At 41.9% G+C, this 144,179-nt stretch overlaps 2 protein-coding genes across 3 annotated transcripts; both read left to right on the top strand.

Annotated features, from left to right (window-relative positions):
* Positions 1 to 2,427: 2,427 nt before the first annotated feature.
* Positions 2,428 to 83,509, top strand: DMRT1 (doublesex and mab-3 related transcription factor 1; the record flags this gene model as incomplete). Its single annotated transcript, XM_081317847.1, has 5 exons — positions 2,428 to 2,748; positions 9,621 to 9,804; positions 36,048 to 36,331; positions 47,416 to 47,578; positions 83,355 to 83,509. 5 exons carry the CDS (start codon positions 2,428 to 2,430, stop codon positions 83,507 to 83,509), a joined length of 1,107 nt encoding a protein of 368 aa, XP_081173973.1.
* Positions 83,510 to 94,621: 11,112 nt separating this feature from the next.
* Positions 94,622 to 110,784, top strand: DMRT3 (doublesex and mab-3 related transcription factor 3; the record flags this gene model as incomplete). Of its 2 annotated transcripts, XR_014024892.1 has the most annotated exons (3): positions 94,622 to 95,111; positions 106,077 to 107,105; positions 110,625 to 110,784. XR_014024892.1 is itself a non-coding variant. In XM_081315877.1 (2 exons), 2 exons carry the CDS (start codon positions 94,622 to 94,624, stop codon positions 107,039 to 107,041), a joined length of 1,455 nt encoding a protein of 484 aa, XP_081172003.1. In that variant the 3' UTR covers positions 107,042 to 107,647. The 2 variants fall into 2 exon arrangements, 1 of the variants encoding a protein (XP_081172003.1); XM_081315877.1 differs by lacking the exon at positions 110,625 to 110,784 and having other exon boundaries at positions 106,077 to 107,647.
* Between the last annotated feature and the right edge of the window lie 33,395 nt (positions 110,785 to 144,179).

Genomic DNA, 144,179 nt, shown 5'->3' on the forward strand with positions numbered 1-144,179 from the left:
ACATATTCTCTGCAGTGTCCATTTCTGCAAGATGTTTTTCTGGGGCACATACCTTCTTATTGACCCATTACCTGGGGCTATCATGTCATGTAAACATAACTATTAATGTAAGATTTTTAGATCAAGGCCTAGAAGACAGTTTGATCTTTAAATCTGCCAGTTTTTCTGGGGACCACATTTCTCTTTCTGGCCCCACTTTGGACAATCAATCTGATTGTTCGCATCATATTCTGTCATATTGGCAATTTGGTATAAAGGTCTGTATTTTTTTAAAAAAAATTGCATATATGAATAGTAGAGTTGCTTCCATAATCACATTTGACTGGCCCAGACATGACCTGGAAGGGGGAAGGGATTCTCTAACTACTGTAGGTGAAATGCCCTAATTTATATACACTGGAAAAATACTGAGAATGCAGCATTTTTCTATTGATGGCACATACATAGGTTCATTTTGTTTCATTGTCACCTTAGGCAAAGTAGGTTTTGCTGTTGAAGTTATAATTTTTTTGGGGGGGATTCTTAAAGGCAAACCTGGAATGTTATCACAGAAGCAATAATGTTTCCTCTGTGGTGGGCATTACTGTTTTATGCTTCAATTGTAGTCTGAGTTAGAAATCTTACCTCTAGTTGCCTCCCCTCCCCTAAAAATCCACAAATTCCCATTTCTGTTCAGGTGTTTCACATGAAATACTTAAAATTGTATTATGCATTTCCCCACTTGTTTAACAACGTCAGAATCGCTTATACATGCTGAAATGTTTGCATTTTGCTTAAATTCCGCTATCATATGCAATATCTTTTAGGGTGGGTGGGAAGAAGTACTTACAAATTTTCCTCTAACAGCGAAAATGCCAATCAACAATTGATAACGGACATCTTTAATAAAGTTTCCGGAACAGAAAAGTGTTCGTCCCTCAGATCGTTTGAAGGAAACGACCACATATCTAGGAATTATTATTCAGATTTACAACCGTTTTAAAACTATTTCTCAGAATCCCGACCTAAGAGAAACCTTGAATTATCCAGGGAGGAGATTTTAGCCGTTAATCAGCCAGACTTAGATGTGAAATTGGACGGAAATCTCCCACTTCTCTTCCCTCTCATGAAGTGGAAGTAAGGTATGGAAGCAGCTGTTCTCCATAAATCGTCTGACCCGAGACATATTTCTGCTGGTCTTCTGCCCCTCCAGCCCCACCCCATCCTTCCCAAGGACGAAATTAAGTCCCCACGAAGACTTGTTTCCAATTATACGCGTTCATCTTCGCCAAAACGCTGCAACCTCAAAGTCCTCCAGGAACGACGAACGCCAAGAAAAAGCTTGCAAAGAAACCGTGGACAAATGGGGTCCCGGAAAGGCCACAAACGAGACTAAAAACGTTTTATGTTTGCGTCTCAGACTTCCCCCCCCCCACCCTATGAAAAATGATCAACGCCATCCATTCTATTTGCCTTCCATGCCATTATAAACAACTTGTGGGTCCCTTCTTGCCGCGAGAAGAGTCGTGTTGCAGAAACGCGGCCTGCAGCGGCCTTGCGCGAGAGCGGCTCGGATTTGCACGCGCCGGCAACCTGCCTCGCTTGCACCCATCCTTGGGAATCAACGGCATTAGAATGGGCGGTGGAAACGTGCCTGATTGAAACGTTTCCTACCAGCAAAGCCAGCGAAGAAGTTTCGGTGGCGCCTTCAAGACCAGCCCGGTTGTTTTAAGAACCGCGCCACTACGTTTCGGCAGGCTGCAAATACTGCAAGTGGGCTATCCCAGAGCTGCTTTTTCCAACTGGACTTGCTTGGTTTGTTTTTTTTCTTTGAAAACGTTTCGCTTCTCATCCAAGAAGCTTCTTCAATTCTTCTTGGATGAGAAGCGAACGTTTTCAAAGGGAAACAAACAAACAAACCAAGTAAGTCCGGTTGGAAAAAGCAGCTTTGGGACAACCGCGACATGGATGACTGAGAATCTCCACAGACAATTTGCAAGTGGGCTAAAACCTGAAGTTGCCACAAGCTTCCGAGCCAAAGGCTGCCTTGCAGCCTCCCTTCTGCCAAGAAGTTCATAGACTGGGCCTAGCCGGGGAGGGGGGGTCAGGCTTGCAGAAGGTCTTGGGGGTGGAGCCTAGAGCTCCCGGGAGCGGGTCCGGGCTCTGGAATATACCTTGAAACAAACAGCAAAAAAGTTCAGCAAGTTCCCCATTTGACCCGCGTCTTTGCAAAGGGACGAGGTGCGCTGCTACTTTGCACGCCTTTGCTGCCACCTGCCAGCCGGCTCCTCCAGAGACCGCAGCCAAGCCCAAGCAACCCTTTTTGCAGGCCAAGGCGAGGTGCCTCCTCCGGGGAACCCTCGCCCGTCCTTTCAGGCTCAGATTAAAATCGAACCCTTCCTTGCAAAGTCGAGCAATTCTTCGCAATTATTGGCTCCGAAAGGCGCGATGCCCAACGAGACCTCCTTCAGTAAACCGTCGGCTTCCTCGGAGCATCACGCCCAGGAGACCAAAATGGGCCCTTTGGGGAAGTCTGCCGGGCTAGCGGCCACCGGAGCCGGCGGCAACGCGGGAGGTTTAAGCCAGGGCCCTGCTGGCACCGCCACCGCCGCGGGGAAAAAATCCCCGCGTCTCCCCAAGTGCGCGCGCTGTAGGAACCACGGCTACTCCTCACCCCTGAAGGGCCACAAGCGGTTCTGCATGTGGAGAGATTGCCAGTGTAAAAAATGCAGCTTGATCGCCGAGAGGCAACGGGTGATGGCCGCCCAGGTGAGCAGCCGGAGGGTTAAGCAAGGAAGAAATGGCGGGGACCCGGCTCCGGGGCAGAAAAAGCACAGGGTGGCCTTATTGCCGCTCGGTGGTGCTGGTTGGAAAATAAGGCTACTTGCCTCGTTGCCTAAAATTGTACCCCGGAGAAATGGGTAGTTTTGACCTGCTGTGTAAAAAACTCTCGGATGCTTTTTTTTTTTTGCAACAACCCTTAACTTCGTTGCCAGAGTTGAGAATAAATTGGGAGAAAAGTATATCCCGCACAGCTTAAAGATACTGTTCTGGTTTCCAGCAAAAGTAGGCATAGCCTTTTTATTGTCCAAATAATATCCACTATGTAATTCAACGTTATTGTCTGTTTTCACGTTTTTCCCCCCTTCCTTAGCATTCGTTTTAGATAGGGTGGGCTTTTCTAATTTTCTGGGATTGACTTGCAAGTAACAATGCTTTTTATGTAGTGTACGGTTTCTAAAAGGAAAAGCAGAAATGGGATGCGATTGAAAGAAATCGTGCAATGGATAATGCAAATAAACATTTGTAAGCGTGAGACTGATTTTTATAGTGAAAATAATGCTTAATAAGGTGATGGAAAGGTGGCAGGTTCTAGTCCTACATCCTTTCATCCTTCAGTGAAAGACTCCTACCATCGGTTTAGTTTTTAATCAATGAAGATTTAATGACGTCAAATTTTATTAACTGCACAAGCATTAACATGTTTATTCTTCGTTTTCAGTTACAACGTTTAAAATTCAGTGAGCAAAAAAATATTTTTGCAAAATAATGTATTCAGTATTTTGAGTTGCAAAATCATTGTATTAAAAATTCTTCCTGTTGGAAAACAGTAAATTAATATATATTTAATTTCTTTTTGTTTATTCAAAATGTTTTGCTTGAATCACGAGGAATTTGAAAAATTATACTGAAGTTTTCAAATATCAACATTTTAAAGGTTACAAATAATTGTAAACTAAAAAAATTGTTTATGCCATTTCTGAATACTTGGAAAGACTGCTGTCATAATCTTTCAACAGTTTTTTTTTCAATGTAGCCTCCCCCAGTTTAGTAATCTCCAGATGTTATGGGAATTGTATTCCAAAACATCTCAAGAATGCCAGTTTGGCAAGTCAAAAGTAGAATGCCATTACATGGCATGACCATCAATGCCCAATTCTTTGGCTTATCTGGGTGTTAATTTTTTTAAAAGAAATTGGCACAGAAACCACATGGATTTACACTTTCAAGACATTACAAAAGGGCAATTGTTAAATACTATTTTTGCACTTATCTAGAGTAATGTCCAATTGAATGTCATGGGATTTATAAGACCACAACTATCTAGGTCAAAATTTCCTGTACTACAGTCTCGGTAATTATTATGCTGGTTTGCGCTGCTTTGCTTTTTATCTTAAAAAAAAGTTGCTCCCATAGTTGATTGCTTTAAGTGGATATGAACAAACTTTGTCTTTTGGAAAGACTTTCTTCTGAAGAGAGTAGTCATCTCCTTTAAACCTAAGCTGTTTCTTTCAAATTCTCCAAAGGAAACAACCACATTTTTTACTATTAATCCAAGATTGGGAAGAGGATCCTATAAATGGGAATTGCTTGTAAAGAGAGGGAGTATAGAATGAAGGTAAAGATGTAATAAAAAAATCTCTATTTCTTAAGAGGTTTTGTTCATTTGTATGGACTTAGTAGGTAAAAAATAATTTTGATCTTAAGAATGTTGGCAAGTAACAAGTAAATAAAATATGTATTGCCATTAGGAAATGATTTTACCTGTGAGCTTGAATGAGCCCGCATTCAATAGCGATAATTTGCAGTTCTACAAAGAATTGTTTTAAAATTTTGATTTTGTTCATAGTTTTTACCTTATAAGAGGTTTTCTATACTTGTAAGAGGGTCACTGTCAGCTTTATAGTGGCAGATAAGAAGTGGCACCCAAAGAAGCAGACCGGTGACCAGAGAGGAGAGGTTATGCAGGGACACAAACCATGAACCCCCAAATACACTGCAGCTGATCACCTGACCTCCGCACCATGAAGAATGGGTGCCAGAAGTTGCAGATTTAATCTGCCTTCATACTATGATGGAACAATGGGTAAAACCCATTCTAATCCTGGGATGGAATGTAATGAGGAGGCTCCCCAGGTGGGACGGGGTGCAGTCCAGAGGAGTAAGAGGCAACTCAAGTCTGGATAATACATGTGAGAGAAAGAGGGTGTAGACAGCTCCTCTCCAGTAGTTTACATAGTATATTGTAGATGCAGTTAGTAGAGTCCTCAGTCTGACAAGAGTTTTGTCTATACAGGTATGAAAACAGTAAAGAACAGTGTGGAAGAATCGTGTCATTCTTGGGTGCTGGCTAACACAGGGGCAGGCAACCTTGGCTCTTTTATGACTCGTGGACTTCAACTCCCAGAATTCCTCAGCCAGCTTGGCTGGCTGAGGAATTCTGGAAGTTGAAGTCCACGAGTCATAAAAGAGCCAAGGTTGCCTACCCCTGGGCTAACAGATAAATGGAAATGATGGCATAAAGCTATTTAAATCATGGACTGAACCTGTCAGATGATCAGGGAAGAAACTTGGGTAGTAGAGGCACACTGATGCCTCTATAAATTACAAATGGGACAGGGCTTTAGAAAGTTCTTCAATAGTTCAGTTTACATAACTGAAAAGAAGTGATTGCTAAATACAGTCTGGTTCTGTTAGCAATCATTTGTAAAAAAAAAATCTGAGTTACGGTTTTGTAATATATGTCTGAATTATAATCTCATATTTTAGCTGTTATTGTTTGATTGGCATGTTCATTTAAGTACAAGTACTCCTCGATCACAATGGAGCCCAAAATTTTCATTTTTAAGCAAGACAGTTAAGTGTGCTGTGCATTTACATTCTTTTTTGTCACAGTTGTTAAGAAAATCTCCTCGGTTGTTAAGTGAATCTGGATTCTCTCATTGACTTTGCTTGTCAGACGTTGTCTGGGACTGTTACAAATGGTGAATATTATCCCAGCGAGACAGTCCAAATGTCGGAAATACCCGAATTTAGATCATGGTATTGCTCCAACCATCGTAGGTGTGAAAACTGGTGATAAGTCATTTTTCCCCCAGTCCGGTCGTAACTTCAAACAGTCACTAAATGAATGGTTATAAGGTGAGGACTACTAGGTAGATACTGCAATCTACCTAAAGAGGACAAGAAGTCCCTGTCCTTCTTTAGCAACCCTTTGAATTTCTGCTGGTCTACTTGGCTTGTTTTTCATGCTAGCTGCATGGAAGAAAGGTAGAATATCGGCACCTTACCGAGTTTCTAGTCATCTCTTGAAAAAGAATGAGGATAAGCCTAAACTTTGTCAATTTAAATACCATATGCTAGAAAGCATTACTAAACGGCTAAGTCAGGTAATAATAGTAGTAAAGCAACGTACCTTTTGTTATTCGGACCATTTATAAGTTTAGATTTAGTCTCATATTTAAATATGAGAGTTTAGTGTAAAAACTAAAGTCTTAGTGTCTAATCTGGCCTTCCCAAAGTGTTGCTCCCTAAATGTTACGGACAACAGTCTTCATCAGTGATTGTAACCACACGCCCTTTGGGGAATTTTAGTCTTACACGCATGAAGATACCTGATGGGGGAAGTTATGGTTCTGCATGTATATCAGTTCGCTTCTAGGCTAAATTGAAACTGATCTGCTTAATACTTGAATGGAAACTCAGCCGAAATTGGAAGACTATAGGCTAAATTTGTGGGGGGGGGACAACTAATAAGAATAACTAATAGTAATGAGTATCTAATATTGCATGTATTGACAGCAGCGAGAGTAGCGTTTGCCCAATACTGGAAAAATGAAACCTACCAACTGAGGAGATTTTAATCAAGAAAATTTTAGAGTGTGCAGATAAACAGAGGATTCAATTTATTTTAAAACATGGGATAAATTTTACCAATGGTTAGGAAAACAAACTAGCGAGAAATGAATGTGATATGTTATTTTGAATATAGATTAGTAAGGAGAACGATACGTATTGGCTAATTGATACCGTATATGAGTATTGTTTAGCATATATATTATAGCTATTTACTGTTATATTAATTACTCTTAACTGAACATATGTACCCGGACAATAGTCTGTTTGCTAAAGCTTGAAAATGTTATTAGGGGCAACCCCAATGTTGTTCCCAATCCCGTTCCTAACCTAATCCTGATCCTAACCCCATCCCAAATCCTGATCCTTCCCCTTGTCATATCCTCTTCCTAACCCTATAAAATTTAATAAAAACTTATATAAAAAAAGAATAACTAATAATAAATCTCTTCTGTATTGCTACAAGACTGTCTGGGCAAAGACCGATCAGAGTTAAGCTTGGCTCAAAGGAATCTTTACCTTTTGAAGAAAGGATTGAATTTTAGCCTGTGCAATCCAGGGCATACAGGTAGTCCTTGATTTATGACTACAGTAAGGACCAGAACTTTTGTCGCTAAGCAGTGTGGTTGTTAAGTGAGTCATGCCCAATTTTACAAACTTTTTCCCATGGTCATTAATCACTGTGGTCTTTAAGTGAATTACACAGTCATTAAGTGTATCTGGCTTCCCCATTAACTTTGCTTGTTGGAATCTCCTTGGGAAGGTTGCAAATGGCAATCACTTGACGCCAGGACCCTTCAACCATTGTAAATACATGCCTGTCAGAACTGCGTGATAACAGTGTGGAAGCAAACAGCTTGTAATCTACTAGCCCAGGGGTAGGCAACCTTGGCTCTTTTATGACTCGTGGACTTCAGCTCCCAGAATTCCTGAGCCAGCCAAGTCCACGAGTCATAAAAGAGCCAAGGTTGCCTACCCCTGTACTAGCCTGTTAGATGTGAAAACTGGAATTATAGTAAGGCGCTCAGTTCTGGGCTGCAAAAATCTGAATGACAACCAGATGGCAGCAAAGAGAAAAATAAATTTTCCCAGCCCAACACTAGCAGACCTAGTTGCCGTGAAATATTTCTGATTCAGAAATGTTTAATTTCAATACCATTACCTATAATTTTATTGGCTGCAATAAAGTTGTAGCTGCTTAGGTGTATGAGAGCGTGAGGATCAAATCTTTCTTGCAGACTCTGATGCTTTGAACTTCAACACCCATCATCCTCAGCCACAATGCTGTTGGGATTATAGAAATTAAAGCACATTTTATCTGGAGTGTCTTGGCTTGAAAAAATTGCTTTCTTAGATTTAAAAAAATTATCTCTTCAGCGGATCCAAACTTAATCTGTTAAAAAGATGCAAAAGTTCTACATTTCCATTGAATTAATATCAGTTGACTTGATTATTAATGTTTTCCTTCCTGGTGCATTAAATATTAAAATGTGTTTTGGTTTAATTATATTTGAATGCCTGTTTTTGCTTCCTTTAGCTCTGGTATTACATCTGCCTCTGTTTCTGCATTCTGCTTCTTTCTTATCAGTTAACCTACTTTTTCATTTTGTACCAGTCTGAAAAAGCCATTCCTTCTAGTTAATTCTCAAAATTTGGTGTGTTTGGAACATGTCAAGTTTGAAACGGGCCATCCCAGTCATTTTGAAAGTCATTTTTTGCTCCGAACAATTTTGTTTCGGCTAAGAACGCTTTCAAAATAATTGAACTAGTCTTTTTGTATTTAAGACAGGCATCTTTTGAGTTCAGAACAGTTCAGATTTGAAACATTTTTCACACTCTTGCTCAATATTATGTAACTGTTAAAGGCTCTGTGCTATGGAAAAATGCCATTTCTTAACGGTAACTCTGAATGAGAGACATACTGTATATATTTTACATATGTGCAATTAAGTGGCCCAGAATACATAGTCGTGTTTCACTTTGCTTATATTGAAACAAGCATAAGATAATTTATAAAATAGTGTACAGGAAAGATCTGCCTGGATTGGCTTCAGTGAGATTTCTGCAAAATGAGTCCTCTGAACTTTAAACGTGATTTTAATTCTTCTCCAGAACAGAATAGGGCTTTGAATAATCTCACATTTACTGCAGAAATTCTGTATCAAGTACTTTCTATTCTTTTTCTTTAATAAGGGTCACATTCTGAAATGCCCAAAAGACATGCATATGCGATAAAGATGAAAAATTATTTTGTTTATGAAAGGTTGTTGTTGTTAGCTGCGAAGTCGTGTCCGACTCATCGCGACCCTATGGACAACATTCCTCCAGGCCTTCCTGTCTTCTACCATCTTCTGGAGTCCATTTAAGCTCACGCCTACTGCTTCTGTGACTCCATCCAGCCACCTCATTCTCTGTCGTCCCCTTCTTCTATTGCCCTCGATCTTTCCCAGCATTAGGCTCTTCTCCAGTGAGTCCTTCCTTCTCATTAGGTGGCCAAAGTATTTGAGTTTTAGCTTCAGGATCTGGCCTTCTAAAGAGCAGTCAGGATTGATCTCCTCTTATGAAAGGTAGATGCTGTTAATCCTACTCACTCTACTAGACTAAATCCTTTGTTAAAAAATATGAATAGAAGAGAATCTCCATCTCTGGTTTTCAGTAAAAGGGGTTCATTTAATTATAATTGTAATTGATCCTTCAAATCCAAGGATCTGAATTTGTCTGTATTCCAGGGGGTTTCCAAACTCGCTAAAGCAAAGGGTTAAAAAATATCAGTTAACTAAGTTTTGATAGCTGCCAAATTAGAAATCTTATTGGTAGATGCTTACCTTTTAGTTCTTTAAAAAAAATATCTTTATCTTTTATCTTCTTCAATTTTTTAGGTTTAAAATTACATCTTAATTTGCATCTGCAAACCTTTCGTGTGTGTTAAGATGAAGAAAACTACCCAATTTTGCTGCTGCTGTTTTTCAGATAGTGCAAATACAGTGTAACTTTCCCTTTTCCAGGTTGCGTTGAGAAGACAGCAAGCCCAAGAGGAAGAGCTGGGGATTAGTCACCCCATCCCTTTGCCTAGTGCCACAGAAATGTATGTGAAGAAAGAAAACAACGCCAACAGTTCCTGCCTGTTGGAAAGCACCAGCCCACCACAGTCAACAACCACAGCAACTGTAGTATCTACCTCATCCACAGGTAATGCTCTGGGTAAAGGGATCTCCTTCGTAGTCTTTGATCTGGAAAGAATTGGATTGTCATGGGTTTCAGATCTAATTTTATTTCAGTAAACCAAGGATGGATGTATAAAGAACGTACAACAATCTTGTTTATGTTACATCTTTACAACATGCATTCTTTTAAAGCAGACACGTCAAACTCGCGACATCACGTCGCGAGACGTATCTGAACTTTTTGCCCATTGCCGGCAAAGGGGTGGGCATGGTTTCCTCATGACACGTCTGGCCAGCGGGCCGGCAGTTTGACACCCCTGTTTTAAAGGTATCATTTTGGCTAAGGTTGAAGAGCCTGCCTTAATCAAATTAAATCATTTGTCCATAAATTCAATGTTATTTCTTCAGACTCTGTTCAGTTTGACAGTAATTCAGAAGAAACACTTTAGACTACGGCTTTTGAACATTTCAGCCAGAAACATCTATTAATTAAAAATATATATTTGCAGGATTCCTGTTCAAAAGGGTCCATATTACATCACTGTTTTGTGAGCTGCACTGGTTGCTAGTTTGCTTCCAGGTGCAATTCAAGGTGTTTGTTATCACCTTTAAAGCCCTGCATGGCATGATTCTAATCGACTTGAGGAGCCCTCTCACCCCAGTAGGAGTGGCCTATTGGCAGAGGGGGCATATTGTGGATCCCATCAGCCAAGGAATTTCAGCCGGCGGGATCCTGGAGCAGAGCCTTCTCTGCTGTGGCTCCAGCTTTATGGAACGTCTTACCTCCTGAAGTGGGGTAAGATTCCCACACTCCTGACGTTTCAAAAGAGCCTTAAGACCTGGCTCTGCCAGATGGCTTGGGGACCCAATGGGAGAGCTTCTTACTGGAGCTGGTTGACTAATTAAAACTTAATCTCACCTTCCCACTCCTGTATGTCTGGCTCCCTCCTTTCTCATCTGGTGTTAATGACTTTATTTGTTAACGATTTTATCCATTGTGTTTCTATGATTGTCAAGTTTAATATTTTTTAACGCTTTTAATATTTTTTCTGTAAGTTGGCCAGAATTATTGAATATGAGAAGGATGGCAAATATATTTCTTTCATACATACATACACACACACATACAGACATACATAATATAACATAAAATGGCAAAGTGCTAGTGATAAAGGATTAGCTGCATTTGCATGAACTTTTTTTTTCATCCCTAGTCTCCTTCTGTCCTTCCTCCATCAAGTTCTCAATATATTTTTTTTAAAAAAGCCCTGTTTTAGATTTCATGAAGTGTGGTGTAGTTCTGGTATTCATTGTGACATTATCTTTCTTGAGGTGGTGGTGAAGTTGCATGAGCCTAAAGAAAGTTGTGGCTGCATAAGAGACACTTTGGCTCTACCTTCCATTTTCGCTGAAACCCAGAGCTTCAAACATGTGAATCGCAATGAAGGATGCTGCAAATCATAGTTCAGTGACCACTGAAAAACCCTCGGATCTCAGCTGGCTTTAAAATAAAGCAATTTTAACTGCAGCCTGTAATTTAGTTTAGTTACTTTGAAAAATTGCACTCCCTCTAGATCTATGGATTATGCAGAACTTCCAATTCCTTCATTCTGATTTATACAGCCAGTAAGTCTTGTTGAGAACGGGCTATACAGAATGCTATACAGTATATGATTTCTTATTTATAAGTTCCTCTTGAGTTTGAGCAGAATTGGATACCAGCAAAAGAAATAAATGCTCAGGCACAGCTTTAATAAGTCACAGAAGTCAAAGGCAGCCTCATAATTTGTGTTTCGTTCTTCTCCCTAGTCGAGACAGTTTTAGCAGCCGCCATTATTGTCCACAGGCCCATGACAACCAGATTTTTCATTTGACAACTGCAGAAAGCAGTGGGTTCACTCCTTGCTTGTGAAGGTTTTCTCTCCCTCCCACTTCCTTAGAGGTATAGCAGTTTTTCTTTTAAACTTCATCACACTCTACATGGTTTACCGAGAGAGGAATAGGGTGTGAAAGAGCTGCACAAATCATACAAGGTACCAGAAAAGTTTTTTTCCGCTGTATCCATTTTATTGGCAGGTCAGAAATATTATGGCACATTGAAAGGCCAGAGTCAATTTTTCAAGCCTCTGGTGACACACCGTGCTTCCTTGAGGGGGGAAAAAGTAAGACCGAACAGAAGTGGGGGGGGGGGGCAAGGAGAGGTCTTACTGTTATTTTCATTCCTCAGTCCTGTCATTTGTGTTTCGGTGTGTTTATTTTTAAAATTGGTTATGCAAGTGGAGATCAAGAATATAAAGGAATCCTGAAAATGGATGTTTTGAGGCTAAATATTCTGCACTTCTTGCCAAAAAGAATCTAATCTTAAAATTGTATCCTAAATACAGTACATCACCATCAATCATGATAAAGGAGGAGAAACTGGATGAGTTACATGAGAAAACCAAATTATGAAGGTGTTTTTGATAGCTAAGATGCAAGGTGTTTGTGTGAGGAAAGAGAAAGAGGGATTTGTATTTTTACTGTGGCTGTGTTTCTTATGTACTTTTCTCATTATGACAGAGAACATAATCCGTCCTTTTCTCCTGGGCTTGGGCCATTCAGAATCATATCTTAATTTAAGTGTGACACTGACTGCTTCTGGGTATGTTTGAAATGTGACTTGGTCACAGGACGTGGGCAGTCATAAAGCACATAACTGTGTGCTCCCTCTGCAAGAGATCATTTTTTATCTCTTGAAGAAAGAAAGAAAAAGGTGGCTTGTTAGAAGAACGCACAGACTGCTCTTGAGGGAAAATAAAACAAATTCTCATATATAATTTAAAAGGGGGAACAGGAAGGATTATATTCTCTGTCTTTTTAAGAGCAAGACAAACAAGAATAAGGACTGTTGACCCATCTTTCCCCTTGCTGCCTTCTCTTTTACCACTTGTACATTGATTGAGCAGATTATGGCCCCATAGTTTGCTAAGGAGGCATCTGGTTGTGAAGGGGTTGGTTCATATGATTCTTTTTTAGCTATAATGGTGGTTATTCCTTATTTTAGTTCAAAAACTAAATCTGTGCCTCCCAATCCAATTCTTTTGGAACCTCTCCACCATCATATTAAGAATTGGTGTATAGTTTCAGCTAAGATCAAAAAGCTTTCCTTAAAAAAGTCTTAATGCAATTTTTAAAAAAAATCTCCAAGACTCCATAGTATAAGTAAAATTCAAGCCTTCCTCATATTTAAGGCCTATTCTGCCTTTTGACTTCTCATCCATATATTGGTGAAATCTGGCCAGAAAAAAGTTATCTCCTCCTTTGTTCTGCTTTATAAAATTTCAACATAGCTATGTTTAATACCTGTTTTCAATCACTCCTGGTTAACCCTTACTTTTGTCCCAAACAAATTCTCATAGGATTTAAAAATGTGCTTCCATAATCTTTTCTTAAGAGATTGAACTATTTAGCAAGACCAGAATTTAATACTTAACTTTTATTAGATTGAGGACTCAGAAAAAAGTAGTTGTATTGCTAATTTTTCTTTTGGATACATTAATCACATTTGGTGGGAACACTCTGCTATTATATGAATACAGCTCTACATTAATAATTCTGCAGGTATGGGCAAAAGCTATTTTTACATGCAAACCCATTTTTTTTATTTGGGCCACTCCAAATATTTGGATGATTTGACTAAAAATTTCATATGAAAGATACTGGTATTAAAAAACAAAATATCATGTTTCTTCCCTTTTCATTTGTTTACATATAGCTTATGGTTTCAGTCATAAAAAATAAAAACTACTGGAATGAAGATGGTCAGTAGATAAATTGGTGGTACAAATTAGCATATATGTGCAAAACTTGTGTACAAATGTTTGATACTTATTTACAAAATAAATGATACTGGAAATATCACTAATGATCATTTATTTAAATGATTGCAATCTATAGTTTATGGTTAAATAAATTATAAGGATTACTTGAAACCATATAGTTCCACAAATGAAAATGTTAAAAAAAACCAGGATTGAAACAACATACTGTCTTGTCTCACTGATATAGACTTGGGGATTGCTAGAATTATTTTAATCTCCAATTAATCCATATATTCTCCTACAATATAACCATACATATCATACTAACAGAATTGAGTATTAAAAGGACATACTGTAATCGTCACGATGCTTCTACAATCCACCTCCATGGCAGGGCTAATTGGAACAGAAGGGAAAAAGCAAACCTCTTCTGAATTTATAAATACCCTATTAAGTATTCAAACTGGTGTATTTCAATCCATTGTACATGGAGGCTGCATGATTTGAAGTGTTCAGCTGGAATGCTGTGTAGGTACCCAGTTTTGCAAGGAGCATATATTCACTATTTGATCATTGCTAGCCATTTACCAATTGATCGTATCTGAGTTCAGATTCAGGTAGATGGCTTTCGTTTTGTTAAAGCTTTAAATAGCTTGAGAGAAGCTAAAGTTAATAACTATTAATTATTTACTACGTTGACTTTCCTCCGACAAATAAAAATCTAGCATACAGTATTTATTTTTCTGTCTCTTGGCCATATTGGTTACAGAAATGCAGCATGGATGCTGAATTTAGCCATGCCATTCCATTCTTGGTTAATAATTAATAATAATAATAATAATAATAATAATAATAATAATAATAATAATAATAATAATAATAATAATAATAATAATAATAATAATAATAATAATAATTTTATTTATATACCGCCCTTCTCCCGAAGGACTCAGGGCGGTGAACAGGGCAAACATAAAGATACAAAAGTTAAAAAGAATTAAACACAATGCCCAGCTAAAACAATAAATAGATATATTAAAAACAACAGTAAAATCCCCCCCCATCAGGCCAGGCCGGCTTGTTCGAATAAGTGGGTCTTCAGATCGCGTCGGAAGGAGCGAAGGTCGGGCGCCATCCGGAGCTCGACCGGCAACCGATTCCATAAATCCGGGGCGCCCACAGAGAAGGACCTCCCCCTGGGGGCCACCAGATGACATTCTCTGACCGGTGGCACCCTGAGGAGGCCCTCTCTGTGGGAACGCACAGGGCGGAGGGAAGTTGATGCCGGCAGCAGGTGATCCCTGAGGTACTCCAGACCCATGGTTAACTATCAGTGCCCTGAATAGCTCATTCCCAAGTCCTTAGAAGTGGTGATCAAGGTGAATGTTAAGCATTTATCAGCCTGTTCTGCCCTGTGTATTGGCAACTGGAGGTCCAGGAAATGAAATCAACAATACACCTAGTGGGGATGAAGAGGGCTGGCCTATTTTTAAAACTATTGAGAAGTTTTCCCAGAGCACAATCTAATGAGCTTTGAATACCATTGTCATGTAGGGTCTTTGCCCTTTTCCAGGATCAATCAAAGATTGTGTGAGCTCTTGCTGTCACCTCTATTTAGTAGTTGAATGGATTTTTTTTCCCCCACCAGTGCTGTACCGCATCTGGAGGAGTAGTGAAGGCAACTGTTTTGTTAAACTTTTGGAGAAGGGTGAGTCAGTTCCCATTTAGTGATAACCATTGTTATCTTGCCTCCCGACTCCTGGATGCTGTTTAGCCAGTCTTCCTGTAGAGCTTCAGATGCTGACCCAGTGATATCCAAACGCCACCATCTCTGGGACTTCAAATGCAAGAGAGGGCATATATTTTGGCCACGTGGCAGTTTCTCTCATAGCAGAAGTTGATTTTACAAATCACAGCACAGATGCACACAACATCAACTAAAAACATAGAGCAGATGTGGAGCTCGAATGGACAGACATTCTTTGCATTCTGCTGGGAAGTTGAACTTTGAATTATTTTTGTGAGATTGGTAGGGCTGAAAATGTTGATGACATCGAAGTGCCAAAATCAAGAAGTTAGTCTAACTTTGCTTTTCTTCTCTCTCGTTGGAACCTTGCTTCAGAGTGCGGCATCTCATTATGAACGGGGACGTGGGTAAACCTGAATAGATCAAGACTTGGATGACAAAAATGATGTATACCTTGTAGAAAGAGAGTGGGTGAATATAACAGTCTATAAATATTTGAGAGGTAATAATATGAAGGAAGGGGAGGTATTATTTACAATGCTTGCAGCAACATAACCAAGAGTGATGGCTTGAAACTAAAAAATAAAAGGGAAATAATTAAATTGGGAGACGCTTCCTTTCTTAACTAAAGGTTCAATTAGGCCGTTGGAACACAAGGCAATGCTTCAAGCATCATTGGCAGGCGGATTTAAGAAAATTGCTTAGGACTATTCTGGAGACAATTTTCAACCTCTGCAGAGGTAGGTTATTTATATTTGATAGTGAAGAGCCTAGCAACATGTTGCATTTGTGACATGGCTAGCAGTAATGTTGTGTATGCATTTAAAATATATATATCTATAATGTTTAGTATGCAGTGGAGTTATTTTCAAAACACCAATGTGGGGGGCTAAATTGGATTCAATTTTCCCTCCCTAATCACAATACTATGGAAATTTTCCCTCATTCCTCTCCCCTCCCCCATCTGCATGCAGCCATTAACATTAGGGAGAAAAGTTGTCACTAAGCAGTAAATGATGTAGTTTTCTCTTACAATTTACTCCCATGAGAGGGGAAGGATTTATTCCATGAAGGGGAAAGGATTTATCGATAACACGTTCCCAAGGACAGTGCCTCAGACATACAGAGACTCATCGGCATCTGTTCTTTAATTTTTTTTAAAGCACAGAAGCGTATTGCTGATCACATCAATAGTATGAGATATGGTGTATGGGCTCAGGTTCCCATTAAATAAAAGCAAAAGCGAAATGGTCCTATCAAGAGTTTGCAATTGCACTTGCAAATATGTCTTCTTTTAAAGTGCACGCTTAAAAATGTACGGCAGTCTTCCCCAATTTGGATGCCCTTCGGATATGTTGGGGGAGCAACGGTTTCTAGAATTCCCAGCTTATTTAAAGTACAAAGGATGACTGGAGATATATAATGACATATTTTTTTTAAAAAAGGCATATTTTCCAAAGAAGTAAATATTTGTGATTAGGTAGCTATTGCAGTCAGACTCACAATTTGCAAGCAGTTGCCCATAGAAGAGGGATGCAACCTGGGTTGAACCAAAAAGCTTTCTCTGGAGACAAGACTAGCTCAGAATGTAAAAAAGCTACAAAGGACTTCTTGCAGCCAGCAGTGATTGAAAGAAGCAAAAATAGACTAGTTAATTATGCAGAGAGGCAGAGCTAGAATAATTCGGCTGCGACAACCGAACAGTTACAGATGGTGGCAGGGGGTTATAGTTTTCTGTATCTTTTTGCTTCCAAACATGTCCAGTGACTTGGGCAACAGCCCAACATGGTGAACCTAGGCGTCATTTCTTTTTCTTTGTTTTTCTAACCAGTTGGACTCTGTCCAGTTGTCTGTCAGTGCAAAAATTGAACAGGGCCAGACCTGATTTGGTATGAGCAAGAGAAAGATTGAGTTCAAAAAATGAGCCAGATTAGGCTGCAGGGTGAAGGGGAAAACAATTCTTTATAGGCAAGGCAGTCTCAGGCAACAGCTTGGAATATTGGTGACTATTTTATTTTAAGTCTCTTCCAGTCATGTAATCCAGAATAGCACATCTATAGCACATCCCGTGCTTCCCATTGCACTCATATGCATAGAAGTACTGGTATGTGTCGCCACCACTGGTAAATTGTACAAACTATCTAGCATGCCGTCCAATGTACTTCACTCACTGGACTTCTGGGCAATAACTTTGTCATTTTTTTACAGCATGGAAAATGGGTTGATTTTGTTGTATTCAGCTTTGAATATGTTCCTTCCCAGTCTATTAGCTTTTCTTCAGTCTAACATGTAGGAATCAATAATTTGGCTCAGACAACATACTGAGTTTAGCATGATTTGTTTCATTTGTTACACTATAGATCTTGTTACATTATTAGAATTAATCCTATATTAAACCAATAGAAGAGAATATCTATAATTCAGGATGGATCTGTGGAATTTTTGGTGCTTTCTGAACTGGTTGTTTCCTTGTTTGCTAGTTAGGTAATGAAACGTATTAAACTAATTTTATGTATTAAAAACCGTTTGTAACCAATATCGACTGGATTTACACAGCACATTAAACCAAATCCAGATAATCCATCTGGTAAGCAGGAAAGTTAATTTAGTATGATCTATATTGAATAACTTGTGTAAAGAAACAGTATAAAATAAGGGAGGTATCTGCTACTAGAAATTCACCACATGCTACTTCAATAGAAACTGTATCCTAGAATCCGCAATTATAAGATAGCAAACAGACTTGATTGCTGATTTTATTTTGACCATTTGTAATGTAATTTCTAAATACACATTTTAACTTTTTATTTGTGACTTTGTGTGTCTACTTATTCAAAGATGCACTTGGATAACTTAATACTGTAGTTCAATCTTTGTTAGTCTGTTTAGAATGACATCCCATTGAATTCAGAGGCATTTACTACAAGGTAATGAGGAAGAGGGATGCAATGTAGTTGCTTTATTTTATTTGCAGCACATCTGAGCCATACAGTTGAATGAGTGCTTCTCTTTGCCAAAATCTTCCTTGTATTTATCATTTTGTAGATTCTAGAATGAAGCTTCTATTGAAGTAGCATGTGAAGAATATCTATCAGCAGATACTCCCTAGTTTTATTTTTAGAGTGAGCTTATAATAATTTTATCCCAGTCTTACTTTTCCAAGGTCTACCCTTTTAGATATTCATAAAGGGCTCTTACTCCCCACTTAACCTAGTCTTTGATATCCTGTTACAGTCTGATGGCATCTATACTAATATTAGATTTTACTGTTTATGGAATTGTAAGTCGGGTTATTTATGCTTGGATATTCAGCTTTTTTCTCTCAAAATTACCTATTCCAATACAATATTTTTCAATGATGTAGTGCTACCTTCCATCATTTACCTCGTATCCAGTCAGCTCTATCCCTTAGCTCTAACTAGTGTGGGCGTCACATTGAGTCATAAACTTACTGATTTAATTTGGGTTTATTGACCTTTCAACCTGGCTGTGTGGCTTGTGAAGTGTGGTTTATTGCTTTGCATGATGTGTGAACCCCACCACTCTTAATTCAGCAAATCATGATTATAATGTGTTTCAATATGTGTGAACTACAGTATAGGCAATTCTTCAGTAGGCAACATTTTTTTAACATGAAAAAATTGATAAAAATATGTGAGGGGTGAATAGGACATTCATTTTCCTTCTGGGGAAAAATGCAGGTGGTTCAGATTGTAATTGTGAATGGACAGTTGTAAAAAAAAAAAAATCTTTTTCATTGTCATCAAAATCTGAGAAGGGCTTCCCTTAGGAAGCTGTTCTGTACCAGCCTACTACCGGCCCTGCAGATAAGGCAGGGACAACCCCTTTTACAAGAAGGCAAGAGGCTGGAACTAAGCCTGCCAAATTTATGAACAAAAAAGCAAATAGAGCAAAACAAGACACGAACCATGAAACAGGAACTATTCAAACGGTTGCCTTCAGCAAACCAGCCCTCCCACGCATTCCCCTTTAAAACAGTTCAGGGCGTGGCTTCTCTCTGCCTCCTTCCGAGGTGCCCCATTGCCTTCCTCTGTTTACTCCTGATTGACTGCCTCCTGCGTCGGGCGTCCTTGAACAGGGCCAGCTGTGGGTCATCTTCATCCACGCTGTCAGGCTCACACAGCTGGGTCTCCGTCGTGACCAGATGGGAGGGGCCTGGCTGAGGGCTCTCATCAGCAAGCTCTCCAACCCCCTCAGCAACCTCTCCAACACCCACCTCCTCCTCCTCTGAATCGTCCGACCCAACTGTCGAACCCACAGGCTGACCCTGAATCACAACAGAAGCCTGTATTGGAATGCTGTATCCAGTTTTGGTTGCCACGATATAAAAAAGATGTTGAAACTCTAAAAAGAGTGCAGAGAAGAGCAACAAAGATGATTAGCGACTGGAGGCTAAAACATACTAAGAACGGTTGCAGGAATTTGGTATGTCTAGTTTAGTGAAAAGAAGGACAAGAGGTATCATGATAGCAATGTTCAAATAGCTAAGGGACTGCCACAAAAAAGGAGGGGGGTGTCAACCCATTCTCCAAAACACCTGAAGACAGGATAAGAAACAATGGACAGGAACTAATCAAGGTGAGAACTAACCGAAAAATAAGGAGAAATTTCTTGACAGAACAATTAATCAGTGGAATGGTTTGCCTTCAGAAGTTGTGGTGCTCCATCATTTTTTAAGAAGAGATTGGACAACCATTTGTCTGAAATGGTCAAGGGTCTCCTGCTTGAGCAGGAGGTTGGACTAGAAGACTTCCAAGACCCCTTCCAATTCTATTTATCTGTTAATCCTCCTCAATCTGGTTCACGTAGATGTGTTGGACTTCAATTCTCCAAATTTCTAATTACTGATATGTGCAAGAGACTAGGCTGCAGAAAGCTTTTCAGTTGCACATGCTTGGAATTCTTTCTTACTCTTGGAACATAACCCATGGGATGGGAATTACTCCTTTCTGAAAATGACAATCCTATTGACCATCGGTTGCAAGAAACTGTAACCTCTGTTTCCAAATTAGCACAGAAGTTCAGATCAGAATGTGCTCAGCATCTTGTGTCAAGTTTGTTGTCTTACGTAGAACAACGTTTTTCAGGGAGATTATAAATGTTGATCTCCTATGGAAAGCTGCCCTTGACTTGTCCCCAAGATAAAGTGAGAGTGGTACCAGCATAATGTCAGAGAACACTTCCTCCTCTTCAATTCATGGGTTTTATGACTTGGATGTAAATTATTCAATTATTCCAACTACAGTACTCCAAACTTCCAACAGTAGATACCATTAATTAGAGATTAGATGTTCATAAATAACTATGACTTGAATTGTAGGAAGAAGAGCCTAGATAAACTCTGTGACAGCCTAATGCAGAGATATAATTCCCTAATGCTGTGTAATTTTTAACACAGAGAAGTCTAACATTGTTAGTAGGGAGAGCCATGCTTCATGTATAGATACTAGTGACTGAAAGGGGTATTGCTGATGTTTTCATGGAGTCACTAGACTCTGGCATCCATAAAGTTTGGTTCACATTTCTTTGTATTTTGCAGGATTTTTAGTGTCAAATTGGAAGCCTTAATCTCAGTTTTAAGGCATTTATTTGTTGTCCTAAGTTGTGAAAAGAGTAAAAATCATTCCAGTTTCATCTAAGAATGAAAACTCAACATGGCCCTTAGTTCCCACATCACCAAAATGGGGTGGGCTAATGCCTCCTTAAGTAACACCAGCTGCCTGCAATTAGTGCAGGTTCGCGTCCCACCAGGCTCAAGGTTGACTCGGCCTTCCATCCTTCCGAGGTAGGTAAAATGAGGACCCAGATTGTTGGGGGCAATTAAGCTGACTTTGTAATAATGCCGCTTGGGGTGTGTGTGTGAAAACCCTAATAAGCAGGCATATACATAGAATGAAGGCTACTGCTAAGCTTGTAAGCCGCCCTGAGTCTTCGGAGAAGGGCGGGATATAAATGGAATTAAAACAAAATTAAAGAAATAGCCTCACACATTCCATATGGAAGTTATATTCCATATAGAGCTATATTGCCCAACTCTAATTTAAGGGTTTGAAACCATGAAAGTGTTCTTAATGTAACACTCAAGGATTCCTCTAGGTGCCCTTTTATCCAGTGAAGCTAAGATTAGTGAAACGTTTAGGGTAGGGGCCACTGTCTTGTTTCTTAGGACAAATCTAATTTTGGATTGGCTTTGATCATTTACTGAGTATCATTTAATAAGTGAAATATGCCTATGAAATGCCAGTTAGTTGTAATCTTCTTTACATTTTTAAAAACGTAACATCTTGGTCCCTTGAAGATGGTTATCAGACTGTGAGCCCACTGTCAACAAGTTGTGCATTAAATGATAATTTTAAATGACTTTCAACAACTGCCTGCTGGAATTTTTAATGCAATGAATAATTTGGAATGCCTGGTTGTATAACAAATGGAAGAACCTATCCACAAGAATATAAATCAGTGCATTTGATCAATATAGTACACTGCTGCGCACAATGTAATAGGGTGGATCAATTTTTAGTATTAATGTCCGCTGTTGGCAACTGTGCCAACTTTTCAATGGGGTGGAAAAATACTATGATTCTTTCACTGTATTTAAAACAGAGCCAAGTGCTTTTTCTGGCCAAAAAAATAATAATCATCATCCTTGAGAATCACATGACACTAGGCATTGACGTCTTTCCTGATAAAGTCGGTGCCTGCCCCCAGAACTGTCTTCCCTTGTGCAGATAGGCCTTATAGGAATGCTTGATAATATTTACAACAATTGTACTGTTCCGATTTGAAGCCTTTTGTACACATTACAGAGTTCAGTGGATAGTCTTTAGCAGTCTCAGAATGCCTCAAAATCCATTTTGTTTGAGGGATCAAGAGAGCTGGAGTTAGAAATGGCAAGTAAGGAGCATACAGCTAAATATAGACATCAACAGGATGAGGCCCAGGCACTGTGTATAGCTATAGTAAGCAATATTTATATACAGTTAGTGACGGCTTACTTTCTTTTTAGAATATTGAACAGATTTTTTCTTAACTCTTCATTAGGAAAATGATTAAACTGCAGAATTGTAGGTACTCCATAGTCCTACAGAGAAATGGAGAATATATGTTAGCCTGAATTGTGCTAACCCTTACCTTTTCCCCATATGGTAGAGGTTTAGGGCTCAGTTAAAAATATATTTCCATATTTTCCATCAGATTTATGGACTATAACAGGGGTGTCAAACCTTGGCAACTTTAAGATTTGTGGACCTCGACTCCCAGAATTCCCTTACATGCTGCCTGGGGAATTATGGGAGGTGAAGTCCATAAGTCTTCAATTTGCCAAAGTTGGACACCCCTGATCTGTAAGAATAGGCAAAGGAGAATAAAACAAGGAAATGTAAGCACCTACAACATAGCCTATAAAAAATAATCCAAGTCAGATGGAAATGGTTCACAAAGAGACAGAGGCTATGGGGAGCTGGTTTATTTGTGGATCCAGTGGGTCCTTTTCTATTTAGCTCTGTGACTGCTAACAGAATTTTCCATTCTGTTTACTTTTCATTTTTATAATTTACGTAGTTTTTAGGATTATAGGCTGTTTCTATTTCACAGCTAGAATACAACTACTGTAATTTTTTCACAAAACTGCCAATTATGCTTGACATAATATAATGCTATGGTACCCAATAATATGCATTGTGGCAAGGTTCAAAGAAATTTTGAAAAAAAATTAATAATATTTTAGATACTACTATCGTAACTTCTTTGAGATTATTTGACATGTATCATTCTAATTATATAAACTCCACTCTGGCAGACAGGGCAAGTCTACATGGAAGGGAGTTATCATTTCATTTATTGTAAGTTAATGAAAACAATGCAATTGTTAGAAGCATAACTATCATTAATTTAATCTTTAATTTAATTAATTTCTAAAAATTACTACAGAATACGATCAGAGATTATAGAGATTATTTGTGAGCATCCCTCTAATGGGCTATATTGTATCAACACCCTTATGAATTAGTATGTATTTTAATTTAAATCAAATTACACATTTAAATACAGTATATAAGCTTTGCATACCTTTTTATGAGTAAATTTGTTCGTTATTTAAATCATCATTTTCTCTCAAAAAGTGGCAAGTGTTTATGCTCCTTCTCAAGAATATGCTTTCTTTTATTAGTTAAATTAGTAAAAGACATGAATGTTGACTTGCTAAACAACTGTGTAAATTTCTCCTAGTATATTTCCTTTTAAATATGAGGACATAAGATTGAGAAATGAGGACTTTCTTGAACAGATATTGTCATATTAAAAGGTTCAATTTCCTCAGTCCTTTTTTACTGTTTATATAAATACCTTTAATTGTTCCTAACATTAAACCAAAGAGAAACATTTTAATGCAAAACCTATGTCAGAAAACCAGGAAAGAAGCAATTTGCCTCCAAGATCTTTTTAGAATTACCCCTATTCTCCTTTTCCTTAGAAGAAATTAACTTTTTTAATTTGCCAATAATTTTTTCTGTAATTTACATTTTGATGTTGCATTCAGGATTTTTAGTTTTTATTTTTCAAATTCTTCTATTCCCATATCTTTCCATTTATTTTATTACAGATTGACTGATTAGTTGATTTCTCATCTTTCAGGATAACTTGTCTTCCAAAACCATCTTACCTGGAATGTCATTCTTCTTATTTTTTTAATTTTTTTTTATTTAAAAAGACTCTATTCCAAGATCCTTCCTGAGGGGATTGGGAAAGATGTGGAATAGATGAGCTGGATACTACTATGGAAACTGGGTGGGCTTCTGTAATGATATTATGTGTGTTACTTGCATCACTCTTACCCTTTTGGTTTCCCGTTGTCGGCTCTTTTGAAATAGGCCAGGTCAGGAAATATACAAAAAAAATAGAATTTTATTTATTAATATGGGCTAAAATAACAAGCCTGAGGCTATTTTTCCTTCTAACTATACCAAAGAAAGTCAAAGTGGGGTCATTAAAGTTTCTTTCTCGTGGTGTATTTATTTATTTATATTTGATATTTCCAAACCATTCATCTCCCTCAAAGAGGGGCATTAGCATTAGACAGCTAAGTATCTGTTTACCTGGCTGTTAAGGCTAGGAATTCTGGGAGTTGAAGTCCACAGGTCATAAAGGGGCCATAGTTTTCCACCCCTGCCCCAGCAGATGCCCATGGTAGGAAGTGTTCAGAATCATAAGACTGTCCCATAAGCTGTGCTTTTTTCGTAAAAAAAAAAAGGTGTCGCAACTCACACAAGTCATACAATCTGCCTTGCCTACCCTACAAGGTTCCATCCAAAAAAGGTGCCAGAACTCCACTCTGGGTGTTCTATGACAAAAAAAGCCCTGCCCGTAAGAGAATGGGAGTTTTGTTAGAAAAAGTTTAGAATCCTGTTCTCTCTTCAGAGAGATGTGTCCATCATACCTCATATTATGCAAATTCTGCAACAGGGCCATGGGATTTCCAGAGAACAAAGAATCAATGAATCCTGAGTAACAATCATAAATAATCCATGCCCAGTTTATTACTTCCAGAGCTAAAGTGACTTCAGTAACAACTCCAGCAATTTGACCTGCTCTACATGAGGGGGATTACAATGCCTATAATCACCACACAGCCAGTGTGAGTCTAATAAAACTGGGAAGGAGGAAGGAAAAAGTTACTTTTTCCCACTGATATAGTCAGACCACCTTCCTCCAAAGAAACCTTTTTATCATTTATTCAAGATGGTGTGTGTATGGATGTGGAAGTGTACCACTGGTTTTATTTTTCGCCATTTCGTTTTCTATCCGGATATTTTATGTAATTTTTCTGAAGTTTCCAGCCAAGAGCAGTATTTGTATTGCTGTAGACTTGTTTAGTGCTGCCTTCCTTGATACAAGGTGGTCTATTCTAGCTGTTTGTAACATTGTGACCTGAGTCATTTGCTGAGATGGGGCAGCTATAGAAATCAATCAATAATTTTTTATCATTTTAAAAAATGATGAGCTTTTTAAAATCCTAACCTTAATACTAAAGGCTGAGGACAGCAGTTTTCCAACAGTAGCACTAGGAGAATACGACTTATCATGCAGCTTTGTTAATCTGGCTTCTAATATTGACTGCTTAGTGGAAGATGCCTGAGAAGATTGCAATGGTTGATCACATGACCTGGGAAGTTGAAACTATCCTCAGTGTATGCCAGTTGCCAAGGGCTGACCATGGTGATGCGTGACGGTTGTAAGTGCGAGGGCCAGTTGTCAGTCACTTTTTTTTAGTGCTCTTGTAACTTCAAACTGACCCTAAATGAATGGTTTTAAGTCAAGGATTCATTCCCAGGATCTCATTTCACCCATCTCTTTCTTATACCAGGGGTCTTCAAACTTGGCCCTTTTATGACTTGTGGACTTCAACTCCCTGGCTGAGGAATTCTGGGAGTTGAAGTCCACAAGTCATAAAAGGGCCAAGTTTGAAGGCCCTTGTCTTATACTCTTATCTCTCTAATGAAAATGCTCTTTAAGGGTCCCCATGGGCACAGCAAGACTGGAAACATTGAACACCTTTTGATCTGGCAAGTGCTGTGCCATTGCTAAATGTTTGACAATGGGTACAAGTACTGTGACATTTCTGTGCACATACTCTGAGGGGACACCTATGCACTGCCCTGCTCAGTATGTGGAGAGTAGTGCTGTAAAGGTCAGGAAACCCTCCTTGATCACATAATGCAGTGAGCTGCATCAAATCCTGGAGGCTGTAAGGTAGCCGAGGAGAAATAATTATACTTGGGAGATGGGTAATTACAGATAATGGCTGTTTTTGGGGGGTGGCAAAAAAAACAAACCCCACAGCCCTAACTGAAATGAATATGGCGTTGCACATTAACTTTATGGGCAAGCTACAAGTTCAGCCCCGAAACAATGAAAGTTGCAAGGAGAATCTTTTTTTTTTAGCGCTATATATATATATATATATATATATATATATATATATATATATATATATATATATATATATATATATATATATAAAAAACCAGGTAAAACTTCTGGCTTCTGTTGTGCTTTTTCTCACTCTATTCCGAAAACAACCTTGATGGCCCAGCAGCAAGGGACAGCAAAAATTGCTCTGTCATGAGAGGTCTGGTGGGAGAAACATATTGTTCCACTGGTTCCTGATTATGGCTTTAGGGAGTGATTTCACACCACTCTCATTCAAGGCTCTTGTTCGACCTCAAACGCAGCCTTAAAGCCAGGTCTGTTAATGAGGAAGGGAGGATGCGTTCAGCCGAGGGGAGGGCTGGGCTGGAAACTGCTGAGTCGGGATCTAAACTTCTTTTGTGATCAGAAAAGAAGTTTTGGATGTGTGAAATAATTACTTCCAGTTGAGAGATATCGCAACATAAAAATAAAATCAAAGGTGGCCACTGGCTTTGCCTGAAAAAATAGTTTTTATTGTCCTTTTAAGAATGTGTAGGCAGACTGTAAAAAGGTTAGCCGTAAACCCCAATATGCAGTAAATAGAGAATACTTCAACTGGTACTTTTTAGCAGCTTTAGATGCCTAATACATTTGGCAGGGGATCTAAGTTGTGGGATTTTGTATCTTAAGTGTATTCGTCACGTTCCCGGACACAGGTAGTCCTCAACGTACGACCAGAATTTGAAACCAGAATTTCTATTGCTAGGCAAGATGGTTGCTAAGTGAGTTGCACCCAATTTGATGACCTATTTGCCATGATTCTTAAGCGAATCATGCAGTTATTAAGCGAATCAGGCTTTCTCTATTAAATTTGCTTCTCGGGAAGGTCACAAAATGGCAGTCATATGACCCTGGGATGCTGCTAGCATCGTAAGTACATGCTGGTTGCCAAGTGCCTGAATTTTGTTCACGTGACCATGGGGGATGCTGTGATGGGGTTGGAAGTGGGAAGACTGTAAATCACTTTTTTCAGTGCTGCTGTAACTTTGAATAGTTGCTTGAAAGAATTATTGTAAGTCGAGGACTACCTGTATATTAAAGAAGAAGACAAATCCTGGCATCAGGGACTTCTTTAGTGCAGCAGCTTCTTTCCTTGAGTGGGTTGAAGAAACCAAGTGTGTTTGACCCTGTAGACGCAGGGAGAAACTCTTAATCTCTGTTGCCCCAGAGGGCAAGATTAAATCGAATGGCTTCAAGTTACTAGTTATACTAGGTTTTGGCAGGGGTTTGAGCAGTGTTGCAATCTAGTGAGAGGGTGTGACCTTCGCTGGAGGTCCTCAAGTAGAGGCTCTACATGAATCATCAGTTGGATATGTTCTAACTCTGTTTTCTGGCATGAGCAACAGTATAAAATGCTTCTTTTTCTGTAGTGAGCAGCAGACAGATTTCAGCACAGTAACTACTCTCATATACCTCAGGCTTATTTTATTTTATTTTATTTCATTAGGTGCTGCCCAGAGTACTTCTGGAGTAAAGCTACCAAAACTGAATTTAGTAATGATGATGGTGATGACTCACCCGCTGACTTTGTTCATTCAGTCAAAAGCTGAACTCTACTTCTGTTTTGTCACTTACCGTGTGGTCCATAAACACTTGACATTTTGAGTTTGTGATGCTTGGGAGAACCAGGAAGATAGTTTTCTCCTCTGTTTACCTACTGCAAATGCTTATACCTTGTTGTCTTAACATGTTATGGTCTCCTTGCAGCAAATAAAACACTGGATGATTGAGAAAATCTTTTTATTGTATCAAGTCCTTCCTCTGCCAGTGCTATTGTAGGCTCAGTCTGCATCCACATCACCTCGTCGGCGCATTCCATTATCTGACATTTGCAAAGCTGCCTCTTGAACCGTGTGCCTTTGTAAAGCATTAATTGGACACAAGGGCTTGATCAGACGTTGCACTTGGATGGATTGTGTTGTCTTTGTGGTTAGCCAACTGCCTTTTCCTCATCACCTGAAGATGTTAGCTAGCTAGTCACCTAACGGATCACATTGATAAAGAACACATTACTTATGTCTTTGAGCATTAGTGCATTCATGCAATTCTCTTTCCATCCCTGTGTAGACAGTGGTTATAGTCTGATTTTCTTGCATCTCTCTAGGGACTGAGGTTAAACAAAGAAAATACTTAAGAGCATGTAAATTGGAAGAAGAGGTCTATCACGGCCCACCAAAATTCAGCCATAGAACATTAGTAAACACACCCATATAGGCATCAGAATGGCTTAACCTAACCTAGTGGTTAAAGCATCAAGCTAGAAACCAGGAGACACTGAGTTCTAGTCCTACCTTAAGCTTGAAAGCCAGCTGGGTGATTTTGGACCAGATTCAGCCCTACCCTTCTCACAGGCTAGTTGTGTGAAAAATAGGAGGAGGAAGGTAAATTGGTTGTGTTTGCCACCTTGAGTTATTTGTAAAAATAACAAAGACTGGATTTAAATAAATCAATAAAAACTTGTTAAGTGCACAGTTTATAATTTGAAGAGCCACAGTTATAAGTGAGCAATGTGTTATTTAAAACTTTTTAAAACACACAGTTTGAAGATTGTGATCACACATTAGCTCATTTGAATTACTCCAGTTGTTAATTGTTTTAAAGGTTGTGGTTAAGAACACTTCCAGGGGAAAAGGGTAAGGGAATTAGTGGATTGTTTCAGTACACATAAAATTCTCTTTGGTATCTTTGAATCTGAAGAAGATATACCAGTCTCATATTTGCTCAAACAGTAACCAGCACTTAGTAGATGGTCAGTTTAAATAAGCTAGACTTGGCCACTATTAACTAATCAAACAACTCAAGAGTACATAATGTCTGAATTACCTCCTTAGTTCTCTTGTGTGGCTTTTTTTTTAAAATGGAACTTTCTAAATTAATGGTGAATTGGCTCTTCTAGCAGGGGACTTCCAGAGAGAAAATCCTCCCCAAAAGGAGATTTGTTGATTCTTCCATAGATCATGTGAAAATATTTGGATATTAAAACATGTTGTTGTTGTTAGTTGCGAAGTCATGTCCGACTCATCGCGACCCTATGGACAACGTTCCTCCAGGCCTTCCTGTCCTCTACCATCTTCTGGAGTCCATTTAAGCTCACGCCTACTGCTTCAGTGACTCCATCCAGCCACCTCATTCTCTGTCGTCCCTTTCTTCTATTGCCCTCAATCTTTCCCAGCATGAGGCTCTTCTCCAGTGAGTCCTTCCTTCTCATTAGGTGGCCAAAGTATTGAGTTTTAGCTTCAGGATCTGGCCTTCTAAAGAGCAGTCAGGGTTGATCTCCTCTAGGACTGACCGGTTTGATCACCTTGCAGTCCAAGGGACTCGCAGGAGTCTTCTCCAGCACCAGAGTTCAAAGGCCTCAATTCTTTGGCGCTCAGCCTTTAAAACATATTAGGACGTAAATTAAGATGCCAGAAAAATCTAGCATAGATTTTTGGTGATCAGCTTTCCAAGCATTAGGGCTGATTTCTTCTAGGAATAGGAGATTACTCAATCATTGTGTTATTAAGGTTGATGGGTTTTCTGGTAAATTGTATTTAGTCTATGCTGTGTTTTGTTCTAAATTCTCCCTGGTTGTTTCCCCACAAAGGGCTCAGAGTAGAAATAAAGTTTTGGACCTTCTACTTTTTATGGGAAAAGATCATATATATCATCCATATGATGCATTGCGGTCATTTTGTACTTGCATTCATCCATCATTTGTCAGATCAAAGAAAGTTCTAATACTGAAGAGGAATTTAGTTTCCAAGGGAAGAATACACTTTTAGATAGTGCATTGATGTCTTTTTTCTCTCTTTTTGCTCATAATATAGTTCTGGTACAGTCATATGTCAAAAAAATAAAGCTATTAAATACTAACATTCAAATATAAGCTATGTAGTAATTCATAGCTTTGTATTTGTGAAGACTTAATCATTGTTAAAATTTGACTATAATCTTATTGTAATGTGGTATAATAAAATAATATAAATACCAAAAAATGAAAGTTAATATTTTAGCCTTGTATTTTAGTGACATTCTTTATCTGTATTAAAAATAAGAACCTTGCAAATGTTATTACAGTGAACAGGTGTCATGCTTCCAACTGTTACCTATGGCAGCAACATCACATCCTAATATAGACAGAACGTAATAGGATGTAAAGAGCCATGGTGGCGCAGTATTGCAAGCTATCTGCTGGTTGCCAGGAGTTCAATTCTGGCCGGCTCAAAATGAGATTCCAGATTGTTGGGGGCAATGTGCTAACCCTGTAAACCGCTTAGAGAGAGCTGTAAAGCACTATGAGGCGGAATATAAGTCTAAGTGTTATTGCAATTAAAACTGAATGTTTCAGATTCATTTTCCAGAAAGGTGGCCTGAAGCACCTCATGGTGAGAACGGTCCATAAGAATAACAAGAATTACAACAATCCGTAATTTTTTTAAGCAGCTGAATCTCAATTCCTCCTCCCTCCCTCCCTCCCTTCCTTCCTTCCTACCTACCTACCTACAAAACAGATTGTATGTTTTGCATAGATATACATGCATACAGGGAAAAAAAACAATACTACATACTAGTTGGAAACCCAATTCCAATCCCATTTGTACCTAATAACAAAAATACTAAGTGGGCAGTGCTAAGATTCATATATCTGGAAGCAGCTTTTCTCTCCAGGTAAATCTGTATTATTGCTTCTGTCCTCATCCTAGAATTCAGCCCAGACCCCAGTACTCACCCTAAACACATATGTTTCCAACTGTCAGGAAAGAAGTCCCTGCAGGGCCAACTAACAGCACTTTGCTGTCTCACTGAGATCAACACAGGTCTCCCCATCATTCTACTACTACTGCTGTACATTAAGATGCCACCTTTTTAAGAAGAAGAAAAAGGAAGGGTTGCCTTTTGGCTTGATTTATTGGGAAAAAGCAATGAAAGTTCCTGACTTCTCTTTTAGTAAATTCTCTGCCTTTTTACTTCTTATTCCATTCCCCAGCCCTCGGGATGAATGGCTTCTCCCACAAACTCTATAGCACTCTCTTTCCCTGGCCTCCCTGTTCTTGCACACATGCATGTACTCTTCACCCTCTGTCTCCAGCTTCCTCGATTTCTCTTTGCACTGCAGCACACCTCCAACTCATGCGTGGCCGGTGCCTCCCCAACCCCCTGTGGCATCCCTATGTTGCTTACTTGGGACTCCCTCCTCTTCTTGTTTAACGAGCTGCATGTCTTGGAGTTTAAAACAATGACCTGGATTGCCGTCACTAAGCAATGTGGTCACATGACATCACAATTTACGACCACATCACTTAATGATGGAAATCCTAGTCCTAATTGCTGCCTTCATAACTTGAGGACTGCACATGTTAGCTCTTAATTATGTGGGAGAGACTGACTCCCATTTGCTGGATGGAAAATAAAGCATAATGTTCATGTTCAGATTCACTTTTGCTGTTTTCCCCTTCCTGGTGCCCTCCAGATGTAGAAATGCTGATTGGAAATTCTTGAAGTTGTGATACAGCACATCTGGAGGATGCTAAATTGAGGAGGCTTGGATTCACTTGTGGCCCTCAGTTCTTAAATGCTGCCAGGGTCATTGCAGAAAAACTTTGCTAGCCAAGTGCAGTAGCTTCCTTTAGGGGACAACTTGTACCCTGGCAAGAACCATTTGTTTTGCAACATAGCTGACTTCATAGCTGTATTGTTTTTCAAAGTTTGTGTATTGTACCTCCTACAAAAATGAATGATTGCTAACAACTCATAAAATCCTGTCTTCCTGATGCCTTTTGTCCAAGTGAAAGATCAATAAGGGTATTCATCAAATGGGGTATTGATCTGGGTGTAAAAGATCTGCATTTCTCATTGAGAGTATGGGACAGGATAGATGCTGTCTTAAGGATTTTATAATATATATATATATGTGTAGATCTTTGGTCATTCGGGTTTTTCCCCACGTAGAATTGGAGGTATCAGGGCAACGTTTCGACGAAATCTCATCCGTCATTCTCAGGCTTCAATTCTACGTGGGGAAAAACCTGAATGACCAAAGATCTACATACAAACACCCACGAAAACCTCAGAAAACAAATATATATACACACGCTTCTCCCAGAAGAACGAATATAATACACACACACACACACACACAGCCTGCGCATAGCCTTGGGTTAGGCTGAAACAGGAAAGAAAATTTAACCAGCAAGGTATTCAAAAGACTTGACAAATACTTCACACACACACACACACACACACACACACACACACACACACACTCAATCAGAAGGTCGGCAGTTTGCCGGGTCGAATCCTAAGTGCCGCGTAACAGTGAGCGCCTGTTACTCGTCTCAGCTTCTGCCAGCCTAGCAGTTCAAAAGCACGTAAAAATGCAAGTAGAAAAATAGGGACCAATACGGTGGGAAGGTAACAGCGTTCCGTGCACCTTTGGTGTCTAGTCATGCCGGCCACATGACCATGGAGACTTCCTCGAACAAATGCTGGCTCTTCGGCTTTGAAACGGAGATGAGCACCGGCCCCTAGAGTTGGAAACGACTTGCTTTGGAATTGTTTGATTTCCACAGTTGCAGCCTTTTTAGTACCTTATGTTAAATATTGTTTCTAGTATTTTGAAATATAGCTAGATTTAGTGAAAAAATATTTTTTTCTCTCATATATATCTTCTTGGAATTATTTACAGTATCATGCTATGTTTCTATAGCTATGTTGATTAACTGTGGCTTTCCTAAACTGAAAAACTAGACCCAGCATTATTTCTTTTCCCAGTGACCTCATACAACAAAACATATTGGCCTGCCCCTGTTCTTTTTTGAATAAAAGATTGTCCAGATCTGATATGCACACATAGAAAATCAGAATCTACTAGTAAATCTCCAGGCGATTTACTAGGCATTTCTTACTGATTTGGGATAATGTCAGGTGTGAACAATCAGCTCCACATAGGAAGAGTTCCAATTAACTACTTTATTTGCTTATCGCTATTTCACAGGAATCTTCCCAGTCTGGCGGTTTGCACCTAGACCAAACTAGATAAGATTCAGTGGGATTCAAGGGGAGTATGGGCTCCCTCTTGTGCCTACATAAGGATTCCAGACTAATTATCTGCTTGACTCCATCCCCCGGCTTAGACAGTCTCTGTCCAACAGATAACTTGGGAAGGGTCTCTAAGTACCAATCCTCTATTCCACATCCCTCCTTCCCAAAAAGAGGCATCTTAAAATATAACCAAGAAAACAAAATAATGAATTTTGATATGAAAGCTGGGACCTCAGTGCTCACGTGGAAGCTGAGAGTGTCCCGTTCCTTAATTCTAAGCCTATTTCTGTGTCTTTGGAAGAGGCCTGTTACAAACCCCCTTCTGCTAAGGAATTCTGGCAGGTGGAGTCAAGGAGAAGCCTTTTCCCCTTTTGTTCTGACTCTGTGAAACACTCTACCTTCGGAGGTGAGAACTGCTCCCATGTGCTTTTGGCCTTCTGGAAGGGATTAAAACTTGGTTTTACTAGTTGGCTTGGGCCCCCAAGGGGGTGCTCACTGCTGAGGTGGATGACAGAGTAAGAAGACCCTGTCCCTGTACCATCCGTCTCTTGGTTCCTGGTTTTTCGCATGTCTTAAAATTGCATAATTTAAATTTTTAGTTGCTTTTCTATTTATCTTTTTTACGATCTGTAAGTCATCCAGAGTTGCCTTATCAGGAAGGTGGGTGACATATAAATTTAATAAACAAATAAACAATTTCTCTTTTTTATATACAACTCTACCAGTTAGGTTAGGTTTTGAAATTTAAGGAAAAACAGTGTCTATGCTGCAGTCTTGAAGTTGCCTCATTGTTGATCTCTATAGCAAATAAATCCCTTTCTCTTTTCCTTTCCTTTCCTTTCCTTTCCTTTCCTTTCCTTTCCTTTCCTTTCCTTTCCTTTCCTTTCCTTTCCTTTCCTTTCCTATATTGCAGTGTACATCGGTGCTTTTCTGATTTATAGCCAGTGAATTAGCCACCAGTTGCTTAGAATGATTTGTTTATTGATTGTAGAAGCCATTTAATTCCAAGTGTGGCATTTTTTTTTGTCAAAATCATTATTGCTTTCACTGTTGACAGTTTATGAGGAATGACATTGCTAATATGATAATACAGCTTGATTCAAAGATAGGCCATGTGGCAAGATGATGTAGCCCTCAACTTGTTTTCTCAGTTGGCTTTCAGATTTTAATAAATCATGTGAGAGCTTAGTTGTGTGCTGCCTCAATGCGCAAACAGTGGCAAGAAGGAATTGTCCATTTAAATGCAGTGGTCAGTCTAATTTCCGTGACTACTCTGGAAGGCCTCTGTGGGTTTTTCTCAGTTACAGTCAGATGATGTCACTCTTGAGGATTGTAGCCTAATTCATTTCAGTGATGAAAGAATGTCTGTGGGTAATATTAGTAGTATTAGCCTTACCCTTTCCATACTATGGTCATCTTTTAACTTTTTTGTGCCCAAACAGTAAATATGGGCTTTATTTGGTGTATAATCCATATATTTTCCTCCTGCTTTGGAAGATACTGCAGATTCTACAGTGACATTGCCCCAGTATTCAAACTGTAGTATGACAGCATCTCAAATATTCCAGTGAGTAACTGAGCCAAATCTAATTGAAGACATATGTATCTGTGCAGACTCAGAATTACTTGTTAATATGCACACAAATACTTCCTTGTGATTGTGATATGGAGTCTCACATGTTAGGGAAAGGAGAGCAAGGGGAGTTCCATTGCTCTACTTTGGAGAATGTCCAAGACAACCCTTTTTGCACAGGTAAGTGCTTCCTTCTTTAGGTCCTAGGCTACAACTTCCTATCATCCACAGCCATGTGTGTAAATGCAATTTGAGGACTGAAGAATATCTACAGATAGTCCTTGCTTATTGACTGCTTTATGACTGTTTGAATTTATGACAGCTACAGAATGGGTGCTTTGTGGTCTATTGTAAATGGTTCACAATCACACAGGCCCATATTGGGTGGGTTAGTTTTACAAAGCCATCATGACATTTCTGTGGTTACGCCACAGTGATTTGCAATGTTGTTTGCTAGTTTCCCACAAAAATTGCCCATTCAAATGAATGGGTTCCCTTAACAACCATGGAATTTGTTTAATGACTGGGATGTTTGCTTAACAACTGCCACAAATTTTTTTTTCTTCTGGTCACCAAGGTCCCTTGCCGTAAGACCTTAATGATTTATGAGTGTAATCCTGGGCTCAGTTATGGCCGTGAGTCAAGAACTACGTGTACATATCCTTCCAATTCTGCCAAAATCAGTGGTGTGGAACCAGCTACCATAGAGGGTGTTGGATCTCAGATGTGAAGATAAATAATCTGCTTATCCATCTAAATTTTACCATACTATTAGACTCCGCTCTGGTTGGAAAAGATGGTAAATCAAAAAAAAAAAAAAGAGAGAAGAGGTAGCTATGGAGCTGAGCTGTGCAGGAGGACTGGAAATCCTAAATGCTTTTTTATGAATGGACAATTATGATTCCCCCCCCCCTTGTGGCACCTGAGATAATGTAGAAAAAGACTTATTTTGATCTCATTCCTCTGCTTTCCATCCTCTTTTCAGTTGCTGCTCCCTCGTACTTTCTTTTGCTTCACATTGCATTCTGTAGTCCAGAATGGACCAAGGGATAAAATGCAGATTTTTCAGGTTGCTTCTGCTGCTTAATAATTGGTTCTTCTATTCTGTCTCTTTTTTGTTGCCTTTCTCTTTTTTACAGAAGGACGGATGCTGATTCAAGACATTCCTTCCCTGGCCAGCAGAGGGCATCTGGAGAGCACATCTGACTTAGTTATGGACCCCACCTACTACAGCAGTTTGTACCAGCCATCCCTGTATCCTTATTACAACAACCTTTACAACTATTCTCAGTATCAAATGGCTGTGGCCACTGAAACCACCTCTGGTGATGTGGGAAGCCCACTGACAGGGTCACCTGTTAAGAGCAGCCTCCGAAGCCTCCCAACAACTTACATGTCAAGCCAGTCGGGAAACCAATGGCAGGTAGAGTATAAATGAGTAAAGGCATGGCCTTGTTTGATCAATTAAGATTGTTCTGAGTTCATTGAGAATCACTGGAATTGCTGTGGTTCTGCAGGTTCAAAGCACATGACATCTTCCCTAACTCGATATTCCCCAGGAGTTTGGGGCTAAAACTGCCATTATTCCCAGTTGTTATTGCTAATTGTCAGTGATGATGGAAATTGTAGTCCAACATATCTAGGGAAGAGCAGATGTGTTTTAAAAAAAAAAGACAAACACAGAATTGTCATTCTCTTAGGTTCTCCGCTCCTCAAAATAGGTAAATGTTAATTAAGATTCTGTCTTTAGATTTATTGGGAATCTATGTTTATCAGCATCTCAGGAGTCATTCTCCATTGTTGTTACTGCTTTTGTATTTTTACATAAATGTAACTAGTAGTGGAGCATTTGACCAGAACTGAGGATATTGGTTCAAATTCACACTTAGCCATGAAGCACATTGGTTAAACTTTGACCGTTGCTCACCCTACCCGACTCCACAGAATTGATATGCAGAAAAACTGAGAGGGGTGAAAATCATAGCGTTTGTGCAGAATAAATGAATTAACAGAGCTGCTGTTTCTCTGGATAAAGACTTGCCACGTTGCTTCATTATCTTACGTTTCAGGGTTTCCATCGGTGGGAACTCTACTTGGATATAAACCCATTGAATAAAAGATAGCAGCCCAAAAAGTATTAAATAAATTGTATGATACACTGATGCAGACCATTTCTCTGTCTAATATGATTGGCAGCGGCTCTTGGGCGTTTCGGTCTGAAATTTTTCCTACTTCCCTCTGGAGATACAACCTGGGCCCTCCTGCTACAGGGCATCTGTCCTACCACTTGCCTGCAGCCTTGGAGTGATTACATTTCATGCATTTAGGGACTTATCCAACTAGGACAGGGGTAGGCAACCTCGGCTCTTTTATGACTCATGGACTTCAACTCCCAGAATTCCTGCATTCTGGGAGTTGAAGTCCATGAGTCATAAAAGAGCCGAGGTTGTCTACCCCTGAACTAGGAAAAGCTGTTTTTCAAAGCAGTCGAAAGATGAATTGTAATGCCTTTTATAAGAACATGATTCTCAGGAAGAGGAGTCAAGTCTCAGGCAGATGAGGCTTAAAGATTGGAGATGCTGTAAGCATTTTCCCTTCTTGACAAGGATATGGTAAAGGAAAAGGCTGTTCAGAGGCTTCAGGCAACGATAGTGCCTATATATGAATTACACATGTCTTTAAAGCTTTATATTTAAAAACATTTTGTTCCCAAATTACCACTTTCCTTTTCAAGGGCTTCTGTTCTTATTTCCTTCCTGTGGCAGTGTTTGGGAAGACAATATGAAGTAACTGCCATGGAAGGCTAAAGGGAAAAATTAATTGGGTGTACCAACAGGTATATTACATTATTAATTGCAAGAGGTGTTGAGCTTGTTGACCTAAACAACTTGTGTGTGAAGGATTTAAGAAAACTCAGGCATCATTTAAGCTCTTTGGAAGAAGATGCTACTCCAATCACCTCTACCCTCCAAGCTCACCTCGGGTGGGAGTCACCTAAAATGATTTAGGTGGCTGTGCTAGACATGAGGGTAGTAGCGCATTGAAGAGGTTGACTGCACAAGAGGCCCTATTATAGTGCCTCTCATCCCTAATGGCTGGTGATGCTGGTCCAAAGCTCTTTTACAAAATCTGTAAAATCCTTATAATGGGCCAGGATCAGAAAGTTCTTGTTTCTTCAGCAGGGTCTTCCATAACCGTGTGAATTCTGAAAATTGCAGATCCAACGTAGGGAAAGGCTAGTTTAAGAGGTGCATATAGAAATGTTAAGTCAAGATTTTAAACCGTGGTTTGTTGAGCAACCATAGAGACAGAGCTGCTGTTATTAGTACAGATAGTCCTCAAATTATAACAGTTCATTTAGTGACCGTTTGAAGTTACAACAGCACTGAAAAAGTGACTTATGATCGTTTTTCACATTTCACGTCTGTTACAGCATCCCCATGGTCACATGATCAAAATTCAGATACTTGACTCATATTTATGATGGTTGTGGTGTTCTGGGGTCATGTGATCACACTTTGCGACCATCTGACAAGCAAAGTCAATGGGGAAGCCAGATTCACTTAATAGAGAGAGTAGAGCTGGAAGGGACCTTGGAGGTCTTGTAGTCCAGCCCCCTGCTCAAGAAGGAGAACCTATACTATCTCAGACTGTTTAGCCTCTTCTTAAAAATCTCCAGTGAATGATCATGTTGCTAACTTAACAACTGCAGTGATTCACTTAACAACTTAACAATAACTTTACAATCTTTAAGAGCATGATGACAAAGTGGTTTGAATGTGAACCACTGTAGGCTAACTCACTGCTCACTCCAGGAGTTTGATTCTGAATGGCTCAAGGTTGACTCAGCCTTCCATCCTTCTGAGGACTCAGATTGTTGGGGGAGGGGAATATGCTGACTCTATAAACTGCTTAGAGAAGGCTGTAAAGCAGGGGTCCCCAACCCCCAGTTTGTGGACCGGCACTGGGCCACAACATGCCAAAAACCGGGCCATGCAAACAAGCAAACCCCCATCCATGGGATGCAAGTAGCACGCAAAATCATGCTCCCTCAGGTCTGTGGAAAAACCTCTCCACAGAACCAGTCCCTGGTGCCCAAAAGGTTGGGGGCCTCTGCCGTATAAAGCACTATGCTTCCCAGAAAGTAAGGCCTACCCCGAAAATAACCCTTACCCTGATTTTTGGGATGGGCCTAATATAAGCCCTATCCGAAAAATAAACTTTAGTTTGGGGGCGAGTCACACATCTAAAAATCAAGCTAGGGCAGGGGTGGGGGTGTGGAGCTACCCCATGCGGCCCACACCCATTTACCTTGCAGCCAGGCCTCTCCTCACTGGCCCACTTCTTTTGCGGCATCCCCAGGCTTGCATTTCGCCATCAAAGGCCTTTCCGGAAGGCCTCTGCAGCTGAGAACAGAGCTACGAATTGAATCCATAGCTTGGTTCTCAGCTGCAGTGGCCTTCCGGAAAAGCCTTTGACCACGAAATGCAGGCTGGAGCTCCATTCTCAGCTGCAGAATGAAGCTGCTCTTTCAGCCGCAGAAGAAGTGGGACAGCTGGGCGGGACTGTCGATGCCGGAAGTGAGTGGGAAACATACAAACCTGAAAATAAGACCTGGTGCCTGAGTTGGGGGCAAAATAAAAATAAGACCGGGTCTTATTTGCAGGGAAACATGGTAAGTCTAAATGCTATTGTTATTGCTATTTCTTGCCACAATTGTTAAATTAGTAACACGGCTGTTAAGTGAATCTGGCTTTCTGACTTTGCTTGTTAGAAGGTTGCAAAAGGTGATCATATGACCCTGGGACATTGCAACTGTCATAAATATAAACCAGTTGCCAAGTGTTTGAATTTTGATCTCGAGGCCATGGGGATGCTGCAGTGGTTCTAAGTGTGAAAAACAGTTACTTTTTTCAGTGCCATAACTTTGAATGGTCATTAAACAAATAGTTGTAAATCAAGGATTATTTCTACTGTAGTCGTTGAAGCAAAGAATGTGTTTTTTTGCAATGATATGGCTGCATTTTCAATAATCGTGGCTTGGGGTGGGTTCCAAGGATTTCAGCAAAAGAACTTAAGGGCCACAGTTTGCCCCACATCTCTTGTCTAAACCTGAAAAGCAGCAGTTCTTCAGGTCCTTGAACAATTTGTACTAAATCCCTCAAATCAAATTAAAATTATTCCAGTAGCTTTGTCTTTTACCTAATGCTTACACACAATATTTCATAAAAATAGTGTGCTGGACCAAGATCCAAGATTAAAGTCAATTAGAGGGTAAAAACATTGCGAGTGAAATAACAGATGGAACCAGTGGTCCAATGAGCAGATGTGCTGGTATACACTAGTTAATTGCTCCTACTTGGTCTTGGTTTTTCTTGTCAGTTGACATTGCTAAACCAGACCAGATGGTCCCATCTATGGTTTGCTTTAACAGTATTTCCAAACCAGGCTTGTTTTCCCCTATAAATGATAGTCATAAGTTAAGAACAAAAAAAATGCCTCTGGCTTATTGAGAAAAACACAAGTCAAGATTCATATTGATTTGTTCAACATAATGGTAAAAAACCCCTTCATGGATTACTGCCTTGTCGTGGCGAAGGGGCTTGCGTAATTCAATGAAGCTATTAGTTATGCTGTGCAGGGCCACCCAAGACGGAAAGGTCATAGCAGAGAGTTCTGACAAAACGTGATCCACTGGAGAAGGAAATGGCAACCCACTCCAGTATCTTTGCCATGAAAACCCTGTGGACAGTACCAAAAGGCAAAACGATATGACGCTGGAAGATGAGCCCCTCAGGTCGGAAGGCGTCCAGTATGCTACTGGGGAAGAGCAGAGGGCTAGTACTAGTAGTGCCAGAAGTGACTGGGCCAAAGCCGAAAGGACGCTCAGCTGTGGATGTATCTGGTGGTGAAAGGAAAGTCCGATGATGTAAAGATTTTTTCTCCATAGGAACCTGGAATGTAAGATCCATGAATCAAGGCAAGCTGGACGTGGTCAAACAAGAGATGACAAGACTGAACATCAACATCTTAGGTATCAGCGAACTAAAATGGACAGGAATGGGTGAATTTAATTCAGATGACCATCAGGTATACTACTGCGGGCAAGAATCCCTCAGAAGAAATGGAGTAGCCTTCATAGTCAATAAAAGAGTAGGAAAAGCAATACTGGGATACAATCCTCAAAATGACAGAATGATCTCAATTCGAATCCAAGGCAAACCATTCAATATCACAGTAGTCCAAGTCTATGCCCCAACCACCAGTGCTGAAGAGGATGAAATTGACCAGTTCTAGTATGAAGCCCTACAGCACCTTATAGAACTAACACCAAAAAATGATGTCCTTATCATCATGGGGGATTGGAATGCTAAAGTAGGAAGCCAAAAGATAACCAGAATAACAAGCAAGTTTGGCCTTGGAGTACAAAATGAAGCAGGGCACAGGCTGATAGAATTTTGTCAAGAGAATATGATGGTCATAGCAAACACTCTTTTTCAACAACCCAAGAGACGGCTCTACACATGGAAATCACCAGCTGGTCAAAACAGAAATCAGATTGACTATATGCTCTGCAGCCAAAGATGGAGAAGCAAAATTACACAGAAGAACTATACAAGAATGAGCTTAACGTCCCTGATAATCACAATGAGGTGGTCACTGACCTCGAGCCAGACATCCTAGAATGTGAAGTGAAGTGGGCCTTAGAAAAGCTGAGCAACAACAAAGCTAGTGGAGGTGACAGTATTCCAGCTGAGCTATTCAAAATCTTAAAAGACAGTGCAGTAAAAGTGCTACACTCAATTTGCCAGCAAATTTGGAAAACTCAACAGTGGCCACAGGATTGGAAAAGATCAGTTTACATTCCAATTCCAAAGAAAGGCAGTGCCAAAGAATGTTCAAACTACCGCACCATTGCACTCATTTCTCATGCTAGTGAAGTTATGCTTAAAATCCTACAAGCTAGACTCCAGCAGTATGTGGACCGAGAACTACCAGAAGTACAGGCAGGATTTCGAAGAGGCAGAGGAACTAGAGATCAAATTGCCAACATACATTGGATCATGGAGAAAGCTAGGGAGTTCCAGAAAAACATCTACTTCTGCTTCATTGACTATGCTAAAGTCTTTGATTGTGTGGATCATAACAAACTGTGGCAAGTTCTTAAAGAGATGGGCGTACCAGACCATCTTATTTGTCTCTTGAGAAACCTATATGTGGGCCAAGAAGCAACAGTGAGAACTGGACACGGAACCACTGAATGGTTCAAAATTGGGAAAGGAGTCCGGCAAGGCTGTATACTGTCGCCCTGCCTATTTAACTTATATGCAGAGCACATCATGAGAAAGGCAGGGTTAGAGGAATCAAAAGTTGGAGTTAAGATTGCAGGAAGAAATATCAACAACCTAAGATATGCAGATGATACCACTCTAATGGCAGAAAGTGAAGAAGAACTAAAGAACCTCTTGTTGCGGGTGAAGAAGGAGAGTGCAAAACATGGGTTGAAACTTAACATTAAGAAAACCAAGATCATGGCATCCAGCCCTCTCAATTCCTGGCAAATAGATGGGGAAGAAATGGAGGTAGTGACAGATTTTATTTTCCTGGGCTCCAAGATCACCGCAGATGGGGACTGTAGCCAAGAAATTAAAAGATGCTTGCTCCTGGGGAGGAAAGCAATGGCAAATCTAGACAGCACATTAAAAAGCAGAGACATCACCCTGTCAACAAAAGTGCGTATAGTCAAGGCTATGGTCTTCCCAGTTGCAATGTATGGCAGTGAAAGCTGGACCATAAAAAAGGCTGAGCGCCAAAGAATTTAGGCCTTTGAACTATGGTGCTGGAGAAGACTCCTGCGAGTCCGTTGGCCTGCAAGGCGATCAAACCGGTCAGTCCTAGAGGAGATCAACCCTGACTGCTCTTTAGAAGGCCAGATCCTGAAGCTAAAACTCAAATACTTTGGCCACCTAATGAGAAGGAAAGACTCACTGGAGAAGAGCCTAATGCTGGGAAAGATTGAGGGCAAGAGAAGAAGGGGATGACAGAGAATGAGGTGGCTGGATGGAGTCACTGAAGCAGTAGACGTGAGCCTAAATGGACTCCAGAAGATGGTAGAGGACAGGAAGGCCTGGAGGAACGTTGTCCATAGGGTCGCGATGAGTCGGACACGACTTCTCAGCTAACAACAACAACAATGGTAAAAAAGCCACAGAAGGAACTTTCTTGATTTCTATAACTCTCCCAAGTGAGAGGAGAAGCTACATAGGAATGATCAAGCAGGGCATCTCAGCTGGATCATTTCTGCTGAATGATCTGTTTGAACTGGTTCGAAACAGACTTGAAAAGTCTTGTGTAGATTGTTTATTCCCATATGAAATAGAATTATAGAATTTTGTCAAGAGATGTTCTACTAATTGAATGCCAACATTGTTTTTAAATTAGTCATGACTAATCTATAAGCCAGCCAATTATAATTTAAACATTGGATTTAATATTAATGTAGTTGAATTATGTCAGCAACTTGAATCCGTTCTGGTTTGCCATTCAGACAGCATATCGTACACTATGCTACGCAGATTTATGCTAAAAGTAACCTAATGTTTCTGACAGCTCAAGTGTGACATGAATATAATCCATATTTCTTAGAGAAACTAATCTAAGTTGTTTATTTTCCGATACTGCTGATAGGACTATATCTCTTGGTGTCACAGTGGTTGAGATTCTGAAGGTAACGTATTGTTTGTGGATCACTGCTTTTGTCTAAAAGGGTAGATTGGAAGAGAATAGCAAAGGTTAATTGAGTTTGTCTGTCAAGGTGGGACAGATACAGATGGTCCTTTTGTATGAAAATTACATTGTCAACTTAGAATCCATGGGAGGCAAGCACAGCATCACTGTATATCTTTTAATGGTGAAAAAGTCACTCGGGGCTTTAGAACTAAAACTGAAAAGTAATTATGGTAGTAAGAAGTACTTACGATAATCCTTATTTTATAATGATTCCATATAATTCTGAATTCCAGAGCAGTTTTGCCAGTTTGGGCAATCTCCTGATATGGTGTCTTGACCCTCACCAACAGCCATATTGTCTGGGGTTCTGGAAATTGAAATCTGCAGAATTCAAGAGCATCTTTTTGGAATAAATTACCCTAGAGCAGGGGTCCCAAACCCCTGGTCCGTGGACCAGTACCAGGCAGTGGTATGCCAGCAACCAGTCCGCACAAACAAGCAAAGCCCAATCCGTGGGATGCAAGCAGCACACAAAATCACACACCTTCTGGTCCACGGAAAAATTCTCCATGTAACTGGTTGCTGGTGCCCAAAAGGTTTGGGACCTCTGCCCTAAAGGAACCTTTCTTACCTTCACACATTTAAGATGTATTGAAACTCTCCGAATTCTAGCAAATTTGCTTGCTAGTATTTACCATTCCAATGTATCTGGATGGTGTCGTGTTAGAGAATGTTTCGGTAGGTGATTACCACAGTCAGTCCATAAGAGGATAATATGGGAAAATATAACCAGCTATTGAACAGTATGTTTAGTTCAGCAAGAGGCAACAAGGTTCTTGTACATGGATAGATTTCCTTTGAGAGGCTTTGTTGAAACAATAGGTTGGCAGAAGTAGCATCCCACTGTAATGTGTCCAGTAATGGATTTCTTAATATCTGGGATGTACAACCCAGCTTTTCTGAACCTCATATCTGCCTTGACTGTGAAACAAGAATAGGTAAGAGGAAATTTACAAAAGTCATGATTTATTTGGTATAGTTGCTTCGAAAGTGTTTATTTCCTAGATAGGAAGATTAAAGTGCCTCTCTCTTAAATCTTACTGCCTTCTCCTCTTATCCCCAGAGCTAATTGTATGTTTTTGAAACATACATGGCACACTGAAGCACACATGTTCATTGTCAAGCTAAAAGAATTCACTGTCAGCATTAAAGGTGATCATCTGGGTCCGTTTCATGAATACCACACTAAGGTCAAACATTTTAATGCTTAGCTAGTTTTTATTGTTAATATAAAATAGAGTAACTAAACTCTATAAAAAGGAAACCTTATGGTTCAGATTTACTGCGTTATATATATTCTAAATACTTTAATAAAACAAAAATGAAAGCTTTTTAGTTTTTTCAAGTGGTTAATTCAACACATAGTTTGCAAAGCCTTGTCTCGCCTCTCTGTCTGTCGGTCGTATTGTGGTTCACAGGCTTGGTGCAGATAATAAGATTATAAACCATATCTTTCTAGGCAAGGAGCATATACTTCTAGTAATAGTTGTAATAATTCATTGGATCCTGGGAAATTAGTTGGCTTTTTTAAAGAATAAGAAATGGGAGAAGCACAAGAAGGCTCAAAAGGAAACAGGTCATTGCCTACATAAGGTAAAACCTTTAAGCACCAGTGGGTAGTGGTGCAATTTATCGCTTCTGAAATTATGTTATCCTTTTGCAGTTATTATTTTTAGAGGGTGCACAAAAAAAACCCACAGAAGGAAATAGAGATATTTTTTTCACAGCAAAGTAAAAGGAGATCATGAACAGCAGCCTTGAAAAAACAGCTTGTACAAAAAAGTTGCCCTAAGAAGCATCTCTCCAATTTTCTTCATGATTGAAAAATACAAGGGATATGATTCAGAGTTCTAGTAAATTGGTAACCTCCTATACAGGTAGTCCTCAACTTATGACTAACTATGAATATATGAATAACAGGAATATAAGTATGAAGTAGTAGGTGGCGAATATAACTAATACTCTGGCTTCCTACTTTTTCCATAACAACCTTGTGAGATAAGAGAGAGAGAGAGACTTTTGCCTGGTCTTAAAAAATTCAGCAGAAAGCATATACACGAAGCCTGAAAATGTACCATATAAACAGTGTCCATTGAAATGTACAATTCTCCCATGTATACCTTTTCTTTGTGTACTCGTACGTGAATGCTATTTTACTTTGCTGCAATTTGTACTCTGTAGTTGTACTCTGTAGATGCACTCTGTAGTTTAGACAGTGGCGTAGCGTGGGTTGTCAGCACCCGGGGCAATTTGCGCCCCCTAACCCGGTGACGTCATGGCACCGCCGAAAAGATGCGCCCCGCAGCGGTGTAGACTTTCCAAGAAGAGTCGCACACATGCGGGATGCTTCCGGGTCCCTCTCGAGGGCGGCTGGGCGGGGCTCCGACCTGCAAGAGCCGCTGCATTCAAGCTCGCACGTGAGCCCCGCTAAATAAAGCCACGCATGCGCACGAAGCTAGGCCAGCCGGCCGGCGGGTCCGTCTTCGCTCGGCCAAGCCTGCCGGGGCGCCTGCGGGGCGCTTGCGGTTGGCCTGAGCCTGGGCGGAGAGTTGGGCACTTCTATTTATTTTATTCAGTTTATGTGGCCGCCCATCTCACCTGCCGGACTCGTTTCGCTTTGCAAGAAAGAGCAGCTCGAGAGCGGAGCCAAGCCGACTCTGTGCAGCCCTTGGGGCTCCCTGAGCAGCTCAGTGCGAGCGCGCCCCCCCCCAGATGTTGCGCCCGGTGCGGCCCGCCCCCCCTGCACCCCCCACGCTACGCCACTGAGTTTAGAAGTGTCTTCCTGGTTTGGACAAGATCTGTAACACATTCATCTGAGATGTGCAAATCCTTTGTTTTCATGCAGCCAGAATGTCTTCTTGGCTAAGAGAAGATTAGGGTTTGAAATGGGATAGCTCATTCTGAAATTAAGGCTTTACTTGGCATTTTTACACTTGTCCTAAATTTGTAAACCGCTTATATTTTCTCACACACGGAAGCTAGTTTGCCTGAGAATAAATTGCCTGTTTGACAGCCCTGCAATAAAGTGTTGATCAGTTTGAGAGACTGAATAATGTACAAAGGTAGGAATCAGGGCAGTATGTATATCCTTACTTAGTTTTTACTGGAGACAACAGATCCTTTTACAGCGGTGTCCTCATGTGAAAGTTGGAAACTGGATTGCTTGGAAGAGAATTGAAAGCACTCCAGCCATAGCTCTTTCCTCATACCACTTGGATCTCCTCATCGTTGCTAATCAAAGAAGGGCTGGAGACATTTGAAGCACAATCCAAAATCTGCAAAACCATGAGCAGTAGCAACCACATTTTTATTTATTTATTTATTAAATTTGTTGGCCACCCATCTTACCTCAAGGTAACTCTGGGCAGCTTACAATCATAAAAAAAATGGAAAAACTATACAAAGATAAATATGAATAGTGTTGTCGGCAGGGTGGCCTTTCTGAGGTGCACTTCACTGCTGTGAAGACCTGGGAACCACTTCAGGCTTCAAAATGGCTTTCCAGAAGTAACACTGAAGTTGTTGACATAGGAAGAAATTAAAACATTTCAGGTTTAATGTTCTCAGGCAGAGAGTTCCAGGGATGAATTCAGTGGGAGGAAAGCATGGCAATAAGCCAAAAATATACTTTGGGGTAAGGAAAATTTCCCCCATCCGATGTAGGTTTTCTCTTTGCCTGCTTGTATGATGTGCTCTTTCTGCTCTTTCTCCTAACAGGTGAAAAGCCCAGAAGGTCGGCACAGCTTGAGTTCCCAGTACAGGATGCATTCTTACTATCCCTCCGGCTCTTACTTGGGACAGAGTGTTGGGGCCCCTGCCTGTGTTCCCCAAATTTTTACTTTTGAGGAGAATCCTTCTTACTCTGAAACAAAAACAAATGGTAAGCATCTTGTTAACTGTCATGGGAAGAGGTTTTGGGCCTTCTGCTAAAAGGCCAGTGGCTGACTGAGTAGAGGCAGGGTAACATTGGAAATAGATAACATTTTATTAAATTTTTCTGAATGCTTACTTTCATTTTATGATAATCATTTTTTCCCCTCCAGCCTTATCCCTTTCTTAAGAGAATAACCATTTCCAAGTTTTGGGTTATGTTTGTGCTTAGGGACATCTTCCTACTTGAAAATATGTGTGGTTTTGCGGCCTGCAGCTGCTAGCATAGCACTAAATCCTTCTTCCACACGTTGCAATAGATAAATCCTTGGTGGGGGGCCAGTATTTTACTCCTTCTTCTCAACACCCTGCCCTCCGTATGTAGCAGACTGGCAAAGGAAATCTGGGAGCTGTTCTCCAATCAATCTGGTGGGCATCTACGGTAGTTGGAAAAGGTTGTTTGTAGGAATTTGAAGGAGGAGAATTGTTTACCTTGTGCATTTTTGAATTGCAAAAAATTCAATGTTTTCCATCACTATTGACTACTTGTCCAAACAATATTCCAGATTCTGATATTGTTCCCTAAGTTAGTCCATCAATCAGCAACAGGCAAGCAGGGAGATGTAATTTACTGAATTCAAGCAGACTTTTTTCAGCTCTGACAAAGTATTTTTCCATAGCAGGGTGACCTGCCAACCTGAGAAACAAAAAGTACGCTTTGGAAAGTTGTGAATACAAAATCATACGGCACATTTTTGGGTTGATCCTTCCAATAATTTCTCTGTATCTTCCATAATACAGTTATTGTTTCAGGCACGCTGTGTACATTTCTATTTTAGAGGCAGACATAAGTCTCCAGTCTTCTCTGTGTTTGCAATAAAAATGTAGAAAGTGTTGAACTCTGTACAGGTAGTCCTTGACTTACAACAGCTCATTTAGTGACCATTTGAACTTACAACGGCACTGAAAAAAGTGACTTATGACCAGTGCTTTTTTTGTTAAAAAAAAAAAGTACCAGAACTCACACACGTCATACAACCTGCTTTGCCTACCCTACAAGATTCCATCCAAAAAAGGTGCCGGAACTCCGTTCTGGGCAGCATCCCTATGATCATGTGATCATGATTCAGATGCTTGCCAGCTGATTCATGCTTATGACCGTTGCAGCATCCCTGGGTCATGTGATCCCCGTTTTACAGCCTTCTGACAAGCAAAGCCAATGGGGAAGCCAGATTCATATAACAACCAGGTTACTAACTTATCAGTTGCAATGATTCACTTAACAACTGGCAAGAAAGGTCATAAAATAGGGCAAAATTCACTTAACAAATGTCTCATTTAACAACAGAAATTTTGGGCTCAATTGTGGTTGTAAGTCGAGGACTACCTGTACATGTTTTGAAATCAAAATATAAAGATTTGAAGGATACCACTTGTTCATTCTCTCTTTATTTGCTACTCCCACATGTGAATGTCAGAATTCTAACAACTTTATAGCTTAAAGATCTCAGTAGATGGCAGCACGTGGCGACCTTGTCTGGCACAAAATTGAAATGGGTTGTAATCGTTCAGTATTTGGATGGGATACCTCCACATGTTTACAGTTGTAGACTAAAGTGATATTTAAAAAAAACTCAGGGGAAAAAACCCATTGACAAGCCATTTTCATATTGCTGCCAAAATGTTAAGTTACTACTTTGAAGAAGACCATGTATTTATAGCTTCTATAGATTCCAGTCCAGTTTCCATTGATAGCCAGTTTATTGCTGCCTCTGCATAGCACAGATTGCAGTATTGTGTTGAACACAAAACGTAACCTCCTAGAATTCAATTTCAATCGGGTTTCTGTTCCTTAAGCTTATAGAGATGGGTGTCAAGTTATGGGATTAATATCAGGTGAAATCTCAGAAACCAGGAGACTGGATTGAAAGCACCACTCTACAACACTACCCATTTCTACCTCTCCCAAACTTTCAGATCCGCAATAGCCCCATTTGTCCTCCTGGCAGCTGTTTTGAACCCTCACCAGAATCCAACAATGCTCACCTCAGCTGACCAACAATCAGTATCGGCCCTCTGCTAGCATTCTAGCAGGAGGTGAGGGAGGATCCCTTGCAGGGTCGTGCCGAGGAGTTTAACCAGCATCTGTCGGACAAAATCGCTCGGATTCGGACCGGTCTGGACTCTGACTGGGCAGAGTCTGGCGATCAGGACACGGGCGGTCTTGTCGATACCACCTGGGATGAGTTTGATTCTGTGACTCCGGAGGAAGTGGACAGGATCATGGGGAGGCTGAGCACCACCACATGTTTACTGGACCCGTGCCCTTCCTGGCTGGTCTATGCAGCCCGGGAGAGGACACGCAGCTGGTTCCAGGCAGTTATATCGGCTTCTTTGGGTGAGGGTAGCTTCCCCGCCGTCTTGAAAGAGGCGGTGGTGAGGCCTCTCCTCAAGAAGCCTGCCTTGGACCCAGCTGTATTGAACAACTTTCGTCCTGTCTCCAACCTTCGCTTTCTTGCGAAGGTTGTTGAGAGTGTGGTGGCACATCAGCTCCCTCTGGTCCTGGATGAAGCGGATTATCTAGACCCGTACCAATCGGGTTTCAGGCCCGGGCACAGCACGGAGACGGCATTGGTCGCGCTGGTGAATGATCTCTGGAGGGCTCGGGACAGGGGATATTCCTCTGTTCTAGTCCTATTAGACCTCTCGGCGGCTTTCGATACCATCGACCATGGTATCTTGCTGCGGCGTCTCAGGGGACTGGGAGTGGGAGGCACAGTTTTACAGTGGTTCTCCTCCTATCTCCAGGGACGTTCGCAGTCGGTGTTGGCAGGAGGGCAGAGGTCGACCGCGAGGTCTCTCGTTTGTGGAGTTCCTCAGGGGTCGGTCCTCTCGCCTCTCCTGTTCAACATCTACATGAAACCGCTGGGTGAGATCATTCGTGGTTTTGGAGTTGGGTATCATCAGTACGCGGATGATACCCAACTTTTCTTTTCGACCCCAAACCACCCCAGTGATGCCCTCAACGTGATGTCCCGTTGCCTGGAGGCGGTTCGGGTCTGGATGGGGAGGAACAGACTTCAACTCAACCCCGACAAGACTGAGTGGCTTTGCATATCTTCATCCCGGGTCTATTCGGACATTCCACCTCTTGCTATGGGGGGTGAACTATTACCCCCCGTAGATAGGGCTCGCAACTTGGGAGTCCTCCTAGATTCACGGCTCACCTTGGAAGACCATATAGGAGCTGTGACTAGGGGGGCTTTCGCCCAGGTTCGCCTGGTGCGCCAGTTGCGGCCCTATCTTAGCCGGGATGATTTATGCACGGTCACTCATGCGCTCGTGGCCTCTCGTCTGGACTACTGCAACGCTCTCTACATGGGGCTGCCCTTGAGGACCACCCGGAAGCTCCAACTGGTACAGAATGCAGCCGCGAGAGTTGTGTTGGGAGTCTCCCGATACTCCCACGTTACACCTTTGCTCCGTGAGCTGCATTGGTTGCCAGTTGCCTTCCGGGTGAGATTCAAGGTACTGGTAATGGTGTTCAAAGCCCTTCATGGCATGGGGCCGGAGTACCTTAGGGAACATCTGCTGCCGGCATCAAGCTCCCTGCGCCCTGTGCGTTCCCACAGAGAGGGCCTCCTCAGGGTGCCACCGATCAGAGAATGTCGATTGGTGGCGCCCAGGGGGAGATCCTTCTCTGTGGGCGCTCCGGAGCTGTGGAATCAGTTGCCGGTAGAGCTCCGGATGGCGCCCGATCTTCGCTCCTTTCGTCGCGATCTCAAGACGTTTTTGTTTGTACAAGCCGGCCTAGCCTGATGGGGATTGGTGGGGTTTTTATTTTTTTTGTACTCTTAATTTTATTTTTGGGGTTTTATTATTGTATTAATTGTTTTAACTTGGGCAATTATTTAATCTCTTTTTAATGTTTGTACTTTGTATTTGACTTTTGCCCTGTGAACCGCCCTGAGTCCTCAGGGAGAAGGGCGGTATATAAATATTATTAAATTAAATTAAATTAAATTCTGTTCACCACATCCACCACCATACAGAAGTGCCCTAGATAAATCAGCCAATAATGTTGAGTCAATTTGTGGCTTTCTTCTTGTTCAGTGCTAGCCAGAGATGACAGCATTGAGGAACGAATCCTTTTTCTGCAAGTCTTTTAGGGCCTTTCTCTTCTTTCCTATCCTTGAGGGAGCATAAAATTATATGGTGTGAAAGTTTGTCCTCATTGCTGATTCCTATTCTACCTCTGTCCTCAGTTGTTGCCAATCACCTGGCTTATCCTCTTAGATAGTCATTCTAACATGTCTTACATTAGAGCAACAAATGAGACTAAAGTATAATTTCAAATTAGTACAACATGTCATTAAAAACAAAGTCAAGGATATTGTATCCCAGCTATGTATTAAAGAGGTTCATCTCTTCTTAACTTGAGCTCAGTCAAAGTCAAGTAGCTGGGAAGACACAAGTTCAAGTCCACTCCCATAACCAAAGCTCACTTGAGCTACTTACCTTCAGCCTAAACTACCTCACAGGGATAATAATAATAATAATAATAATAATAATAATAATAATAATAATAATAATAATAATAATAATAATAATAATAATAATAATAATAATAATAATAATAAGTTGGAAGGGACCTTGGAGGTCATCTAGTCCAACCCCCTGCTCAGGCAGGAAACCCTGTACCATTTCAGGCAAATGGCTGTCCAGTCTCTTCTTAAAAACCTCCAGTGTTGGAGCATTCACCACTTCTGGAGGCAGGTTGTTCCACTGGTTAATTGTTCTAACTGTCAGGAAGTTTCTCCTTAGTTCTAGGTTGCTTCTCTCCTTGACTAGTTTCCATCCGTTGCTTCTTGTCCTGCTTTCAGGTGCTTTGGAGAATAGCTTGACTCCCTCTTCTTTGTGGCAGCCCCTGAGATATTGGAACACTGCTATCATGTCACCCCTCACCCTTCTCTTCGTTAAACTACACCTACCCAATTCCAGCAACTGTTCCCTATATGTTTTAGCCTCCAGTCCCCCAATCATCTTTGTTGCTCTTCTCTGTACCCTTTCTAGAATCTCAACATCTTTTTTACATCGTGGTGACCAAAACTGGATGTATGCTATCCTGAATTCCTGGAGTGAAGGCAAGATGCAAATCTTACCAATCTGTCTGTGGTGGCAGCAGCTAGTCAAATATGGCTACAGGCAATCCTCGACTTAACAGTTGTAATGGAACTGCCCGTCATAGTCATTGGACATGATGGTTGTAAAGCAGACCACCAACCCAATTTTATGACCATTTTTAACGTCACTAGAAAAGTAAAGTCTTACTTTGCTGTGGGGCAATTTAGCTGAAAATTGGAAATAAATCTCAGTTTCCAGCAAAACTGTTGCAAACTGCAGTCACATGACCATGGGATGCTGCAAATGTTGCCTAGCACCTGCCATGTGGCATGTGACCATGGGGGGGGAGGCAGGCTGGCCATTGGAACTTAGGAACTGGGTTGTAAGTACCCCCTGGGAGGTCTGTCATAACTTCAAACTGTCAAGCAATCAGTCATAAATCAAGGGCCATCTGTAGTCTTAAGACTTAGGTAATAAGCAGGATCAGATGTTTGAATGGGAGGCTTTGGATTAGATGGAGAAGTTGAAGGAATATTCCAGAATATGGCAATGACACATCACTTACATGTTGTTACAGAGAAAAAGAAAAAAGAATGTGCTTCTGTGGAATAACACTCAATTCAAGGATAAATTGTTTAAGATGAAGTTACATGTATTTATTTCTCTTGGGAAAGGCTCTAGAGAAGTTGTTCCCCACATACAAACACCAAAAAGTCTGCCCCTTACGCTTTCTAATCTGTTAAGTCTTATGGTGAGTCAAGCTCTGTGCCATGAGGAGGGTTGTAACCAGCACCTTAAATTTCACCTGGAAGCTTCCTGAGAGCCAGTGCAGCTCATAAAATAGCAGTGTCACAGGAGCGCACTAATAACTACTGATACCATGCCACTGTATTCTGGACCATTTGTAGCTTCTGAATGGTGCAAGGTTTTAGTGATCTTGACAAGGCCCCCTCATCCACGAACAGGCCCAACTGGCACACAGGGCAGTCCTCCTCGGTTTTATTTTTAGTGATTCCTTGCTAATCGATTCAACTTGCCTTTGGAATTGTTTAACTCCTAAAGCCTTGTAAATGTTCAGATTATGTTCTGTGACATCAGGAGGACTGAGAACCACAGAGTCAGAAATTGTTCCTCTCTTCCTCTTTCTAGCAGTGTGATGGCAAGGGAAGAGGAGGCTTTGCAGTGAGGCTTCAAGAACTTGGGGACCATGGTCACTAGAGCTTGGGGAATTTAATTGAATGCTATGGTCCTGAATTAAGGCATTACAGGGTCATCAAAAAAGGAATTTGTCAAAGAGGTTCTCCCATTGCTGCTGCTGCTGCATGTTAGAGAGAAGGAGATTTCATTAGGCAATTAAGAGGACTAGGTCTATTCAACTCTGTGTGTGTGTGTGTGTGTGTGTGTGTGTGTGTGTGTGTGTGTGTAGAATAGATAGATAGATAGATAGATAGATAGATAGATAGATAGATAGATAGATAGATAGATAGATAGATAGATAGATAGATACACACACACACACACTCTCCCAGGACCTCAAGGCAAACTGGGCAGTTTGTGCCCAACTGAAGCAAAATTCCAAACTAGTTAGTAGTTAGAAGTTATTTCTTTTACTCCCCCCACTCCAATTTCTGAATGGAGAGTAAATAAATGTAATTATGGACTGGTTTAATTGATACCCATGGAAACAATCCTGAAAGAGGAGCATATGTAGAGGTGATATGGAATTTACATGTTCTGTCTTGCTTGCTGGCAAAGCATTTAACTGACACTTCCTGATTACACTACTTCCTTATAAGCCGTGAATTGTATTCTGCTTAACTCCTGAAACTCTAGCTATTGTTGGTAATTAATTTGTGAATAGGATTGAAAGGGGCAACACGGTGTTAGAGCTATGCAGCATTTTGTATTTTGGAATATGGAAGCATCTGCCTGCAAGTTCAACCAGGTGCTTATTTTTGTGGGATTGTATAGGAGATTGTGCTTGGTAGGGAAGTTTGCAGTCCCAGAGAAAGCAGCTGATTTTTGAGTGTCCCCATACCACCCCCACCCCAAAGCAGCTTTTTGGCTTAAAATCTCTGTATTTTTCTGGTGGATAAGATCATTTGTAAAGGGTTAATGCCTTGATCCTAGTATGGTGGCTTCTCAATTTTAATTTTTCTATTATTATTAAGGGATAAAAGAAAAATAATACAAGCACAAACGGCTTACCATACCTCAGCTTTAAACAGAGTCCTGAACATAACTAAAGTGTGCCTACAAACATATAAAAAGAAAACAGTATTTAAAATGCAGTTCAAACCATGTTTAAAAAGGAGCAAAATCTAAAGTCTATCAAAAATTAAGATTTCAGTGAGCATCAGAAGAGGAATCACAGCAACCAGATAGATATGCTCGGAAAAGCTTTCCATAGGGCTGCTATAATAGTAGCTTTTTATGTAGTCTACCATCTCAAAGACTAGTGGAATGTGCATCAAACACCTCCAACCCAGTCATGGGGGCCATAAAGCCAGTTTGGTTTAGTGGTTAAGACATCAGACTAGAAAGTGGGAGACCATGAATTCTAGTCCCACCTTAGCCATGAAAGCGAGCTAGGTGACTATGGTCCAGCCATTCCCTCTCAGCCCAACTCATCTCACAGGGTTGCTGTTGTGAGGAGAAACAGAAGGAGGAAGATGTGTTTGATATGTTCACCACCTTGACTTATTTGTAAAAACAATGGCAGGATATAATCTCAAGCTTATGACATGCATGCTATGACTTTTGAACTCATCTTACTAATACAGATCTGAAAATTCAAGCATGCTGCTGACTCCCCCAGTATGGAGTGCTGTAGTGGGAAGTCAGAGCATTCTAATCACCCATTTTTCCCATATTAAATGATTATTAGTTAAGTTTAGTGTTTCTGTTAACCCAAGGAAGACAGTAAGCAAAGAGGAAAGGCTAAAAATCTCCCTGGGTTCCTACTAAGTTTTGAATAGGTCATTGATTCAAGGTAATAAAGAGTCAAATCAATCTTGTAATTCTCATAATGTAAATAATCAGACACTGAAAGATTAAAAGTGATCCTCCCAGAATAACTAATGCTCAGAGTGATCATCGAAATCATTTGGGACAACTTTGCTTATTTGCTTGAGAGTTTAGTGCTTGGTATTCAAAATTACTTAGACCTTCAGTTGGCTCCCATTAATGTATCCTCAGGGTTGCTGTTTTGATAACCAGAAAGTTATTTTTCAGTGCAGACCTCCTCAGAGGCAGCGCTTAGGCCAAGTACAAGTTGAATAACCTTCAGGAGAGCTGTGCTGTCCTTCTGTCGGCCGCTATCTTTGAAAATTGCCTGCAGAGTTAGTGAGCGGGAACAGTTAAGATTTACAAACAATGATGAAGCTTGTCACGCATCTTTCACCATTCATCATCTGGGTGCTGTGGCTGGGCGGTGAAGTGTTCTTCATAAAAACCAGCTCAGTGTGAAATACACCTCGCTGCAATGTTTACTGCTCTGAAACTCGTCAGAAGCCCTTTATAGTAAATCCAGATTGCGAGGTGACATTACAGTATATCATTGCACAGCGCGGTGGGGTTTACACTAGGAATGAGTGCAGTTCACACCAGATGAGATGTCGAAATTGAGTTATGTAGGAATTTGGCTGTTATATGAGGATAGCTTTTGTTTTCTCAAGACTGAAAAGTTATATATATATATATATATATATATATATATATATATATATATATATATATATATATATATATATATATATATATATATAATTTAAAAACATATAGACTTGTAAACATATACCTATATATATATATACACACATACATATACACATATATATGTATGTATACACACACATATGTATATATATGTATATACATATATGTGTGTGTGTATGTGTATATGTGTGTTTTTAGATAATATATAATTTGCTTTCATTCATACAGCTGGAAAACTGGATGGAGGAATGAATCGTATGGTAGGAATACATATTTAGCTGTCCTTGGGTTACTTATATGTAGATGGCAATATTAATTTCTGTACTTTTTTCATTCTGATCACTATTTTCTGTTGTTTATATACTTACTGCTGATTATTCATAAGTTTACTTATGTTTTAACTGAAATGCTGGCAAGCCTTGTTAGCTGCTATCATTGATAAACGTATAAAATCCATCAACAAAAATATAATGCTCTAACTCTTCTGCTATAACTCCTTTACTATAAAACTAGGTGACATTGTTTACCAGAACTCGTATCTTAAATTTTCAGTCATATTGCTTTTAAACATGGGCGTTTATATTGTTTTCCAATCATTGTAGCCATTCCATGAGGATGCCAGCTTTATAGTCTGTGCACCAAAGTTTAGATAAAAAAGAATTCTCTCATATTTTGCTGTGCAAAGCATTGATCAAATTTTGCAGGATGCGTTTGATTGCTTAATCACATTGCCTTCTTCTCTATAGAAGAAAAAAGTCAGGAAAATTAGATTACGGAGGCTTGCAATTTATAACTTTATCTCATCCACGGATGGAAAGACAAGACCTATGCAATGTTTTTTTATTGTGAATTGAGAACCACCTGCCTAGAAGTATTCTTAGACCATTTTTAAAATGATAAGATTGCTAGCTTGTTTTTTAACAAGATATACTCAGTAGCAAATTGCAAGGATTTATGCAATTTTATCCAAAATTGCCAACACTGTAAATTACACTGTGGTCTTGAATTTCTAATAGAAAAAATAAACAACCTCTGTCTTCAAGTGTACTGTAGGGTACGTCAAGTGACGACGAATAGAAGTTGTAGTCCAGCAGCGTTAGGAGGACTATAGATTTCTAATTTCCCTGTTTCATTTGCCTGACACTGTCCTTAAGATTATTATGCATTGATATTTTAAATGACAAGTTTTTTAAATATGAGGTAGGAAACCAGAGGTTAGTGACCTAAGCCGAACTCAGCCCTTTGTGTGGAAATTTTGTCTTTGTCTTCTCAATCCAAGAATAAAGACAGAAAATGGCAAGAGAAGAAGGGAGAGAAGCAATGTAGAGAATAGATTTCCTAGTATTTCCAGCTTTTACCTGAGAGCGTGGGACAAGATAGATCAACAAACACAGATTTATTTTAAGCCACAGGAAAAATGGTACACAGTTCCATTACCTCCTATATGTGAGAGCATCTTGGCTGACTGAATTCACTCATGTCACGATTGATGCAATGGCTTCCCTTTCTGAGTGCTTCCCACTTGTTCTCCTGCTTGTTAGTATGGCCAGACCTGTTTCTTGTGTCCTCTTTCTCTTTAAGCCAAATGTGGAAGTAGTGAGAAAAAAAAGTGTTGGCAATATTGACTTGCCTACATAATCCTTCTGGGTCCAGTGAGAATGTGGTTGGTGGTGCCGATGATGAACTGGAAGAAGGCTGGGCTCCTGATTTTGTATTCTAAGATGTGGGTCTGATGCTGGTAAGGACTAGAGATAGTCCTTTACTTGCAACCATTCATTTAGTGACCAAAGTTACAATGGCACTGAAAAAAGTGACTTACTACAAGTCCTCGCAGTTTGGACCATCACAGTAACCCCATGGTCACATACGTAAGTCAGAATTCAGGCATTAGACAACCGGCCAGTATTTATGACGGTTGCAGCATCCCAGGGTCATGCGATTGCTCTGTGATTTTTCCCCCCACCTGGCCTCCAAACGAGCAAAATCAATGCTGTAAGCTGGTTTCACTTAACGATTGTATGATTCACTTAACAACTGTGACAAAAAAGGTCGTAAAATAGGGCACAGCTCACTTAACAAATACTTTGCTTAACAACAGAAATTTAATTCTTGTTTTAGGTGGAGGACTACTTGTAGATAAATATTTATAGCTCTCTATATTAAACTTTGACCAGAATTACCACCATAAATGATCGGAATTTGTGCTGGTTTTTAAGCGCAGATCTTTTTGCAGCAGTCATTAAGTGAAGGCAGTGTTCATTAAGCAAACCCATCATCTTCCATGGGCATTTTTTTGCCCCAAAACCAGAAGTAAAGATCAATTTTCAGCAAACCCCCCCCCCCCCACAAAACCAGCCATGAATGCAGTCCAGTTTCCAAGTGCCTAAAATGTGACCATGGAGACCCTTGGCTGTTAGAACGTCAAATGTGGGTCATAAATCCTCTTTTTTTTGGGGGGGGGTTTCATTGTAACTGAATAGTTGTTAAGCAACTGGTTGTAAGTTGAGGGCTGTCTGTACATGTTAGATATGTACATGTTTGCCAAAGTAATCCCAATTCTCCAGGAAGAGAATTTTTCTGGAGAAATGGAAGCATTAGTGGGATTAAGATAGCCCTGCTGGGTATGAGTTAACCCTCACCAAACACACAGCAAGTAAGAGCGCAATTATACGTAAGCTATTACAAATTAGATTTATATTAAAGTAGATGAATTATTTGCTTGGCACTTCCAGCAGCTGTTACCGATAGCAATCCTCAGACTGAGGTACTGTTTGGAAACGGTCCGTGATCCATTAGTATTTTATGGAAACTTGGGGTAAAGAAATGTTGCTATAGCTGAAGTCTGTGTGACCACGGAAGTAGAAAGTTGTCTAACATAAATACCAGGAAAACGCCCATCAACAAAGGGTAGATAGCATTGTATCTATAGAGAACTACACAGAAGAACAATAAACTAATGGTTCTCTCTGTCAATGGTTTACTTTGCTAGTTTTCTGTTTCTTTAATGGTTGCAGCTTTGAAATACTGATTTATTTATTTATTTTTTGCCATTTTGCATTTGGATTCATGAGGAAAAGTGATACCTTTGTGACTCAAACTTTCACTTTTGTTCCTCCTTCAGCAGAAAAATAGCCCTTGATTACAAAGAGCCCATCAGAGATAAGCAAAGTGAAGGGGAGTGAAAACCATGCATGAGAAAATAAGCTACTTAAGGGGGAAGGGAGTGAAAAGAGAGCAAAGCTGACTGGCAAATAAGGAACCTCTGTTTGTTGATGAGATGGGGGACAACCCCGCCCGCCCCCTTTACAGCATCCCAGAGCTGTCAATCACCTGGTAATGTTTCTACAAGTGAAAAGTCAATGTGTTGTTGTTTAATTTGACATGACTCTTGAGCTGCGGAAAGGAACAGCATAATCGCTGCAGGGGACAGTTAAGTAACTGTGCTCCATGTCAGCTTGTCTCGCTCTGACTACTGCACTAAACGCTTTGCTGATGAGCGATAGATTTGGTTAAATACCAGGATAATTGCTAGCTATAGCACCCAGCACTCTTGTAATGCCTTGTAGTACATCAGTACCAGCTCTCGCCTCAGGCAGTCGGTGGCTTATCCACTCAAGAGGGCACTTATGTTCAATTATATTGTTCTCTCTTCCTTTCGGAGAAAGCAATTGTTGCTGAGCCAAATGAGCTATAATAAATTATATTTCTTTCCCCTCTAGACCTGTTGAAGTAGATCAGGCATGCAAATGCCAAAGCTGCTATTTTCTAAATCTTGCCAGTAATCTACTTCAGATTATATGATTTTTGCCAGGCAGAGGTGCCATTTTAAAAATCTGTATATGTATCAAATTGCTCCATCAGTATGAACCAGATATTTATTTCTTCCCGTCTCTAGTATGACCACAGTTTTGAGCCTAGAATTTATGTTGCTAAGTGAGAAATTTGTTAAGTAAGTTTTGCCGCATTTTATGACTTTTCTTCCCACATTTGTTAAGTGAACCACTGCAATTGTTAAATTAGCCACACAGTTGTTAAGTGGCCTCCCCATTGACTTTGCTTGTCAGAAGGTCGCAAAAGGTGATCACATGACCCTGGGGCATTGTGATCATCATAAATATGGACCAGTTGTCAAGCATCCAAATGTAAATCACGTGACCCTGGGGATGCTGCAGCGGTCATAGGTGTGAAAAATGGTCATAAGTCACTTTTTCAGTGCTGTTGTAACTTCAAATGGTCAGTAAATAAACTGTTGTAAGTCGAGAATTACTGGTATTCATACATACAGTTGCAGAGTGGGGCCTTTAGTGTTTTGTGTCAAAGATCATGAATCTTGTGGCACTTTAAAGGCTAATGCATGTATTGCTATGTAAAGTTCTGTGACTCACAAAGTACTTGAATAACGCAAGTTCTAAAACAGCATTGGAATCTGGTTTTATTGAAGATAGACAATCTTTGTTTCTCCTCTATTTAATGCAGGATTTTAAGACTGCTTCCTCTGTTTTCTGGGACACTCACTCAACAGCCATGCTAAAATCTTGAAACTTTGAAAGCAGTCATAGTTGGAGATACTTAAACTAGGAAAGCCAAAGACACACAATATACATTGCTCCAAATATAAGTCTACCGTTCAAGCTAGCCTAGCATTGAGTGATGGAGAAGAAACTGCTCTTTGTCATTCTCAAACCACTTCGAAGCAATTTGTACTTGTTCCATTGTCTTAACTAGAAGTTACGAGACAGTTTGGTGTAGTGGTTAAAGCCCATAGGCTTGAAATTGTGAGATAGTAGTCCTGCCATAAGGGACGCGGTGGCTCAGTGGGTTAGGACGCTGAGCTTGTCGATCAGAAGGTCGGCAGTTTGGCGGGTCGAATCCCGAGTGCTGCGTAACAGAGTGAGCGCCTGTTACTCGTCCCATCTTCTGCCAACCTAGCAGTTCGAAAGCACGTAAAAATGCAAGTAGAAAAATAGGGACCACTACGGTGGGAAGGTAACAGTGTTCCGTGCGCCTTTGGCGTCTAGTCATGCCGGCCACATGACCACGGAGACTTCCTCGGACAAGCGCTGGCTCTTCGGCTTTGAAACGGAGATGAGCACCGGCCCCTAGAGTTGGAAACGACTAGCATGCATGTGCGGGGGAACCTTTACCTTTACCTTTTGTCCTGCCATAGGCACAAAACCAGCTGGGTAAGTTTGGACCAATCATTCTCTCTCAGTTCTTGGAAGAAGCTCTCAGAATGGTATATATACCTTCCCATAAGCTGTTAGAGCAGAAACATACAGATATTATATTGTGTCTTGCTCCAATGATTTTCCATGACTTAGGCTGCTGATTTTGAAGGTGGGTGGGAGGGAAACTTACCTATTTTTACATGCAGTTTATATCCTGTGTAATGTTTTGTAGCTGCACTGACTACCAAGGGGCAACATGTGACTGACTTCATCCTTTACTGAGAAGCTTCAGCCAGATGCTGTTCAATGGGGTTCAAACCTTCTACCAGGAATTGAACTCACAACACATGGAAGTTATGGAGAATGCTATACATGAGAGCAGGACACAATATAACATCTGCATTTTTCTGGTCTGATTGTTTAAGGAGAGGTAGACTGCATATGAGAGCTTCTAGATATCCTTTGCTGCTATCATTGAGCAAGAGGACCTGGATAGTCTTTTAAGGCAATGCGCTGAATATAGTCGCCTAATGTGAAGAAATCTGTGAATTCATTTCCCTGTAGAAGGTTTGAACCCACAAAAGTCCCATTAAAAGATGAAAGTGACCGTGTAGTGTACATGAATCTGTCCACATAATCACATATTCCTTTGGATTTCCAGCCTTATAGCTCCTCTACTTGAGTCCATCTTGGCAGGTAGCTACATTGATACAATCTGTTTTTGAGTGGAGAGATGTCATTAATCACCTGAAGTGGATTTTCACCCATATCTGATGACGTTTTTCCTTAACTGAGGTGACTAGGCAATAGCAATAGCAGTTAGATTTATATATTGCTTCACAGTGCTTTACAGCCCTCTCTAAGCAATTTACAGAGTCAGCATATTGCTCCCCAAAATCTGGCTCCTTATTTTGCCGACCTTAGAAGGATGAAAGGCTGAGACAACCTTGAGCTGCTTGGAATCGAACTGCTGGCAGTGGGCAGTGAATTAGCCTGCAATACTGCATTCTAACCACTGCACCACCATGGCTGTATGCCACCATCAGGCCTAAGCAATTTTGGAGTATGTGGTGCTAGATTACAAGCCCAAGATTGGGATAATCAAGAGAAGGTGTTATATTTGAATAAAAGTACCATGATAGGGATAACAAACTCTAAAGCCAGCATCCAAAGTTCAGTGTTCAGCACGGAACAAAAATAAAAACAATTTCTCCTAGGACTTAATGTCCCTGCTTATAGATTCCTGTTTTCCCAGGGTTTTTTAGGCTTCATTGGGCCCAATTTCATGGCATTTCTTCAGGTACCTATTTGAGAACAAAGACAGTCCAAATTTTGTCTTTTGTGAATCTTTTCATTAGGGAAATGCTTCAAAGTTCTCCAACAAGCTGGTAGGTCACTCATAATTAAGAGGCCCCTTAAACTACTACATTGATGCTTTGAGGTCAACCCCGAGGTCAGGAAAGAAAGCTCTGGGGGTTTCTGACATGTACATTTGATGTTTACAGAGATAAAATCTCATTGGGACTTACTCTGAAATGATGTATACTTAGATGTTGCTTTTATAGAACAGGTACATTAATATTTACTGTGTTCATTGGGACTTATTTCTAGACAAGTGTGTTGGAATCCTATGGTCACATCTGTGGTGCTTTTTGTTCCACAATAGGAATTTTAAGTCAATTTCCTTACTAAAAAGGGGAGAGGGGAAGTGGAAGAAATACAGAGCCCAATCTCTTTTCTTCCACTTTCTTCCCCGCTCCCCTTTTTATAAGCTTTTTTTTTTAATGAAGTTTTGGAGAAACGAAAGACAAGATGAAATGTGTTTACACTTTTCTTCATTTATACTTGTTGCTTTGACGCAACTTAATCTTCTTCCTAACTACAAATGAATGGGTGAACTGCAAATGTATGTTATAATCCTTCCATTTATATCTCTTACATTGCTTTGAATGCCAAGAATAAAGGACTGTCAGAAATTATGCCAGGAATCTGTCATGTTATGCTTATTTTAGATTTTAATGAAAAGAATTGGTGGTCAAAAGCATCGAAAAACTATGCAGTGAAGTATTAGATACGGAAACAATAACATGTTAGGGCAAATAGGGGCAGTGACTGAAAATATTTATTCCATGTCCAATTACTAATTATAGTGAGATTGGTAATATGTGAATAAAAAGGATAGAGGTTTTAAGACAGAGGAGCACTTCATACTATGGAAGAAGAAGTAAACTGGATCTTAGGCCACCATTTTAGCAATAGCCTATTGACTTACAACAGCTTGTTTAGTAACCATTCAAAGTTACAATGGCACTGGAAAAAAAGCTTATGACCATTTTTCACACTTATGACCATTGCAGTATCCCCATGGTCACATGATCAAAATTCAGATGCTTGGCAACTGGCTCATAACAGTCGCAGTGTCCTGGGGTCATGTGGTCACCTTTTGGGATCCTCTGTGCAAGCAAAGTCAATGGGGAAAGCCAGATTCGCTTAACAACGGTGTTAATAATTTAATAACTGCAGTGATTCACTTAACAGTTATGGCAAGAAAGGTCATAAAATGGGACAAAATTCACTTAACTGTTTCACTTAGCAACAGAAAGTTTGGGCTCAATTGTGGTCATATGTCAAGGACTCCCTGTATTTGTGTATTTTCAGAGCTGGATTTTATTTGCCAGTAAGGTTTAGAAATATACACACTGTATTTTAGGTCACACAGAAACAAAAGCACCTCTCCACTCTTAAAAAAGCCTGACCTTTTTCTCTCCAAGCCTGAAAAAAGAGGATGATGCTTCAGGGAATGTATTAACTCATTAAAGTTAATATAATTTTTAAAGCAACAGTGTCTCTTTTAGGGTTTTACAGAAATCTGAAAAAATGAGACTATCTTGATTCATAGTAGATGCTCTGCCCATGTGAACTCTGAAGCTGGTTTTTTAAGTGTGCGCAATTGTCATGGAATTCCTGCCATTTCTTCTTATTAAGTAAATAGCTTGCATATATAACTACTGGGTTCAGTTTAGCAAAAATGAATCCAAGCATTCCTGGACTTTGAATCCAGGTTAACCAGAACTTTGAATCTAAGTAAAATTGGGAAGCTCACTTTTTGACAGATAATACATATCTTAGTAAATAGAATATGACTATTGAAACATTGAAATAGTGAACCAGACATAGCACTACATAGAATCAATATTTCAATATGATCATCTTAGTATTTATTATACCCAATAGAAATTTGGGTTTGTAATAACTACTAGAATAATAGGTGGAAGCACCTGAAGGAGTTTCCCAAACCTATTATGCTTTTCTGGAATATATTGCTGTCCCAATACATTCCTTTCCTTTCCTTTTAGATCCAAATAAAAACAAAAATAAATACATTTGTTTTTCTTCATTTCTACTGGCTCGTAGTATGGATGATATCCTTTCCTTAATTTATCTAATTTTCATTCTTATACATCCTATTTCCTTAAATGTCTCATTCTTTAAGGATTTGAATTCCATTTAATTAGCTCCTGGTAGTCCTCTTAATGAAAACTTCAGAAGAGAGAGGTGTAAAACCTTTTTTCTATTTTGTCTTTTTTGACAACATTGCAATTTAAAGAGATTATGTATAAAAGATTAAACAAAAAGACAGTCTTTCTTCCAGATCAGTTCTGTGACATGACTAATAAGCAACATGGGACCATAAAAAAACCCCATTTGCCCTCTTGCAATTTGATTCCTTTTCTTTTCTTTTGTGAGGATCTATTTAGTTTTGGATACATCAAATTAATTTTGATTTTGTTTTCATGAAAACATGGTTAACTTTAATCAATTTACCGTATTTTCCGGCGTATAAGATGACTTTTTAACCCATGAAAATCATCTCAAAAGTTGGGGGGGGTCATCTTATACACCCAGTCGTCTTATACGCCGGAAAATCAGCGAGCCCGGGAAGGCACGCCCTCCCCTCTCACTGTGGAGGAAGCAGGGCAGGCTGGCGTCTGGCGGGAGCCGGCAGGGCAGTCCTGCGCACGCGCGCGCTCCCCGACTGTTAAGGAGCACTTCTTAGCAGCCGGGGAGTGCGCGCGTGTGCAGGACTGCCCTGCCGTCTCCCGCCCGACGCTCTTCCCTCTTGAGGCAGCATCGCTCCCCGGCTCCTAAGGAGTCCTCGGGGATGCTGTCTCAAGAGGGAAGAGCGTGGGGCGGGAGCCGGCAGGGCAGTCCTGCACACGCGCACACTCCCCGGCTGCTAAGGAGTGCTCCTTAACAGCTGTGGAGCGCGCGCGTGCGCAGGACTGCCCTGCCGGCTCCCGCCAGACGCCAGCCTGCCCTGCTTCCTCCACAGTGAGAGGGGAGGGCGTGCCTTCCCGGGCTCGCTGATTTTCCGGCGTATAAGACAAAAAATCTTGAAAATCATCTCAAAAGTTGGGGGGTCGTATTATACGCCCAGTCGTCTTATACGCCGGAAAATACGGTAGTCTTTTCCTCTCAATCTGCAGGAGCTCTCTCAAGTAGTTAATTATTGAGAGAATGAAATATTGTTTTTCTGGCTTTTATACATTCAAGTTAAAAACAATATTTTTTAATTTCACACACCTTTCCATGTACAGTATGTGTGTGTACTTAAGGTTTCTGTTGTGTGTGTGTACTTAAGGTTTCTGTTTGATCATGGTACAGACATTTCACCTGGGAAGAAATCCTTACCCTCACTGCTCTTTATTAGATTCTTTAGTTTGGGCTGGTAAGGATTTCCTTTTTTAGCATAATCTTGCTTATAAATGTTGACTTAGAAACAAATTCTGTTGGATTTATGACCTCAGTACCTGGGAAGATTCTAGAAAAGATAACCAAACAATGAATCACCGAACACCAAACAGAGTCATTACCAAAAGCCAACATGGGTTTGTCAAAAACAGATCATGCCTGTTGTGATTCAGGGTCAGCCTGTGGGTTCGGCAGTTGGGTCGGACGACTCAGAGGAGGAGGGGGGTGTTGAAGATCTTGCTGATGATAGCCCTCAGGCAGGCCCCTCCCACTTGGTCACCATGGAGACCCAGCTGTGTGAGCCTGACTGTGGATGAAGATGACCCACAGCTGGCCCTGTTCAAGGACGCCCGACGCAGGAGGCAGTCAAGTAGGAGTAAACAGAGGAAGGCAATGGGGCTTCTCGGAAGGAGAGAAGCCACGCCCTGAACTCTTTATAAAGGGAATGTGTGGGGAGGGCTGGTTTGCTGAAAGCAACTGCTCAGATAGTGTTTCAAAGCTCCTGTATCTTGGTTCGTGTCTTGTTTGTTTTTGTTAGTAATAAATTTGGCAGACGTTTTTCCAGCCTCTTGCCGTTTGTAAAGGGGTTGCCTTTTCTGCAGGGCCGGTAGCAGGCTGGTACAGAACAGTTTGCTTTCAGCCACCCACCCCTTACTAATATTATGGAGCAGCTACGTGCTGAGAATGCCCAGCTCACCCAGCAACTCACTTTGCTGGCAGCTCAGGTGGCTCAACTGCAAGCTCAGGTTCATGCTGCACCCCCACCATCACCCCCACCCAGGAGAAAATGCCAAGTTGCAATGCCGGATAAATTTACAGGCACTCCAGAACTGTTTCCTGCTTTCCTGGGACAATGCCAGCTCTTTATCAGTGTGAGAGCAGCTGATTTCCCCACTGACCGGGATAAGGTGGGGTTTGTGTTAAGCCTTCTTTCGGGTGATGCAGCTCGTTGGGGCACGCCTCTGCTGGCTCAACCTAGCCCATTGTTGGACAACTTTGTGGGGTTTTGTGATCATATGCGTCTGATGTATGAGGACCCTATTAAGACGCAGACTGCTACTCGACGCCTGAAAGCTCTGAGGCAGGGTCAACGCCCCCTACAGGGCTATATCAGCGATTTTCGGGTGCTTAGCCAGGATTCCGCCTGGAATGAGGCTGCGCTTGTGGATGCCTTCCAGGATGGATTGTTGGAGGAGATGTTGGATGAGCTGGCCCGTGTGGATATTCCCTCAGACCTGAATGGGCTGATCCATCTCTGCCTGCGGATCGATGCTCGGTTGCAGCAGCGAAGGAGTCGCCGTGCCACCCCACAGACCCCTGCAGCCCCTGTTGTGCGCGAGCCCCCAGTTCAAAGGGAGGAGCCAATGGAGCTGGGTGCCGCCAGGTCTCGTCTATCGGTGACTGAAATGAACAGACGATGATCGGGGGGTTGTGTTTTTACTGTGGGGACCCTGGGCATTTGGCTGCTTTTTGCCCAAAGAAGCGACAGCGGGCATCAGTGACCGAGTCTGCCCCGAGAAAGTCCCCTACTTTTCTGTCAGGAAACGCCCCGAGCCCGATCTAGACGGTGTGATAGATCGGGCGTCCCACAACAACACTGAGCGACGTCTTTCCGATGCTGCCTGTGGACCTCCACGGCATCTGATATTGGAGGCACGTCTGATCCTTCCTGGCAAGCCAGAGGGGATTCCAGTCCATGCCCTAATTGACTCTGGGGCCACCACAAATTTTATGGACTCAGCATTTGTGGCCAAATGGGCTGTTCCCCAGTGCCCGGTGGATCCGCCCATGTTAGTGGAGACTATCGATGGTCGAGTGCTCCTGTCTGGGCCAATTACGGCCGCCACGCAACCATTATGTATGGCCATCAGTTCCCATGTGGAGGCCATCCAGTTCTATATCACCTCAGATCTGCATTTCCCCGTGGTCTTGGGACTGGCGTGGCTCCGGGCGCATGACCCACAGATCTATTGGTCACAGAACTTGGTCACCTTCCCAAGCTTGCAGTGCGTGGACCACTCCCGCCATATCTGTGCCGGCCAGGTGGAGGGTTCCCCAGGGGTTTCCTTGCCTCCCGAACTGTCCGACTTTGCTGATGTGTTCAGCGAGACAGAGGCGGATCAATTATCCCTGCACAGGCCCTATGACTGCCCCATTGATTTAGTCCCTGATGCGCCTCTCCCAGTGGGGCGTTTGTACTCCATGTCGGACCCCGAGTTGGCTGCATTGCGGGATTTTCTGGAGAAGAATTTGGCCCGCGGTTTCATCTGGCCCTCGTCCTCGCCAGTGTCTGCACCCGTGCTCTTCGTCAAAAAGAAGTCGGGCGAATTGCGGCTTTGCTGCGATTATAGGAAACTCAACGCCATCACGGTGCGCAATCGTTACCCGCTGCCCCTCATCCCCGAACTCTTGGACCAACTCCGGGAGGCTAAGATCTTCACGAAACTGGATCTGCGTGGAGCTTACAACCTCGTCAGGGTTCGGCCGGGTGATGAGTGGAAGACGGCGTTTGGTACTCGCTATGGACATTTTGAGTACACGGTGATGCCGTTTGGCCTGACCAACGCCCCCGCCGTGTTTCAGCATTTCATGAATGACATTTTCCGGGATTTGTTGGATCAGTTTGTCGTGATCTACTTGGATGACATCCTGATCTACTCCCCGTCGCGTGAGGTGCACCATCAGCATCTCCATCAGGTCCTGCAGCGACTCCGAGAACATCGGCTGTTTGCCAAGTTGGAGAAGTGCCAGTTCTACCGGGTGACCATCGATTTCCTGGGTCACCGCATTTCTCCTGAGGGCATCGCCATGGAGCCGAGTAAGGTTGAGTCTTTGCAGAGTTGGCAAACCCCGCGTCGCGTGAAGGATGTTCAGCGACTTCTTGGATTTGCCAACTATTACCGAACTTTCATCCCTGGGTTTGCTGCCTTGACAGCCCCCCTCACCCGGCTCCTGCAGAAGAAGACTCGGTTCCAGTGGAACGCTCCAGAACAACAGGCTTTCCAGACTTTGAAGGAAGCCTTCATGAAGGAGCCCATCCTGAAGCATCCTGACCCGCAACGGCCGTTTTTTGTGGAGGCGGACGCCTCCGACATTGCCATTGGGGCGGTGTTACTCCAGGCAACGACGTCCAGCAGTACCCTCTTCCCTTGCGTGTACCATTCACGAAAACTGAACCCTTCGGAGCGCAATTATACAATCTGGGAGAAGGAGCTGCTGGCCATCAAAGCGGCGTTCGAGGCCTGGAGGCATCATCTGGAGGGAGCGCGGCATCAAATCGAGGTCCGGACGGACCATAAGAATTTGGAAAGCCTGCAGACCGCTCGGAATTTGAACCAACGCCAGATCCGGTGGTCTCTTTTCTTTGCGAGGTTTGACTTCCGGGTTCGGTACATACCTAGCGGGCACAATCAAAGGAGCGGATGCTCTGTCCAGGAAGCCCGAATATTCCCGAGTGGAAGACAAACTTCTGCCCAGGACAGTGATCCCCGTCGAGTCTTTTGCTGCGGTGCGGGAGCCGGTTGATATACGGGCTCGGATCCGGGAGGCACAGCAGCAGGAGGTGTGGGTGGTTCAGCGGAAGGAGGAGGTGCGGCCAGACTCTCCTTGGACGGTCACGGATGGACTCTTGTATTATCGTGACCGGCTCTACGTTCCGGGAGGGCCACTCAGGGGACTCATCCTCAGCCAGTGTCACGATAACCCGGCGGCGGGGCATTTTGGCCTGTTCAAGACCCTGAACCTGGTCTCCCGTACCTTCTGGTGGCCCCGAGTCCGACACGACGTCCAGTCCTATGTCACCTCCTGCATCCCATGCAGGCAGGCCAAGTCAGCGACAGGGGCCCCGCCTGGATTACTGCAGCCTTTGCCGACACCCAAAAGACCCTGGGGGGCTGTGTCCATGGACTTTCTGACGGATTTACCCCCATCCTCTGGTTTTACGACAGTGTATGTTGTGGTGGACATGCTGACCAAGATGGCACACTTCATCCCCTGTCGCGGCTTACCGTCAGCCCGCGCCACTAGTCGTATGTTCATTCAGCAGGTGTTTCGGCTGCACGGTCTCCCTGATAGAGTCGTCTCTGATAGGGGGGCCCAGTTTACAACCCGCTTCTGGCAGGAGTTGATGCATGCGTTGGATATCAAGATTTGCCTCTCGTCCGCGCATCATCCTCAAACTGACGGGGGAACCGAGAAGGTCATCGGTATCCTGGAACAATATCTGCGCTGCTACGTCAATCTGCAGCAAAACAATTGGGTGGACTATCTGGCCATAGCTGAGTTTGCATTTAACAATTTGCAGCACACCTCCACACAGATGACACCGTTCTTGGCCAATGTGGGATATCACCCCCGGTTTTTCCCCCTTTCTCCCGTGGACTCACCGGAGCCGGCAGCGAACGACTTCATGGCAGAGTTACAGGCGATCCATCGATTGGTGCGACGTCAGTTAGAGAAGGCCAAGGCCGATTACAAAAGGTTTGCTGATCGGTCAAGACGGGATACGCCTCCACTATCAGTGGGAAATCGGGTCTGGTTGTCCACCAGGAACCTACCGTCAACACGGCCGGTGAGAAAGTTAGATCACCGATATTTAGGACCGTTCCCAGTCGAGGCTGTCATCAATCCGGTCACCTATCGCTTAACTCTGCCACGTTCCCTGCGCGTGCACCCAGTCTTTCATCGGTCTCTGTTGGTCCCCGAGCAACCGGCCTGTCCACTCCGCCGAGCGGAACCTCCCCCATCAGGACCTCGTGATGGAGGCAGCACCCCCGAGTACGAGGTCGCCAGCATCAGGGATTCCCGTTGGCTGAAAGGTCGTTTCCAGTACCTGATTGAATGGAAAGGTTACGGACCAGAGGACTTCACCTGGGAAGACGCGACCGCCGTTCATGCCCCTGCGTTGGTGACCGCTTTTCATGAACAATTCCCATACCGACCGCATCCGGATCGGCAGACCCGGGGGAAGGGCCCTGCGGTGCGGGATAGTGTTGTGATTCAGGGTCAGCCTGTGGGGTCGGCAGTTGGGTCGGACGACTCAGAGGAGGAGGGAGGTGTTGAAGATCTTGCTGATGATAGCCCTCAGGCAGGCCCCTCCCACTTGGTCACCATGGAGACCCAGCTGTGTGAGCCTGACAGTGTGGATGAAGATGACCCACAGCTGGCCCTGTTCAACGACGCCCGACGCAGGAGGCAGTCAAGTAGGAGTAAACAGAGGAAGGCAATGGGGCTTCTCGGAAGGAGAGAAGCCACGCCCTGAACTCTTTATAAAGGGAATGTGTGGGGAGGGCTGGTTTGCTGAAAGCAACCGCTCAGATAGTGTTTCAAAGCTCCTGTATCTTGGTTCGTGTCTTGTTTGTTTTTGTCAGTAATAAATTTGGCAGACGTTTTTCCAGCCTCTTGCCGTTTGTAAAGGGGTTGCCTTTTCTGCAGGGCCGGTAGCAGGCTGGCACAGAACAATGCCAGACAAATCATATCACATTCTCTGACCAAGTGACAAAATTAGTGGACCAGAGGAATGCTGTGGGTATAATTTATTTGGACTTCAGTAAGGCATTTGATAAAGTAGATCACAAATTACTACTTGATAAGATAGAAAAATGTGGGTTAGACAGCATCACCACCAGATGGATTTGTAGCTGGCTGACCGGCCATACTCAGCGTATAGTCCTCAATGGAACTGCATCTACATGGAGGGAAGTGAGTAGTGGGGTGCCCCAGGGCTCTGTTCTGGGCCCAGTGCTCTTCAACATCTTCATCTATTATGTAGATGAGAGGATAGGTGGGGAACTCATCAAATTTGCAGACGACACCAAGCCAGCAGGAATAGCCAACACTCCAGAAGACAGGCTTAAGATACAGAAGGATCTTGACAGACTTGAACATTGGGTGCTATCTAACAAAATGAAATTCAATGGTGAAAAAAGTAAGGTTCTACATTTAGACAAGACACACCAAATGTACAAGTATAGTTTAGGAGGTACCTTGCTCAATAATAGTAACTGAGAGGGATCTCGGAGTCCTAGTGGACAATCACTTAAATATGAGCCAGCAGTGTGCTGCAGCTGCCAAAAAAGCCAATACAGTGTTAGGCTGCATTAACAGGGATAGAATCAAGATTACGTGAAGCGTTAATACCACTTTACAATACCTTAGTAAGGCCACACTTGGAATACTGCATCCAGTTTTGCTCACCACGATGTAAAAAAGATGTTGAGACTCTAGAAATTACAGAAGAACAACAAAGATGATTAGGGGACGGGAGGCTAAAACATATAATGAACGGTTGCTGGAATTAGGTATGTCTAGTTTAATGAAGAGAAGGATGGGGGACATGATAGCAGTGTTCCAATATCTCAGGGGTTGCCACAAAGAAGAGGGAGTCAAGCTATTCTCCAAAGTACCCGAAGGCAGGACAAGAAGCAATGGATGGAAACTAATCAAAGAGAGAAGCAACCTAGAACTAAGGAGAAACTTCCTGACAGAACAACTAATCAGTGGAACAACCTCCCTCCAGAAGCTATGAATCTACAACACTGGAAGTCTTTAAGAAGAGATTGGACAGCCATTTGTGTGAAATGTTACAGGGTTTCCTGCCTGAGCAGGAGGTTGGACTAGATGACCTCCAAGGTCCCTTTCAACTTTGTTGTTGTTATTATGGCTTACTTTCAGGTAAGGGGAAATCTTAATGTAGGTTCTTAGTTGAAAGAACATAATGTGAAAAAGCTTTAACAAATGAACTATAACTTTGCAGAGCTTAAATCTTTAAAATATTGCTTCACATTAAGAGTCTAATGGTCTTAAAATGTAAATACAAATAACATTTTGCTTTTCAAGCATGACTCTGTTAGTGGTTTCTCACATCTCTAGAAGCATATTATATTTTCCAGGCCATTGAGTTAACAACAAGTTAGTCTGTGCTTTGTATGGTGTTGATCCAATGATAATTTTATTTTGAAAGTTAGTTTTCTGTTGGCATTTTTTTCTCATGATAGTGGCTAAATAATATTACCCATATAAAAAATATACACAAGCAAGCAAACAAATTCAAAGCCTGATTAATGATGTATTCTTCAAGACATACTCATTGCTTTTCTCTGCAGTAAACAAGTTGAATGTCTTGAGCAATGTCTTCTCAGGCTAATCCCCTATGGGACAGATAGTGATCCCATTGAGTTGCTAGAAGAAGGGTGTATTCCTCGTGTCACCCTCAAGGATTCTCATTCTTAAAGCCTTTAAAATTCATCTAAGTCTTAGAAACAAACCATACTGAAGTTTGCAAAATACACTTAAGACATAATGACCCCATTACCATAACCCATCTGACTAAGGATTCATGCAAAAGGTAAACATCAAAAAACGGGTCACTTGCCCAGTCAAAACTACAAGGTGAGCTAGATACAGTTCAAAATGGATTTCATTTTGAGTTAGGATTAAACTAATTCCATCCCATCCGCTGTGTGGGAAAACTAAAACTTAAGTCAATTTGGCCTACCTACTCAAGGTAAATATGCTGGAGAGCAAGTGGGGGGGGGGTTGAAATGTTACCTCCTCTCTATTTCAAATATCACTGACAATGCCTGGAGTTGCTGAACAAATCTCCTAAGCCAGGGGTAGGCAACCTCGGCTCTTTTATGACTCATGGACTTCAACTCCCAGAATTCATGAGTCAGAATAGCTGACTCAGGAATTCTGAGAGTCAAAGTCCATGAGTCGTAAAAGAGCCGAGGTTGCCTACCCCGACCTAAGCCATGTCTACTGTTGTCTGGTCATTGGGGAAGGGAACAGTAATATCATGACCTCTTGCCAGTGTTCTTTTGGTACAAGAGCACTTAGATCCCAGGGAGCTTCTGGGGGGAAATGTATGGCGATACTTCTCAAACAGGTGGGTTTTATTTCAGTTAGTGTGCTTGTAGTGTCAGAACCACCAGTAAGAAGATTTCCTTGTATTAGTACCTGACTGGAATAAGCACGTTGAATGAATGTGGCTTATTTGGCTATTTGTTTAGCCATGGGATTTGTTAATATTGATTGATGATATTGAATATTATGTGAACAACAACTAAAATGAACAAAGAATATTCCTGAACTGTCAGGGTTACATAATTGAATACAATCAAGGTCAGGGGTTCCCAACCGGGGGTGCGAAACGATATTCCAGGAGATGCGAAAACTTAGGTTTTCAAAATTATAGTGTATATGCATAATTCATTGCCGTTATTTGAAACTTTTGTTTGTAAGAGGTGTGAGAATATATCAGAAGCTTTCTAGGGGTGTGGGGTATAGAAAAGGTCGGGAGCCACTGATCAAGGGAAATGAGAACGTATTCCTTGAATGGTTGGATTGGAAGGGAGAGGAAAAACAGGAGGTATGTTGTCCTTCCCAAATCGTCAACTGTAGTGATTGATAACATACAGAGATTAACATAGTAAAATATTTATGACCCAATTACTTAGTCATAGACTATTACATATGTGCTATATGTTTTTCTGCCGCATAATTCAGTGGACTAATAATTGGCGCCCTTCCCAAATACCAGATTAATCTGACCTCTTACATGTGGTTTACTGCTTAATAGGGATGTGCAAAACTTTCTGTGCGCAGAATGGCTAGTTTTCAGTGGTTTGTGGCAACTAAAGCAAACATGTTTGGTGAGAACATAGATCAAAAATCATGCATGTTCTGAGTAGACGTTATTCAGGGGAGAATGGAAAAGAACAGCTAAGGGGAAGAAGGGAAAGGAAGGAATTCAGTGGGAGGGTCAGGCAGGCAGGCAATTTGGTGGAAATGTCACACTTGAAACCATGGACATCATTGGTGATGTGGTTAAGGGGAGGTAGGGAAATTTAGAGAAAGTTGTGCAAGCAGGCCATGCTTGAAACCAAGAACTTCAGTGATGGCAGAAGCCAAAGAAAAATATGGGAAGGAAGGTACTGAGAAGGCTGTGAAAGCCACATAACAGTTGTCCTCGGCTTACAACCACAACTGAGCCCAAAATTTCCGTTGCTAAGCAGCAAAGTTGTTAAGTGAGTTTTGCCCCATTTTACAGACTTTCTTACCACAGTTGTTTAAATGAATCACTGCAGTTGTTAAGTGAGTCATAGGTTTAAGTGAATCGGACTTCCCTGTTGTCTCTGCTTGTCAGAAGGTTGCAAAAGGTGAACACATGACACACACACACACACACACACACACACACACACACACCAGGTCACCTTGGCTCTTTTATGAATTCAGCTCCCAGAATTCCTGAGCCAGCCATTCCTGAGCCATGCCCCCAGGACATGGCAACCTTCATAAATACATGCCCGTTGTCAAGTGTCTGAATTCTGATCAAGTGACCATGGGGAATGCTGCAACGGCTGCAAGTGTGAAAAATGGACATAAATCACTTTTTTCAGTGCCGTTGTAACTGTGAATGGTCACTAAATGAATGCTTGTAAGTCTAGGACTGCCTATAGAACAGTGACTAAGGCTTACCAGCCTTGTCCTATTTAACCTATTGGATCTCTTGATTTCTTTCTAGTTTGCCAAATCTTAGCTTCCTTAAGTGGTTTGAAACATTGCTATGTTAAACTTCAGTCCACAGTATCCCTGACAACTCAATAGCAAGGCTAACTGAAATTAATGGAAGTTAAAATCCAATTGCATTTGAGGAAGTTCCACATTTCTTGTCTGTAGAGGATTTTTGAAAATGGGTTTAAGGGACTTTCCTCATACAATACTCGTAATCAGTAAGAAAGAACGTGGTTTGGATCAACTTAGAGGCAGGACTATTCTGGCTATTTTTCTGTCAGGAGGAACTCAATCCAGATTTTGTTGTTTCTCAGTACCTGATCAACATACTCTTCACTGCTTCATAGGGAGATTAACTTAAGCAACCTTCTTAAATCTAATCCTCCCATTTATTCATCTTGTGTAAATAGAATTGGAAGGAAAAAGTTTCAGCGTTATCTATTTGATCATTTCTTTATTTTATTCTTAAATTAATTATTTATTGTGAAAACAGCCCAGGTGATCTCCATCAATTTATAAAAGTATAAATCTTAAGTGTATTATAAATCAATACACTTAAAATCACAAATTAAATCAACATCAATAAAACCATCACAATTATTAAGAGGCAGAAGCCTGGCAATAGGAATGTTTCCTTTATTCTCAGTCTTGGGAAAGAGGGAGCAAACATACTTTTTTGCCAAATAAATTGCTTGATTTAGAACAGGGGTCTTCTGAGGGCCTGGCTGAGGAATTCTGGGAGTTGAAGTCCACAAGTCAAAAAAAGGACCAGGTTTGGAGACCCCTGATCTAGAAGGTCCACAGGAGAAGACACTCTCCCATTTGCCAGGTAGACAAACTTCTGACTTGAGAGGAAACTTGAAAAAGGCTTCATCTGCTGATATGAATAAAGAGATTCCTGCAGAAGAGGAAGTCCTAGAGATACTCACTTTTCTTGCATTTTTTAAAATTTTTATTTCTATAGCTGTCTATCTTGAAGTGTCTCTAGTAGTATTCATCATAAAATGTAAAAACAAATTGAAAATAATGTAAGATAATTTGTACAGATGTTGAGTAGATCTGTTTCCATGGATGTTAATACAGCCGAGAAATACAGCCCTTAACCTAGAACCATCCAGTCAAATGGTTGTTCAGTCAATTTTTGAAAACCTCAAGTGATTTTTATACTTCGAGCCCCAGGTCTGAATCCACAACCAAGCTTCCACCAGGTAATAGCTATGACATTTTGCCCCAGTTGCAACTTCTAACCTCACATTGCATTAGTCAAGAAGGATTGTAACCAATTGTGGATAATTACTGCCAAGTCTGACAGTTCAGAAAGGTCACAGGTTGTGCAAACACACTCCTGCCACAATTACCACCTGCATATCCACTGACAGCTGAGCATCAAGAAACACTGCCAAACTGAATTGGTTCTTTCTGGTCAGATTCCACTTTTCTGTTTCCCAATATCGCTTCTCTTTCATCTGGATTTAATTTCAGCTTCTTCCTCATGTAGGCCTTGGTTGAAATTAGATAGCATGTAAGGATGTGGATTGCTTCCTTCTTTGTGTAAGCTCAGTATGGTGGAGTCCATGTATCTACAATAGAACAATCAATTATTAAAGATGTTCTATGAATTCTTGAATGTATTCTTAGCCTAGGCATTAGGGCCCATTGTTTTCAATAAAACTATAATAAAGTTAATGGTGATACAGTTTTTATTTATTCTGACATTTATCATTAAGAAGAGTATGAGGTTTTGTTGTTGCTATGGTTTGGTTTGGTTCAAATCAGTTTTCAACTCCTGACAACTGCCTGAACTAGTCCCTGCAGTTTTCTTGACAAGATTTCAAAAGTGGTTTACCATTGCCTCTTTCCTAGGGCTGAGAGAAAGAGACTGGCCCAAGATCACCTGGCTGACTTTCTACCTAAAGCAGGACTAAAACTCTCACTCTGTTCAGTTTTTAGCCTGGTACCCTAATTATTACTTCAAAATGACTCTGCAAAAATTAGAATCATAAACATATGGCCAATTATTTAATAACTTTGCTTGCTTGTAAAAGATTTCATTGGTACATTTTTCTCTCTTGAAAGCAGTAAAAGTAGTAAGTTTAAATCAATGAAGTCAAGGAAAGGAGAATGACTCTCTAGTCTACTTGAAAGAAATTCATTGGATATTGTTCCCCACTAAATTATAACCATTCAAAACAGAATGACTGCAACACATTTTCTTCCGCAAATGACTCTACCACACTTGTCTACCAAAGCATTTTGCTAATTATATCATAGATTTCCCCATTGATGAATATAGGCTGAATTAACACAGGAGCATCAATGTTACCCTTTCACTATTATTGTTGTACAAGAAGCCATGGCAGATGTTGGCACTTAAGTTACACAAACATTAGTCTTAACGATTGGCCATTTGGATTTGATGACAAACGGGAGGCCTGGTGGAAATCTGAGGCTCAAACCAATCAGGAAGTTAATGAGGAGAGAAATTACCACTGCAGCTTCTCCTTAATTACATCCAGGGTAGGCGGGAAAGGAGTGCTGTGGGTGAATCTTGACTCATCAAAGGTGAGCGAGGTCAGAGACCCTTTCATTTTCTGTTTTGTATCGAGCAGAGATTGAAATGTTGCAAATATTTCTTCCACTATATTAGCTTTTAAACTGTTTAAAAGTTTGTTTTGATCTTTTGCTGTTTATTGTTCTGGAACCTAGGCATTTCCTTTGGTGTAACATCAGCTCTTTAGTGATTTGGGCCCTGGATCTTGTTGTATATGCCACTTCCTACGTTTATTCCATTGCTTCTGTATGGTTCCACTGAAATCAGGACACCTTCCTTTGGCCAGAGGTGGGCAACCTCTTGGATTAGGAATCTGTTTTACTCATTTATTCATTTGCAAGTGTTATATCCCACTCAATCACTTTCTCACAGCCCCATCACAAGATTGAAATCCTGTAGGCCAGCTTGGAAAACAGTTACTCACTTAACCTCTACCCAGTTTAAGCCCCAGAATGCATGGAGAAAGGAATGGTCCAAGGTACCTTCTTGTGGCCTGACCATTACTGATCCCTCTACCAAGCCACCTGGTTTTGACCGGTCTTGCTTTATCTGGTTGAAATTGGAACAGAATTAGGTGTGATACTGGAAGAAGTTCCTCTGCCCTGTATCAGTGTAGATGGAAAGATTCCCCTTGTTGCTATTGTGGTGCTGATATGCAAACTATTAAACAAATTGTGGAAGATCGCCCATGAACATGCCTTCTCTGGTCCCTAGAAGATCCGCGTGAAGCAATGTCAGAGGTGACTGCCTGAATGGCTGACTTGGACATCAAGCTATGAGGCCACTGCCATACTGCCATAGCAGCTTTACTTACAATTGTGTGGACTCTGTATTTATGTTTGCTTCTCTTCTATCGTGTTCTCCTCATATGCTAAATAATAAAATAACAACTTTCTCTCAGGAACAAGACAATAGCAGACCACTTCCAAAAGTGTTGCCAAGAAAACTACGGGGACTTCTCCATTAGCTAGGAATCAACACTGGCCTAAGGGCATATCCCTCCCACAAAGAAAATACTAAGCAGGAAAAGAGAGATTTGTTTTGTTTTTTTTGACAATTCTCAGTTTGATGCAAAATAACTTAATTTTCCGGCTGCTTTTTAAAGAAGAGCACTTTAGTGAATCTCTAAATTGAGTGGAATATAAGGCAGCCAAGGCATGGGTGTCTCTTGCCTTTGACGGTGCAGTCATCTGTCCAGAAACTGGTAGCCTTTCTGGCATCCACACTTAGCTAAATTTCAAGGGAAGATACCAAAAGAGAACTCCTTCTGGGCTTTTTCAGACAAGGAAGTGTGGTGGGAAAGATAAGAGAAAGTAACATCAGTAGTTGCAGCCTTTGCCAAGCACCTCGAAAATAAGATGGAAAAACAGAATGTTCCTTGCATGGGAGGGAAACTCCTGAGAAACTAAAAGACAAACTCAGCACAGTATTAATAACCCGTTGGGCTTCCAAGAAAGAGGTAATCACTTAGCTAGGGGAGAGACAGTTGCCCTGGCAACTAGAATTTAGGACTTCTGGGAGTAGTTGAATAGTAGCGGCCCTCCACACCAATGTGCCAAATATACCTCCAGTTTCAATCTTGTTATAATAGCTAATGCTGTTTCTCACACTTCTGTAAAATTGAGGGCCATATGTCCATGGAATAAGCATGGCTTCTCCCTGTATTGAGTAGTCCAGACTGGATTTTGTGTGTGTGTGTGCGTGCGCGCGGGTGGTTGTTTCCTCAGCTGCATAAAGAGTACATATTAGCATAATGCATATGAACAAAGGAACTTATCTCTGATTCCCATTTGAGTCACCACCTTTTTCTGTGCCTTTAAGAGCAACTAGGAATTCAGCTGCTGAGTTTATTGCTTGAGTTTTCTTTGTGCTGTGCCTATTATTGGAGTCCTTTCAAAAATATGTAGCAGTGTCAGTTCTAATGGAATTGAAGTCAAGTTGACTCCTGCCGCATAAGAACAGGCATTGCTACCTTTTGTCAAGGTGAGCTCCTCATACCTTTTAATAAGACCATAACAAATTAGTATTTTTTTTTGTGCTCAGCCAAGAGGCAGCCCCTTGTCAAACTGGTTAAATGTGGATGATACAAGACCATTGGGAAATATAGGCTCTGTTGGGAAATTGAAAATGCATTCCTCCCAGCTGACTTCTGTATTGTTTCCAAGAAAATACAGATGTGTCCATATAGTCATCAGAACGTTTAAAATTAAGCTTGATTGAGGGAAGATTACAGGTGGTCCTCAACTTAACAACCATTTGTTTAGCAACTGTTTAAAGTTACAGTGGCACTGGAAAAAGTGGCTTACAACCAGTACTTGCTTTTAAAACTGTTGCAGTGTCCCCACGGTCATGTGATCAAATTGGTATGTATTTGTCACAGTTGCACTGCCCCAGGATCATGTGATTGCCATTTGCCACCTTCCCAGTCGGCCTCGGACCAGCAAAGTCAATGGGGGAAGCCAGATTCGCTTAGCAATTGGTGTTATTAACTTAAAGATCATGAAACTGGGTGTGATTCGCTTAACTGCCTTGCTTAACAACTGAAATTCTAATGTCAGTTGTGGTTGTAAGTCAAGAACTGTGTATGTTTTCATACCTTTTTTATGAACATCTTTGATGCGAATTCCCTTCTCTGGAGTGCTTCCACCATCAAAAACTAGTAGGTTGGTGATAACGTAGATGGCTTTTTCTCAAGTTGAATGCAAAATAGATAATCCTGGAATATTGGTCTGCCCTCTAATTGGCCCAAGCTTCTAGTCTCAACATTGATGTTAATGTTTCTGAAATGTATTGCTTAAGTTGTACTGTCACTGACATCTGCCTGGAGGCGAAGACGGTCCTGTGCTGTGGGCCATGACAAACAATATCAATTTGGTACCTGTGCAAGACTTTATGACATCAGATAATTGTATCATTTGTGTCATGATGCCTGTGTCATTTTTAGGTCAATGTGTCTTGTTACAGGTACAGTTTACTGATGCTACTGCTGTTTTTTAATGCAGTTGTTTTATGTCTGTATTTTTGGTTTTATCATGTGCTTTTTCTACATTCCACTTCTTAAAATGTTAAAGGTTGATATTATTTTAAAATATGAATAAATAACACTCCTATTCTTCCAATCCTTAAGCAGATAAGAATTCCTCTTGATTTTTAATAAAATACTCCCATGATCTATATAAATGTAATTCAGGTATTACCAGAATTTCAGGGAGCAGTCGATGTTTTACTCTGCATAAAATACAATCGATTCATCATTCAGTTGTTTTACGGAAGTTAGAAGAGGTTAGTTAATACACAGAAATTCCCACAGATTGTTAGTTTGTATGATAAGCAAAGAGTTTCAATGTGTGCCTTTTCTCAATCTCATTCTGGTAGCAAAAGTTTTTTTCCCCAAATTTCTGAATTTCCCCTATCATCCAGCTCTTAAAATTTGAGAATCTTACAGAGAGGGGGAGATGCTGTCCGGTTTTTGCATGGACTTGCAGAGGGTTTATAAAGGATAGAAATAGTTGGCTATTTATGCCTGCATGTTTCTCTGAGATGCAAACTATCTAGTACAGGGGTGTCAAACTGCCGGCCTGCAGGCTGGATGCATCATGCCGAAACCGTGCCCACCCTATTGCCCGCAATGTAAAAAAAAGTCGTGATACGTCGCGTGATGTTGCGAGTTTGACAACCCTGATCTAGTACCATGAATGGCTAGCCCATGATTCAAGTCAATTGTGTGACTCACCATGGGCAACATCTTCTCCCTCTCCACCCTTCCCTGGGAAAATGGGTGAGATAAATGAATCTGGGTATCCCTAGAAAAAGGCGGGTCTGATACCCTGAGTCTTTTGTAACTAACATTCAACCTTGGGCCAGCTTTGTGATTCTTCTCTTGCAGTAATAATATCTTGTGCATGCCTAGGACTGTGCGTAAGTACAAGTTCTGGTCCTTCATTGTGTGCGGGTAGTCCTTGACTTAACGACCACAGTTGAGCCCAAAATTTTTGTTGCTAAGTGAAACATTTATTAAGCGAGTTTTGCCCCTTTTTATGACTGTGCTTGTCACTGCAGTTGTTTACTTAGTAGCATTGCTGTTAAGCAGATCTGGCTTCTCCATAGACTTTGCTTGTCAGAAGGACTCAAAAGGTGATCATGTGACCCCGGGACACGGCAACCGTCATAAATATAAACCAGTTGCCAAGCGTCTGAATTTTGATCATGAGGCCATGGGGATGCTGCAATGGTTGTCAGTGTGAAAAGTGGTCATAAGTCAGCTTTTTCAGTGGTGATGTAACTTCAGATGGTCACTAAATGAACTGTTGTAAGTTGGGGACTACCTGTATTGATGTGTTGTGATTCAGGGTCAGCCTGTGGGTTCGGCAGTTGGGTCGGACGACTCAGACGAGGAGGGGGGTGTTGAAGAGCTTGCTGAGGGGGTTGAAGATCTTGCTGATGAGAGCCGTCAGCCAGGCCCCTCCCACCTGGTCACGACGGAGACCCAGCTGTGTGAGCCTGACAGCATGGATGAAGATGACCCACAGCTGGCCCTGTTCAAGGACGGCCGACGCAGGAGGCAGTCAATCAGGAGTAAACAGAGGAAGGCAATGGGGCACCTCAGAAGGAGGCAGAGAGAAGCCACGCCCTGAACTGTATAAAAGGGGAATGCGTGGGAGGGCTGGTTTGCTGAAGGCAACTGCTTGAAAAGCTCCTGTTTCTTGGTTCGTGTCTTGTTCCGTTTGTTTTTGTATTAATAAATTTGGCAGGCTTAATTCCAGCCTCTTGCCTTCTTGTAAAAGGGGTTGTCCCTGCCTTTTCTGCAGGGCCGGTAGCAGGCTGGTACAGAACATGATGTGTCCATGGGTGCATGTAAGGCAACTTGGCTGTACAATATTATTATTATTCCATATCATTTAACTTGGCATTCCCTCTTTTCTTTCTCCTCCTCCCCCTTTATCCTTTTGCTTCTTCAGTATTTTCACCACCCAGCAGTCAAGATTCTGGCTTGGTTTCCCTTTCCAGCAGTTCTCCCATCAGCAATGAAAGTACCAAGGCTGTGCTGGAGTGCGAGTCTGCCTCTGACTCCGGCACCTTTCCAGTTCATTCTGTCATGGAAGATGGCGAATAAGCATGGATGGGGAAAAAAAAAAGTCCTGCTGTGGATTTCCTTAAAGAAGTGCCTTCGTGTTAATTTGGGTTTGCCTGTTTTGTGATGACAGATTTCTGAAATAACTGTTGATAAAATGTTCACTTATTCCCTTTATATTTGTTCTGCACTTTGCGATTTTCAGTCTTAGATAAGAAGGAGAATAGTATAGTGTAAAGGGCTGCAAGAGCATTACCCTTAAGTATATTGAAAGAGACTTATTGGTATTCTCTAATTTTTTTTAAAGCCTCCATTTGGCTAATAAACAGTATACAAAATAAAATTAAAGATTATTTTGTAGATTATTTTGTAGATAAAATGAAATCAAAGTTCAGCGTACACAAAAGATACTTAAGATTTGCTCATAATCAATGTATCTAGCACAAAAGGGTTTGATTCCTTAATGGTGTTCAAAAGCAAGATATTTCAAATATGAATAGATGAGAAATAGATTCCTATTGTGAAACAGAATTGCTCTTCCTTTTTTAAGTTGTACTGTAGGAGTTAAGACTGAAATGTAAGATTCTATGTTTTACAGGTCCAGGGATCTTTTTCCCTCTTTTCATGATATATAAAAATAGATAAAAGTTTAACCAAGAATGGAATTTTTAATTAATGAAAGGTCTGTGATGGATTTTTCTTAGTTCTGTTTAATGACCAGATATAGCTTCTATTGCTAGCGTAAAATGTAAAAAAAAAAGTTTGTACAAGTTAACCTATTGGCTACAATGTTAGCTCCAAGTAAAAATGGCCTTTTAAAGTTATTATAGATTTTTCTTCAATATTCTGTTAAAAATACCTTAGCATGTACTTTCTCTTAGTTACAGAAGCCAACCAGAAATAAACCTGCTCTTTAAAAGAATTCATTGTTCTCTATAGTTGCAGTAGTACTGAAATAAAAATGTTATTGATGACCAAATTTTCTTGTGTGCGCATAGTTGGTAAGCTGTATTAAACAGGAAAAAAAGAAATTACTTGTATTTTCTTCACTCTGTGCTTTGAAAACATCTATTTGATTTCGCCCCCATCTGTTGTAATCAATAACCTGACCATCTTGTTTTTTATTAAATGCACTTACTCTTAATTTCATCCACCAGTGGTTTTAGAGAGAATAATGTGGAGTTACCTATATGGCTTTGACATTATAAATCACTTCTTGGGGCTGAATTGTATAGTGGTATCGATTGATCCTGATATATCACAGAAATTTACTGTCACTTCTGTTTTCAATTAAAGATACAATCAGTCAGATAATGACTTAATTGGATTTTACAGAAGATTGAGTTTTATTGCCCGGTGCTTTACGAGTTTAGTTAAGGAAGATCATTTTATCACACTTGTCAGCCTGAGACTGCAGTTGGGTGCCTTCTGCTGCAGCCTGCTGCTGTTGCCATTGTGACAGACACATAGTTGGAGCAGAGGGCAAGGAAAGAATCTTAAGGACGAGGCAGCTGAGCTTGGGCAGCTAACAGCCAACTGCAGCCAAGGCGATGCCTCCCCGTTTGCTTTCCTTCTAAATTGTTGAAATATAGAGCTGGGATTTCTTAGTGAAGCTCACAAATTCCCTCCGGAGCTCAGTTGTCTCTGCTTTCTCCATCATCCAAGGAGAGCATCATGCAGCAATGGAGGAGAGGTGGATGTTTGCTGTATGATAGAATGCCATTGTGCCAGTCCAACCTTGACAAGGGTCAGATGAATTTAAAAGCATCCTCATCTCCCTGGCACTACACAAGAGTCAGGTAACATATTGTGTCAGGTTTCACTTTCAGATCTGCTCTTTTAATACACTACCAAAAGTTGCCCGGCTGTATAAGTAATCTTAAGGCCACTTGGCTATTAGAAAACAAATTAATTTGAATTATTAGAAAAAATAGCACAAACTTACCAGCAAATAAAGCTCACATGGAATCCTTCCACTCTTTCCTCCAAATTATATATTGTACAGGAGGACTGTGTTAGTTTAAAAATCAGAAATAAGTCCACACACACACACACACACACACAAATAAATAAATAAATAAATATTTGGAGCAATTAAAAGATTCAGAGTAATTTACATAAACAAAACACCTGGATTTATATATATATTCCAAGCTGCATGTGTATCAGGAAATTCTGTCCAGTCTTATCAAACAATACATTGAAGTGTTAAATATTTAATTCTTAATTCATTTAGCTAAAGTTGCCCATCTTTATAGATCATAATAGCTTCCCAAGTACAGTCTAGATATATGGAAATAATTAAATGAAACTTCCCTTTGGAGATCAAGCTACTGCTCGCTTTCCAAAAGATCAGTGGCCACGTGTAACAATCAGGAAATATTCTTGAAGGACAAAAAAATATGAAAGTAGGGAATAGGAATTCCCAGTACTTTGGTCCTTTTAATATGAGAAATTCAGATTTATCTTTCTGCCTTTGGGAGGTGGGGCTGGAGGGTGGGATGTAATCTACTGAAAAAAATCTGCTTCAAAAAGAATTGGCAATTACCATTACTTCAATTTATCTCAGTCTATGGATATAAATACTGACAAGATGAGCCAAAAAAGCAAATTATTTTCATGGATGTATCAAAAGCACCTCCACAATAACAACATGTATTTTTATACACTCAAAGGGAAAAGCTGGAATTGCATACAGCAGATGCAATTCCATTTACCTTTTTAATATTGTGTCGTCACGTGTCTCTTAGATCATTTTCATGTATGAATTTGAGAGTTCTACTTTTACTGTTATCACCATGTGTGAGTGTTTCTAACAAAATCATCTTTAAAATCTTTAACAAACGGTGGAAAGATTATTGCCCAATTCCAGAAGAGAAGCTAATATCTGCTAAACTCCAAGGGTTACCCAGAGAAGTTTATAAATAGAGAGCTACCTATTTTGCTATGACATTAGAAAGCTGCAGAATAAAATGGAAAATTAAAGGAACATATAATTAGAAGAAACAAGGTGTAACAAAAAATAAGAGATTCCAACTCAGATTCACAACATACGGTAACTTGAATACGTAAAAACAGATCTGTTTACAGCCTTTATCAGGGCAATCCTAGGTACAATTTACCCTCCCTGAAGCCAATGAGAAAAATCTCCATTTACATTTTTATAGGACTGAAATGTAAATTTCTATATTTGCATGTCATACCTAACACACTTGCATTGGCCCTTTGAGAAAATTCCTGAAGCTTATATCAGCATTTCTTGTGCTTAAATAATTGTTTCCCCTTCAACCTTTTTTAAAGGGCTGATTGAAAAGGCATATTACCTTAGGAGTGAGATTTGCAATGTTAATTAAATGTGTACTAACTTAACCTACATCATGGTGTCAGCATCATGCAGAATTGGTAGTATATAGACAATTCAATCAAGTGATTTTTTGTTTCTAATTAATATCCATAATTGAGGGTTAGAGAGCAGAGCCAGAGACATAAAACTGACAATTTTGAGTCCTATTGTGTGTGTGTGTGTGTGTGTATACACACAACAAATGTTGACAATAGCACAAGCAACCCTAACCCAAGGTGTGCTTGGTTTTGTTTTGCATTTTGCTAGTTTCAAAAGGACAGCAGAACCTTAAAAACCAAAAGTAGCCAGATTTCAAATCTCTTTGCAGGTCATTATTCCCATGTACATCCTTTTTATTGGAATATTTTGGTGGACACACAATATTTCATTAACAATTTACAACTTGAATCCCATTTTTTACACCACTACATACATGAAAGCAGGATTAAGATTGTTTTTGGTCATATGCAAAGTGTAGCCTATTTACAAATGCCTGAAGAAATTAGGGCTATCTAATAAATAGTAATTTAATGTAAGAATGTATAGGTTCTATGCTTATAGTGGGTGTATTTATTAGGAGTGCCTTATATTTTTGTTTCTTCATTCATGTACTTGTGACACAGTGATCTTATCCAGCTGAAACTAACTCACTTGTACAGCTATGAGCCCAATCATATTAATTAATCATTGCCTATTTACTCCATTAATGGGCACAAATTTTGGCAAGAGGCTCTAGTAAAATAAAAAGCAGGTGCTTTTTAAGAGTATCTAAGATACATTTTAAGAGCATACAGAATGGCTAAAAAGCACAATCCTTTACAACAGTGTGAGAACGAACTATTGGGAAAAAAACAGGTAACAATTTGTCCTTGGAACTAGGTCCAAAAATGTACTTTACATAAAGACATGTTTAGTGAAGTGAAATTTGAGCCAATTTAAGCAGGCTTTCCTCTTTTTAACTAGCAAGCAAAAAATAATAATCCCTGCAAATAAAAGAAATCTTATTAAGAGGGCTTTCCTCAGCTCCATTCCTTAGATGAGTTAAATCTTACTGCTTTCATTTAACTTCGCGTTCCTAATTTCAGAATTAAGATCTAATTCTAACTGCGTTTACTTAACAATAGGCAAAACGAAAATTCTTCCAAGTTGATTCACTGAAAGTGTGGCCAGTTTCCAGTGCAAGGAAATGACATTCTTGCGAAGAAGCTACAAATATACACACACAAAACACACTGCCAAAGCGTTGCTAATTTTTATTCCGAATGTACAGCATTATTATATGCAGGGGCGGGAAATCGCGCAAGAGAGAAAATGCTCTTGGGGAATTAGCCGACGGCGTCCCTTCCTAACTACAGATTAAAGTCTCCCTGTACCCAACGGCCTCATTCTCAGTCCGTATGGCCACGATCTCTGAAAATATACAGAACTTGTCGAGACGTCTGGAGGAACCTGAGCTGGGCTATACAACCCAGGCCTTAATATTCAGGGCTTCTCCGCGCTGGAAAGGGCAGGCGAGCCGGGCCCGCTTCTTCGCTGAGGGAGCTCCGCTGAACCACCCCTTCCTCGCCCTTCCCGGAGAAGCGCCTCTGGGAGCCGAGCGGGCGCCTGTGCCGTCCGGCGCAGCTCGCCACAAAACTTCCAACGCCGGGAGGGACCTTTGCACCCCGGTGAGGCTGCAGGGCGGCGGCTTCCAAGCGGCTGGATTAGGGCAACTAACCGTGCCACGCTGGAAATAAAGGACCTTCCTTCCCCACCGCCGGAGCTCTGGGGCCGCCAAGTAAAGCGCCCAGCCGGACGGCTCCCCACGCTACCAGGCCGGCCGGTGTTTCCCAGCCCTGCCCTCTTGTTAAGCGTCTGGAAATGACCGCGGCGGGGTCTCTGGAGACCTCTGGAGTCGCGCTCCCGTTTCCGGTCAAAGGGCTGCGGGTGAGCGACCAGGCCCCAAAGAGGGTCTCCTTCGCCGGGCAGCCGCCGTAGGAAAGCAGCGCGGTGTGTGTGGGTGCGTAGCTGTTTTATAGGCCTGGAGCAGGGGTCTTCAAACTTGGCCCTTTTATGAATTGTGGACTTCAACTCCCAGAATTCCTCAGCCAGTGCCTGGAGGGACCGAAATGGAGCCTGTGGAAAGCGAAAAGGCGCGAAGCCGTCCAACTTTGGCAGCCCGCGCGCCTGCGCCCGCGGGCCCCCAAACTCGGTGTCCACGCCAAAGGCCCCCCTCTCAGGATTTGGCCCTACGTCTCTTCCGGTTCCTAAAATTAATCCCCCCGAGCGAATTCTCGGATCTTACTGTTTTTTAACAGCGGAAAAGTGGAAGTCAGATTTTGGGCCAGGTTCCCTTCGGAAGTAGGCCAGAGGAGAGGAGCTCGCGGCTCTCCTCCGGCTTTGGGAAAGCTCGGCTCGAAGAGGCAAACCCTTAGGCCAGGGGTAGGCAACCTCGGCTCTTTTATGACTCATGGACTTCAACTCCCAGAATTCCTGAGTCAGCTATGCTGACTCAGGAATTCTGGGAGTTGAAGTCCATGAGTCATAAAAGAGCCGAGGTTGCCTACCCCTGCCTTAGGCGAACCTCAGCCCGCTTCTCCCCGGCTGGCTGAAAATCCGAGCGCGTCCCCCAAATCCTATTGGCTGCCGTTGAGAGTTCTGGCGAAGGAAAGACCTTAAAATCGCTTCTCGCCTTCTAGCCCGGGCGCTTCTCCAGAATCGAGGCCTTGTCAGTCTTTGGCCTGTCTATTCAAAGGACAGGACCACCCCCACCCCCGCGAAATGGAGGGTGGGCCGCCCTAGAGATTTTTGCATTGCCCTCTTTCGGCCATCGCGACGCCACCCGGCTTAAGGAAAGGATCTGCGATCGCGTCTCGGCGGTTTGGGAAATGGATCGCCTGCCTTTGCTTCGCGCACCCGAATGCCAACCGCCTTGCGGCTTCGGGAGCCTCCCGTCTCTGCCCCGCCCCCTCACGAAAAGGGGCGGAGAGGTAGAACCTGAACCAGAAATGTGTCACCAAATATTTATGAATGGCTAGTGATCAGTGACCTTTATTAATTCTATTCATTTTCTCCAGATTTCCAGGGCTGTTTCTCCTGCAGCTGGGTTTCGTCCTTTCGCCCCATTGTGCCAGCTCTGCTGGGGGGGGGGGGGCGGCGGAGGGGAATTGATTTTGCGGCGAGCAAAATCCTTTTCCTTGAAATGTAAGGGCTCCTCGAGAGCGAGCGGGTGAGGCGGGGGGGGGGGGCTTCTGATCCCTTCGCCTCTCCCCGGGAATGATCAGAGCTCCTGCTGGATGTTTGGAGTCTTTTTTTTTTCCTTTCTCTCCCTCTTCCCGAATTGAATAGGAAGTTGCTGCTGGGAGAAAAAAAAAGCCTTACCTGCGTTCGCTTCGCCTTCAGGTTTTATCAGGAGAACCAATGATCCATTTTTTAAAAAGATATTTTGCCTGATTCGATGTTCCCCCGAACTGAGATTTCAAACCAATAAAAAAAACCAAAACCAGATCCTTTTAAGTGTTCGGCAGCAGCTTCTAACACTGAGGTTCCCGGCCCACCTAGTATTTAACACGCTGTTCTTCCGAAGCGGTTTCTTAGGAGATCCCACCGGGTTTTCTTCCCAAGTTCCCATTGATCTCTTTCATTCAAACCATTCGGACATCCTCGGATTCCAATGTTTTGCTCTCAAACTCGGAGGAGCGGTCTATTTAAAGTCCCATTAAATACAGTTGGGTCTATACTTCATCTTTACTACTTCGGATTTTCCCTACTTTTGCCCTGCTTTTTGAGGAGGAGGGGATAGAAGGAGAAATGTTTGACCTGAGCTGCGGTGCAAGATTTGGGGCGAAAACAGATTTCAAATCAATTCAGTGATAAGAGGAAGGGGAAAGAGGCGGCTTTTGCCTTCTTTTAAAGAGGAGTCAGAATTGCTACTTTCCTTCGTTCTCAAGCATTTCGAAGGCACAGGTGTTTTTTTTTACGATCGGGTCAGTAAAGTATTAGCCGAAAGACAGACGCCACTTCTACTTAAGAGTGATCTTTGTTCGCTTTGTGCCCCACTGTTTTTAGTGAGCCAGGAACAGTTGGATCGATCCCACTGGTCTTAATTTCAGGCCCCACCTGTCACTTCACTCCGAGGTATTTTTGAGGCTCGGAGGGTCGCGCTGGGGGCGCCTGCTCTAAAAATCCTTTCTGCTTTTTCACTGATTTGGAAACGTTTTTAATTTTCTTGATCGCGTCCAATGGAGCTTTAGTTATTTATTCATTCATTCGAAATGTATGGTAACCGCCTGTCCTGCCAGAATTCTCAGGCGGCTTACAATAACAAATTGCAATCGGTGGGGTGGATGGAGGGTGCTTTTGCATTCCGGATGTGATGGTCCTGGATGTCTCTGTCTTTGGATCAGACTGTTTATTAATTCAGCAGCTTTGGCGGACAACAAGGTAGTCTTGCTATATTTCGGAAACTCCCTGCTGAGTGGGAGCCCCAGATATGAAGTTCTGCTTTAGTCCTTCCTCTCCCCAGTCCTCTTCCAGCATTCCAATATATTAAAATATGGAGGTTCACTGGAATCGAATTGATAGACCTGAGCACCTGCATACTTTTAATAACGATAGTGATAATAACACATATTTCTCCCCCTGTTCTCGACATCGTTTGCCCTTCCCTCTGGACACTCCTATTTAGCTTTTCTTTTTCAGAATGCCAGGTTTGCCTTCCTATTCCCGCGAACAGCATGGTGCAAACTGCGGTCTGGAAGCCTTCCACACATCTCTATGTGAATGAAACCCAGATGAAGGGGCGCTGGTTTGATGATTGTAGGCCCCCAGCTTCAAGGACTCCGTTACCCCTTCCTCGACAAGGCGGTTTCGGCGGACTTCGGCTGCCTCTGCCGTTCTTGCCTGGGCGGCTGGCTTTCGTAGAAAACGAGCTGGGGTCCCCTCCCCATTCCCGTTTCCCCTCGCCCCCAAAGGCAGAGTGCCCCGCCCTGCCGCTCGACCTGATTGGGACCATATGTTTGGCTCATTCATCCCCTTTTCAAGCTATTCTCCGGGGCGCAAACGGCGACCACGTTCGAGTCACCTTGAAATTGCCTCCTCTCTTATTACGCCGCTTTTCCTTTCCCAATTAAAAGCTTAACAGCCCTGGAAACGGAGTTCATGTGGCGAAGTTTACCCTGGGCCCCGCTTCTGAAAAGCCTTCTGCTGGGATCCCATTATGTGCTTGACTAAACCTTTTCTGCCCCGAGCGATGGGACCGGTTCTCGTCAGGTGTTGAGTTACAATAGGCTCTTAGGCAGGGGACGTGGCGCTCACAGAAAGGCCGACCTGGACCTGTGGGGAGATGTTGTCAAATACGGGGGGTGGCGGAGGGCGGGGGTGGCGGAGGCGACAGAACTCGTCCGATTCCCAGCAAAAGACCGAGAACAAGGCTCGCGGCCCGGCTCAAAAGTCCGGGGCTTGCGATGACCGGTCGGGGGGGGAAATCTCCATTCCCGCTTCCTTAGGAGAGAATGCCGGGGAAGGCCGGCCAGCCGACGCTGCGGCTTTCCTCGGCCCGGCTTCTTTCGGGAAGCGCGACTGCGTTTGCCTGGAAGAGCCGCGGCGACTAGCCGGGAGACCCGGAATTCCGATATTGTGCCACCTGGAGACTCTCTCTCTCTCTCTCCCTCCCCCCTCCGTGTGTGTGTGTGTGTGTAGTTGAACCTGGATCCTGCCAGGGCCAAAAGAAGCTTGTCTGACTTCCGGCCCCACACTCCTCGGGTTCCTTCCTCGCTCAACACAGAGTTGATCCTTCAGAGGATGCTTCACCTTCGAGTTAAATTAAATATTTGTTTTTGTAGGATCAGTATATAATCGTTTAATACCATCGGGGTTCAATGGCTCGCTTTGTTGTATTTTCTTAAAATGTTATGTTAGGGCCAAGTCTTAATTTTAATTCGTAAAATAAGCAACCTCGTAGTCACACTTTTCTTTTTTAAAAAGTGACTCGTTTCATTAGAATCAGTTCTAGAAATCGTGCTTCCAAAAGTTAATATTCTCCACGTTACGAATTATTGGGAGCGTCTTTAGTTAGAAAAAAAAATGTTCCCATCGCCTTCTTAAATTTCTGTCCATTTCTCTTCCAAGGCTGATTCCCAAGTCCTCTTTTATCTTCTTCCCCAGTATTTAAATCTTTCCGCTCAGATGATCTGGATGACCTGGATTCCGAAGGACCCGGGGGAAAATGGATTTCGAGTGGGCACCCACCTTCCTACTCCGGTTCAGGTTTAACAAACGTTGAACATTGAATAATATTCCCTTCCCTAGCCGTTCAGAGCCTGGGGAGGACTGGAAGGAATTCCAGAGGCTCCCAGCAATCTCAAAATAAAATCCAACGGGCAAATAATACAAAAGAGGCAGGAATATTTGGTTTGATTTCTTTTTTTAAAAAGTCTGATTGATTATTTCACCCTGAATATAGCAAAATGTTCCGCATTAGCGTGCGGTTGAACAGAATTAGAATCACGGTTCGAATGGGGTGGAATTATTATCCTGTACAACCCTTCTAAACGTCGTTTAAAATCTAAAGCCGAAATTATTGTTTTAGATTGGATGCCCGCCCCTTGTATTGATATTTTCCAAAGCTCTCCTCTCCCCTCCTTTGAGAAATCTATTAGCCGATGTTTACACCCCGATGAATACATATAAGGGTTTCTGGAATAATGCCTGCGTATGTATTGTGGGGGGAAGGGAGGTTTGGGGGGAAAATGCACCTTGATTTCCCCGTTCCGCAGCCTCTACATGATGCTTATAAATTCACCCCGCCAGTCAGGCAGCGACTTAGTTTCCAAGCGGATTCTTGGTTAGAAATCGTGCTGGAAGGGAAAGAGTTACACCTGGTACGGCCCCTTAGCCAATCCCCGCGCTTGAAAGTTTTAGAGGGCTGGGAGACAGAACCTTCAGCGACGGCTCCGCCCCTTTTCTGCAGAAGGGGGTCCCGGCTGCTTTGCAGGCCCCAAGCAAGCCTAGCAATAGCTTCGGGTGCCTGGCGCGGAGAAGTCGGCAGATTTATCCGCGTTTGCTTTGCTTCCTTATCTCAGAGCCAAACTGATCCGGATCGGACTGTGGGGCCATCGCAGGTCAAACGATGCTGGAGCCACACGTCAGCCTATTTGGGACTTGCCACTGGATCACACAGCTTCAGTCTTGAATGCATCTTTTTTGCAAAATAAAAAATCCCTGTACGTGTTGTGTGTGTGTGTGTGTGTGACAGAGAGAGAGAGAGAGAGGGAGAGGGAGAGGGGGAGGGAGGGAGAGGGAGGGAGAGGGAGAGAGGGAGAGGGGGAGGGGGAGGGGGAGGGGGAGAGAGACGACGTATGCACAGTTACTGCCGTGCTACTGGCGTCCCGATCCAGAAGGGGCAACTCGAGCCCTGTCTTTCGTCAGCACGCGCGCACGCGCTGGGGGCCTCGCTCTCCTGCCCCTCCCTCCCCGTCTCGCCCTCGAGCTTTCGAGGAAGAAGCGGCCGCGGCGAGGAAAGCGGCTGAGTGGGCGAGTCCACCTGTGTCCAGGAAAGGGGGGGGTGGGGGAGTGAGAGCGAGGCGAGGAGGGGCGGGGAATTGGCGCTGGCCGGGGCAAGAGCCCCGGCTTCGGCGGAGAGGAGGAGGAGGAGCCTCGCCCGAGAGGCGGGGAAGGCGGGCGAGGGAGCCGCCAGCCAACCTGCACTTGAGCTGAGGGCGAGTTCAGCGCCTGGTTCGGCGCCAAGAGAGCCAGGGAAGCGCCGCCGCGTTTGGCCGAGCATGGCCCCGGCGCGAGTGAGGCGGACCTAGCGGCTGCGGTGAGAGGGCGCCATGAACGGCTACGGCTCCCCGTACCTGTACATGGGCGGCCCGGTGGCTCAGCCGGCCCGGGCGCCCCTGCAGCGGACGCCCAAGTGCGCGCGCTGCCGCAACCACGGCGTGCTCTCCTGGCTGAAGGGCCACAAGCGCTACTGCCGCTTCAAGGACTGCACCTGCGAGAAGTGCATCCTCATCATCGAGCGGCAGCGCGTCATGGCCGCCCAGGTGGCGCTGCGCCGCCAGCAGGCCAACGAGAGCCTGGAGAGCCTCTTGCCCGACACGCTGCGCGCCCTGCCCGCCGCCGCCGCCCCCGCGCCCGCCTCTTCTACGCCGCCCGGGCACCCCGGAGCAGCGCCCGCCGCCGCCGCTGCCCCCGGCTCAGCGGAGGGCCCGGCCGGCGCCTCGCATCGTCCCCCGATGGAGCTGGCCGCCGCGGCCGCTCTGAGATGGGCTTCCGAGCAGCCCGCCGCCGTCCTCCCGCTGCCGCCGCTCGCCAAACCAGGTAGGTGCTTTTTTTTAAAATTCCATTTATATCCCGCCCTTCTCTGAAGACTCAGGGCGGCTTACAAGCTTAGCAGTAGCCTTCATTCTATGTATATGCCTGCTTATTAGGGCTTTCACACACACACACACGCCCCAAGCGGCATTATTACAAAGTCAGCTTAATTGCCCCCAACAATCTGGGTCCTCATTTTACCTACCTCGGAAGGATGGAAGGCTGAGTCAACCTTGAGCCTGGTGGGATTCGAACCTGCACTAATTGCAGGCAGCTGGTGTTACTTAAGGAGGCATTAGTCCACTGCTCCACCAAGGCTCTTCTTTTTTTATGGGACGGGAGGGATCGCGGACGCGCTTCCGCTGCACTTGAGATCCGGCGAGCGGGAGCAAGAGCCGGGCGCTTTTCTCGAGGAGGCGGTTGGGCTTCCTAAAAGGACTCGGGCGTCTCTGGAACGGAAGGCAGAGGCCCAACTCCGGGCTGGCGGTCGGGCGCTTTCCGAGCCACTTGGGCCGGCTGCTGCGGGCCCAGCGAAGGAGCCAGGAAACCCGCGCTGAAGCAGGGAAATGAAAGCATCGGCGCCCCCAACTCACCAGTCGACGTTCGGCTTGCCAGCGAAGCACCTGGCCCTGCACGGCGGGAGAGCTCCCGGAGGGCTGCGCAATTAGGGATCCGGCAAAGAACCACCCCGATGCTCCCTCTGTCCCCGGTCCGGAATGTGACGGGAGAGGGGGGGGCAGACACAGAAACAAACGCAGCGTTTGGTCTCGAAGAGAGTCCCTGCGAGGGGGGGACGAGCCCGGCGTCTTTTCGAGCCTCGAGGGGAGGGAGGCGACCTTCTGCTCTCGTTAGTTCGCGGACTGGACGGCTGGCCCGGAGCTTTTCCTTCGCTTCCGAACTGCACGTTGACTCGGAGCGCAGCCTTCTGGGTCTCCCAGGGGCGCCGCGATTTTCTCATCTGCCCTTCGCTTCCCTGCGGGTGAAAGCAGCCGAGGCCAGAACGGGCTCCACGCCCGCCGGTTCGAGAGATGATTCCAGCCCCGCGAACGCAGAGCCGGCGGAAGCTTGAGCGGGGAACGAGCGATCTCCCCTCTGGCCATGTAAGGGTCTCTTGGAGGCAGCCTAATAAGCGAGGCTCCGTCATCTCCCCCGTCTGGGGGAAGGAAACGGGCAGCGCCTCCATCCATCCCCGAAGAAAAGCGGTTAGCTCTGTACCCGGCGGGATCCTCTCCAAGACTAAGGCGTCCTTTGCAGGGGAACTTCTCGGCTTTCTCTCGGGAGATTTTAATCTCCTCCAGCGTTTCTTCAGATGCGCGGCGCTTTCCACGGTAAAAACGGAATAGATCCGCGCGTTGTTGTACTCAGGAGGTGATGAAGTCTATCTCTTGCTACAGGCTTAAAGGCAAGACCACAGCTCCTCGGAAGATGGAGTCCGAAAAGTTGATTTCTGAGTAAACACCGGCCCGCTCCCCAAAAAACTTTTACCTGGCGCTATTCTCGTAAAACCGGTGGATTATCAGACCACGGGGTTTCCAGGTGACAAGCAATCTGAGAGGGGTCTGAAAGGGAACAATTAAAGCTCCGTTTTTGTATACTGGGTGGTTGGCCTGGTTCACCCAATAGGCAAAGCCCTGATTTGAATTGCTTAATTTTGCCTTGGATTTAAGTCAGTTTAAGACAGAGCTGGTGACTTGTTCAAGCAGTGGAACTGTGGTGGTTCCACAAGGTACACTAAAGCAATTGGGGGCTTGGTGTAATGTGTGAACCTAGCCTCTGTGCTTCTAGTGGGCATGGAGAAAAGGGTCCAGCCTTCCTATCTCAGGTGCTCTTAGTTTGTTGGTTCTCTGTCATCTGGAGTGCATCTGGATGCTTTAGGTGTCACTTTGCTTCTCCCGGCCAGCAGCCTCTTTTAAAGTTAAGGAGAGTATTTCAGGGTTTAATCAATTTTTTAAAATGTATGTTCACCTGGGCCCTGTTCAGTAAATCCTACTATAACGCTGTTTGATTATTCTGGTCATGACCAATGTAGAGACGGTCTGTTTTATTTTAACTTCTATCAAAAATTGGGATGACATTCAACCTTCAAACATTTGACCATCCAGATGAAGGATTCGGAAATAGGAATGTGACTGCTATGGCAGGCCATAAGCCCTTCTTAAAAGGGCTTTGCAACATTCTGTTTTGTATTAAACATTAAGAGTGGCTCTTGACTTCTCTTTCTGGAACCCGGCTCCTAAAGAGCTATGGAAACCATCTTTAGAAAGATTCTTAGGAAGACACCAAGTTCTGTAAGAGATCTCTGTTTTTTTTCTTTACTGGAATCATCTTTGGAGATACCTCTAAAGAAAGCACAGAGTGGAAGGCTGTTGGCAAGCCCGTGGATCCTTTTCTGAGTTACCCTCCGAAATAGGTTAAGACAGCTTTACTCCCAAACCAGGTGTGCTTTGAGAATCTGTTTGGAAACAATATTCATGACTGAATTTCCTCTTTCATAAACCACAAACTTGAACGTTTCTTTAAAACTATTGGAGAACAATAATCAGTCCTATTTAGCTGCATCATAAATCTGGAAAAAATAGAATGGATCAATTTCATAGATAGCACTTATAAAAAGTTTTTTTTAAAGGTAGATGGTTGTTTTTTTCTCCCATTGCAGAAACTTGGTGGAAACAGAAAATCAGTCCCTGGACAATTTTAAAAAAAATCCATAAAAGTTAAAGTCTAAAAGAGACTGACCTGTGCCCAGTCCTGCTAAATCCTGTGACAAAGCCCATTTGTAAGCTACTCATGAGCCTGAAAAATTCCAAGGATTTTACATTTATTCCTGCAATGGGTTAGTAAACTTATTTAGTACTTTAACAGCTCCTTCTGGTATCATATACAGTAAGCCATGGTTTATGATTTGCTTATTTATTAAATACACCATCATTACTTGAGTACACACCAGAGGCTTTTTATAGTGGGAATTTTGAGTATTAGCTTCATCTAATCTCTTTTTTCCCCTCTAGTTTTTTTTAAATCATGAAAATAAATATCTTTTTCTGCTGACTAGAGTCTTATAAAAATATATGAACCAAAATGACTATTTCACTTAAGTCATCCTGATGCTAACTTTTCATTGCAAACCAACTGGAGCTCTTTTGCTGTTGTCTTCCTTTCATCCATGTTTTCAGGAAAGCAAAAGTTGGCTTTAATCTTTGCCAGACATAGAATGCATATAAAAAAAAATCTAAGCTGCAACTTTATTGTCATGCTTTCCTAGGAATAATGTTTGTTAATCTCAGTGGATCTTTTGAGTAGTCACTATGGGGCTGGTTGAAATTACGTAGGCAGGAAAAGAAAGAGGAAATAGATGAAAGGAAGAAACAGGATAAGGCTGTAATAATTATTGCAATTTTGAGAGTAGCCCCTCATTATTACGCATCTGAATTAAATATTGCATATATTGTTTAATCCCTGGTTTTATGCATTTAAAAAAAATGAAATAGAGCTCAGGCTATTATCAGTATATAAACAAGGTCTAAAGTTATTTTATCTTTAGATAAAATAACAAGAGATGATAGATACAGTAGTGAGGATTGAAACATCCTTTTCTTAGTCTAGGTAAATGCAGTGAGAAAGTGTAAATTACCGAAAAGCTTTTCCAGCTGCAGTGAATTCCACCCACATGAGGCAGCCATAGAGTAGGCCCTGCCTGGTCCATAAGAAGCCCCCCCAACTTCATTTAGTGCCACCAGTCCAAACTCTCTGTGTTCATCTGAAAGGGGTTTTTTGGGGGTTCCACAGCAACTTCTTTTGCTGACTTGAGAAACCCAGCCTTAGTTCAGAGGGGAATTATGCTTTTTGTATCTTGTTGTTGTTGTTGTTGAGGAAAAGTATCAGGGGAAAAAGAGTGGGCTGTAAAAGGGTCAAGTCAATTCTCTGTGCATGCCACTGCTAGGTCAGACTGCGGAGGAAAGGATACCCCCGCCAACCCCGAAAATTTAAATCATTCCAGTTAACACTATGCTAGTTTTTTTTTCAAGAAAGCAGTAGATGGAGACTGCTATCAGAAGATGGGATAATTTTTAAAATGCCACTTCCATTATTCTGGGCATCTGTCAAAAGACGTGGGGTTCTTTCCAGATATTTTCCTCCGCACTCTCGGGAGACGATCAAGCCACGAGGGAGATCCCGGCTGGATTTCCACAGGGCCCTAATCTGGTTTAACCGTGGCCTGTCGAATAAACGACGGTGCGTTCACTCGGCACTAACCGCCAGATGACCGACTGCAGAGTGGGAGCGCGCAAAGCGCAAAGCCGACTCCTGCCCGGCCTGGTTTGGCGAGGCCCCAGCGACCCCGACCGATTCCCTGGCCTCTGGAGGAGCCGGCGCGGACCTCAGTCTTCTCCGTTTGGCTGGAGCCCATCACTGAAGTCCATTCCTGCCGCTTGCGTGGAGCTTGCCGAGGCGAGGATTCCAGCTCCCAGTCTCCTCAGACAGCGGGGCCGAGAATGTTGGAGTTTGGAGTCGCAGCACTTTCGGTGGGCAGGCTTTGAGCGAGGCTGAAGGACGCAAAGGGCCGGGCCGGGAGTCGCACGTTGCCGAGGGTAAGTGACCTTCCTCGAGGTGTTTGTTGGCTTCTGGTGAAGCCTCGGAGCTTCAGCGTCCCCAGAGTCCGATGATCGCGATCCTGTCTGCGGAAGGAGAGGGTGGGCCGTCGGTGGCCGGATTCACGCCTCTCCTGGAATCAGAAGTATGTTGGCCGGCATTCCCATAACACACTGACCTGCGAAATCGCGAACCGCTCTTAACCTGGTCTTGGTGTGGTATTTCAAGCTAGGCGTCGCGTGGTTGCCTAACGTTGGCTTGGGCAATGTATGAACGAACCCCCTCGGTAAACCGCGGTTAAGGAAAGTAGGGCTCACGAATGAACCAGGTTAGTGGTTCTACCGAGATGGAAACCCGCTGACGATGACCCCACACAGGGCTGCAGGCTCGCCGCCAAGTCGCAGGCTACCCATTCCGGTTCCCGGAGGCCTCTGTACAGGTGGATCTACGCCGCGCTCTGGTTCTCGGTGACTTGCAAACCGAGTGTTGACATTTAACCCAAAACGCTACTTTTGTTCAGAGCTGGGAAGGTGTCTTAGCGCGCTGACGGAGCCCCTTTGGTGAGTTTCTGAGTCCAAAGAATAGATTGATTAACTGACCAGCTTAAACATCACGTGTAAACCTTGCTTGTGCCTGCGTTTGGAGGAGATGCGGATTTCTGGAGCATAAACTTGGAACAAACCCCCCCCCCCGAGCCACACGCCGCCCCTCCCTCGTGCTCCATTCCGCAATCTTTTCTCTGCCGCAAATCTCTTGGCGAGTCGTTACTGTAGAGTTAATTTTGTATAGCGATTACGTTTGGGAAGGTGGAAGCAAAAGCAGCTGGAATCTCCCTCCCTTCCCCCCTCTCTCTCACACACACATTTCCAAAAAATATATACAGTGTTCAGAGGTGACATATTCCAGGGATCTCTCTCTCTCTCTCTCACTCTCTCTCTCTCACACACACACATCCAAAGAAATATTTGGAATGGGCGGGGCCCCTTTACGACCTGTGGACTTCAACCCCCAGAATTCCTGAGCCAGACTCCTGGGAGTTGAAGTCCACAGGTTGTAAAATTGCCATAGTTGCTGCCCCTGGTTTGGAGTCTCCATTTGATCTTTTATAAAAAGTGTATGGTAAGCCAAGACTCCATTCTGAGCATAACAAGGAGGGTGGGGGGAGATAGACTGCAGCGCTGTGGGCATTACCTGGGAACAGTCTCATGGGATTCAACAGACTGAATTCACCTGCACAGAATTGTTGCAGTTTCCTTTTGATTAGGCTTCCTCCCGAGCAAGCAAATAATCCAGCTGCACATTTTTAGGAGTTTAAATTCTGTTGCAAATGTCCGTAATTTGAAGGTGCATATTTACCTCAACGGACTTTGGTGGCTGTATTTTCATAAAAATGGAAGAACTCAGATTTGACACTTGCACAACATCTGTTTGCACACAGTTGGGCAAGACTTGCTCCTTGCCAACATCAGATTCTTGTGGATGTCAACATTTTTCAATCAAATGTTTTCTTTGGGGCAATAGTGTGTATAACATTCTGGACACTGCATCTTCAAATTCATATTGAAGCATGTTCTAAAATGCCATCTTTTCCTACTAGAAACAGCTTCCCATCCTTAGCTCTGAATCCTTCATTAAGGTTTTTGCCATACTTTTTATTTTTACTATCTGGGTAAGGAGACCTGGTCTTTCTTTGTATTTCTTTTGCATTTGCTGAGGGATTTTTTTTTTAAGTGAAATTAATGGAAGGTGGAGTTTTAATTAACGGCAAACAGTGTTTGTGCAGCCATGTGTGTCCCTCACCATTAAGGGAGAGGTTGTAACTGGGACAGTGAAGAAGAGCCTGCCCTACTGCTGGAGATTAGGAAGGGAGCGATGAGAATAGTTTTGTGGTCTTAGAAGTGACATCCTTTTCCAGAAAGAAAATGTAGCTAGCATTTCTCTCCTGGTTTTCCCTAGCTAAAATCAAGGGAAATAATATATTAGGAAACTTTCCAGGTGGTGGTGTATCTTTATATTGTTGCTTCAGAACCATGTAATACTGTAATTCTTAGCTGCATAAGATACTCTTTTGAAATAGGCCTCTGCCTTTCCCAGTAATTTTGCCTAAACAGGAAGAGGATAATAAACTGGCAATTTAATAACACGGTTTATTCCTGCTCTTATTTGATATATATATCAGTGACCATATCAAAACTGTTCAAACCCTATCATCGTCCATGATAAGTGCCCTACACAAGATGGACTACACAAAATGCTTCAGTTTAAATCAAAACTTACTCAAAAATGAAAGTATGTAACACAATTCCCTAGGATTATTTTTATTCCATTGATTTAATTGATTTAATTGAATGGGTGAAGATTCCTTGACACAATCCTTGAGAACGGAGACTCTTAAGAACAGAATCCTAGAGAATTAGAATTAGTAGAAAGTAATCAGTGAGATGACATAAAAAATATTTGCTTCAATCAAAGCTTTATTAGCTGTATCATGATACTTGGTTCTATGGAACATTTATGATAACTGCAGTTAATTCTCCTTTCTCAGTTCCAAGGAAGTAATGTACTGTACTGTAATCATGTAGGCTAATAGCCAGCTGGAGGCCAGCCTGTTGCCCTGGGAGAAATGTAAGCACATGTTGAAATCAATGAGATTTAAAGGCTCATAGCTTTGATGGGTGCATATGTATGACGTGTTAGTTTTCAGTTTCCTGCCAAGTTATCTCTGTCTGTACTCATCCTCAACATACGTTGTTGTCTTTGCAAGATTGTCTCTAGTGCCGAGTTGCTTGATTCATTGGATGGTTCCCATGGTTTCTGTTAGTGGATACTTAAACATCGTGTGAGGTTGTGGTCTTAACATGTTGTGTGTGGGCAACATTCCTGGTCACGAGAGATTTGAAGGCTGTATTGATTTCTCTGTTGCTGGAGGAAACAGGCTCCCTCGCCTGACTCTTCTTCAAAGCTTATAAATCTGAGAGGGAGAAGCACACAATGTTTGCCCCACTGATGTATGAACCTCCCAGCTTAAAAGATTACAGTAATCACCAGAGGACAGTGCAAATCGAATCTAGTAGCAATAACTTTTGGAGTAGGTCAGGCTCAAGTGAAATGTTACCAGGCAACAGGCATTTTCTTTACCAAATATAATCAAAGCGCATTGATGAGAAATTCTTCCCTGCCAGCTTGTCAGCACTTTCTGCTTAACATTTAGGAGAAGGGAGGAGGATATCTCCATCCATCAAAGATCCTTGGATGCTCCAGGGGACTCTGCTGCTGCTGGCTGCATGATGGATGGTCCTTTTGGCCAAGGCTTCAACCGGAGATCCAGCTTCTCCAAGTTCTTTTACTTGTTCTGAAAGAATTACTGACCAAGTTCAGACATCATGCTAAACCATGACAGCCCTAAGTATGGATTGTTAAATAAACTACAATAGGCTGGATTTGCAGAACAAGTTAAGCTGGAAACATGGGTTATAAATCACAATGGCAGAGTTTACAGCACACATAAAGCCAAAAACAAATAAACAACAGTTATGTTTACACCAGGGTTGTCCAACCTTGGCAATTTTAAGACCTGTGGATTTGGCTGGCTAGGGAACTCATAGAATCCATAGAATTCTAGGAATTAAAGTCCACAGATGTTAAAGGTGCCAAGGTTGGATAATCCTGATTTACACCATCTGTGTATAAATTCTACATAAGTAATCATTCTCAGAAGGAAAATAATTATTGATAAGTGCTCTAAAACAGCAAATAAAGCCCTCATTAATTTAAATATCAAAAATGAATAAATGGACCAGAACAGATATAAATGTTTAGCTTTTTCAAATGCCCATGTTTGAGTGACATTGTATACATCTTTTCAGTTAGTTTGTTTGAATGAAAATGGATGATCTGGTTCTCTGTGGGAGATAGCTGGGGACATGGACTTAGCTTCAAGCTACTTCTAGGGATTTCAAGAAGAAACTTGATATGGATCCACTTTGTCAGTTTTAGCAAATGTAAAATCAAATAAACAACAGATATGTTTACACCAGGATTGTCCAACCTTGGCAACTTTAAGACCTGTGGATTTGGCTGGCTAGGGAACTCATAGAATCCATAGAATTCACTTTGTCAGTTTTAGCAAATGTAAAATCAAAGCAGTTACATGTGTGAGTTAAAGGCATGTGTGAATCCAGCAAGTGAGATTGATTCTTGAAGGGAAAAAAAGAGATAATATGTGAGATTTAGACCAACGCTTAGGATGACTTGCAATTTTAACATAGGCTTAACAACATAGAATATAATTTGATAAACCAATCTGGAATTCTTCAGATATAACTGTTGTTCAGTTAGCAATGTTATGTATGTGAAAAATATGAATATTTTCAAAGCAATGTTAATTGAATTCTGACACACAAAATCTTCACCTGAAAGATTTGGCATTTAAAAAATGTAATAAAATATTGCTTCTTGAATTCCATTTAGCTTTGTTTCTATCTATTGCAATATGAACATTCATATACTCTGCTGTGAAACAGAGATTCAGATAAAATATTTATTTTATCTTTGTTACAAATGTGCTAATGAACAAGCATGCCTACTTTTCCAAAACTGTTTTGGTTACAACCTTCTCTACTTATCTTTCTTATCTTTCTCCTCCCACTTTCTTTAAATAAATAAATGAAAGAGACATCTATTTGAAACAATGATAGATGTTTTGAATCCCCAAATCATTTTTACATAAAATTTGAATTTAAATTGCAAACTACTTGGAAGCAGTCTATGGAATATTTAGAATAAGTTAACTGAAGTGATTAAAGGTGAGGGAAAGGGGAGTTGATATATTAAAGATTTTAGGATTTACATGTAGTTAAGATTATGATATAAAGTGTATAATTTATAGTTATTCACGTAATATATATGTATCCTGGCATTTTTTTTCCTTGCCTGTTAGTTTCTGGGTTCTGACTGTTTTTTTGCCTGCCACAAGTGAGTGGAACCTCAGCAAACTACATGAGGTTGAATACATCCTTCAGATCAAAAAGGGTTGCCTACCCCAGTCTAGTGTAAAAACAAGTGCATTTCAGGTAGCTGGTACTTCTTTTGTGCTACTGTATCAAGATGTAAATCCAAGAATATAGGTTTAAATGAAGGAGTGTCTAGAAAAACATGCTACAGGACATTTCATTCAACAAAACCCATTCATATTGTCTGTGGTTGTGTCATAAAGAGGTGTGGCTAGGTGAACTCCACAGAGAAATCAAATAAAGTCGAAGTTCTGGATTAGTGTGTAATCTTAATTTATTGGTTGGTTTTTGTTTTGCTTTGTGTTATTATTTTATTTATTTTATTTTATTTATTTGGTAAGTACCAAGTACACTAAGTCATGTAAGTGAGGCTAAAGGAAATTGCAAAATTGTCAAGGAGATTATTTTTAAAAAGCACTATTTCAAAATTAATCATAGCAGATATGAAAATCAAATGCACGGAAAAGGCAATCCCAAATCCACAGAACTCTAGCCCTTACTAATATCAATTGAAGTTTATTAAACAATATACAAACTTTTGAATATTTAAGAGTTCCTCATCAGACAAGCATTCTGGAAGGAAAAATCTTACTTTAGCTGTCTTTTTCTCCTTCTCCCTTCCCCTTTGGTGAACCACGATGAGGTTTCAGAAATGCAAAACAATTATTTTGGAAATTAATAAAGATGAGAGCACACGTTTTCCAGACAGGATGCTTCAAGGCGGTCTTTGACCTATGTTTTGACAACAATGGCCAAAGTTTTAAGATTCTCTTCAGGATTTAGTGATGGTTGATTGATAGAGTAGTTTATCACAGCAATGCCATGGACTGCAAATAAATAATAGTTTTTTTCTCAGTTGACTTTGACTAAAAGAAAAACTGTAATTTTTTTTGGTAAATCATTTGGTGTTAATGAATCACAGATTCTACTCTGCCTCAAAGTTTTTTCATAAATGAACCAAAAATGCTTCAATGATACAGTTGGTTTATTTTTAGTCATATAATTGTATGAACGTATAGTATTGTAGTGGCATAGTAGGTAAGTGGTCTACAACAAGAGTTATGAGAAGTAGCAAATGGGGACATGATTTCCTTATTTTCATTTCCAATTTATTGTGATGGTGGTCTATGGGACAAGCAAAGCATAACAGGAAATAAAAGGGTCTTATCAATAATCAAAGTAATTATAAATGGATTAAGTGGGCCAATACCCTGTCTCTGTTACAAATCAACATCTTTTTAATACTTGTAATTAGAACAATTTATTTATAATCTCAAGGATTCAGTGCTTGTTATACTTAAAAAATGTACTCAGTAATGATAATGTCTTTGTTCTCAGTAGCATAACAAAGCTGCCCTCTATTTTGTAGACATGACAGAAGAGCAACTGGGTGACGTCAGTGGAGGAGACAGTACTGAGGCCTACAGTGACAAAGATACAGACCAAAGGAGTTCCCCAGAGGTGACCAAGACCAAGAGCAGCTTCAGTCCCGAGAGCCCTGAAATAGTTTCCGTTGATGAGGGTGGTTATGCAGTCCAGAAAAACAGTGGGAGCACTGACAGCAGACCCGAAAGCCCTAAGTATCAACCGGAGCAGAACCATTTCTTGATTGAAGGTCCATCAGGGACAGTTTCTCTGCCATTTGGCTTAAAAGCCAACCGGCCACCCCTTGAAGTGTTAAAGAAAATATTCCCTAACCAAAAGCCAACCGTGCTTGAGTTAATCTTGAAAGGCTGTGGGGGTGACCTGGTGAGTGCTGTTGAGGTCCTCCTGTCAAGCAGATCCTCCATAGGGGGAGGAGACAGAACTTCTGCAGAATCAGAAGGCCTGGTTTTGCCTTCAAATGGGCACCTCTTTGAACACACACTGAGCTCCTATCCTCTTTCCTCTTCAAAATGGTCAGTAGGGTCTGCTTTTCGAGTCCCAGACACACTGAGGTTTTCTGCTGATACTAGTAATGTTGTACCAAATCCATTGGCTGTTCCATTACAGCATCCCTTCCCACAACCTCCCCGGTATCCATTAATGTTGAGGAATACTTTGGCAAGGAACCAGTCCAGTCCATTTCTACCCAATGATGTTACTTTGTGGAACACCATGACCCTTCAGCAGCAGTATCAGCTGAGGTCTCAGTATGTCAGCCCCTTCTCTGCTAATTCTGCCACGGTCTTCCGAAGTTCTCCTGTCCTTCCCACACGCCCATCAGAGGATCCTAGAATCTCACTTCAAGAGGATGGATGTCCAATTGTGGCAAAGCAACCCATTTATACAGAAGATGATTATGATGAAAGATCTGATTCCTCAGATTCTAGAATATTAAACACATCTTCGTAAAATGGTTATTTACCATGACATTTTTCAATGTGGCAGAAATGCTGGACTTCAAACAAAAGAAATGGTGGGTCATATATTTACAGGAAAAAAAGGGACTCTGCTTGTTACTCTCTGTTAGCAATAAAGGCATAATTTATTTTATTTCTTGCACTTCACTGAAAAATGCCAAATAGTTACTATTTCATGCCTCTAGTGCTCAATGTGTATTACTGAAAAATAATTAAACAAACATGTAAGAAACTGGGGGGGGGTTGTAAAACATTTAAAGAAGAGCAAATATGTCTTATCTTTTACACCGCTGGGAATGTTGCTATTGTCTTGAATGCAGTGTTCAACAAAAGGACTCCTCAGGATAAATAAGCAACTAAAAAGCAAATAATTAAATAGCAAGAGGACTAAGCAGTGACCTTGCTGACTTTATAACATCAGTGTCCTGGTGTTATACCCATAAGTCATAAAAAGACTAAGAATAAACTGCCCACCTGTGGTTCCAGTTGAGATATTTTTTTGGAGGCACCATAAATCCTATGCTTTTCACATGGCTTGATGAAACAATATTATAGCGTCAATGTAAAGTAAATAACAGCTGTAAGTTGCATGAAACTGTCTTGTGAAAAAAATGAACACATAATTAAAATTGTCAGGTTATTGTAGCATGCTAAGGACTGTGGGGAAAAATAAACTTATGCTGATCTTGATTTTTACATTTCATTTATATTTGGAGAAAGTCAGCTTGGCTTTATAGATATGTTGTTCTTAATGGAATTTTAGATTCTTTTGCCCTGAACATGAAGTGTAAATATAACTGATGAGGGTAAGTAACTTTTGAGACATATAATCTAGGAAGTATATTTACATTAAAATAAGAAATACATTTATACAAATGCAGTCACATATGTTGGTGGTAGAGTTATTGCTTTGGGCTTTCCAAGAACTGTTACCTTTTTCACTTCTCTAAATTCATTGACTCTTTGGGTAATTGCTTGAATTATCTCATTTTCTTGGGGGAAAAATTGCTTGAAACTCTCCCGCTTCCTATGTAGGAGTCTCCTATGAAGATGTAAAAAAAAAAAATTGGGCCAAATGGTAAGTTTGGGAGGAGATAAACTCAGGAAGTTGCTGCAATGTGATGAAACAATGCACACGTTTATAATGTGCCTTTCATCTTCTTTTATTTTTCAGCCAAGGGGCACCCTATCTCACCTCTTAGCTGTTGAGAAGCAGATAGCTTTATAGAGAAGAAAGAATTCAGGGGTGGGGGAAAAGAAACATTGAAATTATGAATACTATTTATTTCAAGAGGTATAAAGGCTAGTAATGTGCAAAAGAAAAGTAATTTTAGTAGTTTTAAGTCCGTGACAGAAATTATTTAAGACCCTCTACAGTTAAAAGCCTGCAGTCTCCTCTCTTCCATTATGGTGAGTACCTAAACTACATAGGGTCAAAAGAGAAAGAGGATTGAACTGAGAAAAGAGTGAGTGATAAAACCCCTAAAATATGCGTCTAAACAAATGGAAATATGTTACATAAAGACAAAAATTATTTTTATAGCTGGAACCTAGGTAAAAGTGCTACCTTTTACATTTACAGTTCTTAGTGGCGTCTGTTCAGAAAGCAGATGTATGCAAACTGAATCCCAACAGTACCAGCCCCTCATGGTTAGCTCCAACTGATGACAATAGGCCCTGTTCGGTTAGATCAGGGGTAGCAACCTTGGCTCTTTTATGACTTGTGGACTTCAAATCCCAGAATTCCTGAGCCAGCATGGCTGGCTCAGGAATTCTGGGAGTTGAAGTCCACAAGTCATAAAAGAGCCAAGGTTGCCTACCCCTGGGTTAGATGAACACAGAGCCTGATATACAAGATGGATAGCATGTTACTATGATCTTAGTAGAACATCAAGCTGGTTTAGTTCAGTGTTGGGTGCAGGTGGGTCATTGTTCGTCTCTCAGTTTGCAAGAAGTTGAAATTTTCTTACCCTTTCCTGATGACAAAGGTAGTATAAAGCTGCAGGCTATCTAGACCTGAAATTCTTCAAGGTCAAAGAAATGTCCCTCTCTTTTCTGATTGATTTTTGCTGCTTGTGGCTGGTGCATTCCTTAAGAAAGAAGTGTGGTTGAGAATTCAGTAAAACACTGCATAAGACCCACAAACATATAATACTGGAATTCTGTCAAGACTTCTAATGGTGAGACAAAATATCCTAAGCCTAATGAGAGAGTGATGTAAAAATGCACATACTGTATTTATGTGAGAGTGCAAGTGTTCTTTTCATGCTTGAAAGGCACAGGCTAGGAACATTTCCTTAATCTGCTGGTTAGCAGCAAATTTCTCTTATTTTAAGAGATCTTAGGGGATGATCTTCTTCCTGTTGTGATTCAGGGTCAGCCTGTGGGTTCGGCAGTTGGGTCGGACGATTCAGAGGAGGAGGAGGGGGGTGTTGCTGAGAATAATATTGAGGCTCCACAGAGCCCTCAGCCAGGCCCCTCCCATCTGGTCACGACGCAGACCCAGCTGTGTGAGCCTGACAGCGTGGATGAAGATGACCCATAGCTGGCCCTGTTCAAGGACACCTGACGCAGGAGGCAGTCAATCAGGAGTAAACAGAGGAAGGCAATGGGGCACCTCGGAAGGAGGCAGAGAGAAGCCACACCCTGAACTGTTTAAAAGGGGAATGTGTGGGAGGGCTGGTTTGCTGAAGGCAACCGTTTGAATAGCCCCTGTTTCATGGTTCGTGTTTGCTCTCTTTGCTCTGTTTGCTCTGTTTATGTTTTTATGTTAATAAATTTGGCAGGCTTAGTTCCAGCCTCTTGCCTTCTTGTAAAAGGGGTTGTCCCTGCCTTTTCTGCAGGGCCGGTAGCAGGCTGGTACAGAACACTTCCATTGAAACTTCCCTTTACCAGTACAGACAGAATTTGGGGATCCTGGGTATGGCCTACTGCAACAGATGAGCCTATTGCATCCATCATCCTATTCAAGTCTGTTATAGCTTTAACCTACTGCTTACCAGCAATAGCTGTGCTAGCTGAGAATCTGGGAGTTGTAGTTTCAACAACCTAGAAATCGCCAGATTTGGGAAGGATACCTTATTACATCAAAAGCTGATAACATTACTGCATGATTATGACAACTTTGGAACCGTTGTCTTGAAATCCATCAATATTTCTGTGATAGGCACTGTAATCTCTGGACTATATTTTCCAGATAAAAATAAGGCAGTTGCTATTAATGCTATCTGCCGTACTATTGTTGGGATCCAGATTATAAGGCTATAACCTTTTCTAGCATTAGAGTTGAAACAGTATAATTTATTTTCCATGGTTTTAACTTTACAAATAGAATTGGAGTATAAATAAATGCTGGCATACCATGAAACATAGTTAATGTCTGCACAGAAATTGCTGAAAATTTGGTCTGTTTCTTGCTTCAGTAACAGAGCATGGCTTAGAATCATTAACGTGATTCCATTTCATAACAATTCAACAAAGAGTGAGAAAGAGTGAATACTCACTGCTTTAAGTGCTCAAATTGAGTAGAAACATAAGCTATAAAAAGCAAATATATCATATTTTGCTTCACACAGTCTCTGACAGCAAGAAATTGCGAGTGAAACACCTGTGATATCAATGATCATCTGTGCAGTCTGAAAAAAATATCCTTGCATTTCACCTTCGTGGGAGACAGAATAAAATCATGGACAAGGCAATATGATAGCAGCAGAAACTAAAATGAACAACAAAAAAGGTAAACCTAAATACACCATAATGTGTTTTTAAAATACAGTAGAGAAGGAGAACCATGAGGATTTTCTATTTTGTATTTTTTAAACATTTTTTTAAAGTCAGTTAAAACTACAGTCCACAACTTTCTGCTGGTGGTGGAAATGATATAAAGACTGCACCTACCGGTATGTGACATATCGAAGCAAGGTAATTCTTGATAGGAAAGCAATGCAAGCTCCCAAATTCAGGGTGAATGTGTGTGTCCCACCTCTGAAACGCAAGTGGACCAAATCCTATTCTTTAGCAGTTGATTCTTCTCTCTCAGTTCCCGGTTTCATGGGAGCTATAACAAATAGTCCTGACTCTTTACTCTAAGGCAGGGGTCTTCAAACTTGGCCCTTTTATATGCCTGGCTGAGGAATTCTGGGAGTTGACGTCCACAAGTCATAAAAGGGCCAAGTTTGAAGACCCCCTGCTAAGAGGAAGAAACTGAAAGCTTTTTTTAAAAATGATTTGCTATTTTTCCCTGACTGTGGACATTTTGCTATGTAAGACAGCCAGTTGTGGCCTAGTGATTAAGGCACCAGGCTAGAAAGCAGGAGACAGTCAGCTCAAGTCTCACCTCAGCCATGAAAGCCAGCTGGGTGACTTTGGGCCAATCACTCCCTCTCAGCCCAATCCATCTGACAGGGCTGTTGTTGTGGGGAAAATAAGAGGAAGAAGGTGTGCTGGATATGTTTGCCACCTTGAGTTATTTGTATAAACAATAAAGGTGGAATAATAAATAAATAATATGAGAATATCTAAATTTCTAAGTCACCGACTGTAAAGGATGTGTTAGCAGATGAGGAGAAACATCTCTTTCCAAGACTCAGGAAACTTTTAGTCTGCTACAATAGATCAGGCCTCTAACTAGAGAGTTATACAGAACTGTGGTCCATAGAATTCTGTAGCTGAAACTGGAAGCCAGGCCTCATCACAATTGTCTGGAGAAGCTGAATTAGATGTAATGGGCAAAGAGTCAATCCTCAAATAAGGCAAGATTTTTTTTTAATGTTTCTTCTTTTCATGCTTGATATCTCACATTTTGATTCTTTTAAAAAAAATTAGACTTCAAAACAAATCCTTACAAGAGCTCTACAGTGGTATCTGTAGTATAGGAGTGTCCAATATGTGGACTTCAATTCCCAGAATTCCCCAACTGATATGGCTGGCTGGAGAATTCTGGGAGTTGAAGTCCACGGTCTTAAAGTTGCCAAATTTGGACACCCCTGCTGTAGAACACCTGTTGAGCTAACAAGTCTGATTCACATTTGCTTCAGTATTCTAAAATATGAGCTTGATTCCTATATCCTATTATATCATTTCAAGGATTCCTATTATATGTGTTCTGGCAGACATAAGAGGAAAAAAAGATTGATGCTAAATTAATATATTAATTTTTAAATTGAAGCAATCCTGGGGTTTGAAAAATGAGATCAATTCTTCAATTTCATTTTTATGGGATGTTGAGGATTGCCATTAGAGAGAAATAAAATTGTTTCTGAATGCATTGATATGCCAAATTCCAATTCTGATGGATGCATAATTCTAAACATCATATACCCCCTTTCCTTATAATGAATTCATTGGTGGGAAAAATTCAATATTATCTCAACATTCTTGGTCAGTAGAGAAAACAACAGTTTGTAACTTACTTGTTAATATCTTCTTTGAACAGATTTAATGCATTGTGGCTTAGCAAATAAATTAATACCTGTTTGAACGATTGTGAACTCTGCCAATGTAACTGACATCTTGTATTTTGAGCCACTGCTGATGCTACTAATGAATCTGCCTGTTACCTGTTTTCATAATAGCCACAACCGTTTGAAGTTCTGATCACAATCAGACATTCTTATTACTTGGCCATAAAGATTTTATATTTGATTTTGAGTTGTAAATGCTTTAGTTTTTTTTACATCTTAATAGTAAGATGCTTAATCCAAGATAATTATAACTGATATTACAATAAACAGAATTCCCAACCTGTTGTAATGGTAACATTCAGATACTTTATGTAAAGAATTCTGTAAGTTCCAAAAAATCCAAATGGACAAAAGCAAGATGGAGAAGGTTGACATTAATTGTTGGCAGCCATAAAGCAGTTTAGGCAACTTCTCCTTCTGAAGGTATTGCTAGCACTTGGACTGGAAACAAGTTGTGTCAATAGCAAAGACATGTCAAGGCAGATTTGGTCTTCTGCCATACCTGGTGTACTCAGGAATCAAAGTATTATTCAGATCATCAAGGAAGTCTTTAATACTAGAGTGTTAAAGAGTCTAAAATGAGTCAAGTGATTCTCCCTGGCATTCCAGTTTCTAGAAGTCTTGTAGTAAGACAATTCTTAATATTTACTTCTGATGGCTGTCCTTCTCCCTTTGTATCCATCTCAGATTCACTGGGGGTAGTCTTTGAAATTGCTAGGTATTCATGTCTGCAGTCTTACAAGCCCATTTCGTTATGGTGATTTATATGCATTATGCTCACAATTATTTTGTATTCTCCTGTTTTTAACCTTGAAAGGCAAATGCATTCTTTCTTTGATGTTACTGGCAGCAAGAGTAAACTCTTTTGATCAGTGATCAGATTATGATATTTATACATTCTTCATCAATTAGAATGGATTCTTTAATTTTTAATTTTTGTTAATTTTTTTCAATAAGAAGCACTACATTCTTAACTCCATCCATCCCATTTATTACATTATCAAAATTCTTTGGTAAGTATTATATACAGTAGTAGCCTGATTAAATGACTAATTTTTCCCCCTATATTTGGGAACAGTCAAGTGGCTTAAACTTAAAGCACCACACTGAGACTTTGTATAATGGTACCGAGTCATGATCTCATAATTAAACTTTAAGCATTGGAGTCCTAACACACCTGGCAATTGTACAAATGCACTGGAATGAAAAGAAAATGGAGAAAATCACACACTCCATTTCACTGAGATGTCTTCTACAGGCAGTCCTCAAATTACAACCATTCATTTAGTGACAGTTCAAAGTTACACTGGCACTGAAAAAAGTGACTTATGACCGTTTTTCACACGACTGTTGCACTATCCCCGTGGTCACATGTTCAAAATTTGGGCGTTTGGTAACTAGCACATATTTATGACAGTTGCACTGTCCCAGGATGATATGATCACCATTGGTAACTTTCTCAGCCAGCTTCTCACAAGCAAGGTCAATGGGGGAAACCAGATTCCCTTAACGATCACACGATTCACTTAACAACCACAGTGATTTGCTTAACTGTAGCAAAAAAGAAATGTTGCAGATGACAGAAGAGTACCACAAATGATGTGATGTAGGCTAAGCCAGCTGTGGAATAAATCAGATGAACCTTCTCTAACTGGAGTCCCTCTGGATAGCTAGGACTAAGCTTCCACATTTCCAAACACTGTTTCGTTAACATAAAGCATTTTCAAAGTAGTTTACTTTGGAGGTTATTCTCTCTAGACTCCTCTTAGCTTCATCCCGAATTAGCTCTACTTAGTATTTTATATTTCTTTTCAAGTCTCCTTACTTTGTGCTATTAATCATGATAGAGCAAGTTTCAGTATACCCAAAGAGTCTTAAGTTGGAAAAGGCTGAGTTAGAGACTTTAACATCCAGGCTGTTGCTACCAAGTAGATAGGAAAATTGTTCTAATTTTGGAGAGTTGGGGTATCTTTTGACCAGTGGTGGGATTCAGCTAGTTCGCACCACTTTGGCAGAACCGGTAGCTAATTTTTTGTTGCCCAGGCCCAGAATGGACTTCCGCAAGTGGCATACACACAGAGAACCGGTTGTTCACGTATTTGAATCTCACCACTGCTTTTGACCCAAGTTCTTTCTCATGATTGTTCAAGATTTTAACAAAAAATCCATTGTACTCTAATGTTCTTGAATATCACAGGCATTCTCACTAAGCCAGAAGTTTTGTTGGTCTTCCTGGACTAATATCCAAATAAGCCTGCATTGAATGATAGCCTCTGCCTTATCACCTTGGCCTGTTTTGCAGCTAAATCCTCACATAACCCACTTGGCCTGGTTTCCCTCTCCCCATCCTGTCCTGCCCAGAAGTCAGAAGAATGTATATTGCTGTTCTTTGTGTTTCTTTATATAAGGAAGTTTTGACTAGCAGAAGATAAGATTAGATTCTCCCAACCTCTGTAACTTAGAGCAGAATTAATGGCCAATTGTATCACACTGGGCAGTTCCTCTCTCAAAGGATATTGCACATAAATGATACTGCCTGGTATATGTGTATGGCAGGGCGCACTCAAATAATTGTTATATTGTTATATTGTCTTTCCTTCTTTTGAGGTCCCTTTCCAGGTCTCTGAATACTTCATCTTTTCTCTCCTTCTCTTTCCCCCACTTGGATAATGTATCAGTCCTCTGAAAAGTCAAGAAAATCAAGAAAACAAAGGTTAAATACTTTCTTATTCAAGATACCTGGAGAAATCCAGAGGTTCTTAAGCTAGAAAAATTCAAAGAATTTGAGAACAGCTATCATTAATTTAGTGCCTAGCAGCCAAACAGGAATTCAACTTGAACTTGAAGACATTGGGAAGACAAGCACATCTAATAAGTGAAGTGAACAAACTCTTGAGCAAGTTGCAAGCTGCTTAGCTGGTTGGCATCTTATTTACAAAATTCCATTTCATTTTTTTCCATTTCCTAGTTCTAAACATATTTTGCTTTGTTTTTGTTTAATTTTATCATGTTATAAATATCCATGCCGCCCAAACTTCAGATAAATGGCCTTCTAACTGCAGAAGTCTTAGCAACATCAATTCTTTCCTCCAGACTAAAAAAAAGACAGTGAAATACAATTTCAAATCCAGTAAATCCATTCCTCCTGTTTCCCTTGAGTGGGTCAGTTAAATCCTGCAAGTTAGAGTCACTGAACTGTCAGGACCCACTTCAGTCCCACATCTTAAGAAAGCAGAACTCTTGGAAGCGAATTCTTCCAACAGAAACTTTTATTAAGAGTAGTTGATAGCAGGCATAATAGACAGGATCTGAGACTTCCCATGCAGAACAATAGGTTAAGGTATCCCCAAGCAAGACCCCATCCCATAGTCTAGCCAGCCAGTGTGGGATGACCAATCCCCAGCTGTTAGGTCCATCCTGGGAAAAGGGGAGATAACATCAGCCCATCTCCAGATCACACAGCGATGGTTGACAGCTCTTCACACCTTCCTCTGGGATCATAGAAATAAACCAGGCACGGAGGTTACATTCTTTATTCCTTCCCTTGTTCTAGCTGACAGTTTAGGGAGATAAAGTTCAGAGAGAGAGATAACGCAGGGAAGCAAAATGTTACATTGTAGTGGATAGAGGAAGCAAAGGCAATAAATGAAAACAAAAGGTTACATTGTAGCAGATAGAGGAAGCAGAGGCAATAAACCCACGGGCACATCCCCCCTCCCCCTTGGGAGTATGGCAGAACCCAGGGAAAGGTGATATTTGCTTTTGGGTCAGAGGGGATAGATAGAAATGAAATAGGAATGGGTTCTGACATGAACATTGTTTTGCTTTCCCCCATAATGCCCTTACTCCTCCCAATGACCTACTTTAATTGTGGTGCAGGAACAGGAGCAACATATGCCAGGGCTTGCCAAGAATGTTTATAACGTTGAGGCTAAATCCTACAGTCTAATAAATCAGAGATGAAGGCAACTACAGAATTAATTCTATTCTTTGAATTAGTGTGGCGTCTATGACAGCAGGCATTTATATGAATACTGATCACAGATAAATATGGCACATGTTAAATGCACCTAAAATTAATTCCAGCCTGTGGAATAGGTATGGGCAAGAATGATGAGTTGGAAAGACCTTAGCAACAAACTAGGAAGATGCATAAGCAACTCCACGTTGCTATTTCAAAGAGAGGATAAACCTGAATCCCCTCTGCTTTCTCTGAATAAGAGTTCATAGCTCTACCCAGCATTTTTTTTTATTAGTTTTATTTATTTATAACCTAAAATGTGAAAATAGAAAAGCAAATAGGAGGGGGCAACAGTAGAAAAAGTGAAAACAAAAAAGATGTGGAAAAAAGGGAAGGGAAGAAACAAAAGGCATTGACATAAGTACTTTTGTTTCTACTTGGAAACCGCTTCTGGACTTTGTGCTTGAGGAGGAAAAAAATGATATTATGATTTTAGGTTTTACAGATTAGACTGATTTGCCGATACAGAAATGGCTAGTATATACTACCATGGAAATGTAAAAAAATCAGATTTGATTTTAATGGCTGATTTTACTGCAACAGAGAGAGTCGGAAGTCAATGCCAGCAATTTTAAAATCACACTAATTATTGTGATTTTAAAACTTATTTCAGTTTAAATGGGTTTCTTCACTTCTGACACCTTGTGGTAGCTCAGTGTCAAGAACTGTTATTAATATAGAGAGTGAATGCCATTGAATACTACAGGAAGGGTGATTACACTCACTGGAAAGCAGAGATGCATGCCAGCATTCAAAAGTACAAGCACATCCCTAAAAATTTGGGATGTGAATCCTAGAGTCCCTCCCTCCAAAGCCAACATGGGTTTGTCAAAAACAGATCATGCCAGACACATCTTATTGCATTCTTTGACCAAGTGACAAAATTAGTGGACCAGATGAATGCTGTGGATATAATTTACTTGGACTTCAGTAAGGCATTTGATAAAGTAGATCACAACTTACTACTTGATAAGATATTAAAATGTGGGTTAGACAGCATCACCATCAGATGAATTCGTAGCTGGCTGACCGGCCATACTCAGCGTATAGTCCTCAATGGAACTGCATCTACATGGAGGGAAGTGAGTAGTGGGGTGCCCCAGGGCTCTGTTCTGGGCCCAGTGCTCTTCAACATCTTCATCAATGACTTGGATGAGGGGATAGATGGGGAACTCATCAAATTTGCAGACAACACCAAGCTGGCAGGAATAGCCAATACTCCAGAAGATAGGCTTAAGGTACAGGAGGATCTGGACAGACTTGAACACTGGGTGCTATCTAACAAAATGAAATTCAAAAGTGAAAAAAGTAAGGTTCTACATTTAGGCAAGAAAAACCAAATGTACAGGTATAGTATTGGGGGTACCTTGCTCAATAGTAGTAACTGTGAGAGGGATCTTGGAATCCTAGTGGACAATCACTTAAATATGAGCCAGCAGTGTTGCTGCAGCTGCCAAAAAAGCCAACACAGTGCTAGGCTGCATTAACATAGGGATAGAATCAAGATCACGTGAAGTATTAATACCACTTTACAATGCCTTGGTGAGGCCACACTTGGAATACTGCATCTAGTTTTGTTCACCACGATGTAAAAAAGATGTTGAGACTCTAGAAAGGGTACAGAGAAGAGCAACAAAGATGATTAGGGGACTGGAGGCTAAAACATATAAGGAACGGTTGCTGGAATTGAGTATGTCTAGTTTAATGATGAGAAGGGCGAGAGGTGACATGATAGCAGTCTTCCAATATCTCAGGGGCCACCACAAAGAAGAGGGAGTCAAGCTATTCTCCAAAGCGCCTGAAGGCAGGACAAGAAGCAACAGATGAAAACTAGTCAAGGAGAGAAGCAACCTAGAACTAAGGAGAAACTTCCTGACAGTTAGAACAACTAATCAGTGGAACAATCTGCCTCCAGAAGCGGTGAATGCTCCAACACTGGAATTTTTAAGAAGAGACTGGACAGCCATTTGTCTGATATAGCATAGGCTTTCCTGCCTGAGCAGGGGATTGGACTAGATGACCTCCAAGGTCCCTTCCAACTTTTATGATTAAGATTATGATTATAATATAACTTTTATTCATTAAACATGAAACTCAGTCAACTGAACTCTCAAATTGACTGGCACTAATGGTTGACACGGGTTGCTGCCAGCATCCTAGGTATCAATCAGGTATCTCCTTGTTCCAAGTAGTGCAGTTTTTTGTAGCTTTGCTGGAGTTATTGCAGGAAGCTGCAATTTCTTGATGTATTTTGCAAAGTTTTTGGATATAGTTCCCAGTGCCCCAATGACAATGCGTATCACTGTTACAGGTTTCATCCATAATCGCACCGTTTCGATGGCCAGGTTGCGGTATCTCGTAATTTTTTCCAGTTCTTTTTCTTTGACTCTGTAATCTCCTGGTACAGCAATATCAATCAACTGTATGCTTTGGTTCTCTATGACTGCGATATCTGGTGTGTTGTGTTCCAAATGGTGATCTGTCTGTATTCGGAAGTCCCACAAGATCTCATTCTCAACAACCTTTTCCACCCTATGTTCTCACGACTTTTCGGACACAGGCAAGTTTCGGACACAGGCAATGCCTATTATTATTATTATTATTATTATCATTATTATCATTATTATTATTATTATTATGTAATTTTTAACGTGACATAAAAAGGAAGCAGTTGAATAATCGGGGACTATTTATCTTTTGTTTAGCCAAGAAAACAACAAATGGATCATCAAACAAATCAACCCAGATTTCTTACTCAAGGCACAAGTTACATTATCATATTGCAGATGCATGATGTATGACCTAGCTCAGGGGTCGGCAACCTAAAAAAGGAAAAGAGCCACTGGGAACCGGTTCCATCACAAATTAAAAAAAGTGGGAGCCGCATGCGTGTGTCCATGCACGCGCATGTGCAAAAAACGTTTTGCGCATGCGCAAAACGGTTTTTTGCGCATGCGCGGACGCACGCGGTTGCCACTTTTTTTAAGTGACATGGAACCGGTTCCCGGTTGCCCGACGGCGACGGCCCGTCTGCAAAGCTGCCGCTTTTGGCAGCTTTGCAGACGGGCCGCGGCAGCTTCCTCAAAGAGCGGCGCCCCTGCCCGTTCGCGCGGAGGTACGCACGCACCTCTCCAAAAGTTTGGGGAGGTGCGCGCGCACCTCCGCCCCTTCGTGGAGGTGGGCGCACACCTCTCGGAAGGGGCAGCGGCTTCGCTCTTCGAGAAAGCTGCCGCGGCCCGTCTGCAAAGCTGCTGAAAGCGGCAGCTTTGCAGACGGGCCGCGGCAGCTTCCTCGAAGAGCGAAGCCGCTGCCCCTTCGCGCGGAGGTACGCGCGCACCTCTCCAAAGGTTTGGGGAGGTGCGCGCGCACCTCCGCCCATTCGGGGAGGTGCACGCGCACCTCTCCAAACGGGCGGTGCCACTCTCCATTTGGAGAGGTGCGCGCGCACCACTGCCCATTCGAAGAGGTGCGCGCGCACCGGACGGCTGGGAGCCGCAGGAGACGGCTGAAAGAGCCGCATGCGGCTCCGGAGCCGCGGGTTGCCGACCCGTGACCTAGCTCTTTAGAGAAAGCTCTAATATTAGGAAAGGTGGAAAGAAAAACAAGAGGACAATCAGCAGCCAGATGGATGAATTTAATTATTGGGATGATGGGTGCACTGTTGGAAGACCTAAAAACCAAGTGAGAGACAGATTATCATGGAGAAAGTCTTCCTGTCTGTGTGGTTGCTAAGAGTCAATGCCAACTTGACTCGTCATCATCATCACGATCATCAATCATATATCATTACTCCCTGATATATACCATACAGTATGTATATATGTGTGTCTGTGTGTATCCTGAGTGTGTGCCAATACATTGTTTATCATTCTTGCTGGTTGATGCAGATAATAATATCTCTGTAAGCTATACAGAGTTAGTTGCAGGTTATTGGACATGGAGGATATGTCCTACATCTGTAGAGCATCACTTTTAGGCTATAGGTCTGAAGTAATAATAAAATCATTTACAATAAGAGAGAAAGTAAGATATAGCAGTTGGATTTTCTACGTAGTCTTATGTCAATACAGGTAGTCCTCGACTTATGACCACAATTGAGCCCAACATTTCTGTTGTTAAGTGAGACATTTGTTAAGTGAGTTTTGCCCCATTTTACAACCTTTCTTTGCCACAGTTTTTAAGTGATTCACCACAGTTGTTACTTTAGTAAGGGAATCTGATTTGGCCATTGACTTCACTTGTCAGAAGGTTGCAAAAGGGGATCACACGACCCCAGGACACAGCAGTGGTCATAAGTATGAGTCAGATGCCAAGCACCTGGATTTTGATTATGTGACCGCTGGGATGCTACAAGGTTCATAAGTATGAAAAACGGCCATAAGTCACATTTTTTCGGTGCTGTTGTAACTTTGAATGGACACTAAATGAACTGTTGTAAGTCAAGGATTACCTGTAATAATAATTCAGTTTTCCCAAATCTAATTTTGCTTTGAATAAAGTTCATTTTCCATGCAGTTTATACTGATGTTCTCAGGAGTAAGTCCCTATAAGTTCAAACTAAATTATTTCTAGGTAAAGTTGAATTGCGGCTTCTGGTTCCTTTCTGCTCCTTTTGCTTTTATTGTTTGATATCTCTTTGGAATACAGTAATCATAAACGTCGGTTGGCAAAATTTCAGACTCCATCTAGTGGAAGAAAGGTAGAAAAGGCCACAAAAATCTCTCTCAACTGTCCAGTATCCTTGAGCAGATACTTGAAGTTCTCAGATGTTAGTGCTTTGGTGCATTTGTGGATCTTAAATGTTTTATTTGAAAAATATCCCTGAAAATCCTTTGCTTTTGGCTTGTTCTTGTCCACTGATTTTACCTAATCTTTGTTGGATTTCAAGATTAGTTTAACTTTAAATAAAGCAGAATATTCCTTTTTTTTCTTCAAACACTATTTTCATTTACATATACCTTGACTATTAATGCCTGGTTTTATTGAGCTCTTTAATGATTATTCACCCATTTTCCCCAATCTCCACTAGGATAACCAATTGAGAGCATTTATAATTACTATTATATAAAATAGAGAATAAATGTACTTTGGCAATAATTATTCTTTCCAGGCATTTCAAAGGGAAGACACCATTTCCAGATGGTTTTTAAAAGTTGCAATTGTAGAAATGAAGCTTATAAAGGTCTAGAATTTTTTTGTAGCTGCAGAACAAATTGGCCAAAAAAACAGATACATATACAATGCCATAAGCCTCTTCAGCTAATAGCAAACTAAATACATACATTACTTTTTAGTTAAAAAACCCCACATACATTTGAAGTATAGATCTCTGTGGATCTCAGTTATCAAAATGATTAAATTAGTAAAAAGTGAAAAAATAAAATGAAAGCACTTTGTAAGATATCTTTGCTCCACTTCAATATTTTCAAGAAGAAAATCCAGATAAAATATTAGAGTGACAAGCAATTGGAGAAAATCTTTCAAATCTTAGATAATACTGCAGGTTGCAGGTTGGATTCATACACTGTGCTATGCTCTATTTGCTTAATGATGATTAAAGTTCATTTGTTTGGGTTTGTAAACTATGGATTAGCAAACACAATGGTGAAGTTCACACAATGCACTAAGCCTGATCAAATTAATCATATTTTAATTTAATGTTTGAACCAGGACATAGTATAATTGCTTTTATTTCATTTCAGCTTTTTGGTTCTGGTTAAATTATTTTAAACTTTGACATTTTTTACTGATTGTAAAACCCTTTGAATGCAGCAAAGAAGAAAAATGGTCCAGAAATTAAAAATGAGGTTATTAAAGATATTATTTTAAGGGTGTATTTTAGATTAGGACTAGATATTTGAAAAATTATTTTCCTTCAATAGAATCTTTCTTTATGTTAATATCATAATGTCATAGCAGACATTAGCATTATGTTTAATTTATAGACTTTCCCTATTCTTAATGCAAAGAAATAGCTTAGGTTTAGGTGGTATTTTGGAGTGACATTTTTGTTTATGTAAGGAAATGCCAAACCTAGAATGTTAGCTTTTTCCATAGTTCCATATTCTTGATTATTTATATTATTTAACTGGTTAAAACAGGCAAATATTTAATATTCTTTTTAAAAACAAGTGCAAAATCCAGAAAAATAACTTCCAGGGTTAGGCTTATATTTACACAGAAGGTGTCTTACGGTAATAGTGGATAAAGTGTTCAGATATAGCAATAACGGTAGGTAGCCTAGAACAACTTTACAGCAACTAAGAACAAAAAATGCTATCAAAATAAATGCCCTCATGTTGTTGTTAGCTGCGAAGTCGTGTCTGACCCATCGCAACCCCATGGATAATATTCCTCCAGGCCTTCCTGTCCTCTACCCAGTGCTTTTTTTGTAAAAGAAAAAGGTGCCGGAACTCACATATGTCATACAACCCGCCTTGCCTACCCTACAAGGTTCCATCCAAAAAAGGTGCCGGAACTCGGTTCTGAGTGTTCTATGAGAAAAAAAGCCCTGCCTCTACCATCTTCTGGAGTCCATTTAAGCTTACACCTACTGCTTCAGTGACTCCATCCAGCCACCTCATTCTCTGTCATCCCCTTCTTCTCTTGCCCTCAATCTTTCCCAGCATTAGGCTCTTCTCCAGTGAGTTCTTCCTTCTCATTAGGTGGCCAAAGTATTTGAGTTTCAACTTCAGGATCTGGCCTTCTAAGGAGCAGTCAGGGCTGATCTCCTCTAGGACTGACCGGTTTGATCACTAAATGCCTTCATAAAGGTAAAGGTAAAGGTTCCCCCGCACATGTGTGCTAGTCATTTCCAACTCTAGGGGCTGGTGCTCATCTCCGTTTCAAAGCCGAAGAGCCAGCGCTTGTCCAAGGACGTCTCCGTGGTCATGTGGCTGGCAAGACTAGATGCCAAAGGCGCACAGAACGCTGTTACCTTCCCACCGTAGTGGTCCCTATTTTTCTACTTGCATTTTTAGGTGCTTTCGAACTGCTAGGTTGGCAGAAGCTGGGACGAGTAACAGGCACTCACTCTGTTATGCGGCACTCGGGATTCGACCCGCCAAACTGCCGACCTTCTGATCGACAAGCTCAGCGTCCTAACCCACTGAGCCACTGCGTCCCTTAAATGCCCTCATATTACAGCACAAAAAGGATTTTAAGTCAGAGCATACAATCTGCAACTCTAGAGCTGCATCAGTTCCACCAAAGTTATCACCAAACCTAAATGGGAGAGAAATAATATGACATACTGTTTTGCTTTAATTTGTCCATTAAATTAAATGCATCTTATTTTTGTCCTAGTCCTGCCTGCTGTTTGAAGTGCAACCACCACATGAGCCAGGTACAGGAGCCAGTTTGGTGTAGGGCCGGCCTAGAAACCAGGAGATTGTGAGTTCTAGTCATACCTCAGCCATGAAAACCAGCCGGGTGACTTTGGGCTGGTCATTCTCAGCCCAACTCACCTCACGAGATTGTTGTTGTGGGGAAAGTAGGAGGGAGGAGTATTAGGCATGTTTGCCACTTTGAGAATGATGTAATAAAGGCAGGATAAAAATCCAGTAAATATACAAATAAAGGAGAAATAAGAGCCTTCGGGTGCAACATCTGCACTCCTTGGTTGAAGGCACCTGAGACCCAGGGGACACATACAGCAATTAAAATCCCACTTCTGGCTACACTTACCAAAAATTGGCAGCATGCAAAAAGTCCATAATTTTGAAATGGGCCACCCAAACACTGCAGCCAGGCCCTTAAATAAGCTACAGGTAATTAAAAACCCAAACCGATACAACCACCGACTAACTCACACTCGCCTGCCTGCATGGTACAGCCCTCCCCTTCTTATCCCACTGCCCCCCTTCTCAGTGTGTGCCTGCTCACTGTTCAGGCTCTGAGACTGGAATTACTCTAGGAATTACTCGATTTAGATCTGTTCTTCACATTTAGCAGGGCGAAGTCAGTGAAATGCAAGAGATAAGAACAGATCACTTCAAAGGCAGAGGGGAAGGGGGGATATACAGGTAGTCCTCTAGTTATGACCGCTGGTTTAGTGATCATTCAAAGTTATAATGGCACTGAAAAAAGTGGCTTATGACCGGTCCTTGCACTTATGGCTGTTGCAGCCTCCCCACGGTCATGTGATCAAAATTTGAGTCCTTGGCAACTGTATTTACAGGAGGATCACGCGAGTGCTATTTGCAACTTTCACAGCCAGCTTCCAGCAAACAAAGTCAATGGGAGAAGTTAAGATTTGCTTAACCGCTGTGCAATTCACTTTGCTCCAGTGATTTGCTTAACAACAGTGGGCAAAAATGGTCGTAAAATCGGGTGTGACTCACTTCTCAAGCGCCATGCTTACCAATGGAAATGTTGCTCCCAATTTTGGCTGTAAAGCCGAGAACTGTTTTGAAGTGCCGTTTTAAGAAAAGCTGGTTTCAAATAGAAAATAAACCCCTCAGAAATAAGAGTTCTTTGACAGGCCTTTAATGGCAGGGTTGCTTTTTTTCCCCCCCTGCAAGGTGATTTTTAGCAAAGGGGTGGGGTGGGGCTTCCTTTGCCAGCTGATCCTGGCAATTCAGAATGAGGTGCAAATGTAGAATAGCTTCTAAAGGTAAAGGAAAAGCAAACACTTGATGTCACTGTTGCTCTATTGCAATATGAAGGAAACATTTATCTGACACTGGGGGAAAAACACGTTGCCAGGGACAGAGAGGTGAACTTTCTTCTGCCTTCCTTCGTCTCAAATACTTTTCGGCAGATGCCCCGTCGTAGCTTGAGGAATCACCCTGGGTTGCCATTTGTCATCCTTGCATGCCAATCCATCATCTTTGTAGCGATAAGAAATAGGTCCTCCCTGAAATCCTCATCGGATCACATCTGGTTTTGCCTCTGGGTTATTTATGGCAGCTCAGACGTGGTGCACTAGCTGAAGCAGGTAGAAGTGCCACATGGCAGGTAATATACAGCAAGTTTTGTCAGTGGATGTCCCCCTCTCAAAGCCATTTCTTTTGAAAGATCTCAGGCAGCCTATCTCTTTGATTGATGGCTGGGGGAACCTGGCTTCAGTTCAACGTTGTGATGCATTGTGCGTCCAGAGGTAATAGTGCTAGTTCTCCATAGGTGTTGGAGAATCAATTTGACTCAGCTGGACCAGTTATTTTGGGTAGCTGGTGAGAGGACCACATCTGTCAGAGACTAACTAGAGACCAATTGCACCTCCGTGAGCAGACTTAGGACTCTTTCATATAGCCATATTAAACTAATAGTCTCTGGACCAGGGATGTCCAGTCTTTGCAACTTTTAAAAGCTGTGGACTTCAACTCCCAGAATTCCCCACCAGCCATCCTGGGAGTTGAAGCCCCTATTGGCTAAAACTATCCTGCCATGGCTATGCTGGTAGTAAATAGTGACCCTTTTAAGTATATAGTGACCCTTTTAAGTATATGTTAAGGCAGACATGTCAAACACAAGGCCCGGGGGCCGGATCCGGCCCGCAAAGTGGTTTCATGTGGCCCGCAAAGCCATCCTGGAAACAGTGAGGGAACGGCCCCCACTGCCTTGGCCCTGGCCCAGAGACCCTCCTATTGCCAGAGACCCTCAGATCTGTCCCACTCCTGCCCAGGCCCCCATAGGCACCCTTGATGCGAACGATGTAGAGCTGGCCATGCCCATTCAGTAGGCCATACGCACTCTAGCCACGCACACCCAGTAGGCCATACGCACTCTAGCCACGCCCACCCAGTAGGCCACACCCACCCTGGCCACACCCACCCGGCCCCCTGAGGGCAACCGCAATGCTGATGTGGCCCTCAATGAAATTGAGTTTGACACTCCTGTGTTAAGGGGAGGGTTGGTAGCTTTCTTTGGCTTGGTTTCCCTTCCCCTTACTAAAAGCTAACGAGAATACTCATCAACCACTCTTAATGTGAGTTAGGGCTTGTGGAGGCACTTTTTGAGAGAGGGCTAGAGCAGCTGGCTTACACCTCTGTCAAAACTTGCTCTGGTTTGATGCAAGAACAGGATATTCTCAAAGGGAAGCAAAAGAATCAGTTATTGGGCTCTTTCTGGACAGGGGTTCAATGTCAGTTGACAATATGGCTGACTGCCTTTGAACCTGCCCACACAAAACACTTGCGCCATGCTGCAGTTTAATGTTGGGCCAATCATGCCAATCATAAGGATGATTTATATTAATTTTGTTCACTACACAAAGTTACAGGTTGGGGTAGGCAGACATATAAATGGATTAAATCCATCCTTTGATCTCCCAATCGTGACACAAACTAAACCACCAAGGACACTCCCACCAACACTGACAGGGCAAACGACAAATATATAGAAATAAGAGCAAACCCTACTTCCTTCTAGCATTGTTGATGTTACCTAGTTTGGTAATGAAATAGCTGCAGGAAAACCAACAAGCTCAGAGAATACCAGGGACTCCATACTAAGAACTCCCTTGTTGCTTGCTTAAAGGGGACGTGCTATGTTCACAGTGGAACAATTACAGCCAATTTCAACTGCCCCAAGCATACTTTGGAGATAAGATGAAGGCAAAATCGATGTGGTAGAAAAAAAAAGAGGCTGCCAAGGCATATTTGGGCTGTGGTTAAATGCAAATAAGGGACATGGTGGCTCAGTGGGTTAGGACGCTGAGCTTGTCGATCAGAAGGTCGGCAGTTTGGCGGGTCAAATCCCGAGTGCCGCGTAACAGAGTGAGCGCCTGTTACTCGTCCCAGCTTCTGCCAACCTAGCAGTTCAAAAGCACGTAAAAATGCAAGTAGAAAAATAGGGACCACTATGGTGGGAAGGTAACATTGTTCCGTGTGCCTTTGGCGTCTAGTCATTCCGGCCACATGACCACGGAGACGTCCTCGGACAAGCGCTGGCTCTTCGGCTTTGAAAGGGAGATGAGCACCGGCCCCTAGAGTTGGAAACGACTAGCACGACTAGCATGCATGTGCGGTGGAACCTTTACCTTTTTAAATATAAATAGGGAAAGCTCCTAAGGCTATTTTGTCACTATTGAGAAGGATTTTTGCCTGTGTTGAGTAGAATTGGCGAGATGGGTGGCAAATAAATTTAATAAATAAATAAGTGCTATTGACCTATCCTTGAATCTGCAACAGAACAAAAATAAACTCTACACCCTCGAGCAATTTGCTACTACTATTGTTGATTTGTGTTTAGAAGATGAGATGTAAAAAAACAACAACAAATGGTAATATCCAATAAAATGACAAAATAAATACAGCAATGAACTACAGTTGGTACTTCGGGACTCATCATTAATTGGCCCCGGGAAGCCTGATGAGTACCAAAAACAATGAGTACCAAACAAATATTTCCCTTAAGGAATAATGTAGTGAGTCACAAGGCAAACGACACTGATACGTTCGAGCTTGTGCATTGAGTACCAAACAAACAATGAGTATCGAGACAAAATGTTCACATCAAAATACATTGAGTATTAAATTCAATGAGTTTCAAAGCAACTGAGTACCAAAGTACCACTGTATGTAGAAACTGGGTAGTCCTTTGCCTTTCCCCATTATATGGTGGATTTTTGAAAGTTTGAAATTCGCTTGGAGTCACCGATCGGTGTGGGCAGCTGCATAAATTTGTTTAATAAATAAATAAATAGCCATTTTGTAAAGGAAATTTTCCTCAGCAGAAAGGCCACCTAATGGAGGAAACAGTGTTTTATTTTTTTCAGGCTTCTAAATCATTGAAGAAACGCCAGTAAAATAATCAGGCAACCTTAGAAAGGCTGCACACAGGAGAGATTGTCAGAAATGTGTTAACCATGTGCTTAAAACAGCTTATTCTGATGCCTTTCGTAAAAATATGAGATTTGAAAAAGAAAAAAAAACTTTGAAACACATCTGTTTTTATCCTTTAGCTTGGAAGTCTCCTGCATATCCTTTATTGGCCTATTTCACTCAATCCTCCGTGGTAGCAGCTACTTTCTCGGCAGGACAGAGGGGCGGGGGGGGGGGGGAAGCAGGAGCTGAGTTGGGGAATGTGAATGTTTCCTTTTTAGTAAGTGATACATTTTCCGAATAAACACCCCTCCCAGCTGTTGGGCCAGTGTAACGAATTGAGCCCTAAACTCTGAGGGCTGGTTTAAGGCTCAGAAACTCCACGGTGTGGGTCATCCATCAAAATCTTGCTACTAATTAATATAACAGGAGCACTATAAAGGTCAGAGGAGATGTCCACTGAGTAGCCCTTGCAGGAAGGAAGACACATGAAGAGCATTGCCTCATGTTTACCCTGGAGAGGAGGAACACACAAAAAGAGGTGAAAATACGGGCTATTACTTTTTTGCTCATCTCTAGTCAAAGGCTGCCAGCAATGTCGTTTTGATTATGTCCTTGACAGGCTCTTTGCCCAGAAAACCTGCAGCAATGTTTCTCAGTCTTAGCAACTTTAAGATGCATGGACTTCAACTCCCAGAATTCCCCAGCCAGCATTCTTTAACATTTAATTTGTCTCTAGTTTTGTGATCAACTTACCTGGTTGTATAATATAAATCAATGGGACGTGGCCACTCTTTTGGAGAGATTGGTTCCTAGGTCTTCACAGCACGCAGCGGTATTTCTCAAAATTAGCTTCTGGTGTGGACTTTAAACTCCCAGAATCCCCTGCCAACTTCAAAATCCAAGTACTAACAGCTGCAGACCCTTAGAACTGCTCCTATTCATTTTCTCTCTTTTGGGGGCGGGGGCATGCTAGTGGCACACATTGCATTATACTGCAGTAAACTCTTCTATTGTTGTTATGATATATTATGGCTAGTAATATCAAGAAGTAATATCAGTACTATTTTTGCTTCCAAGGCATTTAAAATCAAATATTGGATTGCCTTTATTTTCATTCAGCTGCTTCTTAGAATAAAGTCTGGATGGAAGTGAGATTTTTACATCATCCAATCATTTGCCACAGTCAGCCATATACCAATGGTAGCATATCCCCACCATAGAAAAAGACTAAAATCAAGATCAGATCCACATATAATTTTTGCAACATTGATTTTGCATGCTTTTCTTTGGAATTAATGGCCTCCTTTCAATCATGTGTTTTCTCCCTAACAGCTTATAATTCATACAGCCCTTGCTTACCGAAAACAACTGGGACCCACAACTCTATTGCAAAATGCTGCGATTGCTAAGCAGAAAATCATGAGATCATGATGGACTTACAACATGGCTTCCCAGTTGAATGTTAAGTGAAACACTGTGGTCATTAAATGAGTTACCCTGTGATTTGGTGGGGCAGCCAATCATTTTAATAAATAAATTTAATAATAAATAAATATCAGACGATCATGATTTGTGATGTTACTTCTGCATTCTCCATTGACTCTTCTTATTGGGAAGCTTGCTATGAAGCACATAAATTGTGATCATGTGATCATGGGGCACTGCGATGATTGTAAATGGGCGCGGATTGCAAAGTGACCAAGTGGTGATCACATGATGATAGGATGCTGTGGCAGCTGTCAATATGACAACTAGTTGCAAAGCTCTTTCTTTACACTGGCATAACTGTTGCTAAACAAGGCAGTCGGTGAACGAGGGCTACCTGTATTATAGAAATATTTAAAATTGCTCAATCCATTAAAGACAATACAATGATACAGTTTCAAATCAGACCAGTTGAAGCCATGTTACCATTAAAACTGAGATAAATTATTTTTATTTAAAAAAAGTTCAAATTATTTTAATAAAATGATAGTCCTCAGTGAAATTTGATCTGAATAACAAATTTATGAGCAGTATCTCTGTGATCATCTTAAAACTGGCAGATATATATGGGTGAAAACAATCCTTCAGATCATCTAACACTTACACCACACTAAACCATTTAGTGCAGCAGCATAAGGTACTTCACCTTCACACCTGTCATGCTGTCAACTTTAACAGCAGCTCCATCTAGTGTGTGTAGTTAGTACATAGAAAAATAATTACATCAGTATATAGTTAAAAAAGTCAAAGTCAAGAGCCTAAGAAGCTGAACGTTATGATTTGGGGTGCAGAGGATCCACCAGCCAGTTTGCAGATATTTTCATGAACAATATTGCACACTTCTTGTTCACTTTATTGATGCCTTAAACATCTCACCTTAAATATGATAGCAGTGTTCCAATATCTCAGGGGTTGCCACAAAGAAGAGAGAATCAAGCTATTCCCCAAAGCACCTGAAGGCAGGACGAGAAGCAATGGATGGAAACTAATCAAGGAGAGAAGCAACCTAGAACTAAGGAGAAATTTCCTGGCAGCTGGAACAATTAGTGGAACAACTTGCCTTCAGAAGTTGTAAATGCTGCAACACTGGAAGCTTCTAAGAAGAGATTGGACAACCATTTGTTTGAAATGACAAGTAAGGGGTTGAACTAGAAGACCTCCAAGGTCTCTTCCAACTATTCTATTCTATTCTATTCTATTCTATTCTATTCTATTCTATTCTATTCTATTCTATTCTATTCTATTCTATTCTATTCTATTCTATTCTATTCTATTCTATTATTACTCTACTCTACTCTACTCTACTCTACTCTACTCTACTCTACTCTACTCTACTCTACTCTACTCTAATCAAAGACTTTGCCAGATTCATCTCATCCATCCCACCTTCTTTAGGCAACACATAGAGCAAACTCAACAGATTTTGCCCATGGCTACTCATTAGGGTAGCTTTAAAAAGCTTTGAGTTAATGGTTGGCTGAAATTTATTGCACCAGGGAGCTGCCAAACTCCTTAAAAGATCTTGTGGAGATTAAAGGAACTACATTTATTGCCAACTTAGCATGCCACTTTGTTACTACTCAAATGTCTGAGTTTTGTGGCAAAAACTGGCAGGCTCCGAACAAGCGATCGGCAAGGGATGTTTGAGGGTGCTATATATGAGCATTAAAACCTCAGTTTTGTTGCTGACCATGCAATTGTGTCAAATGGAATGAATACATGAAGAACAAACAAGCATTGCAGTCTTGCTAGACTTTTGGTTTGCTGGGTAGGTAAAAGGGGCTGCATGTGACATGGTAATATATCTAGAGCAGGGGTCTTCAAACTTGGCCCTTTTATGACTTGTGGACTTCAACTCCCAGAATTCCTCAGCCAGGCACACTGGCTGAGGAATTCTGGGAGTTAAAGTCCACAAGTCATAAAAGGGCCAAGTTTGAAGACCCCTGATCTAAAGCTCTCTGATCATATATATGAAGAGGTCGGAGAAAAGATTGGACTAGAATTACAATCCCTGATGAGGTGCTTTTCTGCATTCAGGGATATTATTATTATTATTATTATTATTATTATTATTATTATTATTATTATTATTATTATTATTATTATTATTATTATTATTATTATTTTATTTTGTAAATGTAGAGCAACATTAAAAACATGGATGGGCAAATTACAATTTCAGACGTTGCAAGGGTGGGACCATAGCCCATACATACTTGGGCCCCTATTTCACACATTTGCACATGTGTGCTGTTTCTGGTCCCTCTTGATTCTGCTTTATGAAGCCAATGGGGAGAATCCTTGTACAAGTTAAGGAAGGACAATTCCTGGAAGAAAATGTTTTTTGCTTTGTTTTGTTTCAACAAGGTCAACATGGTAAGAGTCACATCCGAAAGCCAGTCTACTTTGACTCTTGGTTGGAATTCAGAACACAGCAGGTTATCCATGCAGACCTCAAGAAGAAAAGAAGATGGTCATTTATGAAATGCATTCCAAGATGTGGTGATAGATACTAATTTAAGTGTTTTTTTCCAAAGGAGAATAAATTTATGGAAGACAGATGTATTATCCATGGACAGATGGACATACATCTCTAAATCTCAAAGAGCTTAAGAATCGACACAGCTTATAGGAATTTCCTCTTGAAAACAGGTTGTTGAACTAAATGGATCTGGTTCAATATTATGTCGCTTGACCAGCCCTTGACATTAAGACGTTGTGGGCTAGAATACCTATTAGTCTCTTTGAATAAGAGATAGCATGGTGTATGACAGGGGTCTTCAAACTTGGCCCTTTTATGACTTGTGGACTTCAACTCCCAGAATTCGTCAGCCAGAGGGCCTGGCTGAGGAATTCTGGGAGTTGAAGTCCACAAGTCATAAAAGGGCCAAGTTTGAAGACCCCTGATGTATGAGAAAGAAAGAGATGGAGAAAGCAAGAGAGATGCATATACTGACTGAAATCCAGTATATCTAGATAATTTTAGACCATTAACTTAATGATTTTATGGGGTGAGTCCTGTACTTATCCAGTCATGCTGGGAATAAGCAGCAATTTTCTTCAGATAGAATAATTAAATACAATAAAACAAGGATCTAACCCAGGGGTAGGCAACCTCGGCTCTTTTATGACTCATGGGCTTCAACTCCCAGAATTCCTGAATTCAGGAATTCTGGGAGTTGAAGCCCATGAGTCATAAAAGAGCCGAGGTTGCCTACCCCTGATCTAACCAAATACATGCCTAGCATTGACTGTGATAATCTTTTTAATAAGATGGGAAAAAAGCCAACCAATAAAAAAACAGGCTATAGAAAGCAGCAACAGTTTTGGGAGCCCAGCATACACACAGCAGGCAGATATTCACCTGTGTTTTTATGAAACTGCCTGAGGGGAATTAAAAATGGCACCCATGTGAGATATGTAAAAATGGGGCAAGGCTTCTATTATGCAGATGCAGGCCCATTCCTCGCTTTTTTGTTCTCCCCTTGGATGCTTTGAGTACCTGCCTCCTCTTAACAGGTTGATGTCCCAGGTGCTTCCAATGCCTTCCTATTTATAAGATCTGTTTGAAGCTCCTGCTTGGCTGTGTTGGAGAGGACAGCCATGGGAAACGGCATTTCCTCAAGAAATCCCTAAGGAAAAAATTCAAGAAACGCAACCCCACCCCTCTCTGGGCCAAGGATTTGGAAAGCTTTGCTTTGGATTAAGTAGTAACCCTTCTGCCATAACAAGGGGTGATGGAAACGCTGGCGATCGGCAAGGCAGTCTTCCTCCCACAGTGAGAAAAGTGGATGAGATCAAAGCATTCTTCCTCTGGCAATTTCACCCGGGGTTGCCGTTTAGTTAACCTTGCTAATAAATTTCCTGGGGAAGAGAATCTGGTGGGAAGGCAAATGCAAGCGGGACAGACCTCCTTGCACCTGCACTGCTGCCAAAATTGCCACATGTTAAATCAATGTGGAGCAGGTCAGCTCGGTGCCACTCTTTACAGGCTGGCTCTCTTGACATGGGTCAAAGTTTTCAAAGTGGAATTTTCCCACTGGACCCTTGAAAAAGCAGCCGGCTCTTTTATCTTTGACGAAGTTCTCGGCTGGTCCCTTTCCCAAACACGGTGGCAGAGAGGAAAGAGAGAGCTGGATGCTCTTGTTTCACCACTAACCTCCCAGCCTGCTTCTAGCCAGATTGGACCGTCATTTGTCTTCTTGAGGCTAGGAAAGAAAGAACTGGGACAAGTCCAAACGGCAAGAAAAACCAAAAGGACACATATAGATTGGGTGAAGCCAGGCTTAATACTGCAGCAGTAACTTTGGGAGGGATCTTGGGCGTCTTAGTGGACAATCAATGAAATATGAGTCATCAGTGTGCGGCGGCATCCAAAAAAGCCAATGCAATCCTAAATTGCATTAACAGAGGGATTCAATCAAGATCACGTGAGGTACTAATACCACTGTATAAAGCCTTAGTAAGACCACACCTAGAATACTGCAACCAGTTTTGCTCTCCACAGTATAAAAAAGATGCTGAGACTCTAGAAAAAGTGCAGAGAAGAGCAAACAAAGTTGATTAGGGGACTGGGGGCTAAAAATATGAAGAATGGTTACAGGAACTGGGCATGGTTAGTCTGGTGAAGAGAAGAACCAGGGGGGACATGATAGCAGTGCTCCAGTATTTGAGAGGAGGGGATCAACCTATTTTCCAAAGCACCTGAAGGCCAGACAAGGAACACTGGATGGAAACTGGTGGGCCTGATGGCCATGTCCCCCCCTTATCCTTATCTTCAACATTCCACAATACCAACATCCTGGGTAGATTCATAGAGACTGTGGGGTTTGTGGTTGTGGGATTGTAGCATAATGTGTGAACCCAGACAATTATGGCTTGCTCAAGAATCATGACTTTTTAAAAACAGGGTAACAGAATGTGTGACCGCAGTTATTTAGTTGACCTTGGGTACCTTCTGCCTGATCCTCCAGTCAAACGTTTAAACTTGGGGAAAAAATGTAGGAAGCTCAACCACAGGACTTCTACTGCTTGCAAAAAAAGTGGATCTGCACACCTGCCCAATGACAGAATCATGCTTTCCTTCTTTACCGTGCTCCCAACCTTTGACATAAGGGAAGTCTGCATTCTTTTCAACACATATGCAACTTTGTGGATGGATATGTAATGCAATTCCCCTTGTGATCCAGTTCACTTCTGAATGTTTGACATAGATCCACAGAATAGCTTTGTGGTAAGGCACCTACAGTTGCTTGATGATGAGATGAGCAGCTTATAAATTAAATAAATAAATAAAAAAAATCCATAGATTTGAATGGCTGGAAAGGACCACAATGATAATTTGTTCCAAACCTCTACAATGTGCCGGAAAACCCAATTAAGCCAGCCTTCAGAGATAGTTGTCCTTTATTTCACAGAATCATTGTTGAAAGGGACCTTGGTGGTCTTCTAATCCAACTTCCTGCCCAGAGTAGGAATTCTCATACTACTCCAGACGAACGGCTATCCAATCTTTGTTTGAAAACCTCCAGTAATGGAACACCCCAGACTCCAGGATACAGGCTGTTCAGAATCAAGAGATTCCACCTTATTTCAAATTTGGATCTCCTTCTGTAAAGCTTCTGCCCACTGGCTTTTCTTTTTTGTTCTACTCTCAAGAATTAAAGATACGGTACATAGGTATTTATCAAGAGAAAAACACAGACTGGGAAAACCTCTCCCCATTATTCCAGCATCACTGAAGTAATCACTTACAATTTTCCCATCAACTGCAGACATGTGGAGAGGGAAAAGGAAATAAAGCTTTAAGAATCTATTAATCTACATGCTGGTTTCAAACATGATGTGACTACGTACAAGGAGATCCTAAGTTTGGAAAGAAATGTATGGTGTTTGAAATCATATAGTCTCTTGCGAGAAGAGAAGGTTGTTCAAAACTGGTTCCAATATACTCAGTTACGGGCCAGGTGGAAAGAAGATCAGAAAAATGGTTTTACAATGACTGATGAAAATTTGATAAAGCAAATTAGAAATCAGGGACCGGCACATATTAAACGGATATATCTTGCATTGATAGAGATTGATTCAGAAACAGAACTTGTTAAGGATTGTATGATAAAATGGGCCCAAAACATCCAGGAAGTTATTACAATGGACACGTGGGAGAAGATTTGGGTGAGGAACGTAAAATTTACACAAGCTCAAAATTTAAGAGAAAACTTTTACAAAATGTTTTATAGATGGCATTTAGATCCCAAAAAGCTCGCAAGTATGTATCCGTATTATCAGCCTAAATGTTGGAGGTGCGGTGATGAAGATGCAACATATTTTCATATATGGTGGACATGTAAAAAGGTTAAGGCCTTTTGGATAAAAGTTTGGTGGAATATGCAGAAGATCTTCAAGCAAAAGATAAAGTTTTGTCCGCAACTTTTTTTGTTGGGAATAATTACAGATGCTACAGTTGTGGACACTAAGTTGATGTTGAATTTAATTACGGCAGCAAGACTCTTGATAGGTCAGTATTGGAAGAAAGAGGAATTGCCGTCTATAGAAGAGTGGACTTTAAAGGTTTCCGACCTGGCAGAGATGGCGAAGATTTCGGCCTATTTGAAAGATCACTCGCAAGAACGCTATATTATGGAATGGAGAAAATGGATTGAGTTTATCCAGAATAAGTATAGGGTTAAGAAGTTTTATGTAGCATTTGAATAAGTCTTCTTTCTTTTTTCTTCTTTTTTTTTCTTTTAGTTTTTTTTTTATATATATATTTAATATTACTAAGGTTTGTTTTATCCTATATAAGCTAGAGAGTGATGGATTTTAGAGCTTATAGTTGTTAGTATATGATTGTTTATGATTGGGTTTTTTTATATATACCTTGTATTTAGCTCTGGGAAGTCGGGGGGGGGGAGGGGGGGAGGGGGGAGAGGTAGGGGGGGAGGGTGAAGGGAGGGGGAGGGGGGGTTTTAAAGAAAAATTGTATGTTAAAACTTTTCAATAAAAAAAAAAGAATCTATTAATCTCTTTGCTTAACACACCCTGCAAGATGAGGACACCATCGTTCAGCAGTGAATTAGAATAGAAGCAATAGAAACAGGGTAGAGATCAGAAACGGGGGTAGCAAGTTTCATGCTGCGTATTTTCTGTCAGCTTAAGGATAAACAGGAGTGCCTTAATTCAGAAGTGGGATAGGCCAAGACTTATAAAGGTATATAATCTTCAGTGAGATAATGTTGGTTTAAGGGGAGATAATACTATTTTTATACTGGTTGTGTAGTGGCAACTTTTTATTTATTTATATCTCCCCTTTATTATTTTTTATAAATACTGTATGTCAAGGCAGAGAACATACCTAATCCTCCTTCCTCCTCCTATTTTCCCCACAACAGCCACATTGTGAAATGGGTTAGGCTGAGAGAGAGAGAGAGAGTCACCCAGCCACTTTCACACCTAAAGCAGGACTAGAACTCCCAGGTTCCTGGTGTTTCTAGCCTGCATCTTTAGACTGCATCAGTCATAGGCTAGGGATGAAATGAAGACAGAATCTTTCAAACTAGAGATTGGGGTTGCTGGGGTCTGGTTATATCGTGGAACGCTATAAATGAGGACACCGTCTAAGGACTTGGTATAAAAGAAGAAAATGAGGAGGAGGAAGGAGGAAGAAGAAAAAGAAGAAAGAATAAAAGAAGGAAAGGGGGAAGGCGAAGGAGGAGGAGGAGGAAGAGGAGGAGGAGGAGAAAGAAGAAAGAAGAAAGAAGAAAGAAGAAGAGGAGGAAGAGGAGGAGGAGGAGAAGAAGAAGGAGAAGGAGGAGAAGAAGAAGAAGAAGAAGAAGAAGAAGAAGAAGAAGAAGAAGAAGAAGAAGAAGAAGAAGAAGAAGAAGAAGAAGAAGAAGAAGAAGAAAACATGAAAACATGAAAAATGAACCAGCAAGAGGAATTGGTGTTGGGCTGTTACTGTAAAAAGGGTATTTTAAAAAGACGTCTGAAGAATTCCAGTCCTTAGCCATGGCATCCTGCAAAGTGGAATTCTGGCCTGGGGACAAATCAAGGAGATCAAGGGGACAGAGCGAAGTTGCCAGGGCATTCTGGAGCTGTTTGAAACTTCAAGTGAGGCAAGGGCCTTGTAATAGGTTCTGGGTGAGTTCTTTTTAATTTGGTGTCCGTTTACAAGGCAAAGGGGCTCCTGTGTTTCCTAAACTAACAGTTCCCTTGACCTTTTTAAGAGGGCAAACTCTGGAGCAAAGAGCCAGCGGTGCCAGTGTATGGAAAGGGACCTTGGAGGACTCATCAGAGCTTTTTAGTCATGCTTCGGAGTCAAACGGTAGTCTGTGCGAGGGTGACTAATATTAGACAGCTTGGAAAGAGCCAGCCCCTTTGCTCATCCAAACATTCAGGGGCTCTGTAGGGTCACAAAGGACACATCACACTCCTTTGATCCGAAGGGCTATTCTTTGTGGTGGAGGAGCGGGGCGGGGGGGGGGGGGGAAGAGGCAATTTTTAGGTCTGATGGGTTGACTTCAAGTTGTGTGAAGAGAGATTATGAATTTCCCCTAATTCATCAACTGGAGGAGCCTGATGCCAAGATGCATATAGAAGAATAAAAGCATCTGAATTCAGGGATTTATCTTGCACAAATACTTAATAAATGAGAAATAAATGAGCTCACAATTCTTCTAATGCCCAAACCTGTGTCTGGCTTTCTTCATTTGAGTTGAATAATATAGGGCAGGGGAAAGTCATGTTGTTTGTTAAATAACTGGAACTCAGGAATCTTTGCTGATCTAATCAAAATTATCCAGAAGCTACCATTGGGGGTGGTGGTGGTGTCAATTGATCTTCCAAAACTTTTGAAGCTTGAAGGTTAAAATGTTGTTGTTAGTTGCGAAGTCGTGTCCGACCCATCGCGACCCTATGGACAATGTTCCTCCAGGCTTTCCTGTCCTTTTTATTTCCTAGTCCAAAAGAACATGAATAATCTTTCTGCAGGGAAGACAACTCTACCCACATCTGTGCTTTTGCAGCTATTCCAAGTGGTCTCCTAACTTGGACACAGTCAGTCTCAGAGCAGGGACACAATCAGGGCTGCAACAGGAAGCTCACTCTGAGAATAAGCCATTAAGTTGCTTATTTGGGATGTACAGAGTTTCTACACTGACTGGGGATTTCTCTCCCAACCAGGGATTATAACATAGGTGTGTGTTTGTGTGTGTGCGTGTGCGTGCGTGTGTGCATGGGGGGGAGACAAGGGGGAACAAGTGTGCAATATCTTGGTGTTACTGCAAAAGGTTTAAGCTTATATTATGATATCACAATGCACATCTTGGGGAGATGGTATTGTCATTCTGACAAACGCTTACAGCTGATTGGAAGGAGGCAAAACTAGAGTACTGGATCATGCAAAGAAGCAGGAGGTGATAGGAGTGCTCTATCAGTGTGGAAAATCTGGACAACTGCTAGCGTAAAAATTTTCTCTGTCTCTTTACTGATCATCTAGTGATCATTTGGATTCAGCCCAGCAAAATATACTAGCTTCCAATCAATAGTCTCCCCTACTGATCAGTGTTTGTGTGTTTGTGTGTGTGTGTGTCTGCGCGCGTGCGCACACACACACACACACAAGCATATAGACACAGAGCTGAGAGGGAGAGAGATATCTGAATGGTAGAAAGCTAATTATGCATGATAGGAATTTCACTGAACGATGGCCAACCTTTGATTTAGTGGCCCCCCAAAAGGTGTACTCAACACGCACTGAATCTCTTTGGAGTTCATTGTTTTCCCCTGAAATGTCTATGGAGATTCTCACTCATCCAGGTCCTGGGTGTCCCAAAGGTGCTTTTTCAAGTGGCAACTGGACTTCCTCTGTTTTTCTTTGAGACGTTTGGCTTCTCATCCAAGAAGCTTCTTCAGAGCTGAAGAAGCTTCTTGGATGAGAAGCGAAACGCCTTCAAAAACAAGAAAGCCCAGTTGCCTCTGGAAAAAGCACCTTTGGGTTTCCCCTGAAATGGACCAAGTAGAAAGATAGAAGCAACCAAGGCTGGCAGCAGCTTGGAGGAAACCCTCCGTTTTGCGTCCTCTGATTGGTGGCCGAGTTTATTTGGGGGCAGGAACCAGGGTCACCTTTCCAGCTGCAATCTGCTGCTGGGTCTGCTCTGACAAAAGAACCATAAACATATTGTACAGAAAACGATTAACTACGAACATAACTTATGTAATGGAAGGATTGAGCTAATGTTAACATCGGTGAAAAAAAAAAGACAAGAAGTATCTTTGTGCTACTTTTCTTACTCTTACCCGGAACACCAGACGTGCAAACATATATTTCATTTGCATGCATAAGCAATGCCAAGTCTTTAAAAATGCCCAATTCCAAGGAAATGAGATAGACCAACCAGTACATTTCTGACCGATCATAAAGTGCTTTCCTGTTCCTTGATGTGCTTTATAACCAAATAACCCACACATTTACTATAATGGAGGACCTGATAATTCATTGATTTATATTATCATATAATTATATAAACTATGTAACTTTATAGTTCTGGGAAAGTGTGATATATCCTTTTGGGCATAGAGCAGCTCTTATGAAATCTTGCTAGTAGGACCTTGAACTGTTTTGGGTATAGACACGGAACGTAGTGACATACTTTTTAAAGATCAGTCTCCGTATTAAATTTTATACAGCTCTTGTTCAATATTTATTGCCCTCTCTGCATGTTGTACAATGTCATTTGAGAGAATTGTCTGGGGGGGGAACACCCAGAACACACTGAGAAAATGTAAATCTTAATTGTTGTAGTATTCTGCAATTGCATACTGCCCCTCCATTCTCCTCTTTTACACGATGAATAAAAGGGCTGTTTCTTTCAGAGATTACCAATCTTTCATTTCCAGTCAAGTTTCTTTTTGATGTCAGTACAATATTGCTGGCGCCCCTTTTAAATTGCTTGTTCATATGCAGAATAGCTTTTAAAACTTTATCAGTGTCAGTGGCCACGTGGTTCCTTGATAGATATGAACAATAACATTAACATTGATCCAGCTCCCTTCTTCCTCCTTCAATTTCTGCTTTAAAAGTTTGTTTGCCATTCAAAACAGCATTTCCCCAACTTTGGGCAGTAGCTTTGTGTTTCTGTACATTTAAATGACATTTGGTCCTTCGTTCACTGATCAAACCTGCACCCCATATGTGTACTCCTGGTGTAATTTATGGTCTTGTGTTTAATCCGTCCCAGGGAAATTCCACTAATGACTTGATCCTATAACATCTGGGCAGCTGTAGACCAAGTGGGCTAAGGCTGATATTCCACCGGCAGGGACATCTTGCTTTAGCTTTCCCCGTGAAAATCTGCCCCACCTCGCAATATTCGAAGTGGTACCGGTCCAGGAGAAGAATTTTTATTACACTTAGAAATACACTACTCGAAAGCAACTTAAGGGACGGCGGGGCGCTGTGTGTGTGTGTGTGTAGACGCTTAATGGCTCGAGCGACGGGCATCCTGATAGAAAGCCGGGGTGATGTTGCCTGTATGTATGGTCTCAAGTCCTCCGTTTCCGTGTCAGCTTGAACACAAACGGCGCTTTGACACGCTATTTCACAGCGCGGCGCGTTTGTCTTAGAGGCGTCCTCTACGGTATTCGAAGAACATCGGGCGGAAGTTAAGACCGGGATCCGTTCCGGTGGCTGGGACTCACCCAGGCTTAAAGCAGTTTCAGATCCAAGGAACTGGATCCCAAACCGAACTGGATCCCAAAGGGGTCGACTGTGACCGAGGCGGGATTGAAGCGCTGCTTCAAACGTCAGCCTTGCCGAGGGCAAGCCAGGCCCCCGAATAGCCTCTTCCTGCGCCTGGACGAGAACGGACCGGCGGTTCCCGAAGCCTCGTCCTGGGCTTTCGCCGAGATCCGTGGGGCCTTCACGCCCAGCATCGCTCCGAGCCCGCGGCTCTGCCAACGGCGAGCCGGCTGCGTCCGCGTCTGGTCTCCGGCTCTCCGGCGTGGTTTCAAGGATCCCCTGTCCCACTTCGTCGCGTGGAGAAGCGGCCGCGTGGGAAAACCACGAGCAAGAGGGTCGGCGGTTCAAAAAAAAAAAAAGGCAAGGGGGCCTCCCCAGCCGGGCCACCGAAGCTCCGTCCCTTTTAAAAAAGCGGGAAGGGATTCGAAGCGCCGTCTTGGCCGCCATCTTGACTTTTTTGACACACAGCCCCCCCTCTCCGCGCAGACATCCCAGGCAGGAAGCTTTTTTGTTTGGGCTGGATCTGAAAAGCAGAGGGAGCCTTTCGGAGACCGGCTTCTCTTGCCGGGCTGGCCTCGGCGGATGGAAGCCGCTGGGCGAGGCGTTTATAGTACACAAAACGCCTGTTTTCCCTCGGGATAATCATTATTTAAAGTCAATCCAGGCCGGGGACCGCTGTCTTTTTTACTGTGTTTGTTTTGTATTTATGGAACAACCCTCATTTTCGTCTTTCGTCCGCTACGTCTGTCTTGCCACTTCGTTTTGGGTTACACACAGATTTCCCCTCCGCCCCTCTTCATCTCCTTCAATCATTTACAAAACGGGCGGTGGCGGGAGGCGGCGGCTGGAAGAAGAGACGGAGAGGATTGGGAAGGAGAAAGGAGCGCGGAGGGAGGGTGGGAAGGGGGGGGGGGAGAAGAGAGAGACACCCTGGCCCGGCCTCGACCTTTTGCATCTTTCTCTACAGGTGCTTTAGCAACAGAAGGGCAGACACCGAGCAGTGTGGGGTGGGGTGGGGGAGAGGGGAGAAAGGGAAGGAGGACCCCATTCTTGGCACAGTTTTTAGTGGGTTAGTGCAACCTGAATCCGCGGAAGACACACCGCCGAGACGCCTATCCTTGGACGGAAGCCCCCGCTCAAATCGAAGATGCTGACCGTCGAAGCTCTTGATGCGTAACGGAGGACAAGGCTCCCTCCCTCTGGATTCCAGAGTCTGGAAGAATCTAACGGGAGAATTATGAGTTACAACAAGGAGGAGGCGGTGATGGGGTTTTTCTCTGTGTCCAGGATTAGGCGCGCCCGGTCCAGCGAAATCGATGCAAGAAGACAAGGGCAAAAAGCTGGAGGCGACGGTCTTTTTCCGAAGGAGAGGAGCATTGTGACGTCATCGGCTTGCCTGCGCTGACGTCAGCGAAGGGCTACCGCGCGCTCTGTGGTTGGTGGAGACACCTGCCTCGATCCACAGCGGTCTTAGTTCCGCCTCTCTGTAGGAATTCCTCTGGGACCTTCCACTCATGGTTACTGTAACCATCCGGTGAACTTTCCCTTGCTAGCTTTTCTAGGTAATTCTGGGTCGGTTCCTTTCAGCCTTCTCCGATCCGAGGCCCTCCAGATGCTTTGATCAGCAGTCCCAGTCACTGAGAATTGCAATCCAACATCTTGGAAGGTCCCAAATGGGGGGAAATTGATAAAGGAAGCAAGGAAGCTCAGCACCATCAACTTTTCAATTAAACCGACCAGCGACCCGAAAGGAACATTTGTGTGGTCCTTGTCCAGTTTTTCAAAAAAAACAACCGGGTTTTCACTAGCCCGAGTCTTGCATAGTCGCCTAGGGCAGATCGTAGCAAAAAAAACATATACACGCGTGGTTTATACCGGGAAAAACGAACCTTGCCTCCTGTTGACACTGTTAACAGAAAAAGGTATATTAAAAGATCTCAACGCACGAGCCTATCCAGAGGGTCAACTGAGCAGTTAACATACCGATCGGAAAATGTTTGTTCCATAAACTAGAAAGATTATATCGAGTAGCTGAGTTTAGGCGAAGTTTTTCCCGGCGTTTGTTTGCATGTATATATGACCCTAGAAAAATAGATATAAATGCATAAAGGAATATAAACAAATCATGTGTTGTGGGAATAAAACTGTCTGGAAAAAAGGCTATAATTTTGCTGATAGAAAACACAATTTTATTTTGTCATAAGACTATTTTATGTATAATTTGTTCATACAACTCTCGGCAAGGTTGATTTCATCTAAATGACTCGATTAACGCAATTCCTCCTTTACCTACGACTCACCAAGCAGCCAGAATGAGGCGGTTCTCTTCCGAAGTCTCCTCTTTTCTATGAAGACGAACTGATAGACGGAAATTTAACACACTTGAAATCGGTCTCTTGTTTGCTAAACGAAATATTAATTAAAAATCCTTAAAGTAACAAGAAAAGTGAAAAGGGACACAGCAGGCCATTTTCTTTCATAAATTCTTACTGGCAGTCACAGTAAATCTTGGGTGGCATTCAGAATGAGTGGATTCACCTGGGATTAAGATCCGTTTAACACAGTCGTTTTTTCCATACCACTTGTATGAGCGAGTTTTAGCGGAAGTGCAATTTCTGTTATTTGCCCTTAAATTTCACCTAATTGAAGGGTATTTC

Source organism: Vipera berus (genome assembly GCF_964194415.1).
Source record: "Vipera berus genome assembly, chromosome: 2".
NCBI lineage: Eukaryota > Metazoa > Chordata > Lepidosauria > Squamata > Viperidae > Vipera > Vipera berus.